The 121,896-nt window shown below is 40.5% G+C and overlaps 1 protein-coding gene and 1 pseudogene across 3 annotated transcripts; one reads left to right on the top strand and one right to left on the bottom strand.

Annotated features, from left to right (window-relative positions):
- The first annotated feature begins 21,186 nt into the window (after window positions 1–21,186).
- LOC138760563 (AP-3 complex subunit sigma-1) lies at window positions 21,187–121,070 on the top strand. 3 transcript variants are annotated; one of them, XM_069931314.1, is made up of 7 exons: window positions 21,187–21,409; window positions 59,140–59,231; window positions 67,366–67,477; window positions 89,577–89,648; window positions 96,161–96,268; window positions 115,639–115,697; window positions 119,742–119,799. In XM_069931314.1, the coding sequence occupies exons 1-6, from the start codon at window positions 21,341–21,343 to the stop codon at window positions 115,672–115,674; spliced, it is 489 nt and encodes a 162-aa protein (XP_069787415.1). In that variant the 5' UTR covers window positions 21,187–21,340; the 3' UTR covers window positions 115,675–115,697; window positions 119,742–119,799. The 3 variants fall into 3 exon arrangements, with proteins under 3 accessions (XP_069787415.1, XP_069787396.1, XP_069787406.1); XM_069931295.1 differs by lacking the exon at window positions 115,639–115,697 and having other exon boundaries at window positions 21,190–21,409; window positions 119,742–121,070; XM_069931305.1 differs by lacking the exons at window positions 21,187–21,409; window positions 115,639–115,697 and adding an exon at window positions 21,533–21,618 and having other exon boundaries at window positions 119,742–121,070.
- Window positions 69,086–70,643, bottom strand: LOC138760554 (elongation factor 1-alpha 1 pseudogene; annotated as a pseudogene).
- Window positions 121,071–121,896: the final 826 nt, after the last annotated feature.

Below are 121,896 nucleotides of genomic sequence, written 5' to 3' on the forward strand. Positions count from 1 at the left end.
ATCTAAAAAGGAGGGTTGAATGCGGTGGAATATGGTATTGTGTGCACGTTCCCCACTGAGCTGGGCAGGTTGGCTCATCTGCTGAACCAGTAGCCCCCCTCCCACTAAGACCCCAATAAAGGCCGAGAGCCCTAGTCTCCTCCCTCATATCTGCCCTTGGACTTGAGCCAGCAGCATGCTGAGGCATGCTTGGATTTTTAGATCAATAAAGCCTTCGGCCCTTACTTCATGTCTGTGAGTGGTCATTGATTGTGCTACAGGATCAGGCTTGAAATATTAGTTATATATCTTTGCCTCCTCTGAACTCTGCAGGACCTGATTAATTTTTCCAGCACTTTTGTGTATTTACTATAATCACAGTATCTGCAGACTTCACCAGAATTGAGATTTTTCACATTCCTTAAACAAAAACCTTCATTTATGTCATGCTTTTGATGAAGTTAATGCATGCTAAAGGACTTCACAGGAGTCAGCTAAAACCAACTAAACGTTGCTGAGTCACAAAAGACATTGAGTTAGAACCATAGTATAATACAGCACAGAAACAGGACATTTGACCCTTCTTGTCTCCTCTCCTGCCCCACCTTTTTACCGTAATTCAGGTGCTTGTCTTTTTGCTCGTCCCTTGATGAAGGGTTCAGGTCCAAAAGGTTGATTATATCTCCTTGCTTCCTAGTGATACAATGTGACACTTTTGTGCATTGCAATGCTTCCTTATTAATTGTGAGTAGTTCAGGCAACTCAAAGATTCACCATGTAGTTTCAAACCAGCGTAAGTGACCTGGATTCGAAACCGGCGTTGTCTGTAAGGAGTTTGTATGTTCTCCCCATATCTGCGTTGGGTTTCACTGGCTGCTCTAGTTTTGTCCCACCCTCCAAAATATATGGGATTGTATGTTAATTAAGTAGCACAACTTCAAATGACCGGAATCATCTTCTACCATGCTGTAAATAAAAATAAAATGGAAAGTACACAGTAAATGGCAGGACCCTGAGCAGCAGTGATTTATTGAGGAATCTTGAGGTACAAGTCCATAATTTTCACAATGTGTCAACACAAATGAATAGAGTGATTATTGTTGCTTTCATCAGTTAGGGCACTGAGTATAAAAATTTGCAAGTCATATTGAGTTGTACAAATTTTGCATTAGGCCATATTTGGAATTTTGTGCGCAGTTTTGATAGCTGGATTTGAGAAAGAATATGGAAGCTTTTGAGAGTGTGCAGAAGAGGTTCATCAGGATGTTACCTGATTAAAGAATTTTCACAATAATGAGAGGTTGGGCAAACTTGAGTTGTTTTCTCTGGCCCATTAGAGATGAATGAACGACCTGATTCAAGTATATAACATTTTGAGAGGTAGAGACAAGGTATATAATCAAAGTCTTCTTCCCAGTGTGGAATTTTCAAATACTGGAGGACATAGGTTTAAGGCAAGAATAGTAAAGTTCAGAGGAGGTTTTAGAGATTTTTTTCCCCCCACAGAGTGGTAGGTGCCTGAAATGGAATGGCAGGGAGGTGACAGAAGCAGATACAATAGAAACATTTAAGAGACATTTGAACAGGAATATGAGAAGGCAGGGAAAGTAGACCATCTGTTGACAGATGGGATTAGTTTAATTTGGCATTATGGTTGGCGTGAAGGGCGTGTAATGTGTGCTGTAATGTTCTATGGTCAAGTGTAGAAAAAAAAACTATTTAAATTACTATTGATGCAATTGCTTACAGATTTGTAATTTAATGCATTTTGAGAGACATCTTCCTTCACTTTGTTGCAAATAGGGAGGTAGATCATGAGCTCTGAAGAGAGGTAGGCATTTTAATATGCAACTAATTCCAATGTGAAAATTGTTAAATATTCTGACCCCAAATGCTTAATTGTCATGAATTGCCCATGAATAATGTGAATATGACAATTATTTTATCAAGACCAGTTAGATTACAACTTACACCTTTCAATTTGTTTGTAAAAAATAAGGCACACCTAATTTACAGGAAAGTTAACAGATGGCTTCCCTTTCTTTTAAAATTAAATATTTCATTGTTTATGATGCTGTATTCACAGAAAATGCAATTGCACATTATGTAATAGAAACATAGTGATCTGAAGAAAAATCATTGGCTTCATGTAACTGATATACTGCAACATTCATCTTAAAATGAAGTAACTTTAGAAGTGAATATTGAACTAGGTGATCATAAAACCTTAAAATGATAGTCAAACCCAAAGACTTCTTTCAGTTGTGATGGATTATGTTATATTTTATATTGTACATAGATATGTTTTAAATATAGATAAATTGTGGCAGGTTTTTTAGTTTAGGTCACATATAAACACTTCAAAACAGATCTCATTTAAAATGCTGGAGCTCTTATCAAGCCAGACAGTTCAGGCTCTGAGTGCCTTTGCACAAACTTTGAAGGATGCCAAAAAGGACTTCACAAGTAGGTGTTAATTGGACATGCTGTGGAGTAATGGATTATTGTTTTGGAAAAGAAAGCAACAGATGAACTCAGAAGATTAGATAGCTGCAGTCTGTCTGAGTGCAGTTGGCTGTTCTAAGAAGGTCATGTGGTTTTCTATGATTGAGAGAGAGAAAATTCAGTTCTACAGTTCAGCAGCAGCAGCTGGGACTGAAACAGGACAAGCTGGCAAGTTTGAGGAAAAACCCCATTTTGAAAACGGATTGTGAGTGCTTAGTTCAGACTGGTCAAAACCCTGTGGTCCATACAAGAGGAGATGGCTGGTTGTGTAATTTTTCACTTGAAATAAGTGAAACAGAAAAAGAAATCTCTGGTGACCTGAAAGAAAGAGATTATCATCTGGAAAACCCTGATGAGGGAAGTTTCTTCGGCAAGACACTGAAGTGGCTGATCAGAAGGAATCAGTTGTGGGTGTCCAATGAGCAACAAATCTCTCTCTGAAAACTGTAAAGAACCTTCCTGAGCGATAACCATTACCCTTAAAGCACCAAAGCCTGGTGAAATTCATAAATGTTAAATTCTGTGCACAGTATAAGAATTGCCTTATACCAGTGAACTTGGAGGAGTGAGAAGTGAGATTGGATTGTGAATCAAAGAACTTTTCTGAACTTACACACACATTGCATACACTTGCACTTAGAAGGGGGTTAAGTTAGTTTAGTTAAGTTAATAATAACAAATTAGAGTTTGATCCTGTTTTCATGTTTAAAGATAATTAAAAGCAACTTTTGTTTAAGTAACCATTTATCTTGGTGAATTTCTATTTCTGCTGGGTTCTGGGGTCCTGTTGGCTCAAAACTCAGTTTACACGAAGTGCAGCATAGTTCTGGCTAGAGAGTGTTAAGGATGACAGTAAACACTCAACAGTTTAACAAAATAATCCTACAGCTGTGGTTAGATAAGAGGTGTAACTGCAATAGATTTTGTATGTGTGAATGAGCTAACTGAATGATATTCTTATGTCAAAATTATAAAGGTTATAATGATGCCACCATCATCACCCTGTACAAAAACAAAGGCGAGAAATCAGACTGCTCAAACTACAGGGGAATCACGCTGCTCTCCATTGCAGGCAAAATCTTCGCTAGGATTCTACTAAATAGAATAATACCTAGTGTCGCCGAGAATATTCTCCCAGAATCACAGTGCGGCTTTCGCGCAAACAGAGGAACTACTGACATGGTCTTTGCCCACAGACAGCTACAAGAAAAGTGCAGAGAACAAAACAAAGGACTCTACATCACCTTTGTTGACCTCACCAAAGCCTTCGACACCGTGAACAGGAAAGGGCTTTGGCAAATACTAGAGCGCATCAGATGTCCCCCAAAGTTCCTCAACATGATTATCCAACTGCACGAAAACCAACAAGGTCGGGTCAGATACAGCAATGAGCTCTCTGAACCCTTCTCCATTAACAATGGCATGAAGCAAGGCTGTGTTCTCGCACCAACCCTCTTTTCAATCTTCTTCAGCATGATGCTGAACCAAGCCATGAAAGACCCCAACAATGAAGACGCTGTTTACATCCGGTACCGCACGGATGGCAGTCTCTTCAATCTGAGGCACCTGCAAGCTCACACCAAGACACAAGAGAAACTTGTCCGTGAACTACTCTTTGCAGAAGATGCCGCTTTAGTTGCCCATTCAGAGCCAGCTCTTCAGCGCTTGACATCCTGCTTTGCAGAAACTGCCAAAATGTTTGGCCTGGAAGTCAGCCTGAAGAAAACTGAGGTCCTCCATCAGCCAGCTCCCCACCATGACTACCAGCCCCCCCACATCTCCATCGGGCACACAAAACTCAAAACGGTCAACCAGTTTACCTATCTCGGCTGCACCATTTCATCAGATGCAAGGATTGACAATGAGATAGACAACAGACTCGCCAAGGCAAATAGCGCCTTTGGAAGACTACACAAAAGAGTCTGGAAAAACAACCAACTGAAAAACCTCACAAAGATAAGTGTATACAGAGCCGTTGTCATACCCACACTCCTGTTCGGCTCCGAATCATGGGTCCTCTACCGGCATCACCTACGGCTCCTAGAACGCTTCCACCAGCGTTGTCTCCGCTCCATCCTCAACATCCATTGGAGCGCTTTCATCCCTAACGTCGAAGTACTCGAGATGGCAGAGGTCGACAGCATCGAGTCCACGCTGCTGAAGATCCAGCTGCGCTGGGTGGGTCACGTCTCCAGAATGGAGGACCATCGCCTTCCCAAGATCGTGTTATATGGCGAGCTCTCCACTGGCCACCGTGACAGAGGTGCACCAAAGAAAAGGTACAAGGACTGCCTAAAGAAATCTCTTGGTGCCTGCCACACTGACCACCGCCAGTGGGCTGATATCGCCTCAAACCGTGCATCTTAGCGCCTCACAGTTTGGCGGGCAGCAACCTCCTTTGAAGAAGACCGCAGAGCCCACCTCACTGACAAAAGGTAAAGGAGGAAAATCCCAACACCCAACCCCAACCAACCAATTTTCCCCTGCAGCCGCTGCAACCGTGTCTGCCCGTCCCGCATCGGACTTGTCAGCCACAAACGAGCCTGCAGCTGACGTGGACTTTTACCCCCTCCATAAATCTTCGTCCGCGAAGCCAAGCCAAAGCAAAGAATATAAAAATAGACTGGATCAACTTACATGGTTCATATTACTTCTAAGACATAGAATGTAGAGGACAATAAATAAAAATCATGACTGGAGCTCTAAAATTGTTTGCTTGTTTTGATTTTAAAAATGCATTACTTAACTCAATGGAGAGCAGAGGAGTTTTGCTGGTATTGTGTTAACAACTCTTCAGGATGTAATTCTTGGATACATCATGTAGATTCCTGTCTTTAAGTGTGCTGCTCCAACATACATCCTTGGGATAAATACCCTGATGTGGTAGCATCATCCTATATCAAGTAGAAGGAAAGCAGTCACTTAATTCTTCATTCAGAGGATGCCTCACACTGTCAATCAAAACCTTTTTCTTACGGTTTTCTGCAATATTTTTCAGAACTAATAAATCTTCAATGATAATGAAAAAACTGCACAGTTTTTCTTTAATACCCTCATGCTATTCTCTTTAGTACTTCCTAGTAATGATTGTTGGATTAATTTTTTCAATGCCGGGAAATTTCAGAACAATCCTAAGGAACTAACAATGCAAACAAACTTCTGAAGCCAATACCATCCTCAATTAAAACCTCATAAATAAATAAATTTATTTGTTGCTTGCTTTTTGCACAGGTTCCATACAGTTTTGGCCTCACTTCTGTAAAATTGGCTATTTGTTAAAACCATTTAATGCTCAAGCAGGGATTGTAGATTCATCTATAATTATCTGTGGTTTCAAACTTTTTCTTTCCGCTCACATTCCATTTTAAGTAATCCCTATGCCAAAGGTCCTCTGTGATTAGTAAAGGATTACTTAAGGAGTTATGTGAGTGGGGAAAAAAAAATTGAGAACCACTGCTCGAGACCAATTGTTACTGAAATATTTTGCTTGAGGAAAATTGTCATTTGCCCTTTTCCTTTGGGGTTATGAAACCGTGCACATAACGAGTCAATTAGGTCCAATTAAAACTGGTTTTCAAACATTTTCTTTTCACTCGCATACCACTTTAAGTCTTTCTTTGGCTTGGCTTCGCGGACGAAGATTTATGGAGGGGGTAAAAAGTCCACGTCAGCTGCAGGCTCGTTTGTGGCTGACAAGTCCGATGCGGGACAGGCAGACACGATTGCAGCGGTTGCAAGGGAAAATTGGTTGGTTGGGGTTGGGTGTTGGGTTTTTCCTCCTTTGCCTTTTGTCAGTGAGGTGGGCTCTGCGGTCTTCTTCAAAGGAAGTTGCTGCCCGCCAAACTGTGAGGCGCCAAGATGCACGGTTTGAGGCGTTATCAGCCCACTGGCGGTGGTCAATGTGGCAGGCACCAAGAGATTTCTTTAGGCAGTCCTTGTACCTTTTCTTTGGTGCACCTCTGTCACGGTGGCCAGTGGAGAGCTCGCCATATGATACGATCTTGGGAAGGCGATGGTCCTCCATTCTGGAGACGTGACCCATCCAGCGCAGCTGGATCTTCAGCAGCGTGGACTCGATGCTGTCGACCTCTGCCATCTCGAGTACTTCGACGTTAGGGGTGTAAGCGCTCCAATGGATGTTGAGGATGGAGCGGAGACAACGCTGGTGGAAGCGTTCTAGGAGCCGTAGGTGGTGCCGGTAGAGGACCCATGATTCGGAGCCGAACAGGAGTGTGGGTATGACAACGGCTCTGTATACGCTTATCTTTGTGAGGTTTTTCAGTTGGTTGTTTTTCCAGACTCTTTGTACTAACCACAGAGCACCTATGGCATAGGGATTACTTAAGGTGGTTTGAGAGTGGAAAGAAAACATATGAAAACTACTGATCTATATTGTTATTAAGTAGGCCAAGTGACAAGAACAGAACGTGTAAGCATTCTTATTGGAAGAAAACGATACTCAACTAACTACAGGAGTTAATAGAATCAGACCTCAAATGTAATACCAAATGGTGTATATAGCTTTTAAATATACAAATGAAAACTTCCTTCAATTAGTTCATATCACCAATAACTATCCACATAAACTGCATCATATAATAAATTTTCTATTTTAACATACATTTAATTATACATATCTGATACTACATACAAATGCAATAATCAATCTAGAAATTTACTTAACCTCTACATTTTCCTTAATTCTAAAGATGTTTTTGTTTCTACTTAAATATCCGCTTGGATATCTTTAATACCTTCTGTTGCTCAATTTTAGCAAACATTTGATTGGACAAACGACCCTGTAGTCAAAACCTATGCACATTCTGCCACCATGTTCTTGACCACCATCCTCCTGATCATGCACCATTTTAAACATTCCCACCCATTTCTGCCATCTTTGCTAAAGAACTTCCTTCTTCCAGGTCTTGCATCATCTCCAGATTCAAAAAAAGGTTGCAAATGACTAGTATAGAAGACAATGAAGTGTGAGTTATTGGATGAATTGGCAATATATCTATTTATAAAAAGGATTTATAAAAAGGTTTGACCATGATGATCAAGATAAGAAGCAAGTGAAAAAAAAATCCTAGAGTATGCAGCAACACCTGGAAGCTGAAAACTGTAAGGTAATTCAAAGTGCAGACATGAGTTTGCTCTTGGGTATATATTTAGTCTCTGCATTCATTATTTTTATCATGTGGCAATTGTTAGATCTGAATGGGTACCGCTGACAGCATTCTCACTGAAAATGGGATCTCTCATGCTGTGCTGTATAGAGTGGTTTAGAACACCATTAATGAACATTCAGGAAGAATCAGAATTTATTGTCATGAACATGTCACAAAATTTGTTTTTTTACAACAGCAAAGCTATAAATTACATTTAAAATAAATACATTAGTGCAAAAGAAGAGAAAGTGAGCTAGTATTGAGGTTCATTGTCCTTTCAGAAATTTGATGGCAGAGGGAAAGAAGCTGTTTTTGTACCGTTGGATGTTTGTCTTCAGGCTCCTATACCTCTTTCCTGATGGTAGCAGTGAGAAGACAGCATGTCCTGGGTGGTGAGGGTCCTTGAGGATCGTGACTGCCTTCTTGAGACAACACCTCTTGTTGATGTCCTCAAGGAGGGTGTTTACGCATGATGGTTTGGTCGTGTTCACAATTCTCTGCAGTCTTTTTGCTGTCCAGAGTATTGGCAACTCCATACCAGTCAGAATGCTCTCTACGGTACATCAGAATCAGAATTTATTGTCATGAACAAGTCACGAAATTCAGTGTTTCGCAGCAGCATCTTAGTGCAAACATACATATTATAACCATCTTATGACATCACTATAAAAAAAACTAACAATAATAGTTCACGAAAAGTAAGGCATTGTCTTTGGTTCATGATTATTCAGGAATCTGATGGCAGCGGGGAAGAAACTGTCCTTGTGCTACTGAATGCTCATCTTTCGGCTCCTGCAGCTTTTTCCCCGATGGTAGCAGAGTGAAGAGGCCATTGCCTGGGTGGTGGAGGTCTTTGAGGATAGAGGATGCTTTTTTAATACACTGCCTCTTGTAGATGTCCTCCATGGAATTAAATCTGGTGCCTGTGATGTCACAGGCTGAGTTAACAACCCTCTGGAGTTTATCCTTGCCTGAGAGTTGGTACCTCCATACCAGAGAGTGATGCAACCAGCCAGAATGCTCTCCACAGTTCAGAAAAAAAAATAAAAAAGGATAAATTCTAAACCCCTTCCCCGAAGCAAGGTTGAAGGCTGACATTAAAAAAAAATCAAGTGGCATAATCCGCAAGAGAGAGTACTATGCCAAAGTTCCAAATCAACACTTCTTTTCTTTTCTTTTTACTTTGGCTTGGCTTCGCGGACGAAGATTTATGGAGGGGGTAAAAGTCCACGTCAGCTGCAGGCTCGTTTGTGGCTGACAAGTCCGATGCGGGACAGGCAGACACGGTTGCAGCGGCTGCAAGGGAAAATTGGTTGGTTGGGGTTGGGTGTTGGGTTTTTCCTCCTTTGCCTTTTGTCAGTGAGGTGGGCTCTGAGGTCTTCTTCAAAGGAGGTTGCTGCCCGCCAAACTGTGAGGCGCCAAGATGCACGGTTTGAGGCGATATCAGCCCACTGGCGGTGGTCAATGTGGCAGGCACCAAGAGATTTCTTTAGGCAGTCCTTGTACCTTTTCTTTGGTGCACCTCTGTCACGGTGGCCAGTGGAGAGCTCGCCATATAACACGATCTTGGGAAGGCGATGGTCCTCCATTCTGGAGACGTGACCCATCCAGCGCAGCTGGATCTTCAGCAGCGTGGACTCGATGCTGTCGACAGCATCGAGAAATCAACACTTACTCTTAATGTTATGACAGTAGTCCATAAACAAGCTCCATATATTTTGAAATTTGAATCAATGACAGCAAATCTAAATGTTTTTCTTGGCCACTGTGCAGTGTAGGAGAAATATTCTTTCCATTTAATCAGAATTGGATGTCTGGCCATTAATGAAGAAAAGGATAAAATGCGACATTGAATTGAAGTTAGTGTTACATTATCATTACAGAGTATTTTAAAAAGAGCTATAAAAGAGTTAGGACAATTTTAATTTACAACTAACAGAGAGAGTTTGAAAAACTTTCTCCAAAATTTTTCAAGGATTTATGTCCGGATAAAAACAGACAATTTAACTTTAGACATATATGCTCTATGAACCACTTTAAATTGTAACAGACAATGCCATGAACAAAAGGATGTAGTGCTAATCATTTTCAGAATAGCATTCCACACCTCAATGGATGTTAAAAGGTTCAAATCTTGCTCCCTGGTGTTCTTGATTTTAATTAATGGGGCTTGTCTTAATTAGCCACATTATCGTAAATAAGAAATATTAAGTCTTTATAAGGGAGTTGTAGTTCAAAAAATGTATCAAGACTATTCGCCTGTAGAATAGTTGGGTTATATGTAATTTGTTTGTCCTTTATTTGTTCTGTCTTAAGCTGCCATGCTAGTATTTTGTGCGTTTTTTCTCCTAGCTCATAATACTTCTGTTTTGTCTTCATTATGTTCTTCTCCACCTTATATGTTTCTAGTGTTTCATATTTTATTTTTTTGTCTGTCAATTCTCTTCTTTTAGTTGTATATTCCTTTATTGCTAATTCTTTTTCTGTATTTGTTATTTCCCTTTCCAACTGTTCTATTTCCCGATTGTAGTCCTTCTTCATCTTAGTTACATAACTTATTATCTGCCCTCTGATGAATGCTTTCATTGCGTCCCATAGTATAAACTTATCTTTCACTGATTCCGTATTTATTTGTCGCTCAATTAATTCTCTAAAATCCTGTCTTTTAAGTAGCATGGAGTTTAATCTCCATCTATACATTCTCGGTGGGATATCCTCCAGGTCTATTGCCAATAACAGGGGTGAGTGATCTGATAACAATCTAGCTTTATATTCCGTTTTCTTAACTCTTCCTTGAATGTGAGCTGATAACAGGAATAGATCTATCCTTGAGTATGTTTTATGTCTACCCAAATAATATGAATATTCCTTTTCCTTTGGGTGTTGTTTCCTCCATATATCCAAAAGTTTCATTTCCTGCATCGATTTAATTATAAATTTGGTTACTTTGTTCTTTCTGTTAGTCTTTTATCCAGTTTTATCCATGTTTGAGTCCAAATTAAGGTTAAAATCTCCTCCTATTAGTTTATTCCCCTGCGTATCTGTGATCTTCAAAAAGATATCTTGCATAAATTTTTGATCTTCTTCATTAGCTGCTTATACATTGAGTAAATTCCAAAATTCCGAATATATTTGACATTTTATCATTATATATCTCCCTGCTGGATCTATTATTTCCTCTTCTATTTTGATTGGTACATTTTTATTGATTAATATAGCACTCCTCTGGCTTTAGAATTATATGATGTTGCTGTTACATGCCCTATCCAATCTCTCTTTAATTTTTTGTGTTCCACTTCAGTTAGATGTGTTTCTTGCACGAATGCTATATCAATTTTTTTTTTCTTCAGTAAATTTAACAGCTTCTTCCTTTTGATTTGGTTATGTATTCCGTTAATATTTAAAGTCATATGGTTCAACATGGCCATTTCATACTTTGTTTACCTTTCCTTTCCGTTTCCTCATCACCACCTTCCCTTCTTATCCATTTCTCTTTTCTTTTTTTGAACACATTGTAAGACAACATTTCTAAAACATAAAATATTTCCACTATTCCCATATCTAATCAAACTGAAAACGAAGGGAAAGAAGACAAAATAGATGAATTTCTAACTAAAATTGAACTACTGAAATTACAAACAGAGGAGCAAAATAAATTAATAAAACCATTTGAAACAGAAGAAATACAGGAGATATTAAAAAAACTACCGAACAATAAAACACCAGGAGAGGATGGACTCCCAATAGAATTCTATAAAACATTTAAAGACTTATTAATTCCTCCTCTCCTGGAAGTAATGAAACAGATTGAAAAAACACAAAACATACCAGATTCATGCAAAACAGCAATAATTACAGTAATACCAAAGACGGGGTAAAACTAGATCAAACTGGATTTATTAAAACAAGACAAACAATGGACAATATCTGTAAATTCATTAACTTAATCCATGCAGTACAACGAAACAAAACTCCAACAATGGTGGTTGCTTTAGACGCAGAGAAAGCCTTTGACAGAATAGAATGGAATTATTTATTCAAAGTACTACAAAAATTCAACCTACTAGAGAAATATATTAATTGGATTAAAGCATTATATAAGGGACCATTGGCGAAAGTGACAGTAAATGGATATATATCAAACCAATTTAAATTAAGCAGATCAACAAGGCAGGGATGTTCACTATCTCCCTCACTGTTTGCATTAGCTATAGAACCACTAGCAGAACTGATAAGAACAGAAAATAAAATAAGAGGGTTAAAAATAAAAGAAGTAATATAAAATCAGTCTATTTGCAGATGATGTCATAATATATTTAACAGAACCAGAAATATCAATAAAAGAATTACATAAGAAATTGAAGGAATATGGAGAACTATCGGGGTACAAGATCAACGCAAATAAAAGTGAAGCAATGCCAATGAATAATGTGGATTTCACAAAGTTTAAGAAAGAATCAACATTTAGATGGCAAACGCAACCTAGGTATACAACTAAATAATAATCTCGGCTATCTATAATTATCAGCCATTAATGAAAAAATTATAAGATGACTTAGAGCATTGGAAAGACTTACCATCAACACTAATAGGAAGGATAAACTGTATTAAAATGAACATTTTCCCAAGGATATTATACCTATTTCAGGTATTGCCAATACAGTTGACAGAGAAATTCTTCAAGGAGTTAAAGAAAATAATAAGGAAATTCTTATGGAAAGGGGGGAAACTGAGGATAGCACTAGATAAATTAACAGAATGGTACAAACAAGGAAGCTTACAACTACCAAACTTTAAGAATTATTATAGAGCAGCACAATTAAGATACCTATCAGATTTTTATCAAACAAGGGAAAAACCAGATTAGACGAGATTAGAGCAAGATAAAATAGGGGAGAAGATACCTAAACATATACTATATAAGTGGGATGAAAAATTGGTGCAACATAGGAATTCACCAGTATTGCACCATCTGCTCAACATTTGGAAGAAGATTCACGTAGAAAGGAATAAAATAAATTATCAACTACCAAAATTAATATTGACACAAAATCAATGAATCCCTTTCACAATAGATAACCTTTCCTTCAGAGAATGGGAGAGAAAAGGGATCAAAAGAATAGAAAATTGTTTATCGGGAAATAAATTATTATCTTTTGAACAAATGAAGGACAAATATAATATAACTCATGATACAATGTTTGCATACCACCAACTGAAAACCTACTTGAAGGACAAATTAGGAAACAGTATGAGGTTACCAGAAACAAGCAATTTTGAATATGTGATTACAGACACAATGATAATTTAAAACTTTATAACAAACATGTACATCAAACTGCAAGAAAAGGAGAACAAGGAAACAAACTGTAAACCTAAACAAAAATGGGAATAAGATCTAAACAGAAAGATAAAGAATGGTAAAAGCTATGCTCCGGAACTACGAGAAATACAATAAACACGAGGTTATGCATGATACAATATAATTGGTTACACAGGCTATACATCGCACCCCAAAAGTTAAATAAATGGGACTCAACAGTATCAGACATATGTTTTCACTATAAGAAGGAAATGGGAACAACAATACATGCAATTTGGGCATGTGAGAAAGTGAAAAAATTTTGGTAAGATCTAAACTAGATATTAAATAAAATCACAAAAAGCAACATACCAAAAAACCAAGAGATCTTTCTTCTAAGTAATATAAGAAATAAACAATTTGGACTCGATTTGGATGGAGCACAAAAAAGATTTATTATGATAGCCCTAGCTGTAGCAAAAAAATGTATAATGTCAACCTGGAAATTAGAAGACAACTTGAGAATACAACAATGGTACATAGAAATAAATAAATGTATTCCATTGTAAAAAAATAACATATAATTTAAGAAATAACATCACAATATTCAAACAAATATGGGAACCATACATGAAACACAATAGAGAAATCCTAACACGGACCTCCACCACCTAAAATGACAGAAGGAGAAGACAACAAAATGAACTGACCCAGTATGTAAAAGTAAAAGACACAAATTTCTTGTTTATTTTTATTAAGTGACAACATTGTTTAACGGGTTTAATGTATCATATAGATTAAACTTTGAATAAATGGGGAGGGGGGTGAGGGAGGGAGGGAAGGGAGGGGAAAAAGGGGAGAAAATGACACTGATATATTCAAGAGAAAAATGTCTGTATGTATTTTGGTCAGTATGGTTCATCGTGTGAAAAATAAAAAAAATTTAAAAAAAGAATATTCGCCTCAGGAATTCCAGGAAAATTAGGAATCTGGGATTGAAAAGAATGCCTAATTTGTAAACATCTAAAAAAAATGAACTTTAGGTAAATTAAATTTTACAACCAATTGTTCAAAGGATACAAAATTGTTGTCAATAAAAATGTCTTTAAAACATTTAATACCTAATCTATGCCACTCATTAAAAGCTGCGACTTGCAAAGAAGATTGGAAATGATGATTGGTTATAATTGGACTCATAAGAGAAAAGCTCTGAAATCCAAAAAACCTAAATTGTGCCCATATTCTTACCTTCTGCCAGAAGCTGCCGCACCTCTGCCTTGATAAAATCTCTGTCTGCGGTGCAATAACGCCTTCTTCCGGCAGCGATTGGTTTGCAGTCTGGCGTGAGGTGTGAGAAGAATGCAGGGGGGTGACGCGCAGTGTGGAGAGGCCGCAGGTTGGCTGGGGCTGTAGTGTGATTGGAGGCTGGGGCCCCCCCAAAGGGAAGGGTGACACTCTGCAGGTGGTACTGGAAATCTAGGCTCAGGAGGCTGGGGCGCAGAGTTTGGGCATGACCAGGAGCCTGAACCCCGTGTATGTCTCCCCACCCACAGTTATATCGGCCGAACAGCGCCCGAGTGTACCAACAGTCCGGTCCTTGGTGGCGAGGGCGATAGAGAAGGTGGTGTAGATTTTCAGGTTAAGGGAGTGGGCCATGCTCGGGTGAATGAAATTTTCAGTGCTGCCACTGATTTGCACGACCATCATTGAATGCCTGAGGTCGTGGGGAATGTTCCTGGTCAGAGTGGTGGCTGTTAGGACTGTCTCGGGGTCGAAGTCATCGAACTCCAGCTGTGGAGGGGAGTTGTAGTCGTTGGTGTCCGCTGCAGGCAGTGTGTGAGGTGATTATCGACCGGTGGTGCCCTCTGTAGTCGTGGGGTGCAGTGGGCGATGATTAATGGTGTCTGGAGGCATTGGGAGCGTCGGTAGGGTGGCCTGGTCATTGTCCGCGTTGACCACATCGTCGTCAGTTGTGGGGTGCGGTGTGCAGCGATTAATGGTGTCCGGAGGTGTGGGGATAGTCGGTAGGGCAGCCTGGTCCTTGCCCGTGTTGACCACATCATCATCGTCGGGCCCCGATTCAGCCTCTGCCTGGCCCAAGATGGCAGCACCGTGTGGGAGGCCGAGGTATGGCTGGCCTCCTTCCCTGGCTGTGTTCGTCGCACCGGGGGAAGTGAAGTGACATCACTGTAGTCTTCGGCAGGCGGCTCTGGGGAGGGCGGGGTCTGGTCAATGTACGCGGGGCACACGCGGCGATCGTTGCCGGCAGGGCCAGAAGTTGTGCCGCTGGAGTTGGGAATGGCGGGTGATAGCAGGGGCAATGGCGTCGACCAACACGCGCACATGGTGGGGTCCACAGAGGAGGTGGGGAGGTCGTAGAGGGCCGCTGAGCTGCCAGCTGGTTTTGAGAGGCACACTTTAGCAAAGTGGCCTTTCTTACCGCATCGGGAGCAGAATTGGTTCTTAGCCAGGCAGTTTTGTCGTGATCTATGGTCTGACCCACACTGGGACCCATAGTGCACCTGCCACAACAATGCTTTCTTCCTTAGCTTGGCCTAGGGCCACAGCAGCAGTATGAGGTGACCTCAAGGAGGCCTGGGGGAGCCTGGTGTCGAAGACTTCTGTGTGTAGGGCTACAGCTTCCAGCGTTTGGACTACTTCCACTGTCTTGGCCAGGAGGTAGATATTTTCTTCCAGCAGCTTCTGTCAGATGGCCCTCGAGCATAGCCCTCGGATGAAGACATCCCGGATCGGTCTCTTGACCTCCTCTTCATTTACCGTGGGTTCAGCCAGATACGGTCGGGCCAACTCACCCAGGTGTCCCAGGTAAGACTCAGCCATCTCTCTAGGTTGCTGGGCCCGGGAATTCTGGAGGTACCATGCAAAGGCCACATTTGTGGGGGGTTTGTACAAAGTCTCAGGAGTGTCCATTGCCTCTTTGTTCTTGGAGCAGCCTTTGGTTGCCTGGAAAGGACAAGGACCCAGCTTGGATCGGAGTAAGATGAGCTTCTTTTGCTCAGAATCCAGAGTGTCGTCTGCGTGTGCCTCGATGATTGCTTCAACCGTGTGCCTCCAGATCTCGAAACATGTTTGGGCTTCCAGGTGGTGTGGGTTGATTTCGAGGCTCCCGGCACTCAGGAATTTTTCCATAGCAGCCTTGGAAAAAATCTCTTTGTCAATTAAATTGTGGTGCGCTGTTAGACAGAAGCAAACACACAAAACTGAAGAGACTGTACAATAGGCTTTAATCGACAGACATCCGCAGAGCAGGGCTGGCTGTACTGCTATAAACTGAGTGAGTCTTCGGAGGGCTGGATCAGGCTTATATCCCGGAGGGTGATTGACATCCAACCGGGTGGGGCTTGATCCCTTCAGGCCAACTGATTGACAGCCTGCCAGATGTTGTCCTGTCCCCTTACACTCCTGCAGGTACAGAGGGTGCCCCCTGCAGTAGGCCGGTGGTGTACCACCACAGGATGTCATATATAAGATAAAAGTGAATCAAAAAAGATTTAGGAATTAAAAATTGGTATAGATTGGAAAGGATACAAAAATTTAGGTAAGATGTTCATTTTAATAGAATTAATACAACCAATCATAGAAATTGACAAAGGTGACCATCTCGTTACCTATATTAGTAAAATAGAAAAAAAAATCCCTAAAAGGATTTTTATAGATCTTGGTAAATGTAATACCAAGATTAGTAAATTGATCTCTCTCAATCTCAAAAGGGAAATTAAAATAGCTAGGTATAGGAGCATTCAATGGTAAAAGTTCACTTTTATGCACATTCAACATATACTCTGAGAACTGACTAAATTAAGATAGAACAGATAATATGAATGGTAAAGAAGTCTCTAGGTTAGATATAAAAAGCAGAATATCATCTGCATATGAGGAAACTATGTTCAATATTTTACATATAGATCCCTGAAAAATCTGTACACTCACGAAAGACAATTGTTAACAGCTCTAAGACCAAGTCAAAAAGTAATGAACTTAAAGGACAGTCTTGATGAGTTGAGTTAGTACAGCCAGAAGCATTAGGACATAAATATAATTTAATCCGTTTAATAAAAGATGGTCCAAAGTTCATTTTTCCAAAATAACCCGAATCTACTCAATCAAATGCTTTCTCTGCATCTAACAAAAGAATATATTCAGAAACATGAGTGGGGTAGGGAGAGGGGAGTAAATATAAAATGTTCAATAAATGACATATATTAAAATAACTATTTTTAATGAAGCCAGTCTGATCATCAGAAAAATTTAATGGTAATATATTCTCCAGTCTATGAGTCAATACTTTAGCCAAGATCTTCATATCAACATTCAATAAAGAAATTGGCCTAAAGGAAGAACACTCAAGTTGATCTTTCACTTTTTTTTTTGCAATAAGAGAGATACAAGCTTCATTAAAAGATACTGGAAGATTATCCTGTTTAAATAAATCATTAAACACCAAACTTAATTGAGGCAAATGCAATCTAGAATTTAAAAAAAAAATTCACAGAGTACCCAAGTCCTGGAGATTTACCTGACTCTAATGAAGAAATAGCTAAAAATATTTCCTCTTGTGAGATAGGTTCCTCCAGACTCATGCGATAATTCTGAGATAGCGTGGGAATATTTAAGTGTCAAAAAAGTCCATTATTAGGCTATTATCATGATTTGATTTAGAAGTAAACAATCTTGAAAAGAATTCTCCAAATGTATAGAAGAATGAGATATATTTCAAATGTTGAAAGGATTGGATAGAGTAGATGTGAATAAGATCTAGAGGGCACAGTCTTAGAACTTAAAACAGAGATGAGGAGAAATTTCTTCAGCCAAAGGTTCGTGGATTTGTGGAATTCGTTGCTACCTACTGCTATGGAGATCCAGTCATTGGGTGAGTTTAATGCATTAAATTCACAAAAAAACTACTAGACAGTAAGCATAAAGTAATATCAAACTATTAATAGTAAAAGGAAAATAAAGATTATAAAGATCAACAAACATGCATATTTAATATAACAGGCTCAATTTAGTGTATCCAAAACCTATGTATGCTTATTTGAGGATTTCCCATATAAAAAGAACCATGTGCAAATACAGTGTTTTCCGTGTTGATCCTATTTTCCCACGGTCTTATAATAAACTAAGCGCACAACATTACTTGCGCTATTGATAAAAATAGAAGTAGAAAATTAAAGTCAACATTAATAAAATAAAGTTAATATAATTCATTTAACTCTTTTGTAACAAAAATATCAATTAAACTGATTAGCAAAGTAAAAAAAAACACGCTTATTAAATTATATGGCAAGCACGAACATCACCCCATCTAATAACACAAAAAGAGAACAGCCAAACTTCACCCAATCTACCCAAACGCAAAACCTCAACAATAGTCAAGCTTCAGACACCAGTTAACAGTCATAAGAGACTTGCAGTTGAAGGAGATTCATTCAGGATTTTGCAAGCCTCATCTACCAATTTTTTAAAAATTCCTTGCGACCATCTCAAACTTGATCCATAGACACGCTGGATCTTTTCTGATACCATTCAGCCATAACCTCTTTTTATTCTTTGTTCATAACTTCAGGGTAGAAGTCTTCAACAAATCTAATTTGCTGCCCCTTATAATGAAGATTTCTTCTTTGATGAGCCTCTTGGATTACCTGATCTTTTACTTGGCGTAGATTACCGACTGAGGATGTTGTCTTGAAGCTGGTTTTGAAGCCAGGGAACGATGAGGTCTGTCAAGAACAGGCTTGGTAGAAAATACATCCTGTCTGAAAACCTCCACAAGTAGGTCTGAAAAGACGTCAGTCAGCTGGCCAGATTCCATATCCTCTTCTAAGCCCAAGGTTCGAAGATTTTGGCATTTACTTCTGCTTTTTAAGTCAATCACTTTTGCAGCAAATTTGGAGTTAATGGCAACATTTCAGCACAGAGATCTTCTAATTTATCAACATGGTTGTTAGTTGTGTCCAAATCTTCCTCCACCGATCCCAGACACTTGTGAATTGCTGATATCAACTGCCAAACCTTTTTAAGTGTAGTGATGATTTCCCATTGAGTCCCTTTCACCATATCAGTTATTTCTCGTGAATATTTGTTCAGAAGACCAGCAAAGGAGTCTTCTCCTTCTTGCCATTTTTTGCAGCTCTGGTAATCCTTCCAATCATTTCAGATTGGTAATTAATATTAATCAATAATATACAATCAATTGTATCTTACTCCACAAAAATTAAATAGATTAAAATCAGACTTATCAGATAAATGTTTTAGGTGTAGTCAAGAGATAGGTATCTTTTTGCATTCTACATTAAGATGTTCAAAATTGAGACCATTTTGGATCGAATTAGGAAAATTTCTAGAATAAGTTATGGAAGTTAAATTTCCACAAGACCCAATGCTGTTCTTATTGGGTAATATTTTGGCAATAAGACTAAAATTGAATTTTTTCCAAAAAGAATCTGTGAAAATTGCATTAGCAGTTGCAAGAAAATGTATTGTAGTCACATTGAAATAAGATACCCATTTAGGAACGGAAAGATGGCATGCAGACATACATAGTTGTATACCCCTTAAGAAAATTACACATAATTTAAGGTTTGGTGCCCATACTTACATACCGTAGGTATTAATTTATAACGAGTTTTCCCCGAACCTCGTGAAACCTTGCTAACTTCTTCGGATAAATAAATAATGATAATAAGAAGGCAAATTTGTGTGAATGGTGGTGATATTTTGCTAACCAGGTTTGTGTTTCTTTTTTCTTAACTTTTCAGTAATCTTATTTCTATCTTTTTCCTTTTTTCCTACTTTTGTGTTTTTTTTAAATTTTTTGGGGGATTATTATTTGGAGGGAAGAGGATTGCTGGGATTCATTATGGTCTAATATGTAGCATGTATAACTGATTTGAAATAAATGACTGTCATTTTTTTGTATTTGGATATTAATAGATATATGGAAATTTAAATAAAATAATTAAAAATATTAGTTAATAAAGGGGTAAAGTATAAAACACTTTGGTTGTAAATTTAAAGGTGCCTGAATGGAAAAGGTTCAGAAAGAGCAGGAGCACCCAATTATTGTTGCTATTCCATGCAATAGTCAGCTGGACACCTTGAAGTTCTTCACCTGTTCCACTCTGACCCCTCAGAGGACTGGTTTGTGTTCTGATTTTCCCCCTTCTGAAGTCCACATTCAGCTCCTTAGATTTGCTAATGTTGAGTGCAAGGTTGTGATTGTGACACCATTCAACCAGCTGATATACCTCACTCCTGTATGCTTCTTCATTGCTGTCTGTAATTCTGCGGACAACCGAGGTGTCGTCAGCAATCTCAGATGGCATTTGAATTATGTCTAGCCTCACAGTCATGGTGGCAAGAGCAAGTAGAGCAGTGGGCTAAGCAAGCATCCTCGAGGTGTGCCTGTGTTGATTGTTAGTGAGGAGGAGATGTTGTTTCCCATTCGTACTGACTGTGGTCTGCCAATGAGGAAGTCAAGGATCCAGTTGCATAGGAGGTTCCAGAGGCCCAGAATTTGGAGCTTTTTGACGAGCACTGAGTGGATGATGGTGTTGAAAACGTTGCTGTAATTGATGAAGAAGTAGTATGTGTTGCTGTTGTCTAGGTGATTCACAGCTGAGTGGAGAGCCAGGGAGATTGCATCTACTGTGGAGTGTGTGATGCAGCAAATTGTAGTAGGTCCACATCTTAACTGAGGTGCGAGTTAATTCTGGCCATGCCCAACCTCTCAAATCATTTCATCGCAGTAGATGTGCGTGCTACTGTGTGAGAGTCTTCTTGGGTACGATTGATGCCCTTTTGAAGCAGATGGGAACCTCTGACTGAAGCAATAGGAATGGAACACATTCTACTATTCTAATGTAGGAACCATTATAGGAAACCTTTTAAAGTAATTGTGGCCAAGACAATTTTGGTCTCAATTATATGGTGAACATTTCCTTTGCTCCCTCCACCTCTTCCCAGTTCTGAAATTTTGGACACTTTAATTTTCTGGTTGTTATGATGCACAATTAATCTAAAATGTCAATTTCTTTTCTCTTTCCCGCCAATTATTGGAAATATTTAGTGGTTGGGCAGCACTGTGTGAGCAATAACCAGGCTTTCGCTTCCTCCTGACCCCCTGAGGATTTGCACATCTTTGACCTGTCGCCCAACTCGGCTCAGTGAGATTTCGAAATAGCGGGATGACGGTCGGCTCCTTGCCTTGGACCGTTGCGGCTGCCGTCGCCCTTCAAAGCCCTGCCGAAGGGGGAGTTTATTTGGAATTCAGTTCCGCGCTTCCACCTTCGTTCATGTTTCGGAGAAAATCCGCCTCAGTTGTCGCTGTCAGTCGGTGCCTCCGGACCACAGACGTTCAGTCGTCATGATTAAAGCCATTCTGATATTTAACAACCACGGCAAGCCGCGCCTCTCCAAGTTCTACGAGCGCTACGTGAGTACGAGAGGCAGACGGCCGGCGAGCGAGATGGCCGTTGGCTCGCAGCTGGCGCGCGCCGCTGACTTGCGGCGCGCGCTTTCGCCGGACCGTTTGTGTGTGTGGGGGGGGGGGGGAGGGTCGTCTCCCGACGCACTCGTTCAGCGTCCATGGTGGCGCAGTGCCGCTGGAATGGGCGCATCCAAGGCTGGTCGTGGTACAGTATGGTAGTCGGGAATTCCCCCCCCACCCGGAAGATGTGGATCATGTGGGGTTCGCCTTGGGGGTTGTCCACACGTGGAATGCTGTGCAGTTTTTGTATCTTGGCTGGACATTATCAGAAGAGATGACACTGGAGGATTTAAAAAAGCGCTAAACCCGCCACAATTTAAACCCCTTCTCGCGTTTATGATTTGCAAACGTAACTTTAAACTGAAAATGGGATCAAACATGTTCTGAAAGTTGATGCACAATCACTTCATGGGTCTTATCTGTGAAGTTAATGCATCTATTTAAAAAAAAAAGGGGGGGTTCAAATTGCTTCCAAGCCCCAACAAAAGCAATGATTGTTGTCATGTTTCGATTTTAAAAAATTGCCAACGTTTTGGATTGAAGATGATACGGTTTCGAAAACCCACCAGCCATACTCGTGTTGCAACTAAATTAATCATGTATGCAGGTGCATGAAATAGGAGATCACCTGTGTACAGAGGAGCAAATAACATGATTAAAGAAAAAGTAAATTACATTGTAATATTCACATACTGGGTATCAATGAACTCTGAGCTTCTCTTTATAAATCCTATTTGTAAAGGTAGTTTCTGCTTAAAGAATGTTTGGTTAGCTGGGAAAATAAGGTGTGATAGGGTGGCATATAAAAGAATAGAAAGGAAAAGTTAGGTGTCCAAGTGTTCTTTGGCTTGATTGTGCTACATTATGTGTCTGCAGCCCAACAGACAGATATCTTGCTGATTAATTGAATGATTTTGTTGAGAACTAAAAAGCTTTTCCAACATCAGAAAAAAGGAAGTTGCTAATTTAGTCTGATGTGCCTGCTCCACTAGATCATATGTTGATCTTTGTCAGTATCACTTTTATGTACTAACCCCATATCAGTGGCATCTGATTAATAGATCTATTTCTTGAATTTTTTTTTTTTTTTCTTTGGCTTGGCTTCGCGGACGAAGATTTATGGAGGGGGTAAAAAGTCCACGTCAGCTGCAGGCTCGTTTGTGGCTGACCAGTCCGATGCGGGACAGGCAGACACGATTGCAGCGGTTGCAAGGGAAAATTGGTTGGTTGGGGTTGGGTGTTGGGTTTTTCCTCCTTTGCCTTTTGTCAGTGAGGTGGGCTCTGCGGTCTTCTTCAAAGGAGGCTGCTGCCCGCCAAACTGTGAGGCGCCAAGATGCACGGTTTGAGGCGTTATCAGCCCACTGGCGGTGGTCAATGTGGCAGGCACCAAGAGATTTCTTTAGGCAGTCCTTGTACCTTTTCTTTGGTGCACCTCTGTCACGGTGGCCAGTGGAGAGCTCGCCATATAATACGATCTTGGGAAGGCGATGGTCCTCCATTCTGGAGACGTGACCCATCCAGCGCAGCTGGATCTGCATACACTCTGAATGAATATCCAGAGCCCCTTTGGGTTGATAATTACAAAAATTCACTGCCATCTCTGAGTTGTGAATCTTCTTCCTGACAGGAGGGAGGTGAAGGCAGTGTGGCCAGAGTGGGATGAGTATTTCAATATATTAGCTACATTTCCAAGGCAATGGGGAGGAAGGAGGTAGGTGTGGCCTGAGCCACGTTCACACATTTCTGCAATTTCTTGGAGTGTTTGGCAAACCAGTTCCCCTATCAGGCTGCATCACTACCTGATAGGGAGAACTGGTTTGCCGAAAACTTCAACAAATTGTGTAAGGTTGTGAATGTGTCTCAGGTCACGTGCTTTAAATGGTGCACAGGTAGAAGTTATCAAAGAATGCTTGAGACATGGCAAATTTCCTCAGGCTTTTGAGGAAGTAGAGGTCCTGGTGCACTTTCTTGGCCATTGCATTAATGTGGGGAGACCGTGATGTATCGAATCAAAATTTGTAGCATAGTTTTTCTGAATTTAAAGTATTGTTTTTAGGGATATTAGCTGAGGTACAAATTATTGAACCTGAACTGTGACGCAGGGGAATTTTTTTTGCATAGAGTGGTTGATATCTGAAACACATCGCCAGAGGAGGTGGTGAAATAGAATACAATTGCTGTGCTTAAAAGGGATTTTGGCAGATATTTGAATGGACCGGGGGGTGGGGGGGTGGGGGAGGCATAGAAGGATATGGTCCCAATGCAGAAAAATGGGCTTAGTGTACATGGGTAAAATTATTTGTGTGGACATGGAGGACTGAAGGGCTTGTTTCCCTGCTGTACCTTTCTTTGACTGTTAACTGTATCTGTGCAAAGAAATTTCTTCTTGACTCAGTCCTATTTTATTTTGAGACTGTGATCCCTAGTCCAAAGCCTTTTTTTTTCAAAACATTGGCTGTAATTTATCAGGTCCTTTGAATTTGTTTGCTTTAATTCCCATTCATTTCTCTAATATTTTCTTAGCTAATTTGTTTTAGCTATTTATTTTCTATTAGCCTGTTTCTTTCCACTATCTTAGGAATTGTTTTTTTTCCATGAAATCAGTCACAAAATATGTTGAATTACTTCACTGTTTTATAATACAACTCCTTTTGTTCTCTGCAAGGCACCCAAATTAGCTTTTTTTTGCTTTATACAAATGTGTCAGAGTTAATCATCACACTAACAACCTTGCACTCAACGATAGCAAAACCAAGGAGATGATTGTGGACTTCAGGAGGAAGTCAGGAGAACACGAACCAGTTCTCATCGAGGGTTCGGTGGTGGAAAGGGTCAAGAACTTCAAATTTCTAGGTGTTGTCAACATCTTCTAGGATCTGTCCCGGAGTCTCCATGTCGATGCAAACGTGAAGAAGGCTTGCCAGCAGCTATATTTTGTGAAGTGTTTGAGGAGATTCGGTATGTCACCAAAGACTCTCCAAAACTTTTACAAGAGTACCATGGAGAGCATTCTGGCTGCTTGCATCACTGTCTGCTACAGAGGTGTCAATGTTCACGAAAGGAAAATCTCTGGAGAGTTGTTAACTTGGCTGCAACATCACCAGATATCTGCAACGGTCAACATCTTAAGAAAGCAGCCTCTATCCTTAAGAACCCCCACCACCCAGGTCATTGTCCTCTTCACTTTGCTACAATCGGAGAAAAAGGTACAGAAGCCTGAAGATGAGTACACGATGAAGATTTCTTTGGAGCCCTATACAGCATAATACAGCTGGCCCTGAGTATTTTTGCATTTTGGTTTATCAGGTTTAAAAAGTCAGTATTATACAGTGGAACCCCATTATAACGCGATAGTTGGATCCAAAAAAAATCGTATCGTGAATAAACCGTGATCACGCTAAATCGGAGTTTCACTACTGTGTCCAATATATACGCACGTCGCTCGCGGGAGCACTCACCACACCCCCCACCCCGTTCGCGGCAGCACTCACCATCCACCCCCCACCCTCCGGTTCGCGGCACCTCTCACCCTCCAACCCCTGTTTGCAGCAGCATACACTTCCCACCACCTCTTATCAATGTGGTGAATTCTCCACCAAGATAAACGCTACTGTACTTGCCTTAATCATTTAGATGCGCCACTTCTAAACATCCGCTGCGCCACAGGGTGGCCAACCCTGGTACTGCATCTTTTAAAATGGGCTCGCATAACATACTATCTCAAAGAATGGGACGTGGATGTTAAGGGGTTCAATGATTCATTGCATTATCAAAATTTGCGTTAAATCATGGCGCATTAAATCCGGGTTCCGCTGTATTTGCATTAACCCTTTTAGTATGCTATACTGCCTAATTAAGTAAAGTTGAATAATAGGTTGATTTTTGGTACAATATGTTTTCTATCTGTTGTAGTTCATTCTTCTCCAGGTGAGGTATTTTGCTGCTCTCAAACATGCTATAAAGAACTGTGTTATTTGCTGTGTTTGTCTGATACAATGCTATTTTCTCTGAAATGCCTTTTTGAATTGAAAGGCAAAAGACTTCAATTTTATGTTAATATTTTTGACATTCCATGTTGAATACTGCTGCATTTAACTACTGGTATATAAAATCTGTTCTCTAATTTGTAAGACCTTTTGAATCAGTTCAGTACATTTTAAGGAACTGAATATTGCTGAGAGTCCATTAAACACGCCTGTTGACAATATTTGAACAACAGAAATATTCTGATAAGGATTATTTTTACATTTTCCTTTGTTTACATCTTTAATAGCTTACAGCTATTTAATATTTAATAGCTTACAGCTATTAACAGTTAATCATACTTAAAATCTTTAAAGCTTTGTGTATATTACAGAAAAACTGATTCACAGTGACCTTGACTTGCTTCCATTACTTTACAAGTAATGCATGATAATATAATTGGATTGCAGATTTGTTAATGGAGACATCAAATCCCTTGTACTGAAGATGTTGGTCGTAAAACAGATCCATTGAAGTTTCAGCAAAGAAAGTAATTTGGCCTGCGGTATTTGTACTAGTTTTTAAGCAGATGCTATTGAAAACTAGAGAAAACCTGAAAGTCTGCAGATACAGTGATTGAAGTAAAAACACAATACTGAAGAAACTCAGCAGGTTAAACAGTGCACTTTATATAGCAAAGATAAAGCCCAACATTTTGGGCTTTAGCCCTTCACCAAGATGTAAGCAAAATGTAGGCAGGGACCTGAATTAAAGTTGTGTGAGGTGGTGGAGCACAGTCCCAGAGGCAAGGGATAATATGTGATTAAGGGAGGGAGGGCGGGCATGAGAAAATGGGGAGGGTAGGATAGTTCAGTGAACAGAAAGGAAAGGGGTTGCAAAGAACAGAGAAGATGATGTTAATGCCATTCAATTGGAGAGTGCCCACATGTAATATTAGGAGTTGTTCCTCCAATTTACGGGTGAGCTTGGTTTGGCACTACGAGGCCATAGACAGACGTGTCAGCGCGGCAGTGGGGCACAGAATTGGTTGGCCACTGGGATTTCCCTGTCATTGATGTGAACAGAGCGAAGGTGATCAGCGAAGCACCCAGTTTCTCTGATGTAGAGAAGGCCACAACGGGAGCACCAGTTGCAGTAGATGGGTTAATTGGAAGGACTCGCTTGTTGCTTCACTTAGATGGACTTTTTGAGGCCTTAAATGGAAGTTTAAAAACTAGTCTGGATAAAATGTAGACATCTCTCCTCGTTTTTATGCACTGAAAAACTGAGATCACCCACAAACTGGAGGAACAACATCTGTATTTCTTCTGGACACCCTCCAACTACAAATTATTAACATCAACTTCTCTGATTTCTGTTAGCCACCTCCCTGACTCCTACTCCTGTGTCTCTCTCTCCCATCCTTGTTTTCCTGTATCAGTCTCTTTTCCTCTCCTTCTGTCCTCTTATTCCCTCCAGTTCTGAATTCACAGAGCCATCTCCCTTCCTAATCAATTCTTACCTTTCCTGCCCTGCTCAATTCATGTCTATTTATGGACTTTTGTCTGTTGGCCTCTGCTCTTCCCCTTAAAACCGTTGGTTATATATTTACCTCCTACAGATGCTGCGTGACCTGTTGAGTTCTTCCACCACTTTTTGTGATTTTACTGGGTACAATGGTTCCTTTGCAGGTCTTGTATTTTAATTCTTCTCACTTTCCTCTCCAAAGTGCAAATGCTATAAAATATAGAACCCTACAGCACAGTACAGGCCCTTCAGCCCTTGATGTTGTGTCGACCCATATATCCCTAAAAAAACTACTAAACTCATCCTACACAGTAACCCTCTATGCTCTTAAATGCCCCTAATGTTTCAGCCTCAACCACCATCCTAAGCAAGGAATTCCATGCATCCTGTTTATTGCACCATGCAACTCTGTGTTTATTTAAAAAAAAAAACTTGCCCTAATGTCTCCCCTAAATGTACCTCCCCTAACTTTGTGCATATGTCCTCTGGTGTTTGCTATTCCTGCTCCAGAAAACATGCACTGGCTGTTCACCATGCCTCTCATAATCCTGTAGACCTCTATCAAGTCTCCTCTCTTTCTTCTACACTCCAAAGATAAAAGTCCCAGCTCTGCTAACCTTGCCTCAAAATTTGTTTTCTAATCCATGTTTTTTTTTTAATGGAGAGGTAATGTCCACGTCAGCTGCAGGCTCGTTTGTGGCTGACAAGTCCGATGCGGGACAGGCAGACACGGTTGCAGCGGTTCCAAGGGAAAATTGGTTGGTTGGGGTTGGGTGTTGGGTTTTTCCTCCTTTGTCTTTTGACAGTAAGGTGGGCTCTGCGGTCTTCTTCAAAGGAGGTTGCTGCCCGCCGAACTGTGAGGCACCAAGATGCATGGTTGGAGGGGCTATCAGCCCACTGGCGGTGGTCAATGTGGCAGGCACCACATTTCTTTCGGCAGTCATTGTACCTCTTCCTTGGTGCACCTCTGTCATGGTGGCCAGTGGAGAGCTCACCATATAACACGATCTTGGGAAAGCAATGGTCCTCCATTCTGGAGACGTGACCTACCCAGCGCAGTTGGATCTTCAGCAGCGTGGATTCGATGCTGTCGGCCTCTGCCATCTTGAGTACTTCAATGTTAGGGATGAAGTCGCTCCAATGAATGTTGAGGTTGGAGCAGAGACAACGCTGGTGGAAGCGTCCTAGGAGCCGTAGGTGATGCCGGTAGAGGATCCACGATTTGGAGCCGAACAGGAGTGTGGGTATGACAATGGCTTTGTATACACTAATCTTTGTGAGGTTTTTCAGTTGGTTGTTTTTCCAGACTCTTTTGTGTAGTCTTCCAAAGGCGCTATTTGCCTTGGCGAGTCTGTTGTCTATCTCGTTGTTGATCCTTGCATCCGATGAAATGGTGCAGCCGAGATAGGTAAACTGGTTGACCGTTTTGAGTTTTGTGTGCCCGATGGAGATGTGGGGGGGCTGGTCGTCATGGTGGGGAACTGGCTGATGGAAGACCTCAGTTTTCTTCAGGCTGACTTCCAGGCCAAACATTTTGGCAGTTTCTGCAAAGCAGGACGTCAAGCACTGAAGAGCTCATTGCTGTATCTGACCCGACCTTGTTGGTTTTCGTGCATTTGGATGACCATGTTGAGGAACTTTGGGGGGCATCCGAGGCGCTCTAGTATTTGCCAAAGCCCTTTCCTGCTCACGGTGTCGAAGGCTTTGGTGAGGTCAACAAAGGTGATGTAGAGTCCTTTGTTTTGTTCTCTGCACTTTTCTTGGAGCTGTCTGAGGGCAAAGACCATGTCAGTAGTTCCTCTGTTTGCGCGAAAGCCGCACTGTGATTCTGGGAGAACATTTTCGGCGACACTAGGTATTATTCTATTTAGGAGAATCCTAGCAAAGATTTTGCCTGCAATGGAGAGCAGCGTGATTCCCCTGTATTTTGAGCAGTCTGATTTCTCGACTTTGTTTTTGTACAGGGTGATGATGATGGCATCACGAAGGTCCTGAGGCAGCTTTCCTTGGTCCCAGCAGAGCTTGAAAAACTCATGCAGTTTGGCATGCAGACTTCCAGACCTCTGGGGGGATTCCATCCATACCTGCTGCTTTGCCATTTTTCAGTTGTTCAATTGCCTTATATGTCTCTTCCCGGGTGAGGACCTCATCCAGCTCTAGCCTTGGGGGCTTTTGAGGGAGCTGGAGCAGGGCGGATTCTTGGACTGAGCGGTTGGCACTGAAAAGAGATTGGAAGTGTTTTGACCATCGGTTGAGGATGGAGATCTTGTCGATCCATGTAACATTCTGGTAAATCTCCTCTGCACCCTCTCCATGGCTTCCACATCCTTCCTATAATGAGGTGACCAGAACTGAATACAATATTCTAAGTGTGATCTCACCAGAGATTTGTAGAGTTGCAACATGATCTCTCTACTCAATCCACCTTTTAATGAATCCCAACATCCCATAGGCCTTTTTATCTATCATATCAACCTATGTTGTGACCGTGGGATGTATGGATTTGAACCCCAAGGTTCCTCTCTTCATCCACACTTCTAAGTAACCAATCATTAACCCTGTACTCAGACTTCTGGTTTGTCCTTCCAAAATGCATCATCTCGTATTTATCAGGATTGAAGTCCATCTGCCACTTTTATGCCCAAATTTGCATCCAGTTTATCCTCTTGTAACCTTCGACAACCTTCAGCTCTACCTACAACTCCTCCGACCTTTGTGTCATCTGCAAACTTACTGGCCTATCTATCCGCCTCTTCATCCAGATCATTTATAAAAATTTCTAAAAGCAGGGGGTCCGAGAACAGATCCCTGTGGGACTCCATTAGTCACCGAGCTTCAGGCTCTGCTTTCTTCCTGCAAGCCAATTTTTTTTATCCACACAGCTAAGTTCCACTGATCTCATGCCTCCTGATTTTGTGGATGAGTCTCTTGTGGAGGACCTTGTCAAATGCCTTGCTAAAATCCATGTAGACAACATCTACCACCTTACCCTCATCAATTTCTTTTATATCAAAGGAGTTTCCACTTTTATGCAACCCTAATTAAATCCTTCCAATTGGGTTTATATCTCAATTGGAAAACTGGGAAGGCCTTCACTAAATCACTGCACATTGTTAATTAGGAAATGATTTCTAATCTGCATTCTTACACATGGATAAATTTTAAATCCATTTTTTTTAAATTCTCTCTTTCTAAGAGAAATTTGGATTCTTATTGATACTTGTCCCGGCTTCCTCTCCCATTTCCTTGTCTTCTTTTGCACAGATACAGTATAATCAATTCTTACCTCTCCTTTTATCATATCCAATTTACACCTTTGTATGGATTCCTCCCCCAGCCAGCATTAAGCCTTTTCATAGTTGGCCTCCGCATGGGGAATTAAAAGGTATTTCTGCCTTTTCATGCAGGCCCAGAAAAGCTTGCTCTGATGTCCCCTTTCAGCCTAGAGATGGGTGGGGCATTGATGAGGCTTTCAGCAGGCATGATGCAATACATACACGCTGAGCAATGGCCGACTTTGTTATCTGTATTCCCTTACGCAGCTGGAATCGATCTGCGTTTCCCAGAATAGTTCCAGCTGCGTGGGGGATTATGGGTAACGTAGATGGCCATTGCTCTGCTGCGTATTGAGCCACTGGTGCCAATGAGCTATTTTTCCAACACACTCATTTATTTCTTGCCATATTCTAATCATATGTATTAATGCAGGGTTATCTGTCTTTTTTATTGTTAACAACATTCCACTTGAAAATGAAGTCATTTGCTGAAACGTTTTTTATTGGATTCAGTTCCATTCTGATCCAAGAAGGGGGACTGTCTCTTCAAAGAAAAATGATAAAAATCTGTAAGTCTATGTCCTCCCAGTTTATAATCCCATGTTGGCTTTTCCAATTAAATTCTTGACCCTTTGTTATTCCATAGGAATTTGCCTTGTGTAATTATTTAATAATTTAAAGACATTTTTAGGTAGTACAATAAGCAACAATTGAAAAAGATACTGTAATCTTGGCATTACACTCATTTTAATACAATTCACAGATAGTCCCCGACTAACGACCATAATGGGGACAGTATCTCAGGTTTGATGATAAGTCAGGGAATGGGAACCTCGGGCTGCCAGCGGGGAGTGGGGACCTTGGGCTGCTGCCAAGAGCGGGGACCACTGTATACAGTACTTTTAATACAAAAAATGAACTTGTACAGTAGTTTTAATAAAGATTTTTAAAATTTTTGGTCATATGTGCGGTGGACATAACTCATGTAAGTTGGAAGTAGAGGACTACCTATACTCTAAAGTAATCGGCAGGTCTTTCCTTTTTTTCTAAAAGAGGAATGTAATTAAATGTATACAAGTTCTGTAAATTATTATCCATCACTATTCCTGTATTCCATTAAAATCTACTATCTTTTTGATAACTTTCATAATCAAAGTTCTTCAATGGCATTTTAGAAACATAGAAAAATATGTGCAGGAGTAGGCCATTTGGCCCTTCAAGCCTACAACGCCATTCAGTATGATCATGGCTGATCAGTACCCGGTTCCTGCCTTCTCCCCATACCCCTTAATCCCCTTAGCCACAAGGGCCAAATCTAACCTACTCTTAAATATTGACAAGGGACTGGCCTCAACTACTTCCTGTGCCAAAGAATTCCACAGATCCACCACCCTCTGAGAGAAGAAATTTTTCCTCATCTCAGCCCTAAATAACTTCCCCCTTATCCTTAAACTGTGACCCCTGGTTCTGGTTTTTCCTAGCATTGGAAACAACCTTCCTGCGTCTAGTCTGTCTAAACCCTTAAGAATTTTATGTTTCTATAAGATCCCCCCTCAATCTTCTAAATTCCAGAGAATACAAGCCGAGTCCATCCAACCTTTCTTCATATTGGAAGTTCTTCTATTCCTGGTATTAGTCTAGTGAATCTTCTCTGCATCCCCTCCATGGCGAAGATGTCCTTCCTCAGATAAGGAGACCAAAACTGCATGCATTACTCCAGATGTGGTCTCACCAAGGCCCTGTACAGCTATGTATTCTTTTGCAGTCTGATTTCATTTCAGAGGTGCGGGCTGACTTCCACAGATTGAATTTTTTTTTCTGCATCTAAGGAGATAGTTATACTTGGATTCAACTTTGATTTTGCCAAATGTATTATATTAAATAGTCTACTTAGATTTTTTTTTCAAACTTTATTTAAAGATTAAAAAAAAACATAACATACAATCCAATAATCAAAAATTGATTTTACAAAATAAATCCCAAACCCGCCCTCCCACCCCTTCAGCCAACTCCCTTAAGGGGAGTCAAAAATATAAATGATATATATAATTTAAAAAAATTATAAATGTTAAAAACAATTCAAAGTATATCTAAATGCATATATTTCAAATATGGAGACCATTTACTAACAAAAAGGGAATAATTATCATGTAAATTATAAGTAATTTTTTCCATATCAATACAAACTTTCAATTCATTATGCCAACGTAGTATATTAATCTCTGTATTATCTTTCCAAGTACTCGCAACACATTTACGCGCTACTGATAACACCAAACATACAAAAGCAATTTGAATTTTATCCAAACATAATCCCCCTTAATGAAATCAAATTGCCCAACAAAAAAATCGTTGGATCTAATGGTAATGTAAAGTTACACAATTTTTCCAAAACTACTTTAATTAGTTGCAAAATTGGTTGAAGTTTAACACGTCTAAACAACGTGTAGAAAAGTTCCAATACATGAATCACATCTAAAACATAAATCTGAATTACTAAACCCATATTTTTTCAATTTCTCCAGAGTCAAATATAATTGATGTAAAAAAAATTATAATTAACCATTCCATATCTTACATTAGTCAATTTGATTACATTTTCCTGACACATATCCGCCCAATCATCTTCAGCCCAGCTAGGAGGATAATCTAAATCCATCAACCTGCTAATAAACTTCAACTGGGCCGCTTCATAATAATTTTGAAAATGTGGTAACTGAAGTCCACCTAATGCATATTTCCATGTAAGTTTATACAATGCCTTTCGAGCTAATTTACCTTTCCATAAAAACTCCCACACTACCTTATTTAAATCCTGGAAAAAAAACCTTTGAAAATAAACAAGGTATTAACTGAAATAAATATTGAATTTGAGGAAAAAATATTCATTTTAATACAATTGACCCTTCCAATCAAAGTTAATGGAAGATCTTGCCACTTAATCAAATCTGCTGTAATACATTTTAATATAGGCATATAATTTAACTGATATAATGACTGATAATTAACATCTACAAACACACCTAAATATTTAATTTTATTTGTCCACTTTAATTTTGTAATAATTTTAAATTCTGAATAATCTCCTATCCCAACTGGTAAAATTTCACTTTTAACCCAATTAACTTTATATCCTGACAATTCTGAAAATTTCGACAAACACTCTTGTAACTGCTTCAACAACCTTTCCGGTTCGTCAGATATATCAATACATCATCTGGAAATAAATTAATCTTATATTCTTCATTGATTGCCTTAATCCCTCTAATTTCATCATTTTTGCCTAATAGTCTGAGTTAATGGTTCAATAGCCAATGCAAATAAGGCAGGTGACAATGGGCAGTCCTGCCAAGTTGAGCGAGTCAACCTAATTGGTAAAGAAATCTGACCATTTGTCACCACCTTAGCAATTGGGTTTGTATATAAAGCTTTAACCCAACCAATAAAAAAAGGCCGAATTTAAACTTTTCTAACACCTTAAATAAAAAATCCCATTCAACCCTATCAAAAGCCTTTTCTGCATCTAGTGTATCTGGTTAGGCGGCTTTCGGTATGCATTGACCAAAGTAATTAATAGAAGAATATTATCAGATGCATTTCTATTCTTAATAAAACCTGTTTGATCAGTATGTATCAACTTAGGTAAGTACGTAGCAAGTCTATTAGCTAGCATCTTGGCTATAATTTTATAATCTACATTTAATAAAGAAATAGGTATATATTTTTTTAAAACTTTATTTATTCGTTCAAAATACAGATAATAACATAGAAACATAGAAGATAGGAGCAGGAGTAGGTAATTCGACCCTTCGAGCCTGCTCCGCCATTCAACGAGATCATGGCTGATCTTAAAGTTCAGTACCCGTCCCCGCCTTCTCTCCGTAACCTTTAATACCCTTATACTGAAGCAATAGATTTCTCTCTCTTTGGCTTGGCTTCGCGGACGAAGATTTATGGAGGGAGTAAAATGTCCACGTCAGCTGCAGGCTCGTTTGTGGCTGACAAGTCCGATGCGGGACAGGCAGGCACGGTTGCAGCGGTTGCAGGGGAAAATTGGTTGGTTGGGGTTGGGTGTTGGGTTTTTCCTCCTTTGTCTTTTGTCAGTGAGGTGAGCTCTGCGGTCTTATTCAAAGGAGGTTGCTGCCCGCCTAACTGTGAGGCGCCAAGATGCACGGTTTGAGGCGATATCAGCCCACTAGCGGTGGTCAATGTGTGGCAGGCACCAAGAGATTTCTTTAGGCAGTCCTTGTACCTCTTCTTTGGTGCACCTCTGTCACAGTGGCCAGTGGAGAGCTCGCCATATAACACGATCTTGGGAAAGCGATGGTCCTCCATTCTGGAGACGTGACCTACCCAGCGCAGTTGGGTTTTCAGCAGCGTGGATTCGATGCTGTCGGCCTCTGCCATCTCGAGTACTTCGATGTTAGGGATGAAGTCGCTCCAATGAATGTTGAGGATGGAGCGGAGAAAACGCTGGTGGAAGCGTTCTAGGAGCCGTAGGTGATGCCGGTAGAGGACCCATGATTCGGAGCCGAACAGGAGTGTGGATATGACAACGCTGTATACGCTTATCTTTGTGAGGTTTTTCAGTTGGTTGTTTTTCCAGACTCTTGTGTAGTCTTCCAAAGGCGATATTTGCCTTGGCGAGTCTGTTGTCTATCTCGTTGTCAATCTTTGCATCTGATGAAATGGTGCAGCCGAGATAGGTAAATTTGTTGACCGTTTTGAGTTTTGTATGCCCGATGGAGATGTGGGGGGGCTGGTCGTCATGGTGGGGAGCTGGCTGATGGAGGACCTCAGTTTTCTTCAGGCTGACTTCCAGGCCAAACATTTTGGCAGTTTCCGCAAAGCAGGACGTCAAGCGCTGAAGAGCTGGCTCTGAATGGGCAACTAAAGCGGCATCGTCTGCAAAGAGTAGTTCACGGACAAGTTTCTCTTGTGTCTTGGTGTGAGCTTGCAGGCGCCTCAGATTGAAGAGACTGCCATCCGTGCGGTACCGGATGTAAACAGCGTCTTCATTGTTGAGGTCTTTCATGGCTTGGTTCAGCATCGTGATGAAGAAGATTGAAAAGAGGGTTGGTGCGAGAACACAGCCCTGCTTCACGCCATTGTTAATGGAGAAGGGTTCAGAGAGCTCATTGCTGTATCTGACCCGACCTTGTTGGTTTTCGTGCAGTTGGATAACCATGTTGAGGAACTGTGGGGGGCACCCGATGCGCTCTAGTATTTGCCAAAGCCCTTTCCTGCTCACGGTGTCGAAGGCTTTGGTGAGGTCAACAAAGGTAATGTAGAGTCCTTTGTTTTGTTCTCTGCACTTTTCTTGGAGCTGTCTGAGGGCAAAGACCATGTCAGTAGTTCCTCTGTTTGCGCGAAAGCCGCACTGAGATTCTGGGAGAACATTCTCGGCGACACTAGGTATTATTCTATTTAGGAGAATCCTAGCGAAGATTTTGCCTGCAATGGAGAGCAGCGTGAGGGGCTGTGTACGGCCCCTCACCCCAAGTCCAAAGCCCGCTGTGCAGCTCAGACGGCAAAGTCCTCCTCAGCGACAAGATCTCCATCTTCAACTGATGGTCAGAACACTTCCAATCTCTTTTCAGTGCCAACCGCTCAGTCCAAGATTCCGCCCTGCTCCAGCTCCCTCAACAGCCCCTAAGGCTAGAGCTGGATGAGGTCCTCACCCGGGAAGAGACATGTAAGGCAATTGAACAACTGAAAAGAGGCAAAGCAGCAGGTATGGATGGAATCCCCCCAGAGGTCTGGAAGGCTGGCGGCAAAACTCTACATGTCAAACTGCACGAGTTTTTCAAGCTTCATTGGGACCAAGGAAAACTGCCTCAGGACCTTTGTGATGCCATCATCATCACCCTGTACAAAAACAAAGGCGAGAAATTAGAAGAAATAGATCTAATTCCCTCTTAAATATATTTAATGAACCTGCCTCTACTGCCCTCTGTGGCAATGAATTCCACAGATTCACCACCCTCTGGGTAAAGAAATTCCTCCTCATCTCAGTCCTAAATGGTTTGCCTATTATCCTCAAACCATGGCCCCGGGTTCTGGATTTTCCCATCATTGGAAACATCCCATCTGCATCCATTCTGTCCAGTCCTGCCAGAATTTTATATGTCTCTATGAGATCCCCTCTCAATCTTCTAAACTCCAGCGAGTACAATCCCAATTTGCGCAATCTTTCCTCATAAGTCATTCCTGCCATTCCAGGTATCAGCCTGGTGAATCGCCTCTGCACTCCCTCCATTGCAAGAACATCCTTCCTTAGATAAGTTGACGAAAACTGCACACAATACTCCAGGTGTGGTCTCACCAAGGCCCTGTACAGCTGCAGTAAGGTATCCTTGTTCCTATACTCAAACCCTCTTGATATGAAGGCCAACATACCATTTTCCTTTTTAACCGCCTGCTGTACCTGCATGCTCGCCTTCAGAGACTGATGTACAAGTACCCCTAGGTCTCTCTGCACTTCCCCATCTCTTAATCTATTGCCATTAAAATAGTATTCTGCCCTCTGGTTTGTATTACCAAAGTGGATAACCTCACATTTATCCACATTGTAGTGCATTTGCCATGTATCTGCCCAATTTATCCAAATCACACTGGAGCTTTCTGACCCCCTCTTCTGTGCACACAACCCCTCCTAGCTTAGTGTCATCTGCAAATTTGGAGATATTACATCCAATCCCCTCATCCAGATCATTAATGTAAATTGTGAACAGCTGGGGTCCCAGTACAGATCCCTGTGGTACCCCACTGGTCACCGCCTGCCACTCAGAAAATGAGCCATTTATCCCAAATCTCTGTCTTTTACCTGCCAGCCAGTTCTCAATCCACATCAATACTTTGCCCCCAATCCCATGAGCCTTGATTTTGGAAGCCAGTTGTTTATGCGGGACCTTATCGAAGGCCTTTTGGAAGTCCAGGTACACCACATCCACTGGCTCTCCCCCATCTATTTTACCTGTCACCATCTCAAAGAATTCCAATAGATTTGTAAAGCACGATTTACCATTTGTAAATCCATGTTGACTCTGTCCGATCCCTTCTCTGCTAGTCATATGCTCCGCTATTACATCCTTAATAATGGATTCCATCATTTTGCCCACTACTGATGTAAGGCTCACCGGCCTATAATTCCCCTCTTTTACTCTACTCTCCTTTTTAAATAGTGGGGTAACATTAGCTCCCCTCCAATCCATGGGTAGTGATCCTGAGTCTATCGAGTTCTGGAAAATAATTCTTAAATCATCTGCTATCTGAATGGCCACTTCCTTGAGTACCCTAGGATGTAGATTATCAGGCCCTTGGGATTTATCTACCTTCAATCCCATCAATTTCCCCAAGACCATGTCCTTAGAGATACTAATTTCTTTCAGTTCCTCCCTTGCATTAGTCTCTATGTTTCCCAACATCCTTGGGAGGTTATTTGTATCCTCTCTTGTAAAAACAGAACTAAAGTAAGAATTTAATTGGTCTGCCATTTCCTTATTCCCCATTATATATTCCCCTGATTCCGACTACAAAGGACTTGCTCTGGATTTCACCAATCTTTTCCTCTTGACATATTTATAAAAGCTTTTGTAGTCGGTTTTTATATTTGCCGCAAGCTTACTTTCATAATTTATTTTTGCTCTCTTGATTAACCACTTTGTCCTCCTTTGCTGCATCTTGAACTGCTCCCAGTCTTCGGTTATGGTACTTTTTTTGGCCAATTGATATGCTCTCTCTTTGGACCCAATGCTGTCTCTAATTTCCCTTGTTATCCACGGTTGAGTCACCTTTTTTGGTTTATTTTTATGCCAAACCGGTATAAACAATTTTTGCAATGTCTCCATTAGATCTGTGAATGCTTTCCATTGTCTATCCACAGTCAACTCCCCCATAAACACCACCCAATCAATCTTACTCAACTCCCGTCTCATACCATCATAATTCCCTTTATTTAAATTCAGGACCTTAGTCTCGGTTTTAATTTCATCACTCTCCATGTCGAGTGAGAATTCGATCATATTGTGATCGCTCCTACCCAAAGGGCCTCGCACAAAATTGCTGATTATCCCCTTATCATTGCATAATACCTAATCTAAAATGGCCTGCTCCAGAGTTGTTTCCTCGACATATTGGTCTAGATAACCGTCCCGTAAACATTCAAGGAATTCCTCCTCCTCTGTATTTTTACTAATTTGACTAGTCCAAATAAGTAACATATATAACATATAACAATAAATAACATATATAACAATAAACTAAATAACAATGAATGATATATTTTATATATATAAAAGAAAGGAAAAAAAGAACCCCCCCCCTTTCAGCCAACTCTTCTAAGGAGAGCCATAAAGAAAAAAAATTAAAGAAAAATTAAGCATACATATTAATATCTAATCAATGTAAATCAAAATGTAAATATTCTGACTATAACAACCACGTATTAATTAAAAAAAACTATAGTTATCACGCGAAACATATGTACATATGTGATTTTTTCCATTATTAAAGAAATAGGTATATATGAAGACACTTTTAATGGCCCTCTATCTTTTTTTGGAATAACAGTTATTAAAGCACTTGAACAAGATTCCGGCAACTTCTGTTCTTCAGTAACTTGTTTTAACACAGCTCCAAATACACTAGATAAATCATCATTAAAAAAATTTATAAAATTCCACAGGAAATCCATCGTCCCCTGGGGACCTTCCATTTGGCATTTCTTGTATAGCTTCCTTAATTTCAAAATCTGTAAACGGAAATTCCAATTCCTGAATATCTTTCTCATCTAATACTGGAGCTTTCTGACCCCCTCTTCTGTGCACACAACCCCTCCTAGCTTAGTGTCATCTGCAAATTTGGAGATATTACATCCAATCCCCTCAATTTAGATAAATAAGATTCAATAGAACCATTATCCCGCTTCCCCTCAGAAGTATATAATTTTTGATAAAATGAATAAAACTGGTCATTAATTTCCAGAGGCTTATAGGTAATTATTGAATTATTTTTGACGGTGTTAATAGTCTGAGATGTCTGTTCAACTTTCAATTGCCAAGCAAGTACCTCATGAGCTCTTTCTCCCACCTCATAATAACGTTGTTTAGTTTGATCAATTAAATGCTCAAACTGATAAGTTTGTAAAGTATTATAATGTAATTTCAATTTCGCTAATGCGGCTTTTCTTTATCTTCAGTCACATCCTTCTGAAAGTTGTTCTCTAACTCAACAATTTGATTTTCCAACATTAAGCTTTCTGCCTTAAATTGTTTCTTAACTTTCGTAGAATAACTAATAACCTGTCCCCTCAAATAAACTTTTAACGCATCCCATACTACAAAATGATTATCCACAGAATTAATATTCTCAATCAAAAATAAAGAGATATGCTCTTTAACAAAAGTAACAAACTCTGTTTTTTTTTTCAATAGCATTGCATTAAACCTCCATCTATACAACGAACGTACCACTTCTGAACTTTCACAAGAAAAAAGTAATAATGAATGGTCAGATAGAACTCTACTTTTATATTTAGCTTGCAATACTCTACCCTGTAGGTGTGCTGATACCAAAAAAAATCAATCCTAGAAAACGAATCATGTCATGATGAATAAAAATAAAAAAATCTTTCTCTGTAGGATTAACCTTTCTCCAAATATCTACCAGATTTAAATCCTTCATCGATGCTTTGATCTCTATTGCTGTCATTGATTTCCCTATACTCTTTGGGTTTCTACCCAATAAAGGTTCCAAAACACAACTAAAATCTCCCCCAACTAAAATATTTTCATTAGCTTGAGTTGACAATAAAAAAGCTTCTGAAATAAACCGCTCATCATCTACATTAGGTGCATAAAGATTAAGTAAAGTCCAGGATTCAGCAAAGATTTTACAATTCACCCGTAAAACTCTACCTACATTTCCCTCTGAAGATTCAAATTCAAATGATAATTTTTTATGAATCAAAATTGCCACCCCTCTTACCTTAGAATTAAAAGAAGATAAACCCAATCTCTTTTCAATTTCAAATGTTCCTTTTCAGTCAAATGTGTTTCTTGTAAAAAAAAATTCATTTTTTTAAATATAAGCCAATACCCTCTTTCGCTTAATTGGATTATTTAATCCCTGAACATTAAAAGTTGCAAAATTCAAAGTAGACATTTTTACTAACTACTAATATATTTACACTTTATAAAATAATGCTCCCCTTTATAATTTTTCAAAAACGCCAAAAAAAAACACAAAACCCACCCCTCAATAAACAAAAAAAATTTAAAAATTAAGAATAAACCCCAACAAATAAAAATAAAAACCACCCAAAAGGTAGTAACACCCTAAAAAACTGGGTGTGGAAAACCCACTAGTGGTAGATGACAGTCAAAGCTTTCAGTGTCATCCACCCACCCACCCCCAGCCAGATACATATTCATTATGTAATTAAAAACAATCAAATATAGTAAATATATTCAACCCAATGATTCCAAGCCCAATGATTGTTCCGGATCTTCAATGTCAAGAAGACTTTGTGTCAGCTCTTTTTTCTTTCCAAACCCATTCCCATTTCCATTTACCCTCCTCTTCGGAGACAATGGTGAAGACCGCCCATTTCTTCACAATTCTGGCAATGAATTAGCAAAAACCAAGGCATTGTGATCGTTCTCAAAAAATTGACATTGAAAGTTTCCATAAAAAACCTTCAAAATTGCAGGATAACGAAAAACAAACTTATACCTTTTTCGCCATAAAACATCTTTAGCCGAATTAAATTCCCATAATCTTCTAATAACCTCTTGACTCAAATCAGCATTAAAAAGCTCTTTTGTTTTGAATCATCAGCGGGGATTGATTCTGCCTTGCTTTCTGTACCACCATTCGTAAAATCATTTCTCTATCTTGATACCTCAAACAACGAATCAAGTTCGCCCTTTTTCCAGGAAGTGTTTTTTTTCCTCAACGCTCTATGGGCCCAATCCCCAGTTCCAAACCTTCAGGAAAAAAACTCTTTATCCAATACCTCTGGAATCCAATGTTTAAAAAAAAAAATTATTGGGCCAGAACCTTCAAAGTCCTATGGAAGACCAACTATTTTCACATTATTTCTCCGGCTTTGATTTTCAAAACAATCAATCTTCTTCAATAAATCCCTTCTTTGAATCCCCCAATCTACAAAAGAACCTTACACTTTTTCCATTTTTTCTTTATTGTGTTCCACTTGATTTTGACTTTCAGAAAAAGCTGTTTCAATTTTAAAAAATTTATCTTGTACAATATCAACAGATTTTATACATCTGTTAATATCACTCTTAACTACAGACATTTCTTGTTTCATAGTTGACATTTCTTCACACAAAGTATTCATTTTTATTTTCATATCTATAAATCCTTGGGTTATTTGAGTTGACATTTGTTTTGACGTAGTATCCATTTGAAAAGCAATCCCTTCCAAAAGAGTGAACACTGAGTCCAATCCAGATTCCATAACCACTTTTTGAGGTCTACCTTCAACAAGTACAGGCTCCTCCTCCTGGGCAAATTCCAATAAGGTAATTTCCTCTTCACCTTCAGTGACCATAGGTCCTCTGACTGTGCGGCTGCGGGTCTGGACACCCGACACTGGCACCCCGGCCTCATCGGGGCGCTGGCGCTTGGGCTCCCCCACAGCTCACACTTTTTCTGAAAGGTCCCGGACGCGGGATGCTCCATGCATGCCCAGAAGGACTGCCGGACGCGCAGGGGCATCCTCCGATGCTACACCTTGCGTCCCCAAGCCACCCAGCAATGTCGCGGGTTCACGAGCCCCTTTGTCAGTCGGGCCGCCCACACGCCCGGCTTCACATGCATACGGGTTGGCTATGGCCAAACTCACCAAAGTGCCGGTGCCATCTTGTGACTGCAGGATTGGCGCCGAAGTCAAACTTGAACGGTCAGGAATCCTCTGGGGTTTGGAGACTCCCAACAATGACTCCATGGATTCAGCTGTGCAGGTAGGCCTCAAATCATCTATACTTTTATATGGTGATTTCTTCTGAAGTTGAGTTGTAGATTTCTTCACATTAGTAGCCATGATGAATCATTGTTATTCAAAGAACTATAAATACTATTTTTAACCACTTTTATACTTTTTAAAGTCGGATATTTAATAATCCAGCTGGGGAAAGGTGGAACACACGTCTTGCTTCTATGCCATCTTGCCACCCGCCCCACCGTCTACTTAGATTTTTTTGAAGAATATCTTCCTTTGATAAATCCCACCTGGTCTGTATGCATTAATTTTGGTAGATATTTCCTAATTTATTAGCCAATGTTGTTGCCAATATATTATAATCAGCATTCAAGAGTGATATAGGTCTATATGAAGTTTTTAATGGATCTCTACTTTTCTTCGGTAACACTGTAATTGTAGCAGTTGAGAAAGATTCTGGGAGGGTCTAGGTCTCCACCACCCAGTCCAATACATCCATCATGATGCATAAATAAATCTTTAAATTGTCCATAGAACTCAGGAGGAAACCCATCCTCCCCTGGAGATTTGTTAGCTTGTAAAGTACCCAAAGCTTTCTTGATTTCTTCTCCAGTGAAAGAAGCATCTAAATCAACTTGTTCTCTATCTTCTAATTTTGGAAGTTCAACATTTGATAAAAATTCATCCATCTCATTTTCATCTCCTAATAATTCTGATTTGTACACTTTCATATAATATTGTCTAAAAATATTTATTTCTTTTTGATCATTGGCTTTTGTTTTATTGCATTTATTATTCTAGATCACTCCTCTGCTTTTACCTGCCAAGATAAAACTTTATGCGCTCATTCTCCTAATTCAAAATATTATGGTTTTTAATATTTTTTTTCTGTTCTATACGTTTGCAATGTGTTGTATTTCAGTTTTTTTAATTCTCTAATAATCGATATTTTTCTGATAACCCTGTTCTCTGATATTCTTTTTCCAATTTTGTTATATCTTTCTCTAAACCATCCAATCTGTGGCATATTCTCTCAAGATTTTTTTTGTATAAGAAATAATTTGTCCTCTTAGATAAGCTTTAGCGTATCCCATATTGAAAAAGCTGTTATCAGGAGAAGGAAGATTAGTTTCACAAAATACTTCTATCTGTACCTTAATAAACTCACAAATGTCTTTCCTTTTCAACAGTGTGCCATTGAGATGCCATGAAATGCAATTTCTTGTTTTTCCATTATCACGATAGTTAATGACAAATGATCTGATAAAAGTATCGCCAAATATTCATTTTTTACCACTCTACTTTTTATTCGGCAGACATTAAAAGTAAATCAGTCTTTATATGTGAATCATGTACCCTTGAGTACAACAAATAGCTTCTTTCTATGGGGTTAAGCTGCCTCCATATACCAATTAATTTTAAATCTGTTTTTGCCCTTGTTCTGGATGATTTATCCAATATTGGATCTAGACAGAAATTGAAATCTCCTCCGACCAGTATATTTTGTCTTCCCTGTGCTGTTTTTAAAAAGATATAATATATAAAGGCTTCATCATCACAATTTAGTGCATAGATCTTCATAAAATTCAATGATGCTGCATAAATTTACAATGTGCCATTACAAATCTTCCAGCTTGGTCAGTCTGTGTCTTCTATTATTATTGGTCTATTTTTATTCATTAAAATCGCTACTCATCTTTTGAGTAAAATGAAGACAATATTACTTGTCCCACCTATCCTCTTTTTAATTTAGCATGTTCTGATTTAGTAAGATTTGTTTTTTGTAGAAAGACTATATCTGCCTTTAATTTTTAAAAAATGTGCCAAGATCCTCTTCCTTTTCACTGTCCCATTTATCCCATTAAGATTAAGGCTAATAAATTTTAGTGTTCTATCCCTATAGATTTTTAAATAAATATTGTTTATCAATGAAACCTTTTTGATTGTTTAAATATTAGTGATCCTTCCCTTTTTTAAAAAAAACATACAATGTCCCTGTCGTATTCAGGAAACCCAAAAGCGGGCAATAAAATCCAACGGAATCCTCTGAGGAAGAAGAACCACTTCCTTAAGCACCATCTTTTATAGATACTCCTCTCCGGGTGCCATTCTCCCCCTTAGACCAGAGTCTCCACCCTGCTACTACTTTTCCCAAGTTTTCACTCTTTTCTGAGTTCTCCATGAACATTTCAAAAAAATTTATTTTTCAACAATAACTACAACACAGTTTAAAAATAATACAACTTTACTTAGTCCCATTGTAAACATTCTTCATCGTCTTTTTCTTTGACAACCTTAGTCTTTTCATAAAGTCTTAGTCTTGAAAAATTGTCGATTTACCTTCTGCTACTTTGACCCTCAGAGTCGTGGATATATCATCAAATATTTCAAACTTTTGGAACGCAATTGTCTTTTTACATCGTCATATGCTTAATCAAAGTAAAAATAATACTTTTTCATAGTCATTCCCAGGTGGGCCATTATTTTGCTTAGTGTTTTCATATGCTGCTCCTAGAGTTGTCTCCCATTCCTAGCAACTCAAAATCTAACCTGGACCAGTCGAAGTCGCTGATCTCCAGGGCCCAAGGGTCCAGTGAATCCTTTCATTATGCAATTTTTCTCAGAATTTGCCTTCTCCCAGCACTCATGGGATCCATGTTTCAAAGAAGTTCACCGGTCACTTCCCTCAATTCTTTCTTTTAGTCCAATAATTTGAACATTTTATTTCGACTGCTAAAATTCTCAATGTGGTTAATCTTGTCTAGCAGACCTTGTCTGTCCGATTCCCATTTCTTTGCATCTTTTTCCAAAGCTTTATAGTTTATCTTGTGTTTTTACCAGAAGTCTTCTTCTGCTTGGTTCATTCTTTCCATTAAGTGTTCAACAATTTCTTTAATTTCAATCAAACTTTCAGCCATGTCTCTCATTACATTTTTGACATCTGCAAATAGATTTTTTTTCCAAGTTAATATTTGGTTTTGTCCTCTCTCCCCAGTTCTGCTGGGGTCCACCAGTCCCGAGGCCACTCTTATACCACTCCCTTTCAGGCTTTCGCTCGATGTTCCTGGCTGACTAAAAACTTACTCAATTTTTGTTCTTGGCTTCATTGGTTTTTTCGTACTTAATTTGAAAAAATCCTAATTTTAATATTTTAACCATCTTTTTGATACTCTTCAAGGAGAGCTTGATCAAAACACATCTGTCTAAGTCCTTTGCAATACCACACCCAGTGTTTCCATTCTTTGACTAAAAAGCTATGTGAGTTTCTAGAGGTATGAAATTAATCTGTCATTGACATATCCAACTCCTGCTATTGAAATAATTGAGAACTTTTGTTCCTCTTATTTATGTTTCTTAATCTTTTTAAGACATTGGGTATTTTGTAACGTGTAAACTGATGAAAAAGCAAAATGAAGGCTTAAGTTTAAAACTTGCATGTGTTCAGGTAATTTTTGTAGTATTTCAAAATGTATTATTTCCTCTGATTAATCATAGAATCAATGTAAATGTATTCATGTATATGAACTCTTCTTTCTACCTCCACACTAACTCACTCACTTACTTGCATAATTACTGAATTTTTTTTTGGAGTCCTAGGGTTGGCAAATCTCTTTGTATTCAGTAAGAAAGTAGGCTGAGCATTTAATGTCAATATTTAATAAGGTTAACTGAGATTACAGCAGGATCTAAATGAATTGGGAATGTGGGCCAAGAAATGCAAATAGAATTTAACTTGATAAGTGCAGATTGATAGATTAAGGTAGCTCAGCACCATTGATATGGACTTGGGAGTGAGCTCTGCCCCTCTTCCGGAAGTTTATTACCAACTCCATGGTCTTGCTGATATTGAAGGAAAGTTTGTTTTTCTGGCACCAAACTATAAGCCTCTCTATATTGATTTTATACTATACCTTGTCATTGTTAGAGATCTTGCCTACAACACTGGTTTCATCTACAACTTTAAAAAGTTCAAGAAATGGTATGATGGGCTCAGAGAATCAAGGTTGCACACATGTTATCAACAAACAGTGGTCTTTATTTATGCATAGGGAAACTCGCAAAAAGACACACACTCACAGACTAACCTAGAATAATGCACAGATAACTACACATCTGGCATAAATAAAACGCTGCAAAACATTCACAACTCTCGATTGGGAAAGCAAGGCTTCAACACTCAATGCCCATCCACCCACAGGCACAGCACACAAATGAACAGTAAATTAATTACATCTAGCATGTATATCAAATGAACCTATTTCCATCATTGACCATGCCTCAGGATCTGGGATGGGCCCTGCAGTGTCTGCCTGTGGCTGACAGCTTGGACTTCAGTGATGATCTCAAGGCAGCAGCAGAAAACCAGAGAGAGCAAGACTCATATGCTCGACTTTTTCAATGCAGGGCCCGTCCAGGTGACCGGCGAGGACCAATCGTGCATCAGCCTCATCTATGGGCAGATCTAACCATTGATTGGCACCGTGGGACCAATCACATATCAGTCTCACAGGTGGGCAGATCTAACCCTTGATTGGCAGATGAGGTGATTTCAAACTAGTTCCAGCTGGAGAGGCCATGTGACACTCCACAATCCACACTGCATTTGCACATTTGGGCCACCCCATCGTAGATGGACAGAGGTAGGGGACAGAATACACAACCTTGTGATGTGCCTGTGTTGAGCATGATCATGGAAAGGTGCTGTCACTAATCTTCACTGATAGTGGCCAGAAGGATGGAGTCATGGATCCAGTTGCAAAGAGGATTGCTGAGGCCAAGGTCATGCAGCTTTGAGGTTGAATTGTTTGGTACGATTATGTTGAAAGTGGAGTTGTAGTAGATAGATGGTGTAGGTGTCCTTGTTGTCCATGTGTCCAAGGGCTGAGTTTAGGGCCAGGGAGATGACATCTGGCATGGACCTTTCACAGCAAAATGCAAATTGGAGTGGGTAGGTTTAGCGGAATATGGTGAGGATGCAAACAATTGGGACTAGCTTGGGTAGACAACTAGTTTGATGTGGAAAAATTGATCAATGGGCCTTTTGTCTTGCTGTACACCTCTGATTAAATTGTGTGTGAATTTAAAAGTTGAAACATAAAAATATAAGAAAATTAGAGTATAAGTAGGGCTCCTAGCTTCTCAAGCCTGCCTTGTTGTTTAAATATGATCAAGAATGAACAGCCCAGGCTTCTTGTGTGTGAGTTTCTTAAAGCTCTGAATCTCTTGATCTTTAAAAAATCTATTTTCATTTTAAATAACCACCAATAATCTAGCCTCCACAATCTTAACAGTAAAAGATTTGGACAAAAGTTTCTACACACCTCAGTTTTAAATGACTGTCCCATACTCTTGTAAATAAGTCTCCTTGTTGTTTCCCCTCTGGTGGAAAAGTCTCAACATTTACCAAGTCCCCTAAGGATTTTAAATGTTTCACAAAGATTACCTCTTATTCTCTTAAATTCCATAGATTATAGATTCATTTGCTTGTGATGGGACAACTCTCATCCCAGGAATGAATCCAGTAATAGCTTTTGTACTGCCTCCAAAGCCAGAATATTCTTTCTTAAATAAGGGCATCAAACTTTTGCACAGTTCTGCTGGTGTGACCTCACCTGTACTGTACAATTGTAACAGAACTGTCTATTTTTAAACTCCTACCCGCGTACCATAAAGAGAAAAGTTGTCTAGCTATTTTGATGAGAGTTTTTAATGGCACAGGGGGAATATAGAGGGCTTGAAGGACAAACTTCTCCAAGAAAAATTGCAAGTACTGCTTAAAATTACACCCAAAATGATTAGAAAGGAACCTGGGAGTTCCTGATCAACATTTCAAGAAGATCCTTTGTCAGAACTGAAAAAGATGCAAAGGGAATCTGATAAAACTGCAAAGAGGGTGGAATGGGAATGTCCCTGAGGGTGAATCTGGTGTGACCGTGAGTCTAAGTTTCAAATGATATTACCTCGCCTGAGAGAATTGAAGTGGTTAGCGATCCAGAACACAGACAAAAGAGTGTGATTTCCAACATGCAGAGCAGGAGGACAGGTTGAAAGTTTCCTGAAAAACTGAATCTGTTTCACTTCCCATGGATGCAGGCTGACCTGTTGATTTAATACTGGCATTTTTCCATTTTTGTTTTATATTCCCAGCATCTGTAGATTTTGTTTTTATTTTTATTTTCAGTTGGAAATTAGTTGGGGGGGGGGGGGTGGTTGACTACAAGCATATTCTTAATTAGCAATACAATAAAAATCATTAAATACTCCAACTAAAATATAAGTAGTGAGCATATTTTTAAAAGTCATGCATATTTTTAAAAGTCATGCATTTATCTCTGGGGGAAAAACCCGTTAAACAAAAATGTGATTTAAGAGTTGGTATCATTCATTTATCTGATTGAGATATAAAATACAAACATTGGTCATTTCCCTGAGCAGAGAGAAAAATCCAGGAATGCTGTGCCTTTTTTATTTAATCCCTTGTAACATATTTCCTACTTGTCAATATGGATGTTGTCGGACTCTGGCTTTAACTTACTCTTAATTTAGTCTATGTGTAGTCTGAGTCCAGCGCGTTCTTTGAATGAAGTGATAGGAGAAGGTATTCGGTTCAACAGTCAATTTATTACACAGCACAAGAATAAAACTTAACAGAGCTCTGGGTCACTCATTAGTTCATAGGTCACCTGCACAGTGAGCTACTCCCCAAGACTGACCCCTATTGTCCAGTTGGTTCAGTTTATATAGGTCAACCTTATCATACAGAACAAAAGTTGGCTTCCTTTGCTAGATTTCATTATCATACAGAACAAAAGTTGTCTTCCTTTGCTAGATCTTTTTGCATAAGGGTTATCACAAGTCATCTCCTGTTTTGCAGATATCTGGGGTGTAGCACTCCCATCTTAATCCTCCAGGCCAGACTATCCTGTTGTGTTGATCAGAAATTAATTCATCCCCAGATATTTCTAATCACCATTCTGTTCTTGTCCGGCCAATTTCTGCTGTTCTCTTTAACACCTCCTCCTGCCTTAATCTTCCTCCTAGACTTGTTTTCCATTCCCTTTGTTTCTTACAGGCCATTCTTTGTTCTGATCTGGCCTGTGTCTCCTGTGCTACTCACCACCTCCTTTAGTTTGAGCATTCCTCCTAAATCGTTTTATGCGTTTCCTCTCCCTGTATTTTGGAGCAGACAATTTTGCTCAGCCAACTTTGCTCCATACTGTGATTGCCACTTAATCACATTCCTTTTTCCCTGAACCATGCAGTAAATATACACTCATTAATTAATCATTTATTTCATACTGTTTTAACCCCTAGATTCCAACAGTCCCCCTTTTGGTCTCATGAAAATGAGACCAACCACCAGTTAACTTATGGGACCAAGACCTCAGGAGTTTTTGCAAGGACCGGCATCTCCGACCCCTTGTTAAACTTAACCTCACAAACTTGGCCATTATGAACACACTTCAGTTCAGTGGGGGCCCCAACACAGTGTTCAGGAACGTCAGTCCAATCCGCAAAGTACTGTTTCGGTTCATTATGGGCCTCCCAGGCTGATCATAAACACTTTGTACAGTTGTTTCCTTCTCCAGATGCTTCAAGGGCTAGGGACAACATCACCCATAGTCCCCACATAGTATTCATCTCAGCTCCCTTCATTGTTTTGATGCCAATAAATTGATTATGCCGTCAACCACTGATACACAGTCACCGTAGTCCAATAGTCTCTTTAAAAAGCGACGTTAAGTGTTCTTAGTCCGTGGTTGCTTCACAGGTTCTCAGTCACCTCCGTTCGAATCTGTTCCAATGTCCGTGTCGGTGGGTCCGTTGCTGCACACTGACTCCAATGATACCATGTCTCGCCTTTTCCTTGTAGTCGAACCGCGTGGGACGTCCTCTCCACCACTCTGTAGGGTCCTGTCCACCTGGGCTCCGACCACTTTCTTTTGATGACCTTTAGCAGAACCCACTCCGCGACTGAAGGTATCGGTGTTTCCCCTTCTCTGTTGGGACTTGTGACCTGTTGTGAAAAATCTGACACCAGAGCCGTTAGTTTTTCATAATAAAGCTTGCATCCCATTGAGCTTACCTCATTCTTCGTAGTCTGAATTCCGGCTCCCAGTCCTGGAAACTGGTGCCCTGTTTGTAGTTCATATGGAGTAAATCCTGTCACAGAACTTACCGAACTCCTTATTGACATTAATGCCAGGGGCAACGCATCCACCCAATTTAGTTTGGCCCATGCCTGTACTTTCCCGATCTTACCTTTTATTGTTTGGTTCATCCTCTCCACTTTCCCTTGGGATTGCGGATGGTACACCGTTCCAAAGGCATGTTTCAATCGCAATATTGCTTCTACCTCCTGTAGATCATTATTCTTAAAATGACTTCCATTATCAGACCTAATTTTTCTAGGAAATCCGTGTCTCGGAATATACTGGTTGATCAGGAATTTACATACCGTCCTTGCATCTTCTCTTTTGGCAGGGATTGCCTCCGGCCACCCTGTGAACACATCTACTGCTACTAAGAGGTATCGATAGCCACTTACCCTCTCAATCATGTCCGTATAATCAAGTACGATCTCCTGCCCTGGTAACTTAGGTAGCGGGAACTGACCTTCATGTGGCTTTACAGTCGCCTTTACATTGAAAGCTATACATACCTCACACTCTCTAATATGGTTCTCCACCATCGCCGGCAGGAAGGGGTGCCACCAATGTATCAAGTACCTTATCATCTGCTTCTTTCCACAGTGTGTTAGCCCATGCGCCTCCTCGAGGAGGGGTTTCATGAGTCCAGATGGTAAAACTGGCCTCCCGTCTATCGATCTCCATAGTCCTTGATCCTTGGTTGCCCCCTTTCCTCCCATACCATCCTTTCCTGAGGTGATGCCTTTGCTTGTTCCTGTACTATTACTTCTACCCTACACGGTGGTAATAAGTCATGTGCTGTTCTGTCTGTCTGTATCATAATAAACTGAGGGCCGTATCCTGCTGCCCTTTTAGCGGCCATGTCCGCTTCCTGATTTCCCCGAGCCACCATCGTATCTGTTCTATCATGTCCTTTACATTTAAGAACTACTAATGCCCTTGGTTTCAGGAGGGCCTCAGCCAGTTTCCTAACATCCTTCTCGTGTTTAATTGGGGTCATTGCTGCTGTTAAAAACCCACTTCTAATCCATTGACTAAGTTCAACCTGTATTGTCCCTACCACATATGCCGAATCTGTATATATATTGATCTCCTTCCCTTCTGCCCATTCTAATGATGCTATCATTCCCTGTAGTTCTGCGAGTTGTGCTGACTCCTTTCCTCTCACTGTCCCTGTAATGATTTCTTCAAATCCTCCTGTAGTTTTTCGTACCACCGCATAGGCAGCTTTCAATCCATCTGTGGGGTGTCTGTAACAGCACCCATCTGTAAACAAGGTTTCATCTGGTTCTCTTAAGGGTGTAGCCTGTAAGTCAGGTCTTATTTTAATATCCTTCACTACCCTCTTCTCACAACAGTGTGGTTCTCCCTCTCCCATATTGTCTGCCATGTTAATGCCTTCATGGGTAAATGTAACATTTGGAGCATTCAGGATCTTTTCTAGTCTCGTCTGCCTTAGTGAAGTCATTGTAAATGCTGTCGAGCTCACAAATGCTACAATGCTATGTGTTGTTAATACCATCAGGCCATGTCCCATTACTATGTGTGCCACCTTTTGTAAAATCTTTGCTACTCCCGCTGCATGTCTCGTACATGGTGGGTGTCTGTCTTCCGTTGGGTCTAGTGTGATACTCACATACATGAGCACACCTCTTCCACCCCCTTTTTTCTGAAAAAGAACACCATCAATTGTGTGTGCTTTTTCAGAAACATCCAAAAAGAAAGGCAGTTTATAATTTGGAATCGCCAAATCTGTAGCTGTTGTAAGAGCTTGCTTCAATAGAATAAAACTCATCTCAGCCTGTGCAGTCCAATCAAGTGTAGCTCCCAGATTCCTCATCCCCTGCTCATTCACCAAAGTTCGCAGTGGATGTGTCAACTCACCATACGATGGGATAAACTGCCTACTATAACCTGACAAACCCAAAAACGAAAGCATCTCTTTTACTGTCTTTGGTTTTGGATGATGTAGTATCGCTGTTCGATGTGCAGGGGAAATCCCTGTGCCTTTCGCTGAGACCATTCTACCTAAAAAGGTGACCACCTGCCTGCAGCATTGCAGCTTTGAGCGAGAGACTTTAAAGCCTGCCTTGAACAGCTGCACTAGCAGGAGACAGGTGGCCTCCAAACAGGAAGTATGATCAGGTGCTGCTAATAGGATGTCATCTACATACTGGATCAGAACTACCCCACCTGGCAGTGCTAGCCCCCCCAGCTGTTCTTTCACCACCTGATTGAAAATCCCTGGAGATAAGATAAAGCCCTGCGGATGCCTAGTATGCCGCAACTTTCTACCTCTATACGTGGACGAAAACACATCTCTTAATGATTTTGCCAGCGGCAAGCAAAAGAAAGCATTCGCTAAATCTATGCAAGAGAACCACTTGTGGTTAGGGGTTAAAGTAGTCATGGCAGTATATGGGTTTGGTACTGGAACTGTGGGTGTTCGCACAATACCATTGATGCGCCTTAAGTCATGGGCCATCCGATATTTGCCCATGTCTTGTTTAGGAACAGGTAAAATGGGTGTATTTCAACTAGAACGCGAATGTTCCAACACCCCTGAATAGATAAGGCCATCAATGGTCTTTGCCAAACCTTCCTCAGCTTCAGGTTTGTGGGGATACTGCATCTGCCAAATAGGGCTGTAATCTGACAGTTCGAAGGTTATGGGATCAACCTGCTGACAAAAACCCACATCTGCTGCTCCCACTGACCACAGGTTCTCAGGGAGAGAATCTAGCATAGGGGCCGAGTCGGGGTGATCCATCTTCTCTCTACCATGAAAGCGTTCAATCTGTCTATGCTCAAGGAGGACTCGATCATATGTCGGGGACAAAATTCTGTATGCCTGACCAGATGAGGAGAACTGCACTGTCGGTAATTGGGTGTCAGATCAGTCACTAAGGGACATCAAGTTCCGACACATCGGTCCCAAATTTTTTGCCTGGTGAGTAGTGCCAATTGCAAGGGTGACATGAGGAATGGCCTCACCTGCCATCTCATACCATTCCAGCTGTTCAGATGTCAGTGCCACCGCAGCGGCCACTCCCTCCTTTCCTACCACTATGTAGTCCGAATTAATTTCCCATAGCATGCCCTCTACCTCTTCATAAAAGGCATGCTGATACATTTCATCCCCTTCCCTATCGTAAAAGAGGGTCATATGGGGAGGGTCCGAGGGAGGGGTATACGGGTGTAACGTCTGGATCCACGGCTTCCATTGATTATAAAGCTTTATCAGCCCTCCCTTCTGTGGGTCCTCTGGTTCCAACAGCCCCCAGTAAATGTCAGCCCATTGTCCCTCAGACGCGGATCCTCCAGCTGCCGCCAACAACATCTGAGAACCGGAATGCAGTGTAGTTAATGAACAGTTCATAGAATATCCATTTGGAAAGGTGACCTCTATTCCGCTGGGTCCACAAAGGATCGATGCTCCGCACTTGACCAACAGGTCTCTGCCAAAGAGATTGGTAGGGCACCTGGCTGACAAAATGTATTGATGAGTAAAAGTCTGTCCCGCCACAGAAGTGACTAGTGGTGTAGAAAACGGCAGATTTTCTGGTGTACCCGAGAACCCTATCAGCTGGACGCTAGAGGATGATGTTTTATCTTGAAATTCAGTGCCAGTGAGTTTTGAAAATCTGGCTCCCGTATCCACTAAAAAGGATACTTCCATGTCCATTACTTTAATCTGCAGGAAAGGGTCTGCCAACCTAGCCTGCTCGTGGGTGCTCGGGCTCCGTCACTGTGGGCAATATTGCTCCTCCTCTGTCAGCAAAGGGAATTGTCTCTTCGGAGCTAGAGCCGCATAGGGTGCCTGATGTACTGGGGGTGGCACTGACGATTTCTGGGGCTGGATCCAATGCTCATTTTGTGGTGGTCCATATCCCCTTCCCCCAGTGTCCCGAGGATCCCAAGCTAGGGGGCAGTCTCTCTTCCAGTGTCCTGGCTGACCGCATACAAAACATACGGCTGGTTGCATTCGTGGAGCACCCCGACCTCTCCCTCTTACTCGGAATCCCCCCATTGGACCTCCCATTCTGGCCACATAGGTGGGACCTGGTGCCCAATATGGGGCCGGGTGCCAACTCATATTATTCCCTTGTGGTGGCTGCGTTGGCTGCTGAATCATCTGGTTCGCACCCTTTGAGGAAATCTTTTTTGCCTCGTTTGCCTTTTTCCTAGCCTCTTCCAGTTGAAGCTTAAGGAGTTGCACTTGTGCCGACTCCATAGTATGTTTGTCCTCCTTTTGCTTAGCCCTGTAACGTTTCATGTGATGGGTCAAATGTTTTTCCCATTGCTCACTCGAGCAGCCAGGAATATCAGGGTTATTCTCTAATGCCTCCCTAACTACAGCTGGCAGTCCACTCGTTACTGCAGCCCTAAAGAGTGTAGTCTGCAAGGGATCTGTGGCTGGGTGTACTCCTGCTTTATCCGTCCAACTCTCCCTACACTGACTCAAAAGAGTCGAGATCTCCTCATCCTCTGACTCCTTTTGTCTATTGTGAGGAGTGGGGGTGGTGTGATCCTCTGACATTCCTACCGAGAAGGCATTCTCAAGTGTCTGTTCTTGCTCTCTCTCATTTGTTTTTTCCAGTCGCATACTAGTTTCCCTCACTTTACATACACCATTCTGTATTTCCTTTGTTAACTCCTTCATTTCCTCCACCCTTTCCTGCATAATTCTCTTAAGTCTCTCCTTCGCCTCCTGGAGTTCGTGACCTGCTAATTCAGTGACATTCACTATTCCATCATTTATCTGCATCACTGACATCTGGGGAATAGGATAAGGTGGTGGCAATGTCTCTGGTAACTTTGGATATAGCGGGGCTGACGGCTTAACCTCCCCCGTATTCTCCTTAGTGATATGGGATCCCTTTTTAATATCATGTTGAAGGTTCGCTTCCACAGCCATGCAAGCCAATGTCATATTGTGTAAATCTGCCCTTCTCTGTTCCTTCACTTCTCTCTGTTGTTTAAGCCTTCTTCTATTCCATATAGATCCTTGTCCCTTTGCCTCATGTTCCTGTACCTCCTTGGCTGCTTCCCTCTCTGCTTCTCCTAAATACAGTACCAGCCAGATTTTTTCAAACCCTTGTGGTACCTTCCCCTGACTCTGCAGCTCTTTCCATATCTGTTCGTACCGTGCCATAGCCTGTACCTCCTCTCCCTTCGGTAATCCTCCCAGTAATTGATTCCTTGTTTTTTCCCACTGTCGGTTTACAGATGGGGGAACCCCTCTGTCTCCCCCGAGCTCTTGCCCTACATCCCTATTTACTCCTTCCATCTCCGTTCTGATCTTTAACCCTTTAGACTTCGTACTTCACTGGGTCTCTCCCCTGGTAGGATTTTGACACCCTGCAATATACTTCGTCCCTTCCCACGTTATTATGAACACCAGCAGCACACTACACACGATCCTTAAACAAATACTTATTATAAACTATTATGATACACTAGACGATTCCTAAACAGATACTTATCCACTATAGAAGCAAATAACTATAAAACAATACACCTTATACAGATACTGATTATCCACTACTATGGTACACGATCCTTAATCAAATACTTATTACACACTATGAAAACAAATAACCATCACAATGCACCTTATACAGATACTTATACACTACTATGGTACACGATCCTTAATCAAATACTTATTACACACTATGAAAACAAATAACCATCACAATGCACCTTATACAGATACTTATACACTACTATGGCACACGATCCTTAATCAAATACTTATTACACACTATGAAAACAAATAACCATCACAATGCACCTTATACAGATACTTATACACTACTATGGCACACGATCCTTAATCAAATACTTATTACACACTATAGAAGCAAATAACCATCACCATACACCTTATTCTAATTGGCCAAGTGTCTAAAGCTATCTCTCGAGATCGCTACGAGGGGACTCCAACCCCGTTCTACTAGGAGGACTCCAACCCCCTTTCTACTAGGAGGACTCCAACCCCCTTTCTACTAGGAGGACTCCAACCCCCTTTCTACTAGGAGGACTCCAACCCCCTTTTTACTACAGGGGACTCCAACCCTGTTCTACTAGGAGGACTCCAACCCCCTTCTACTACAGGGGACTCCAACCCTGTTCTACTAGGAGGACTCCAACCCCCTTCTACTACAGGGGACTCCAACCCCGTTCTACTAGGGGGACTCCAACCCCCTTTTGTTTTATTCTTTGGCTTTAACGAGGGCTTTTGCAGAGTAGTGACAACACACAATTTATCTTTGCCAATAGCAGAACTTCGTTTAAACAGGCGTCTGCTTACCTCCCTTTGTAGAATGGTCACTTGTTATCACCACACCACAATCGACCGGTGTTTCGTATCTTTTTCTTCCGTCACTTCTCCATCTTCATCACGTCGGGGGTCACCAAATTGTCGGACTCTGGCTTTAACTTACTCTTAATTTAGTCTATGTGTAGTCTGAGTCCAGCGCGTTCTTTGAATGAAGTGATAGGAGAAGGTATTCGGTTCAACAGTCAATTTATTACACAGCACAAGAATAAAACTTAACAGAGCTCTGGGTCACTCATTAGTTCATAGGTCACCTGCACAGTGAGCTACTCCCCAAGACTGACCCCTATTGTCCAGTTGGTTCAGTTTATATAGGTCAACCTTATCATACAGAACAAAAGTTGGCTTCCTTTGCTAGATTTCATTATCATACAGAACAAAAGTTGTCTTCCTTTGCTAGATCTTTTTGCATAAGGGTTATCACAAGTCATCTCCTGTTTTGCAGATATCTGGGGTGTAGCACTCCCATCTTAATCCTCCAGGCCAGACTATCCTGTTGTGTTGATCAGAAATTAATTCATCCCCAGATATTTCTAATCACCATTCTGTTCTTGTCCAGCCAATTTCTGCTGTTCTCTTTAACACCTCCTTTCTGCCTTAATCTTCCTCCTAGACTTGTTTTCCATTCCCTTTGTTTCTTACAGGCCATTCTTTGTTCTGATCTGGCCTGTGTCTCCTGTGCTACTCACCACCTCCTTTAGTTTGAGCATTCCTCCTAAATCGTTTTATGCATTTCCTCTCCCTGTATTTTGGAGCAGACAATTTTGCTCAGCCAACTTTGCTCCATACTGTGATTGCCACTTAATCACATTCCTTTTTCCCTGAACCATGCAGTAAATATACACTCATTAATTAATCATTTATTTCATACTGTTTTAACCCCTAGATTCCAACAATGTTTGGGCCCAAACAGGATTTGTGTATTTCAGGATTAAAATAATTATTTCTTTGAATCTATTCAAATTGGAATATTTGTCACCAATCCACTTCAATTTTGCATGTTTTGACACTGTCATAAAGCAAAGCTGGTGTAATTGAGTGCAAAATGGGCTTGTTTTAGTTTGGCTATTTAGTTGGATGTTTCACTATAATTTTTTTTTACTATACACCCTACACTTCTTGGCTTTTTTCCCAATCTATAGCTCCTTTTACATAGACCCTCAAAAACAACTTATCCCTGATTTTTAATCACTTTACTTACCTGCATGAACACAGAAAAGGTGGATGGAGGGTCCATTTCCCTCCATGTTTCCACCGCCAAGGGTCATCCTATGTAAAAGGATTACCACTGAAAGCGTCTCGAAATGGGGACGGCTGATGATGTCAAAGCAGATTCAGTGGAGCTGATAGAGTACAGACTCAGATTTCTCAGATCGCTTTTCTCTCTACCTGCAGCATGTCCTCATTCCTCCGCCTGCTGTTTTAATATTAGTTTCAGTCAAGATGAGTGAACCAACCTCATGTGGGAACTGGGCACTGGTTGGATGTGACATTGAGGCTTTCGTCTGGGAGACTGATCACCGTGACAGAGTAATAATCATGTCAAGTGTAAAACTCACATTAAACTCCTTGTTTGTCAAAATTAAACTCAAATTTTCTACACTCTCCTTGTAATACATTTTTTACTACTGAGCTCACTTTATCTTCTTATAAACTCGTTCCTTGAATATATTTTACGAAACTTTGTCAAGGTTATAACTAACCAAAATGGACCAAACAGAATATCATTGGCCTGAAGGAGTCCTCATCTCCCTAGCGCTGATATTCATTATTATGTATTGCATTATGTTACTAGATTGAGTTGATCTCAGGAGGTATGTGGATTTCAAATTTGTAGCGGCCAGCATGCAGATAATTTCAACAAGATTTATAATCTAGTTTAGTTTGCTTCTGTTGGCAATTGACTTTGCTGGAGAATCACTGTCTGTTTTGATACTGAGTGTGGATCCCATTCAAACAGGAAAGTAGAGACTTAAATACTGTGATTTATTTGTTGGTTGGGAAGCAAAATAAGACATACAGTAAAAATGTTTCTTTATATATTTGGGCTCCTTTTGAAAAGTCTGCAGCAATACAGTACACATACAAAACCTCAGCATTTGCACTGCTGTACAACACGTCCCACCCCTTTTGTCCTGGGAAGCTGGCTCGCTAATGTCTGCTATGTAAAAAGACTGAGTGATCTGGTTTTTCAACTTTCAGCGTAAACACTGAATCCACCCCTTTTTATTTTTTATAATCAACGTGAGTAGGGCAATAATGTGGCTTTTCTATGTATAAAAAAAAAACCCATATTTCAAAAAAATGCTGCTTTGCTACAGATAAAAAGGTATTGCTGTTGTTTAACACCATGGCTTGCATTTACAAGTGTCTGATTCATCTTTTTTTAAAGTTGCTACCATTTTATGTGACGACAGCTGCTTTTAATTATAAATGAGTGTACTCATTTACAGAGTGAAGACACACAACAACAAATTATAAGGGAGACATTCCACTTGGTGTCAAAAAGAGATGAAAATGTCTGTAATTTCTTGGAAGGAGGCATGTAAGTATTTTTAGTGATCTTGCAAAAGAACAATGTAAGAATTTCACTTGAATCAAATAACGACAAATAATATGTGGAGTACCTGTGAAAACTGATGCAAAGTTTAAAACCTGTCTGAATATTGTGTTACATTGTGTTAACTGAATTTCTCATAACTATGAACTGATGGATTTTTTTTCCATTAAAAGTATCAAAGTTAATTTTATCACTTTAAAACTGAGGTTTTAAAGTGGTTATTCATTTTACACTTCCATTATGTTTTGCAAGGGTGTAGGTTTAGGTCTTGAAGGATTGTTGTGCAAAGCAAAGATGATATTGAGCCATTCTATCAGTAAGATTAATCTTTAGCAGCTTTCAGGTGCATCTTCCGCCTTGAGGGCGGCTGCAGGAGTGGATCCCAGCCTGAAGACTCACCTTTCAGGTGGCAGCCCTAAAAGGCTGCTGCAGTCCACCTGAAAGGGCCTGTTTTTCCTGAGGCGCCTCATAATGCCTCTGAATCTGAAGGAGGCGGGGTGACTGGTGCCACCCGTCATAAATACGTGGCATAGTAATGGCTGTCTTCCCTACCCATAATCCACCACGCAGGTGGAACCGCTCTGTGTTTCCCACAGTTCTAGCTGCATGGGGTTTTATGGGTAGGGAAGACAGCCATTACTATGCCACATTTTGAGCAGTAGAGAGCGGCCCCAGTGCAGGAGTGGCCAGCCGGGTTGTGACAGCCTGCACCGGCCGCCCCTGGCCTGACGTCCCCCACCCTGATGTTCCCCGCCAGCCACCCCTCTCCCCATTGCCCAACAGCCATCCCCCCTCCCTGACAGCCAGCCTCCCTCCCCGCTGCGTGACAGACCCTGCAGTACTGGGGCGGGGTGGCCGACGGTGGACATCGGGGCAGTCGGGGAGGGGGGCTGTCAAGAAGCAGGGAGTTGGGTCACCAGCTGATAGTGTCATCAGCCCACCCCTTAGCAGCAGCTTTCAGATGGCTGCATTCAGGTGCGTCGGGGGACTTCACTGATCTGCAGATTATCCCTCCCAGAGGAGGGTTGGTGAGTGCGCCTCTGAGGCGCGTCAGGCTCTTTCAGGTGGATACCCCGACAGCCGCATAGGGGTAGAATATGCGGCTTTATGTCAGGGATCCTAGCCACCTGAAAGAGCCTTTCGTGTCTTCCTGTCTCAAATGTGTTATTCAATGGCAATGTAAAAGCATTAGAGCTCTGTATTTTCTGTTTTGGGAAAAGTAGTAAATACATTAGGACAGGACATGAAATTCACTGTTGAATTGGAGGTCAGAATATGCCTTTCTATATGAAATGTTTTTTTCTTTGGCTTGGCTTCGTGGACGAAGATTTATGGAGGGGTATGTCCACGTCTGCTGCAGGCTCGTACACTGATGATTTCTCACCTTTCAACCAAAGCACCCATCTTTCATTGGACCATTTTAAAATCTAGAGTCAGTGAGAGAATCAACACAGAAACATGAACCCACTGATTCACACTGCTGTCATCCACCTCTTTACACTCAGACTATGCTGATATATTTTTGTTAATTCGCCCCCATTCTCATTTGATACTACAACATATCCCCACAGGAAGGTTCAGACGCTAGTTATTCATGGTGAAGTAGTGAACTGGATTCAACAATGGCTGGATGGGAGAAGGCAAACAGCAGTGGTGGATGATTGCTTTTCAGCCTGGAGACCTGTGACTAATGGTGTACCTCAGGGATCTGTGCTGGGACCATTTTTGTTTGTTATCTATATCAATGATCTGGATGATAATGTGGTAAATTGAATAAGCAAGTTACAGATGACACAAAAGCCCCTTTCACACTTGCATCCCACTAAATTGGCTGTTCAGTGTCCTGGGATAGGAATGAGGGTTTGGCTTTTCACACTTGACCACTCCTAACTGGGACAATAAACGCTTTCACACTTGCAAGAAGCTATCCCAGGTTCATACAAGGTATCTTCTTGAAACTGATAGAGGAAAGAGAAAATATTTTAGTTGGGGGGGGGGGGTGGGGGGGCTTCAACTTTTGTCTAGATCCTGTCCTGGACAAATCAACAAAGAAAAAATAGCAAAGGCAGCAATGACTTCATGAAGGATTTCATAGATGTATGGAGATGAAAGCACCTAAGGGAGAGGGATTACTCCTACTCAAGGACCGATTATTTCTGGCTTCAGCCCATATAGAGGGTAGAATCATGGAGACCGAGTATACAGCGAGGCTTCTGTCACCTTTGACATTAATTATTAGAAATGTGGGATAAGCAAATGACAATGTATAGATGACACCTTAATATGTTGCTGTTAAAGAAGCTAGAGTTTTGTAGCTTTGTTAAAACACAGATAGAATATTCTGTGAGACCAACTGTACCTCTACCCCAGATAAATTTCTCGTCTGGGACAGCCTCGAGCCGTATTTGAGAAGTCAAATAATTGGATGCATTAAAGCAGTCAAAAAGAAATGCATAAGGGAGGTGGAAAAATTGGAACAAGAAATTATTTGTTTAGAGAGGGACTTTCAAAAATCTGGCTCTGAAGAATAGTACAGGCTCTAACAAACAAAAATCTGAAATACGCTACACTTCAAATATATAGTATAGAAAAGGCCATGATGAGGTCAAAACAAAAATATTACAAATTGGGGGAAAGACCCAATAAAGTCCTCTCCTGGTAGCTGAGGGCAGAACAGGCCTCAAGAATAATTAATGCCATACAAAACAGGAATGACAGCATCTTGTTCAAGTCAAAAGAAATTAATAAGACTTTTAGGCACTTTTATGAAAACCTGCATAAGACAGAATTGTCAGGGAGGGAGGGGCAGATAAGATCAATGAGTTCCTGTCAAAATTGGAACTACTAAATTTAAACCTAAAGGATCAGGAAGGATTAGATCTCCCCTTCACAGAGGAAGAAATGAGAAAGGCATCGAGTTCACTACAGACTAACAAATCTCCAGGAGAGGATGGGTTCCCACCTGAGTTCTACAGGCAATTTAAAGATTTATTGATACCTCTTTTTATGGAGGTGGTAAACCAGGCCATTGAGACCCATACCCTCCCAGAATCCATTTCGACAGCAATTATTACAGTGATTCTCAAAAAAGGCAGGGATCCATTGAAACCGTCCTCTTACAGACCAATCTTATTATTAGATATGGATTACAAGATATTTGCCAAAGCCCTTGTGAATAGATTGGTGAAACATTTGCTGAAATTAATAAATAAGGATCAATTGGGCTTTGTGCAAAAAGGGCAGGTGGCAGACAACATAAGCAGAGGATAGGTGGGCCAGGTAATAGCCTCCTTGTTTGATTTTAGGGCAAGGGGTGTGGCAATCTTGATTGGGGAAAAAGTGTTCTGGTAAGGATAATGCATCTGGCACAGTCAAGGGATGAAAGAAGTGTAGCTGTAACCCTGGATGGAGAGAAGACATTTGACAGACTGGAGTGGGACTTCACGTTCAAGGAGATGGAAAAATTGGGGCTAGGGCCAACTTTTATAAATTTGATAATGCCATTGTACCATGTGCCCAAGACTAAAGTTGTGATCAATAGGTATATTTCTTCAGCCTTCCCACTGTCAAGATCTAGTAGACAAGGGTGTCCATCATCTCCATTTCTATTCATTTCTAGCAATGTAGCCTTTGGCTAAGGCCATTCGCCAGGATCCAGACATCAAGGGATTTAGGGTAGGCTTTGAGGAACACAAAATCAATCTATTTGCTGATGATGTGCTGATCTATCTGACAGACCAAGTAAACTCGCTGGTCAGGCTGCACTCTACTCTGGAAGACTAAAGAGAGGTCTCTGGGTATAAGATCAATAGGGATTAGAGCAAAGTCATGACACTTCCTAAGGGGGATTATAGTCAATATCAAGAGAATTGTCATTTGAAGTGGCTGTAAAACAGGATCAAATATCTAGGAGTTAGGATGCATAATAACCTAAATAACTTATATAAGCTAAACTATACCCCCTTGCTCTGGAGAATCAAGGAGGACTGCCTATCACGCTGGTGGGGAGGGTCAACTGTGTTAAAATTAAGTGTGTTGCCGAGGCTTCAATACTTCCACACTCTGCCCATTGCACTGTCCTGGGGATTCTTTCAGAACTTGCATTCACATGTTAGAAGGTTTTCTTGAGGGACAAATTAAGTCCATCCATGGTCTTACCGATGTGCAGTGACATAGAGACCCTGATTCGAAAGGGGAACACGTGGAAGTTCATTTCGATGATGTATTTCTTATGTGAAGCAGAAGCCCCTAAACCAGGCCTTCACTAATCAAGGCAAAGGTGGGGATTGGGGGGAATCATGTGATGCGGAGTACTTGGACGTGGAATCCTAAAACTCCTGGGAAAATAGAAAATTATTATTTAGCTAAAGTAAACAGATTAAAATATGAAGGAAGAAGATAAGAATAGTCCATTTACTTTTTAAAATGCCTTTGAAGAAAGGAATTGTTGCTGGAGCTGATGATAGCGTTGTTCCTGGATATGAAAAGAGGCCTCTGACTCAGAGAAATCCCAGATCTGGAATGACATCTAAGGCCCATTAGAGAGTTGAGTTGCTGGGAGTAATAGCGAGTGTGACCAGCCTTTCGGCTGGCGAAGATGGTATCGGGCCAAAGAAAGCACATTCTTTAAGCAAGGTCAGAATGTCGAGTTCGAGTGACATGATTGATTTCAGTGTCGCAGAACAAGGTTTGACAAGATTTGGAGAGGTTACTTCAGTCTATGAAGATGTTAAACAAGTTAAATATAAAGCTAAGGCTATACAAAAGGATAAAGAGAACTCTGATGGTGAATTGCAACAGATGGTGTGGGAAATGTGGGATTATATCAAAATGATGTGGAAAGATTATTTAAGATCTGAGGTTAAAGATGTGAATGAAAAATACAAACAGTTATCAACAAAAGATGGAAGTATGAGAACAACAGAATGAGGAAAATCAGAATATTATGAAAGTTTATGAAAAGGGTAAACGTATAAAGGAGAAGCTGAAATATTTGGAGTCTGAAGTTGAGGAAGAAATTGTTGAGAGGAAGATAAATTCTGAAAAAATTGATAAGATGGAAAATTTTAGTAGGAGAAACAAAACTAAGATTGTTGGCTTGGAGGAAGGAGAAGAAAAACATGACATGATTCAGTTTCTCCAAGGATGGATACTAAAGATTCTGAGGGTAAATCAATTTAGTCATAAGACCACAACTGCAATCAAATGAGAAACCTTGCTCTATGGTAATTAAATGTTCAAAATATTGAGTCAAGGAAAAGATTCTAGCCTTAGCAGCAAAAAAAGTAAGAATAAAGAAAAATCCACTTGAATATCATGGTTTGAAGGTTTTCTTTTATCTGGATATTACTGCACAGGTGTTGACTAAGAGGAGACAGTTTGATGAAGTCAAGAGAAGTCTTTGGGAAAAGGGATACAAGTTCACATTATGTTATTGAGCGTCAATGAAAATTTTGTTATCGGATGCAAAAATAATTTTTTTATGGATTACAAACAGGCATCAGATTTTGTGGAAACTTTACCTTCTAATAGGCTGAGTAAATGTGAAGGAATTATTTGCAATGAGACAATGGACTGGTAAATTAGAGACTCTGTTTTGATGTAATACCTGGGAGGTGAAGAGTGCCGGAGTCCATCGGATGCTGTTCATAGGCTCATTTGTGGCAATGAGTCACATCCCATACAATAGAGGGGGGTGGTGCTTTTTTCCTTAACGCCATGTTTGTGGGGGGGGGGGGGGTGGGGAAGAGGGAAGTTCTACTATCCATCAATGGAGTTGTATTGATGTTTTACTTTATTTTAGAGAATTTATTCAATACTGAATTTAAATTGGATGCTGGAAAGATGAGAGATTTTTAATGGATATATGATTAATTAGGATTATTGTTAGATATATATTTGGGAGGTGAATGGTGCTGGAGTCCGTCGGCTGTTGTTGAGCCACATCTCATGATAGAGGGGGGGTGGTGTTGTATTCCTTAATCCTAAAAGAGGGATTTTTATTATTATTAAATATATGTTTATTGATGGATTTATATTAATTACATTGATATTTTATTTTAAAGAATTGATTTAACACGGAATTTAAATTGGATGATGGAAGAGATGTGAGATTCTTAATTAATTAGGAGTAATATTACATATATTGAAATTTAACATTTAGAATTGATTTAAAACATAAGATGTGTTGGTTTATGTAATCTCTTAAAAATAATCCTTTTTTTTTCTTTTGTGCTTTCTTCCTTTTCTTTGGGGAGGGGGGATAAAATCAAAATTATGTACCATTTTGCATCGCTTCTATTGTAATGTTCAAGATGAATAAACATATGTTTATGTTTGATGCAAATGGAAAATAAAAATTAAAAAGTACGAGTCATATTTATGAACAATGATGAGTGGTGCTTGTCAAACATGTGTTGTAACAGCATGACTGCAATTATTAACATGCAGTATAGGCTGGTGCAGTATAACTTTCTCCACCAGCTATATTTGACACCACCAAAACTGGATAATGCCAAACCAGAAATTTCAGGCCAAGCTTCAGATGTGACATTGCAACAGGAACATTTGTGCACTCAAACTGGACATGTACCAAGGTGAGACCCTTCTGGGTGGAACTAAGCCAAGACCTAGAAAATAAAATAGGTAAAGAATTCCCACAGGACCCAGAGCTGTTCCTATTGGGAAATATGATGGGCATGAGGCTTAAGATGAAGCTGTCCAAATTCCAAATCTAATTTGTAATGATCGCATTGGCAGTAACCAGGATGACTCTCACTTGGGCATTGTGTGCTGGAATGAGGAAATGCAAAGCTGTGTTCCCCTGGAGAAAATTACCTAGAAGGAAAAAAATAAAACATTTGTCTAAAAATTTGCAACCATATTTAAATTTTATAGGAGCACACTAAAAGTGTGGATCTGCCTGCCTCGCCACCCTGCCATCTCCGTCTATCGTTCTACTGAGGGAGGGGTGTGGGGGTCGGGGGTCCATTTCATTTTCAATCAAGTAAAGTTAAGAAAAATGTTATAGTCTAGGTGCCTGCTGTCAGGCCGTGACAAATCCCTGATGTGTTCCCTACCTTTGTTGTGGGTGTTTTGAATGTTGTGTGTAATTGTGGTCTGTTGAGTATGGGTTGGAGGTGGGGGCAATTGCTCGAGCTCAATGGTGAATTCTATATATAATGGATAACTGTAATTTGAGTTTGAAAATCTAAATAAAATATTCAAAAAAAAGTATTGAGTTTGGATGTTTTGGAAAAGTTGTATAAGACATTGGTGAGGCCAAATTTGGAGTATTGTGTGCAGTTTTGATCACCTAACGACAAGAAAGATATCAATAAGATAGAAAGGGTACAGAGAAGATTTATTCAGATGTTGCCTGGACTTGAGGAACTGAATTACGGGAAAAGGTTAAACAGGTTAGGACTTTATTCCCTGCAGCATAGAAGAATGAGGGGAGATTTGATAGAGTATTTAAAATTACGAGGAGATGACTGGGATAGACTGAATAAATGTAGATGGGCTTTTTCCACTAAGGATAGATGAGATACAAACAAGAGAACATTGTTTCCGAGGGAAGTGGAAAAAGTTTAGGGGGAATATGAGGAAGAACTTCACTCAGAAAATGGTGGGAGTGGATCAAGCTGCCAGCTGTAGTGGTGAATGCGAGCTCAATTTTAACATTTTAAGAATAATTTGGACAGATAAGTGGATGGGAGAGGTATGGAGGGCTATGGACTAGGTGCAGGTCAATGAGACTAGGCAAAAAAAATGGTTTGGCACAGACTAGAAGGGTCGAAGTGGCCTGTTTCTGTGCTGTAATGTCCTATTGGAGCCAATTGACCTCCCAACCAGCACATCTTTGTGACATGGGAGGAAACTGGAGCAAACTAAGGTAACCCACATGGTCATGGTGAGAATTTGCAAATTCTGCACAGAATACCTGAGCAGAATACCTGGATTGAACCTAAATCTCTGATGCTGTGAGGCAGTAGCTCTCCTAGTTATACCTATGGGGTCCCCATTTAAAGAATATGTAGATATTGCATGTAGTAAAAATGTAGTTGCTTTTGTGATTTGTAATTTGTATTGCGCTTTTAGTGATTTTTGTTTGTTTCAGGTTAATTGGGGGAGCCGACAATAAACTCATTTACAGACATTATGCAACTTTGTATTTTGTCTTTTGTGTGGATTCCTCAGAGAGCGAACTGGGAATTCTGGATTTAATTCAGGTATGTATGTAATTTGTTATCTTTTGTTATTATATCAGCTTTGAGGTATATGGAAAAGGCAATTGGAGTTTGTTAATAACTGCTTAGCTCCAGGTGATCCACATACAGGTGCAAGTGGATGAAGTCTTAGTACAGTACAACTCCAATTATCCAAAATGGTCAGGACCAGGCGTCGAGGCCCTGATCATGCCTGGATCCTGAGGGTCCTGGGAGCTTGAGGTCTCTGCTGCTGCTGCCGCCGGGAGCCTGAGGTCTACTGCTGGGAGCCTTATGCCCCCGGTCAGTTTGGCTCCGAAAAATTTTCGGCTAAATGAAGATTTCGGAGAATCAGATTTCAGATAATCAGAGTTGTAATGTAATTGCTTTTGACATTTACAATGCAATTTCTATCTTGAGGCAAAGTTGTGAGATGGTGATGTGATTCTTTTTCTTTTAAAAGGTCATAGTATTCTACATCATAGACACATGCCCTTCAGCCCAATGTGCACGCTAACAAAGATAATCGCATTTGCATTCTTTTGGCCAATATATCTAAACCTTTCTTATCTATATAGGTGTCTAACTGTATTTTAAATGCCATAATTGTACCTGATTTTACCAATTTATTTTGGCATATCCTTCCAGATACCCAGAACCCTCTGAAGAACATGCCCCTGTGGTCCAGTTTAAATCTTTCCCCACTCCTCTTAAATCCAGGTACTCTAGTTCTAGATTCCCTTGCACTTTATTTCCCATCCTCATACCCACTCCTCCCAATCCCTTCCCTTCTTGGACTCTTGTGGTCTAAGGAGGAAAGTTCCAGTCTACCTTCTCATTTTTCTGAATTCCAGTGTGTATAATCCCATGCTAATTTCTGATCATAGACTAATCCCGTTTTCTCTGGGATCAACCTGATGAACCACCTCTGCAAAACTTCCACTACATCTTTTACGTAAGGTGATGAGAATTGTATGCAGTGCTCCAGGTGTGACCTCACCAGTATCCCGTATAGTTGCAGCAGAACCTCCCTGTTCTTAATCACTCTTGCAATGAAGCCAACATTCCATTTATCTTTTCTATTACCTGTTGCATCTGCAAATCAACTTTGTGCGATTCATGCACAAGTACTCGCGGTGCACCACAGCATTCTGCATTTTTTCACCATTTAAATTGTTGTCTAATGTTCTATTTTTCCTTCCAAAGTGGGCTGGGCTGCTGTTACAAACATTGTACTCTATCTGCCAGACCCTGCCTTCTCACTTATCCTGTCCATGTGTCTCTGCGACTTTCTGCATCCTCTGCACAATTTGCCTTTCCACTTATACTTGGTGTCATCAGTCAACTCTACACTCCATCCTTTCATCCAAATCATTAATATATTATTGTGAACAGTTTCAGGCCTCCATGGTGATCTGCTCATCACTAATTACTAATCAGAAGCACACCGATTTGTCCCAACTCTGCCCTCTATTGGGTAACCAATCCTCTAAATAAGATAATATTATTCCCAATGCCTTTTATGCAGCACCTTTTTTTTTGTTTGAGATATTTATTAGTTTTAAATCATTACTCAACCAAAAAGCACATTCAAAATTAGATATTTTTGGAATAAACAGAATCCATCCTTATCCTTTCCTTCTGAATTTCTTTCGATGCATCTTGATCAATATCCAGTCCCTCATTAAAACACATGTTTTCCTGGTAATGAACAAACATTTTCCTGATGTCAGTCTTGGGGTTTGCTGAATCTTGGTCAGTGGTGCTATTCACTTCTTTAATATTTTGATGGCAGACCTGGTGCTTTTAACAGTAGTTTTTTTCTTATTAACTGACTTGATCACACCCACGGCCTCAGCCTGCCTCATGTCACGGACAGCAAAGCGACCTAGAGGTGGATATTCAGAAAAGCTCTCCACACACATGGGCTTATTTGGAATCATGTCAACAATGGCAGCATCTCCTGACTTTACAAATTTGGGGAAATCTTCCAATTTCTTGCCAGATCGACGATCAATCTTCTCCCTCAGCTCATTGAACTTGCAGGCAATGTGGGCAGTATGACAATCAAGTACTGCGGAATAGCCAGGAGCTATCTGACCAGGATGGTTCAGGATAATAACCTGTGCAGAAAAATTAGCAGCTTCCAATGGAGGATCATTTTTGTTGTCACCAGCAACATTGCCCCGGCAGATATCCTTAACAGAAACATTCTTGATGTTAAAACCAACATTGTCACCAGGAAGAGCTTCTTCCAGGGATTCATGATGCATTTCTACAGATTTCACTTCAATCACAATTGAATTGGGAGCAAAGTTAACCAACATAGCTGGTTTCAGAATACCAGTCTTAACACGACCTACTGGCACTGTGCCAATACCACCAATCTTGTAGATATCCTGGAGAGGAAGGGGAAGAGGTTTCTTAATTGGGCGTTCTGGAGGCAGAACGTTGTCCAGGGCTTCCAACAGAGTGAAACCACTGGCACTGTTATTTTTCTTGCTAATTGACCAACTTTTGAACCAGGCCATTTTCAAACTCCGGTCCAGCATATTGTCACCACTCCAACCAGAGATGGGAACAAATGGCACAATCGTTGGGTTATAGCCAATCTTCTTGATGTATGTACTGACTTCCTTCATGATTTCATTGTATGGAGGTTCAGTGGAGTCCATCTTGTTGATGCCAATAATGAGCTGGTTGACACCCAAAGTGTAAGCAAGCAGAGCATGCTCCCTTGTCTGTCCATTCTTTGAGATACCTGCTTCAAACTCACCCACACCAGTTGCAACTATGAGCACAGTACAGTCAGCCTGTGAAGTTCCAGTAATCGTGTTCTTGATAAAATCCCTATGTCTTGGAGATCAATGATAGTGATGTAGTACTTTGAAGTTTCAAACTTCCAAAGAGAGAGGTCAATGGTAATACCACACTCACGTTCAGCCTTTAGTTTATCCAAAACCCAGGCATATTTGAAGGATCCTTTGCCCATCTCACTGTCTTCCTTTTCAAATTTATCGATAATTCTCCTCTCAATTCCACCACATTGGTAGATGAGGTGACCAGTGGTAGTCGATTTGCCAGAATCGACATGTCCAATGACAACAATGTTGATGTGAGTCTTTTCCTTGCCCATTTTTAACTTTGGAATGAGTACGTTTGAAAAGAGCCAAACGTACTTTGGTTGACTCGGAGACTAAAGGTATGCAGCACCTTCTTGAATCCATTGCACTTGTTATTTCTTCAAAGAAATCAATAAATTTGTTAAATAGGTCCTGCCCTTCCTAAATCCATGCTGTGTCTATCTAATAGAACTTTTTCTATCTCGAGATCTTATTTCCTTAATGATAGTTTCAAGCATTTTCCTGATGATAGGTGTTAAGTTTACTGGGCTATAGATACCTGCCTTGAGGCAACATCCATTTTTAAACAGTGGTGTGACATTCGCTATTTTTCAATGTAACAGGTCCGGTCCAGAGAAGTTTGGTAAATTATCACAAACACTTCTACTACAATATCCGATAATTCTTTCAGTATCCTGGGATGCATTCACCGGGGGACTTAACTTCCATTAATCTCACTAGTTTACTCAGGACTACCTCTTTAGCAATTGAAGTCCACCTCCCATTGTATCTGTACCATTTCTCTTTTGCATGTTAGACCTGTCCTTCACTGTGAAGATTGACACAAAATAGTTGTCCAGAGCCTCTGCCGTTTCCACATAACCCAATATTAACTAATTTCACTTCTTCAAATAATCTACTTTCACTTTAGCTACTTATTTCTGCTTTTATATGATTATTAAAAACTTTTACAATCTTGTGTTGGTGTACGTCATAATCTATCTCCCCATACTTGCTTAGTGGTTCTTTGTTGCTTTTTGAAGTTTTCCCAGCTTCCAGCTTCCCACTGTTTTTGGCAAATTTGTGTGCTGGAGGTTTTAGTTTGATGCCTGCCTTCATTCCCTTAATTATCCAAAGATGATCCTTCACACCCTTATTGTCTTTGCTTTTGACTGGAATGTACTTTAGTTGAGCACTGTGAAAAATTTATTTGTAAGTCTTCCATTGTTCCTCATTGTCCATATATGTTCCCAGTCTACACTAGCCAACTCCTAAGCCCATTGTAGTCTCCTTAGTTAAAGCATAATCCACTTTTTTTGATCAAATTATTGAACTCTCCATTTGTGTGAGAATGCAATCATTCTTTCCAAGAGGAATCCTAACTAAAAGATGGTTAATTTCACACAGGACTAGATCTAAAATAGCATGTTCCCTTGTTGGTTCAGTAGCATGCTGTTCAAGAAAGCTATCACAGATGCATTCTATGAAGTCCTCTTCAAAGCCTTCTTGACCACCCAATCTCTGTGGAAGTTAGTCTCTCACGACTACTGCTGTTGAATTCTTGCATTCTTCAGACATTTATTGGCTGTGCCACTGTAATGTTATTATTTGATTATCTGGACAATTCCACCAGTGATTTTCTCCCCTCCCCACACACATATATACTGTTCCTAATCTCTGTACGGATGAATTCAACATTCTTCTCCTTAGATCTTGTATCTCACCTTTTTGCCTATCCTTCCAAATTACCCAAGAGCCTTGGATATTTAATTCCCAATCATCTCCGCCCTGCAACCATGTTCCTAAATTGGCCCTAAATTATGCCCCTTTGTACTGAGTTGTGCGCACCTTCTTTTGAATACTACGAGCATTCAGATAAAGTGCCCACACACTCATTGTCTACTTTATAATCTTTGCATTTGATTTTTCTATACTTTTACTTTTCTCTTTTCTAACTTTTGCTTTGTCTCTATGTTATTTCCCTTTTTTTTCATGGACTGCATCTCCCTGCCAGATTTGTTGAAACCCTCCCCAACAGCAAATAATCTGCCTAGGACCTTGATGCTTGCCTGCTCAGGTTTAGACCATTTGACTTGGACAGAACCAGTTCCAATGCTTCAAGAATCTGAAATCCTCCCTCTCCTGCACTAACGCTCATGCTAGCTATTCTGATAAGTACATGGCATACATTTGAGGTCCTACGTTTTAGAACCATAGAATATTACAGCACAAAAACAGGCTTTTGTAGTCTACCAAACTATCTTTCTGCAGAGTCCCACTGACCATATCCCTTCGTGCCCATCCTCTACATATGCCTGTACAAATTTTTCTTAAATGTCAAAATTGAGCCTGCATTTATCAACAGCTTGTTCCACACTCCCACCATTCTTCTAATTTATCTTCTAGCTCCCTAAATTCAGTTTATAGAACTTTGCCCTGCCTTTATCCTATATGGTTGGGTCCTACATGCACCATGACAACTAACTGTTAATCCCCTCTTTCAATTATCCATTGTACTCATTCACACCCATTGATTAATCGGAGAGATGGAAGCCAATTGCAGTTGCGGTAAGGAAACCAAGTTTCTCCAGATTCAATAACAATTTCTTTCTGCTATATCCTTGTAAAAGTCTAACACTCGTAAAATGTTATTCTTTGCTCTCTTCCAACTGGTTTCCCTCTGTAAATCTGTATATTTTTACTGCTGTACTATGCATGGGTTGACCAGCTGGACTGCTTTCAAAGGGAACTTTCTTATTGTACCTTGGAATATGTGACAATAAACTTGAACTGAAGGTAATTGTAAAATGTGAATATTTCATCGACTTGCATTATATATCTGCTGTAAGCTCATTCCTAAATCACTTCATAGGAGTATAGTAAATACATACAGTACTAACTCTCATAAACTATTATATTTGATCAATGTTGGGTTTCACCCAACAGTTCAGCAGTTTCATGTTCTTGAAGGTATTCTTTCTGACTTGTAGACAAGTGGTTCATTGAGCTTGATTTAAAAACTTTTTGGTTTCAGCTGAGAAGTTTCTTATTAAAGTTTGGCAACTTTTTTTGCTATTTTTAAGATGCATTTTTTTTCGCAATTTTTTTTAATATCAGTGATTCAATCATAGTGTCTTACAGCATGGGAAAAGGCCCAGTTTGTCCAAGCTGAACAAAGTACCTCCTGCTTTAGTCCCACTTGCTTGCAATAGGTGCATACCTCTCCAATCCTTTGCCATTCATGTCATTATCCTAATGTACCTGGCTCTATCATTTCTTTGACAGCTCTTTCCATCTGCCATCACCTATTGAGTGAAGAACTGTACCCCCATATTCTTTCCAAATCCTCCTGCCCTCACCTTGTGCTCTCATCTCAGATACCCTTACTCTGAGAAACAGACGGTCACTATTCACCCTATTTATGGTTCTCATGATTTAATATACCTAACAAGATTCCCTGTTAGTCTCCTACACTTCAAGGAAAACAGACCCAGTTTTTTTCCCCCAAACTCTTGCAATAACTCAAAACTTCCCAAAACCTGGGAACAACTTTATAAACCTCATCTGTAACCTTTACAACAACATCCTTCCAATAGCTAGGCACCCAAAATTGCCCACAATATTCCAAGTATGGTTTCACCAATGTCTTGTACAGCTTCAACTTGACATCCCAACACGTGTATTCAATGCCCTGAGCGATTGGGGCAAGCATCACATACTTCTTTGGGGATCTCTGGAGTAGGTAGGCATGGACAATCCATTTGGCACTGCTAGCTAAATCCTTCAGTCCTCTTTTTCATTTTTATGTACAAATGTCAAATTCAAGTTTATTATCATCTGATTATACATATACAACCAGACAAAACCACACTTGTCTGGACCATGGCACGCACCCACAATCACATTTATGCATAAAGATTTCATTTAAAATGAATATATAAATATTTTGCAATGAAATATAAATATTCCAAGAGCCTCATTTCAATGTGGCAAGACTGAAGCTTTGATTTGATATGTTAAACATGGGATCATTTGCTTCTATCTATTGCTTGCTGCTGCTACAGCTTGCATACAGTTCTGTATTCTAGATTCACTAGTTTGGTATGTCATTTTTAGACATGCATAACGTAGTTGAGAGCATGGTGTTCTGTACATTGAATCAGAGATCAACCTGTGGCCTGACAGTATAATGAAAAGTGTGCTAGAATATGAGTGAGAGTTGCTGCCGTTCAGATGAGGTTGTGGCAGGAGTATGAGTGGGGATTAGTGATGCTAACAAAGTAGAAATAGCCTGTTGTACAAATCCAAACATCAAACAGAGATTCAAAGATAACATGAAGGTTATGAATTGTCCAGTTTCGTTTCTAATTATAGTCAGGAAGAGGGATAGAATTTTGAAAATTTCAGTACAGAAAAGGTGCAGTTTGATCTATCTCCTTCAGCTTTAAAAACTGGTTTGGGTTAGCTTCTTGGCTTGGTCCATAACCTTTTGAGTTGCAGCTTTTCAGCTGCTTAACCATGTACTTTTTAAAAGTTAGGAGATTCTGCTTTGTCGATTTTATAGGTATGAGTTCCTGACTCTCTCTGGGTGATTTAACTTGCAATGACTTAACCTGCTACAAAATAAAATCCGTTGCAGTAGGAGATAGCAAAGCATCACTCCCAGATAAACTCAATGCCTTTTACACCCGATTTGACCACCAGAACAAGGAATAACCACTATGTATCCCCATATCCCCTGATGGTCCTCCACTGTCAGTATTTGAGGTCGACATTCGGACTGCCTCCAGGGGTGAACCCAAGAAAAGAATCCATTCCAGATGGAGTACCTGGCTAATTACTGAAAACTTGTGCTGACCAACTTGCCAGTGTAGTCCCGCACATCTTCAACATCTCACTCCAGCTGGGCATGTTACCCACTTATTTCAAACAGGCCTCAATCATACCAAGAAGAGTGTCGTAACCTGCCTGATAGACTACTGACCATGTGATGAAGTGTTTTGAGAGGCTGGTGTTGAAGCATATCAGCTCCTGCCTGAGTGGGGACATGGATCCACACCAACTTGTTTACTGCAACAACAGCTGTACAGTGGATGCCATCTCACTGGCTCTACACAAAGCCCTGAAATACAGTACAACTCTAATTATCCAAAATGGTTGGGACCGGGCCTATGTCAGATAAATATATTTTTCAGATAACTCTTCATTTTTTAAAAACAGCCCAGTAGCAACAGCAAATCACTTGTATCAATGCTTAAACAACAAGGGAAGGCTATTTAAGCACTAAAATAATGTTTAATTCTCACCAAAAATATGCTGGCCTCTGCTGATCACCAAGACGAACCCAACGCCGCCACCGATCACTGAGACTGCTCAATGCTGCTGCCAATCATTGAGACCTCCCAAGTGCCGCTGCCACTGATCCTTGGCATGGCTTCCCGGGCTGGTGGAACACTCACTGGTGAGTTGGCAGGCTCCTGTCTCCCCGGTTGCCAGAGTCCAGACTCCAAATCCTATCCTAGGGCTACAGCACATGCACACCAGGGAAGGAGGCCGAGATGAGGATTCTGAGTCAGTGTCTGGTGTACCTAGGAGGGGAGGGAATGCCACTGAGCCCAAGGTCCCGGGAGGCTGCTCTCCTTGATGGCACTGTGACAAAGGATTCTCGACCGCTTTGCTTCTGGGAGACAGTAGCACGCAATTTGAGAGGGAGAGTTGGAGAGAAATGTCAATAGGGGAAGGTAAAGAAGAAGTGGAGAGGGGAGGGAGTTACCTGAAACAAACAAAGACAATCATCGTTCTAATTTCATGTGCAAATTATTTTCAACCTGCGAGATCAGTTTGGCTCTGAAAAAATTTTGGATAATTGAGAATTTTTGATTTGGATATCCTCATTTATCCAAAATTTTAAAATATTTTTTGGATAAATGAAGATTTCAGAGAATCCGATTTCAGGTAATCTGAGTTCTACTGTTTTTTTTTCTTTGGCTTGGCTTCGCGGACGAAGATTTATGGAGGGGGTAAAAAAGTCCACGTCAGCTGCAGGCTCGTTTGTGGCTGACAAGTCCGATGCGGGACAGGCAGACACGGTTGCAGCGGTTGCAGGGGAAAATTGGTTGGTTAGGGTTGGGTGTTGGGTTTTTCCTCCTTTGCCTTTTGTCAGTGAGGTGGGCTCTGCGGTCTTCTTCAAAGGAGGTTGCTGCCCGCCAAACTGTGAGGCGCCAAGATGCACGGTTTGAGGCGTTATCAGCCCACTGGCGGTGGTCAATGTGGCAGGCACCAAGAGATTTCTTTAGGCAGTCCTTGTACCTTTTCTTTGGTGCACCTCTGTCACGGTGGCCAGTGGAGAGCTCGCCATATAACACGATCTTGGGAAGGCGATGGTCCTCCATTCTGGAGACGTGACCCATCCAGCGCAGCTGGATCTTCAGCAGCGTGGACTCGATGCTGTCGACCTCTGCCATCTCGAGTACTTCGACGTTAGGGATGAAAGCGCTCCAATGGATGTTTAGGATGGAGCGGAGACAACGCTGGTGGAAGCGTTCTAGGAGCCGTAGGTGGTGCCGGTAGAGGACCCATGATTCGGAGCCGAACAGGAGTGTGGGTATGACAACGACTCTGTATACGCTTATCTTTGTGAGGTTTTTCAGTTGGTTGTTTTTCCAGACACTTTTGTGTAGTCTTCCAAAGGCGCTATTTGCCTTGGCGAGTCTGTTGTCTATCTCATTGTCGATCCTTGCATCTGATGAAATGGTGCAGCCGAGATAGGTAAACTGGTTGACCGTTTTGAGTTTTGTGTGCCCGATGGAGATGTGGGGGGGGCTGGTAGTCATGGTGGGGAGCTGGCTGATGGAGGACCTCAGTTTTCTTCAGGCTGACTTCCAGGCCAAACATTTTGGCAGTTTCCGCAAAGCAGGACGTCAAGCGCTGAAGAGCTGGCTCTGAATGGGCAACTAAAGCGGCATCGTCTGCAAAGAGTAGTTCACGGACAAGTTTCTCTTGTGTCTTGGTGTGAGCTTGCATCTGGACAGCAAAGACGCATATATCAGGATGCTCTTTATCAACTACAGTTTGCCATTCATCCCTTCAAAACTGATTAGCAAAGTCCAAGACCTGGTCCTCAATACCCCACTGTGTAATTTGATCATGGATTTCATCACCTCCAGACTACAATCAGTGAGGATTGGTAAGAGCATCTCCATCAGTTCCGGAGCACTTGGCCCCTGCTCTATTTGCTTTAAGCTTATGACTGTGGGGCTCAGTCTGACAATAACACCATCTGCAAATGTGCTGATGACACCACAATAGTGGGTTGTATAAAAGGAGGGGGGGGGAATTAATCAGCCTACAGGAGAGAGATTTAAACCATGGCTGAATGATGCACGAACAGCAACCTCACACTCAATGCCACCAAAACCAAAGAGATGATTGTGGAGGTGTACAGTCCAGTGATCATTGGGGGATCAGAGGTGGAGAGAGTGAGCAAATTTAAATTCCTGGGAATCACTATCTTAGAGGAGTCTTTCTGGATCCAACATATGAATGTCATTGTAAAGAAAGCAATTCAGCACCTCTACTTCCTCAGGTGTTTGCAGATGTTCAGTATGACATCATAAAGCTTGACAAACTTCCATAGATATGCAGCAGAAAGTGTGCTGACTGGCTGCATAACTGCCTTGTGTGGGAACACCAATACCTCGAGCAGAAATCCCTGAAAAGCTAGTGCGCACAGCCCAGTACATCACAAGCAAAAATCCCCACCATCGAGAAAATCTATATGGAATGCTGCCATTGGAGAGCAGCAGCAATCATCAAGGATCCACACCACCCACGACAAGCTCTGTTTTTGCTGTTGTCATCAGGAAAGAGGTTTTGGTGCCACAAGACTTGTCCCACCAGGTTCAGGAATAGAATAGTTGCTGTCCCTCAACCATTTGACTTCTAAACAACAAACTCAATCAGAGACTCATTTAAGGACTTTTAATTTGAATCATATTTATTATTGAATATTTATTTTCTGTATTACACTGTCAGTTTACATTTCTGTGGCATAGTTAGGATCGTGGTTTGCACCAGCAACCGGGGTTCAATTCCGGCACTGCCTGTAAGGAGTTTGAACATTCTCCCCGTGTTTGCATGGGTTTCCTCTTGGTGCTCTGGGTTCCTCCCACCCTTCAAAATGTATAGGGACTGTAGGTCAACTGGGTGTAATTAGGCAGCAAAGTCTTGTGGGCTGGAAGGGCCTATTACCATGGTGTATGAATAAATTTAAAATGTAAAAATGTATTTCTTTGTTTACATTTCTCTCTTTTGTATTTGCATCTTGAGTACAGTTTTTTTTTTGCACTACCAATAAATTGAAATTGTACTTGGCCCACAGGAAAAAAGAATCTCAGGGTTGTATGTGATATATGAGCCCACCTCACTGACAAAAGACAAAGGAGGAAAAACCCAACCCCAACCAACCAATTTTCCCCTGCAACCGTGTCTGCCTATCCCGCATCGGACTTGTCAATCACAAACGAGCCTGCAGCTGACGTGGACATTTACCCCTCCATAAATCTTTGTCCGCAAAGCCAAGCCAAAGAATATGTACTCTGACAATAAATATGAATTTTGAACTTTGATATGTGTTGGAGAGCAAATGATCAGAGCTGGCACTCTGAGAGTAAAAGAATTGAAACTGAAAGGCAACTATCAGGTGGCAAACTCAGGGTGATCTTTAAAACAGTTTATTTAATACACCCAACTTGTGGACACCCCATGCACATGAACACATGTTTGAGAGATTAACAGAATGGGTGGGGATCAATTTGCTGGCTGCTATGGGGCTCAGACATCTGTTGGGTGGGAGCGAGGCAATTCTGCATACCTCCTCTCCATCATGATTTCTTTAGTCTGTGAAGCTGCGGGGCCGCTGGAGGTGAATGCATGGACACTGTCTCTGAAGGCACTCTCTTTTGCTTCTCTTTCTCCTATTGTTAGAGTTGCTTGGCAATGCTCACATCAACTCTGTTATGGCAGACAAAAGTTGAAGTACATCATGTATATTACATTTTTAATATCTTATTATGTGAAAATAAAAGGAACCTTTGAAATTTGATCATTAACTTAACAAGTCAGTGACGCTGGCTGTGGGGGGCGTGGCAAGATGGCGTAGAGGACAGACATGTCCAAGGTAATGATTTCAATGCAAAATAATAAATCGCCAGGAGAAGACTGATTTCCTGTAGAATTTTATAAAAAATTTAAAGATCTTTTAATACTTCAATTATTGGAGGTGTTAAATTATGCTACGAAAGTACATTCTCTGCTGGAATCCTTTCCAATGGCTATTATTACAAGAATTCCGAAAAAAAGATAGTGATCCAATGAAACCAGCATCTTATAGACTAATTTCATTATTAAATTGTAGCAGCATGCTGCCGCGGCAATTGGGCCGGCATTCCAGGTGGCGAACACGACCAGGAGCCAGCAGACTGCGCAGCAGCACTGGCCCCAGCAAGCGAACCAGCGATCGTACAGCTAAGGCAGCATAAGGGCCAGCATCCCCAACATGGCACTGGACCCCTCTGCACACCAAACAGCTTGGGGATAGCACGTGGGGGAAGAAGGCATTGTAATGCAAGAAGGGGGCCCATGCACAGGAAACCTGCTATTGTTATGCGGGCGGTAACGTCGGTTGATGGGGCAAACGGCGGGAACACCAACAGCATAAATGCCACACCTGTGTGTCTTTCTTCGATGGTTTATAGGGCATCTAAACCCAACGATCAGCAAGTTGGCAGCAGTCCACGGAGTTGACCTGAAGCTGCCGACCTTCTGGACGAATCCACCCCACGTCTGGTTCGACAAGGCTGGGGCACATGTTCAGATCTGGGAGATCACAGCAGAGTCCACCCGGTACTACCACGTGGTGAGTGTCCTGGACCAGGACATAGCTGGGTGGCCAATTTCAACCAGAGGCCTCCATTGGAAGGCACCTACATCACCTTCGAAGAGCTGCTTATCGAGACTTTTGAGCTTTCACAGCGAGAGAGAGGAGCACATTTGCTCCACTTAGGCCCCCATCAGCCCTGATGAATGATAAGCTGGCCCTCATTGGAAAGCATGAACCCTGCATAATGTTTGAGCAGGCATTCTTAGAGCAATTATCTGAAGATGTCTAACTGCTCCTGGCACACGCTGACTTCAGTAACTCCTGGAAAGTTGCAGCATGAGTGGACATCTTGTAGAAGTAAAAGAGAGAGTGCTTGGCATCCATGGGGCTTGTCGCAAAACCCCACAGCCAGACCCGGGCAAAACCGCAGGAGCAGCAACCCCAGAAGGGAGGTGAGCCCAACAACCAGTGGTGCTTCTACCACCAGCAATAGCTCGCCAATGCCAACCACCATGCATGTACCAGGGAAAGGCCAGGGCCAGCCATAGCTGATGACCACAACAGCTGGCCAACAAGACAGCCTCCTGTACATGAGGGACTATTAATTAGGGCGGCAGTTCCTCATGGACACAGGGGCAAAGGCCAGCATCCTACCCCCGTCGGAGCAGGAAACTAGAAACTGGCAAGTGGACCCCACATTAAGAGCTGCCAACAGCAGCACCATCAGGACATGTGGTATGCGCAGGGTCCAACTGCAGTTGGGAGGCAGCCTCTTCTTGTGGGTGTTCACGTTGGCAGCAGTGGGACAGTCACTCCTCGGGGCAGATTTCCTGCATGCCAACAGCCTGCTGGTGGACCTTAAGGGCTAGAGACTCGTCCATGCAAATACATTTCAGACCTTCCCTCTCAAGGACGCCAGACTCCCAGCCCCCCTCCTGGACTCAGTGCAGCATTCCACAGATGAGTATACCAAGATCCCAACAGTGCTTATTCCCCCCCCCCCCCCCCAGTTCATCTTGGAGATGCCCAGATACGGAGTGCGACATCACATCCTGACCCAGGGCCCACCACTCCATGCAAGAGCCAGACATCTGCCCTCGGAGAAGCTCCAACTAGCTAAGGTGGAGTTCAAAAAGCTAGAAGAACTAGGCATAGTATGGTGGTCAGACAGCCCAAGGGCTTCTCCCCTGCACATGCTGCCCAAAGCCACTGGGGGTTGGAGGCCATGCAGCAACTACAGCCACCTTAACAAGGCCACTATGCCAGATCGCTACCCTGTGCCACACATACAGGACTTTGTGGGCAACATTTTTGTTACAATCATCACTGCAGGGCTGCAGAGCAAGAGATAGTTATTTCTAAGGCATTAAAGCTGACTGAAGTCAAGCATTGGATGAGGAAAATACAAATATAGAGGATTATAGTGAAATATTATATAGGTGAGGGAAAATTTGTTGAGAAAGACTTAGATAATTTCCCATAGGATAGATCTTTTCAGTTGCAATTGGAATTGGAAAAATTGAGGATGGAAAAGGAAAGAGAGAAACGGAATTTTGAGTTGAAGAGACAAAAATGAGGCTGAAAAACAAAAAGAGGATGAAAAACGGAAGAGGTTGCTGAGAACTCAAGATGAACAAAAGAAAATTGGCCCCTTGTGCTCCAAAGTGTATTGAAAGGAAAAGCACAAATTGCATACTGTAGTTTGACTACAGAGGAAGTGGCAAATTATTATACTTTTAAACAAGCAGTCTTTCTTTGGCTTGGCTTCATGGACGAAGATTTATGGAGGGCTATGTCCACGTCTGCTGCAGGCTCGTTGGTGACTGACAAGTCCGATGTGGAACAGGCAGGCACGGATACAAGGGAAAATTGGTTGGTTGGGTTTGGGTGTTGGGTTTTTCCTCCTTTGTCTTTTGTCAGTGAGGTGTGCTCTGCGATCTTCTTCAAAGGAGGTTGCTGCCTGCTGAACTGTGAGGCACCAAGATGCACGGTTGGAGGCGATATCAGCCCACTGGCGGTGATCAATGTGGCAGGCACCAAGAGATTTCTTTAAGTAGTCCTTGTACCTCTTTGGTGCACCTCTGTATCGGTGACCACTGGAGAGCTTGCCATATAACACGATCTTGGGAAGGCGATGGTCCTCCATTCTGGAGACGTGACCCACCCAGCGCAGTTGGGTCTTCAGCAGCGTGGATTCGATGCTTGCGGACTCTGCCAGCTCGAGTACTTCGATGTTGGTGATGAAGTCACTCGAATGAAATGTTGAGGATGGAGTGGAGACAGTGCTGATGGAAGCGTTCTAGGAGCCGTAGGTGATGCCGGTAAAAGACCCATGATTCGGAGCCGAACAGGAGCGTGGGTATGACAATGGCACTGTACATGCTGATCTTTGTGTGTCTTCAGGTTGTTTTTTTCCCAGACTCTTTTGTGTAGTCTTCCAAAGGTGCTATTTGCCTTGGCGAGTCTGTTGTCTATCTCGTTGTCGATCCTTGCATCAGATGAAATGGTGCAGCTGAGGTAGGTAAACTGGTTGACCGTTTTGAGTTCTGTGTGCCCGATGGAGATGTTGGTGGGGCTGGTAGTCATGGTGGGGAGCTGGCTGATGGAGGACCTCAGTTTTCTTCAGGCTGACTTCCAGGCCAAACATTTAAGATCGCAAAACTCTAATTTTCTATCCAAAAGGATGATCCCCAAAAATGTTACAAGCCCAGAGGACCCCAGAACCCTGCAGCAATAGAAATTCACCAAGACAAATGGTTACTTAAACAAAAGTTGCTTTTTATTATTTTTAAACATGAAAACAGGATCAAACTTTATCTTAACACTATTAACTTAACTAACCCAACTTAAACCCCCTCCCTTCTATTCTAAGCACACGTGTACGTAATGTGTATTTAAGTTTAAAAAAGATCTTTGATTCTCAATCCTATTTCACTTCTCATTCCTCCAAGTTCACTGGTTGCAGGCAATTCTTATACTGTGCATAGAATAAGTAGTTCACCAGTCTTTGGTGCTAGAAAGGTAAATGGTTACTGCTCAGGAAGGTTCCGTCTGTTTTAGAGAGAGATTTGTTGTTCGCTGGACACCCACAACTGATTCCTTGTAACCAGCTACTTCAGTGTCTTACCAAAGAAACCTGCCCATTAGGGTTCTCCAGGTGGTAACCTCTTTCTTTCAGGTCACCATAGATTTCCTTTTTGTTTCTCTTATTTCAAGTGAAACGTTAGGCATCCAGTCCTCTCCTCTTGCATGAACCACAAGGGCTTTGACCAGGCTGAACTAAGCACTCACAACCTGTATTCCAAATGGGGTTTTTCCACAAGTTTTCCAGCTTGTCCTATTCCAGTCCCAGCTGCTGCTGCTGACTGTAAAACTGCAGAATTGATCTCTCTCTCTCTCTTTCTTTCTCTCTCTCTCTCGGGAAAAAAACCTGTTTTACTCTCTCTGCTTGCAAAAGCACATGACTCTCTTAGAACTGCAAGTTTCACTTCAGACAACCTGCAGCTCCGACGAGTTCTTTCATCTGTTGCATTTTTGTAAACAACAATCCATTAGCGACGTCTCTTGGGCACTCTCCAAAGCTTTTGCAAGGGCTCTTGGCACCAGCCTGTCTAGCACGAGCAGAGCTCCAGTATTTTAAATAGGATCTGTTTTAAAGTGTTTGTATGTGACCTATACTAAAAAAAACCTACCCCAATTTATCTTCCAAATACATATCTATAATCTGTCGCAATACAATATGTGTTCTCTAGATCAGCCATTCTCATTGGGGGCTATGGCACATTTAAGGGAGGAGGCACTGACTGAAATCATAAAATATTTATGCTTTTTATGTAGTCAGTGGAGAGAAGTACAGAAGAAACTTGATCGCTTCACAGGGAAGTGGGCCCATAAACTTTGAGCAGAATACTAAGGGGGCCATTGCTCAAAAGAGGTTAAGAATGTTTGCTCTAAATACATCATAAATCTAGATTACATAAATTTGTGTGTGTGTGTGTATATATATATATATATATATCTATAATAGATATAAATATATAGAAAGAACAAAAGTGTTCAAGTTTCAGTGCTGATGTTACCAAGATACATCTTTCCACTTGATCACTGCTGTGTCAGTCCTAGTTATACAACATGGAAATAGGCTCTTTTGCCCAACTCATCTCTATAGCTATGTTGTCCATGCCAATCTCAGTTGTCTGCATTTGGCCCTTGCCCCTCTAAGTCTTTGCAGTAATTATGTAAATGACTTAAAAGTTGTAATTGTAACCACCTTTACCACTTCCTCTGGCAGCACATTACACAAATCTACCAACTTTTGTGTGGAAGAAAATGCCCCTCTGGTTTCTTTTAAACTTTTGTACGCTCATATTAAATCTTTGCCTTCTAGTTTTAAAACTCTCTCATCCTTAGAAAAAGCCAATGATTATATTTCTTATCTGTGCCCCATGATTTTATATATCTCTATAAGGGTCCCCCTCTCTTTTCAATGTACCCTTTTAACACAAGCCTGATAGTCCCAGTGCCGTCTTGAGTGTCTCAAGAAGTGTAAAAAAGTTTAAGTACACTATTGCACCTGTCTGGTAGAACTGAGCTTTGTTCTGGGTTAAATGTCTTGATTTTCTAAAACTTCTTGTTCCTCGTGTGCTGTGCTGGAACACAAAAGGTAGCATATCTGCATTCACTGAAGGGTGGTTCCTGAGATATGGGAAGTGGTCCATTGTTTACAGCATCTTATAGTGGACTTTTTTTCCCCCACCATTTGAAATGGTGGGATGAATGCCTGCTTCTGTCCTAATGAATGATGGCATTTGAAGGAGGTGTAAACTAGTAAAGAATGAAGTAGACTACAGCCGAGGACTCTACCGAGGCCGGGGCCGCTGCCTCCCCCTCGCTTTTGCCCGGATCGGGGCTGCCGTCGCCTACCTTCTGCTTGGACTGGGGCCGGGGCCGCCGCCGCCTTCCCTGTGCCCTGACCGGGGCCGCCGCCTCCTTCTTTCTGCCCGGACAGGGGCCTCCGCCTGCCTCACTCTACCCAGGCCGGGGCCGCCGCCTCCCCCTCACTTTTGCCCAGATCGGGGCCGCTGCCTCCTTCTTTCTGCCGGGGCCGGGGCCGCCGCCTACTTCACTCTGCCGAGGCCGGGCCACCGAATTCCCCTCGCTTTTTACATTTTAGACCCCATTTACACAGCAGTAAGAAAGGGTGTGACTCGGTCAACCCCGTCAGAATCCAACTGGGTCCCTGACCTACCTCAGAGGTAGTTAGAGAACCCAATTAAACTTACCTAGGCCATGTCCACAGGTGATTTGCGACCAGGTATGGTCCGACGTAGGAGGGGAAGCAGGCCCCTCCAGCCCGGGTAAGAAACCTGCATAGGAGAAGTCCACTTCGATATAAAACCTACGACCCAAGGACCTCACTGCCACGTCCCAGCTTGCTTGACCACGGCACACGAACCATGGGTGTAAAGGGTGGGGCCAGTACTGTGCACACTGCACTCCACCTAAAAGCTCCTTTGTGCAGGCCCAAGGACAGGTCCACGTCCTCCTCCTCCACGTCCTCCCCCTCAAAAGATGCTCACAAACTCAAGCTAGCATGCTGGAACATCAGAACCATGCTAGACAAGACGGACAGCCACCGACCTGAATGTCAGTCTGCCCTCATAGCACATGAACTCCTCAGACTTGACATCGACATAGCCGCTCTCAGTGAAGCCCGCCTTGCAGATGTAGGCAGCCTCCAAGAACGCGGCACGGGCTACACAATCTACTGGTCTGGCAAGCCTGTGGATGAACGACGCCTATCTGGTGTAGGCTTCATGGTCAAGAACTCCATTGCCTCCAAACTCGAAAACCTCCCGTCAGGCCATTCGGACTATATCATGTCCATGTGACTCCCCCTTCAAAACAAGCGTCGCATCACCCTCATCAGTGTCTATGCTCCAACCCTCCAGGCGGAAGCAGAAGAAAAGGACAAGTTCTACACTGATCTGCGCAACCTCATTCAACGCACCCCTATAGCCAACAAGGTTGTCATCCTTGATGACTTCAACACTCGCGTCAGCAAAGACTCAGAAACCTGGCCAGGAATCCTGGGCAAGCATGGTGTCGGCAAGTGCAACGAAAATGGGCGCCTCCTGTTGGAGCTCTGCGCAGAACAGTGGCTTGTCATTACAAACACCCTTTTTCAGCAGAGGGACAGCCTGAAGACTACCTGGTTGCATCCCCGATCCAAACACTGGCACCTCCTGGACTACGTCCTGGTGTGAGAAAGAGACAAACGAGATGTGCTCCACACCAGGGTCATGCCCAGCGCAGAATGCCACACTGACCTCCGGCTGGTTCGCTGCAAGCTCAACCTTCACTTCAAGCCAAAGTCCAGGAACAGTAAAGACCCCAGAAAGAGTTTCAATGTTGGAAACTTGCAGTCAGACGAAGTGAGAGGAAACTTCCAGGCAAACCTCAAAGCAAAGCTCGAGGATGCAATCCGCCTCACGGACTTGTCCCCTGAAACCCTCTGGGATCAGCTGAAGACTGCCATACTGCAATCCACTGAAGAGGTACTGGGCTTCTCCTCCAGGAAAAACAAGGACTGGTTCGACGAAAACAACCAGGAAATCCAGGAGCTGCTGGCAAAGAAGCGAGCTGCCCACCAGGCTCACCTTGCAAAGCCATCCTGGCCAGAGAAGAAACGAGCCTTCCGTCGCGCATGCAGCCATCTTCAGCGCAAACTCCGGGAGATCCAAAATGAGTGGTGGATTAGCCTCGCCAAACAAACCCAGCTCAGCGTGGACATTGGTGACTTCAGGGGTTTTTACGAGGCTCTAAAGGCTGTGTACGGCTCCTCACCCAAGTCCAAAGCCCGCTGCGCAGCTCAGGCGGCAAAGTCCTCCTCAGCAACAAGATCTCCATCCTCAACTGATGGTCAGAACACTTTCAATCTCTTTGCAGTGCCAACCGCTCAGTCCAAGAATCAGCCCTGCTCCAGCTCCCTCAACAGCCCTTAAAGGCTAGAGCTGGATGAGGTCCTCACCCGGGAAGAGACATATAAGGCAATTGAACAACTTAAAAGTGGCAAAGCAGCAGGTATGGATGGAATCCCCCCCAGAGGTCTGGAAGGCTGGTGGCAAAACTCTGCATGCCAAACTGCATGAGTTTTTCAAGCTCTGCTGGGACCAAGGACTCTACATCACCTTTGTTGACCTCACCAAAGCCTTCGACACCGTGAATAGGAAAGGGCTTTGGCAAATACTAGAGCGCCTCGGATGCCCCCCAAAGTTCCTCAACATGGTTATCCAACTGCACAAAAACCAACAAGGTCAGGTCAGATACAGCAATGAGCTCTCTGAACCCTTCTCCATTAACAATGGCGTGAAGCAAGGCTGTGTTCTCGCACGAACCCTCTTTTCAATCTTCTTCAGCATGATGCTGAAACAAGCCATGAAAGACCTCAACAATGAAGACGCTGTTTACATCCGGTACTGCACAGATGGCAGTCTCTTCAATCTGAGGCACCTGCAAACTCACACCAAGACACAAGAGCAACTTGTCCGTGAACTACTCTTTGTAGATGATGCCGCTTTAGTTGCCCATTCAGAGCCAGCTCTTCAGCGCTTGACGTCTTATTTTGCGGAAACTGCCAAAATGTTTGGCCTGGAAGTCAGCCTGAAGAAAACTGAGGTCCTCCATCAGCCAGCTCCCCACCATGACTACCAGCCCCCCGACATCTCCATCGGGCACACAAAACTCAAAACGGTCAACCAGTTTACCTATCTCGGCTGTACCATTTCATCAAATGCAAGGATCGACAACGAGATAGACAACAGACTCGCCAAGGCAAATAGCACCTTTGGAAGACTACACAAAAGAGTCTGGAAAAACAACTAACTGAAAAACCTCACAAAGATGAAATGGTGGGCTCCGAATCATGGGTCCTTTACCGGCATCACCTACGGCTCCTAGAACGCTTCCACCAGCGTTGTCTCCGCTCCATCCTCAACATTCATTGGAGCGACTTTATCTCCAACGTCGAAATACTCGAGATGGCAGAGGCCGACAGCATCGAATCAACGCTGCTGAAGATCAAACTGCGCTGAGTAGGTCACGTCTCCAGAATGGAGGACCATCGCCTTCCCAAGATCGTGTTATATGGCGAGCTCTCTACTGGCCACCGAGACAGAGTTGCACCAAAGAAGAGGTTCAAGGACTGCCTAAAGAAAGCTCTTGGTGCCTGCCACATTGACCACCGCCAGTGGGCTGATATCGCCTCAAACCGTGAATCTTGGCGCCTCACAATTCGGCGGGCAGCAACCTCCTTTGAAGAAGACCGCAGAGCCACCTCACTGTCAAAAGACAAAGGAGGAACAACCCAGCACCCAACCCCAACCAACCAATTTTCCCTTGCAACCGCTGCAACCGTGTCTGCCTGTCCCGCATCGGACTTGTCAGCCACAAACGAGCCTGCAGCTGACGTGGACTTTACCCCTCCATAAACCTTCGTCCGCGAAGCCACACCAAAGAAAAGAAAGAAAGAAGAATTGTAGTTTGTCATCTGTATTCCAATAATTTTGTATTAAGACTTGCATTTCATTTGCTTTTCTAATTGTCTGCTATAATATTAACTTTGTATTACTGATGTGTAAAGCCACCCTAATTTCTTGGATTTTCCATTGAAAATATATTTTTAAAAAATTGCTAGGTATGTTTTTTCCTCTACCAAACTCGCCCTTCTCCTTTCTTCATGCAGTATTCCATCTGCCATTTCATCCCTATTTGTTGCAATATAATTGCAATCCTTTCATATTTTCGTATTACTTGTTTTCTTTTGATTAGTTTCATCCTCCAAGACACTGATGTTTACTGTAAATAAATGAAGCCCATACAGTGATTTTTGTTGGACCACACTTGTGACATTAGGAATAAATTAGTTATTTTTATATTAACTCTTATTTAAGAATCCCTTGTTTTACCATTTTAAAGTACCATTTGTATAATTGTCTTTGCGATGGCTTGGCCATTAAATTATCTTTCCATAACTGCTGTTCATTTTTTATTTCTTTTTTTTTTAATTTGAGAGAGATATTGTGCACAATCCTGCACCATCCAAATACAGCTACGTGACCAATTAACCAACTAACCATGTGTGTCTTCACTAGGAAGCCAGAGCACCTAGAGGAAACTAGGGGACGTGGGGAGAATGTACAAACTTCTTACAGACAGCACCAGATTCAAACCTGGGTTACTGGCTCTGTAATACCATTCTTTTAGCCACTACATTAACCATGCAGCCCTCAATATATTTAATTTTATAAAATAAATGCTTTGAATTTTTGCACAAGTAGCAATATAATTTTATTTGCTTCTTAACATTACAAATAAAGGAAATACTTTGTTCTTTTGACAGGTGTTTGTGGAAACATTGGACAAATGTTTTGAGAATGTCTGTGAGCTGGATTTAATTTTCCACGTTGACAAGGTACAATTTAATAACTGGTTAAAAACACTCTGCAGGTCAAACAGCGCACTTTATATAGCAAAGATAAAAGTACATAACCCAACATTTTGGGCTTGACTGGTGTTCATTCACGATAGCTCGTACAACAGACAATGGAAGTTCATTTCTATCCTTCCATTTGTTTTTAATTTGCAACTAATATTCAAATGTACTTCAGACTGAAAAAAATATTCACGAAGTGTAAATATCCAAGGAACAAAGAGTTTACTTAAATTGGGTATTTTTATAAGTGCACTGTCAACTTTCAAAAATATGTCTCTCTGCTTCTGTCCTTGCTTTAATGTACTCAGATTAAATTTACATGAATTAAGGTTTTAAATCTGCTCCTGGCTTCACTGCAAACAATGTTTTTTTTAAAATTTGAGTAAACATTTTTAGAAGATAGATAAACTCATATCAATATGCACCATCCAAATTCATTTCTGGCCACAGATTTGGGAAGTTGTGTATTGAAAGTCAATAGCTTATTCTAAACCTGAGACATCCTAATCAAACAATTCAATCATTTACTTTACTTAAATTGTCATAATAATTTGAAATGTACTTAATTTTGTTCAAATCTTTTGATCTTTAAACAATTATTGCTTTGAACAAAAGCCAAAATGTTCATTAGTTTTCTCACCGTTTCCAGATACAGGTGCTTAGATTTTATCTGCAACTTTGTAGCCCTGTGTTACCAAGTGTATTTTATTATGTGTAATCTCAAAGACACTGAAGTCAATTTTAAAAAATCTATCTGCCTACCTTTTATATTATATTACTTTCAGCATTATGACGCATGTTGGTGTTTATCATAATGCAGTTTTGGTGGTGATCATGTTTGCATGGCCACTAGCAAGGCCTTGATTATAGTTATTGTTTGATTAGTCTTGGCTGCCAGGAGGGGCTGACAGAGAACAGGAGACATAACATGCAAGATCTAATGGAGGCTTGTAGCCTCATGGCATGGTGCTGTTTGCAATAACTTTAAAGTAAAGAACCTTTTCATTCATCTATGTGTTGTCTCAGAACTCGCATACGAATACAAGCTGAAACATGGTGTCAAAAGCAGGATGAAGGAAATTAAAAAACTAAAAGGAAAATCTAAAGTCAGCAACTGATCAGTGAAGAGATGCTAACATAGTGAAAAATGGAAGGATTACATCCACCAGCGAAGATTCAGTTGACAGAAAATGTGGCTGAAAATTGGAACAGTTAAACAGCATTTTGGATTGTATTTAGTGGCAGTCGGAGCTGACGAGAAAAATGATAAAGGGAAAGTGTTTCAGTGATGAAGCCCTGGAGGTGTATAATAACTTCACATTTGCTGCTGAAGGAGACAAAATGAAATTGGAAAAAATAATGGAACAGTTTGAGGCATACTGCATACCTAAATGTAACGTGACATTTGAGAGGCACAGATTTTTCACGTGTACAGAAAATGGAGGAAAGTATTGAGAAATAGAAGCAAAATGTGTGATTTTGGTGGATTGCTGATAAAAGACAGACTTGTGTGTGGTATTCCAAATAATAGTCTGAGGGAAAGACTGCTAAGAGAGCTAAATGTAGACTTGGACAAAGCCATAGCACTCTGTAGGGCTACAGAATCTAAAATCCAAACAAAAGAGCTATTCAGTGAAACTAGTCGCAACATAGATGCAGTGAGCAAGAACAGACATAAACTGTTTATTTTAAAAAAAACACGCCAAAGTGGAAAGAGAGGCGTGGCCAGCAAACAAAAATGAAAAGAACAATCAAAAGCCATGTCGTCGATGCGGTACACAACACCTACCAAAAAAGTGCCCAGCAAATGGTAAAACATGCAATATGTACATCAAAAGCAACCATTATCCCTATTGGTGTAGGAACCAAGTGCAACAAAGCAAGGTTCATGCAATAGATGAAAGGGAGATAGAATTCCTCCATGTAGATGTTGTGACTGAAAAAAATAAAACAGAGACTGGATGTTGAGATTAAAACTGAATGACATAGACATTTCAGTTAAATTGGATACTGGAGCACCAATTTATGTAATATCAGAGACTGATTTTAAAAAGATTAGACCCAGACCAAAGATGTATGGAACAAAAGTGAAGGTGACAGGATATTCAGGTACCGATATACCAGTGCAAGGAGAATGCATGGTCAAAGTGCTAGCATTCATCGTGGTACTAAAGGATGTACAGGCCATACTAAGTTTAACACTCAGTGAGAAAATGAACCTGGTAAAAAGAGTCCTCGTGGTGGAAAGCAAAGGAGAGACAATCTATGATGAACTCGTGAAGGAGTACCATGACCTATTTCAGAGTCTAGGCTGCCTTCCAGGAAAACACACAATCCGAGTGGATAAACATGTGCCACTGATAATACATCCATGCAGAAAAGTTCCATTTGCTCTTCAAAAGCAACTAAAGGCAGAGTTGGATAGGATGGAAAGCCTGATTGTGATTCAGAAGATAGATGAGCCAACGGAGTGGGTGAGTTCACTTGTTGTGGATAAAAAGAATGGAAAGCTTAGACTTTGCCTGGATCCAAGAGATCTAAACAGCAATAAAGAGAGAACACTTTAAGCTTCTGATGCGTGAAGAAATCATGTCACAGTTTGTAAACACAGTTTTTCAGCAAATTAGATGCATCATTAGGATTTTGGCAGTTGAAATTAGATGAAGCAAGTTCTAGACTGTGCACGTTCAATAGTCCATTTGGCAGATACAGATTCCTAAGGTGACCATTTGGAATTACCTCAGCTCCTGAAGTGTATCACAAAACTATCCATATGGTCTATGAGCACCTGGACAGAGTTGAGACCTCAATGGATGACATCATAGTATGGGGAACCACGAGAATGGAGCATGATTAGAAACTAAGGAAAGTGCTGGAAGCAACAAGGAAAACAAACCTGAAGCTGAATAGAGAGAAATGCCAGCTCAAAGTGACAGAACTAACATTTGTAAGAGATATTGGCAGTGAGGGCATCAGACTAGATCCCAGAAAGGTGTCTGCCATTGGGAACATGCCAAGGCCAAAATGCAAAAGGAACATACAGAGGTTTAATGGAATGGTCAACTATATGGGTAAATCCATATCCAACCTCTCAGAAAAGACGACTCCATTGAGAGACTAACAGAAAAGAACATTGAATGGGAGTGGGATCATGAGCATGAAAAGTCATGGAGCGAACAAGAGAAACTGCTCACGGAGGAACCAGTTCTGATGTTTTATGACCCAGTGAGACCCATCAAGATATCATCAGACCCATCACATAGTGGGCTCGTGTAGTTCTTCTGCAAAAATATAATGACTGGCAACCCATTACGTATGCATCACTCAATATCAGGTACGGAGATGCGATACGCTCTAACTGAAAAGGAGCTGCTCAGCATCACATATGCCTGTGAAAGATTTCATCAGTTTGTGTCAGGACAAGCATTCAGTGTAGAGACTGACCATAAGCTCTTGATTGCATTGTTCCAAAAGCCATTAAATGAATGTCCACTTAGAATACAAAGAATGATGGTTAATCTGCCACGCTATACACGCCAGGTAAACTAATGTACACAGTAGACACGTTGTCTAGAGCTGTTGACACGAGAGAGCCCGCAAACACCAAAATAGATGAAAACATGAATGCCTTCGTGGACATGGTCACGATGCAAAAATGAAGCTCATAAAGTCGTAGACAAAGATGAAACACTGAGACAACTGAGAAAAAACATTTTGGATAGATGGCCCAACATGAAGCAGGACTGCTCACCTGATGTTTCAGAGTACTGGAACTGCAGGGCGGAACTATCAGAGGTTGAAGACATTATCTACAAAGGAAGCAAAATCCTTGTTCCAAAGAGTCTGAGAAAAGAGATGCTAAAAAGGATCCATGGAGGACATCTCTGAACCGAAAGTATAAGAAAAGAGCACGAGAGGTGATGTACTGGCCAAGAATCAACAATGATATAACAAATGAGGTGTCAAACTGTACAATATGCCGGAAATATCAAGCAAGCAATCCTGCAGAACCACTAAAGCCACACTCAGCACCATACAGACCTTACCAGAAGGTAGGCGCTGACCTATTTGAATGTCAAGGGAAGGACTATCTGGTAGTCTCAGACTATTACTCCCTGTATCCAGAGGTGTGTAAACAAAACCACCACTGCCGTTGCAGTAATAATAGGTATGAAAGCCATATTCTCCAGACATGGCATGGGAAGCGAGATCTTCACAATGGACCCCAGTTTTTCAATTCAAAGTTCTAACAGTTTACCAAAGGGTGGGACTTTGTACACACCACGTCAAGTCTTCATTTTCCACAGTCCAATGCTCTAGTGGAAAAATCGGTGCAGACAGTGAAAAGATTGATGAACAAGGCAAAAGACAGTGGAAGAGACTTCTACCAGAGCATGCTAGTATACCATACAACGCCGCTCGAGTGTGGTATGTCACCAGCACAACTTCTTATGGGGCATAGCCTAAAATCAAATCTACCCATTTAGGAGAACCTCCAAAAAACAAAAGAGGAGGAGAAAGTGAGGAAGTTCAAAGAACAACAGAAAGAAAAGCAAAAGTATTACTCTAACAGAGGAACAAAAAAAACCTACCAGAACTCTACACTGGTGACCAAGTAAGGCTAAAAGACACAACAAACTTATGGACTCAGATGGGATCTGTCCTTAGTGAAGTCCATTCAGACAGATGAAGGTGATGTTCTGCGAAGAAATCATTGAGATATTCAAATGGGACCAGCCACAGTAGATGGAAAGACAGATACTATTGAACAACCTGAATGCACATCTTAGAAGACATCATCTGAGGCCACAACTCAGATTCAAGGACAATTAATCAGGAGATCGTCAAGACACATGAATCCTCGTAAGAGACTCATTTTGCAAAGTTAAAGACTCTCGTTATAGAATGAAGTAGTGCTATCTTATTCATTCTTCCAGTTTAGTGTGTGTAAATATGACCACACAAAACAAGTTTAAAAAATGTTAACAATGTTGCTAATAATGAAAATGTAAGTTCCTGATATTAAAGTTAAAATTGCAGAGTTATACAAAGAAAACATGTTAGTTAAAAGTAAGCTACTTTTGCTTTAAGAAAGGGAGATGTAATGATAGTGATCATGTTTGCATGGCCACTAACAAGGCCTTGATTGTAGTTCCTATTTGATTAGACGGCTGCCAGCAGGGGGCTTAGAGAGAGCAGGAGAGACAGCGTGCAAGATCTTCCCTGATGTGCTGTTTACAACAACTTTAAAGTAAAGAACCTTTTCCTTCATCCATGTGTGGTATAAAAACTCACACATATGAATATAAGATGAAACAGTTTTACATTCCGATTTTAAATAATAGAATCAGATGGAAAAGAATTTTGGGGTTGTATGTGATGTCATATATGTACTTTGACAATAAATCTGAGATTTTTTGGTTATTTTACTTTGTGCAGAGCCAGCCTTTGGACAAACTAACTTTCTGCCCATTTTATTCACTTTGTGATATTTGGAAGCATCATCATCCCTTTTAGAGAATAAATGGTAAAAAATATTGATAAACGTTTCTCATGAAGATGCATTTGCTGAGAGAAGAATGTGGTGTGAACATTTCAATGTTGATGTTTTTTTGTCAGATCTGTTTCCATTGTTTTCCCTCCTTTGTCTTGTTTTTGAATGATCTCCATAGTCTCATTATCCATAACGTGGAATAATGTTTCAAGAATTGAATTGAATATTTTATTTATATAGCAACAGAATGTTGCTCCAAAGTGTTTTATATCATTTAAACAAAAAATACACAAAGCACAAAATCAACAAATACAAAAAAATTAGACACTGGACAAGAGAGTCATCTTGCAGAATAGTAATGGGTTGGAGAAACACATGAGCGGCAACAGGCTGCCTAAATATAGTGGCATGGCCGACTCAACCCTGAGCCCTCCAAACCCAAACTATCTGGGTGCGTGTTGCATCTACCGACAACCATGACAAAAGCAAGGCCAAAACTTTTATGAGGTCAGGGGAATCGATACAAATTCGAACCTTATCATCATTTCTTGAAACTGCATCCATTATAATGAGCAGCAGTTTTTTTAAAAAAAGAATGAAATACTAATGCTGGTTTGGACAAGCTTTAACTGTCAAAAAAAGTCTTTATTTTTCTTCCTGTGTTACTATTTTCATAAACCTCTACAATGTGCTAGTTTGTTTGGAAGATTGAGTTTAGGCAAAAGTCCAAATGAGATGTTTAGGAAACCATGCTAAACGATGATTTGTATTAAATAACATGAAAAATTCCTTATTTTTAGTTGCGTAAACCTTTGGTCCATTTATAATTTTTCACAAAAATATATACACTTTAAAAAAAAATTAAATGGTGTATTCTTGCATGTTCCATTACTTTATTACTGAAAATAATATGCTGATTTATTTCCTGGTATTTTGTGGTCTTTACACATGCCAATTTAAGATCTCTGCATTCTTAAGTGATTCTATTCTTTTTAAGGTTCACAATATTTTGGCAGAAATGGTAATGGGAGGAATGGTTTTAGAGACCAATATGAATGAAATTGTTACTCAGATTGACGCTCAGAACAAAATGGAAAAATCTGAGGTAAGAATTCTAAAGCTTGGAGGAAATGCCTGTAAACCGCATGTCTGAATTCTGCATGTTTCTTGTGCCTCTGTCAGCTTTTCTCTAGTGGCAACACTGGCTTGCTTGTAGTGCTAAGGAAAACTCCTGACAAATAGTTTGAGTAGTTTTACTGTGATAAACGAACAGCAAACTTGATGCATTTTAATATGCCTTTAATAAGTTTGAAAATATCAGTTATAAATTTAGATGACTAAGTTTTGATGGGATTGGCATGAAAAATGTGCATGTGCATTAATCTGAATTATTTCCAAGTTAATTCGTATAAATGCATAAATTTAATAGGCTACCTCCTTTAAAACTAAAAGCGATTGAATATAAAATATTAAGTGACTGTCTCTGAGAACATTTTATTGGGCCTGATCTTGTGCCATTTATCTGGTGTTAAGCAATGCAAAAATTTGGTAACATTACACTTGGGATAGAGAGGGGGGGAAAAATGAGCGGTGATCATAGTCATAGAGTCGTACAGCACACAACCCAGTCCTTTGGCCCAACTCATCCAAAATGATCAAGTTTTCTACTTGAGCTAGCTTGTTTGGCCCATATTCCTCGAAAACATTTCTGTTTATGTACCTGTCTGAGAGTCTTTTAAATTTTTTAATTGTATCCACTACTACATCTTGTTGCACCTCTTTTTATATACTCATTACCCTCTATGTGGTGAAAAAAAGTTGCCCCTCGCATCTCTTTTAAATCTTTCCTCTCTCAGCTTTAACCTATGTCCTCAGACTTCCTTTGCCTGGCAAAAAGAATGTGACATGCAATTTATCTGTGCCCCTGATGATTTTGTACACCTCTATGAAGTCACCCTGATGCCTCCTGTACTCCAGGAATAAACTCCCACGCTTTCCAGCCTCTTCTTGTAATTTAAGACCACCAATGCAAGATACATCCTTGAAAATCCTTTTTTGGCACCCTTTCCAACTTAATGGCAGCTTTCCTACAGCTGCTTGACCAGACCTGTGCACAATACCCCAAGAGTGGTTTCACCAATTTCTTGTACTGCTGTATCAGGACATCTCAATTCCTGGACTCAGTGCCTTGAGCAAGGAAGATTAACATGCCTAACGTTTTATTCACCACCGTGACTACCTGCATTACAACTTTCATGGAACTATGTTTCTGTACCTCTTATGCAGTACTCTCCAGGGCCATACCATTTATAATGCAAATACTGCCCTGGTTTAATTGGCTGAAGTCCAACACATTGGACTGGTCAGAATTCATTCTATCAGGTATTCCTTAGCCAATTTCCAAGTTAATCGAGATATGTTCAATCTTGGATAGCTTTCACTGTTCACTATTCCACTATTTTTGGTGTTAATTGCAAAGTTACAAAACATGCTAACCAATTTGTAATTCAGGTCGATAATGTAAGCAACAGTGGGTCCCAGAACCAATCCCTTTTACTACATAATTGAACACCAGCCTCCAATATGTTAAAAACAAAATCTTCAGTGCCACCCTCTGACTCCTTCCATCAAGTCAGTTTTGAATTCATTTGGCTAGCTCGTCTTAGATCAAAATCATTATTCAACAACCCATGTCAAAAGTGTGTGTGAATGTCTAGGATTTAGTTGTACTGCTGTGCATACCATAATCTGATAGATCCTCAACATTGTTGCCGAATCTTCCATGTACTAGCACTTAATTATACTATCAACTGTTGGTTGCCTGTGGAACAAATTTTGAAGCAACTAATTTTCACCATAGCTATGTTGTTTTCTTTTTTAAAATTTTATTTACAAATTTTCGAGTCAAACAATAGTAATATAAATCCATTAATAGCTATTGCATGTCTAACTATAATTAACAGTACCTCCCCTCCCCTCGCCCTGAGAAAATGTAAGAAAAATAGAATGTAATTTGAGCAACTCAGAAATAAATGTGACTTGTCCTCTGCTACCTTCAGAGAAGATCTTTTTTGAGGGACAAATTAGGTCCATCCGTAACCTTTCCAATGTGCAGTAACATAGAGACCCTGATTTGAAAAGGGAACGCAGGGAAGTTCATATCGCTGATGTATTTCTTACTCCAAGCATTAGGTCCTAAACCAGACCTTCACAAATCAAGGCAAAGGTGGGAGTCAGACTTTGGAATAATGATTGATGAGCTATGCTGGTCAGAATTGTGTCAGAACAGCATGACCGCGATTATTAATGCACAGTATAGGCTGGTGCAGTCTAACTTTCTCCACCAGCTATATTTGACATGGCAAAAATTGAATAAGAGCTAAGCCAGAAATTTCAGATCAATGCTTCTGATGTGGCATTGCGACAGGAACATTTGTCCACGCAATCTGGACATGTACCAAGGTGAGACCCTTCTGGATGGAAATAGACCAAGTCCTAGAAAAAAAAAATCATAGGTAAAGAATTCCTACAAGACCCAGAGCTGTTCCTATTGGGGAAATATGATGGACATGAGGCTTAAGATGAAGCTGTCCAAATTCAATTGGTAATTATCTCATTGGCAGTGGCCAGGAAGTTCATAACTGTTATCTTAAAATCTGACTCTCACATGGGCATTGTGCGCTGGAGTGCAGAAATGCAAAACTGTGTTCTCCTTGAGAAAACTGCCTATAATTTAAGGAAAAATATAAAATTTTTCTAAAAATTTGGCAACCATATTTAAATTTTATAGTCATAGTATAGGTTTGCATGCCTCGGTGCCGTGGCTGTCAGGCCATGACAAATCCCTGATATGTTCCCAACCTTTGTTGTAGGTGTATTTAATGTTGTATGTAATTGTGGTCTGTCGAGTGTGGGAGGGGTGGGGGGGGGGAAAGGAGGAGAGGGAAAAAATGGCTCAGACGCAACTGCGAATCTTGTATATCTTGTAATGTATATATAATGTAATGTATTATATAATATAATATTTAATGTATAACTAATTTGTGATTCATTACTGGAAATTGAGTTTAAAAATTTATAAAATATTCAAAAAAATAGAAAAAGAATAGAGAGCAAGAAAACAAGATAGTTCAAGACTAGACTAAAAAGGTTGGAAAAAAAATAAGAGGTTATCAGGTTTGCACCGTCCACCTTCTGAGCCTTAATATAATCTAACTTTTCTTGATTCAGGGGAGGGGAACAGATGGGGTGCTCTGAAAGCAAAGGGAGAAATCTAAAGATTTACAGCTATATTCCATGAATGCAGCTGCCAAATGTTGATTTAAAACATCATATTTGTTCCTCATTCTGTAAGTGATTTTCTCAAGAGGAACACAACTTTGCATTTCCCCATTCCATCATGCCATGTCTAGATGGGAATCAGACTTCCAGGTAACAGCTATACATTTCCTGGCCACCGCCAATGTGGTCTTTACAAATTGCGTTTGAAATGTGGACGGCCTCATTATGGATCTTGCGCCCGCGATATTTCCCAGCAAAAACAATTCTGGGTTTTGTTGAAAATGCTTTCCTATAATTTGTTCTTGGAAATTCCCTAGATCTACCCAGAAGGGCCTCACCTTGGAACATGACCAGGTTGAATGTGCTGCATCTAAAACATTGGTCTAAAATTTCTGATTTAAGTTTATTTTATTTTTGCAGCGTGAGATATAACTGATGCAAGAAATTGTACTGTACCAGTCTATATCTAACATAAGCTATATTTGTCATACTGTCTCGACATAGATTAGACCAGTTCTATTCTCCACTTATTATGTCCAAGTCTGATTCCCACCTCTGTCTTGTCTTATGTAACCCCCTTTTAGGAGTTTTTGCTTGAAATAGGAAATACGCTACTGAAATAAATTTCTTTATAATCCCTTTTCGAATCAATCTCCAAATTGCTGGACTTTGGTAAAGTCATTGATGGACCTAATTTGTCCCTTAAATAAGATCTCAGTTGAAGAAAGCAGAGAAAAGATTTATTTAACAAACCATACATATTTTTTAACTGATCAAATGACATAAGTTGCCCCTGCTCATAACAATCCTTAATACACCTGATCCCTTTCTGAGACCAGGTGTCCAGGATCTTGTCATTCAATATTGATGGTATTAATCTATTTTGAGTCAGGGGTGGTTTTGGTGATATCCCCACCTTAATTCCAATCAGCTGGTTTATTTTATACCAAACATTAATTACATGTTTTAATAGTGGGGCTTCTCTTATTCCTGAAACAAAAAGTAAAGTAACAGAAAAAATCAAAGATTAGGGTTTAAAATATGCAGGAAAATGGGGGAATATGGTGAGTAATGAAGAGCAATCTCTAACTTGCTGCCCCCAAGATTGTTGGAAATGGGAATTATCAGAAATTTCAAAAGGAACATGCAGTTAATAGTTATTTGAGGGAATATACGTGCAGAAGAATTTTGCTCTGTGGGGTTTCGACAATAAGATATAGCAACAAAGTTGGCCATTCAGCCCTTTGAGTCCTCTTTGCCAGTCAATCATGAGCTGATTCATTCTCCCACTAAGCACCTCTCCCCATAACCTTGGGTATCTGAATAGTCAGGATATCAATCACCTCTGCCTTAAATGCACCCAACAACCTGGCCTCCACATTCACCCGTAGAAGCAAATTCCAGAGGTTCTCTACTCTCTGGCGAAAAAAATCCTTCTGCATTGCTGTTTTAAATGGGCACCCTTCAATCCTGAAGTTGTGCACTCTTGTCCTTAACTTCCCTACCATGAGAAACAACTTTGGCACTTTTTTCATTCTTTGGATTCTGTTCCCTAGTGAGCTACTGAGGCATATAATGATGAGAAAGGTTTTTGGATTGTAGGAGAATGAAAGATTATACAGACCAATTGCAGGTAAACAAGAAATTTGCACATGCAGAGGTCTAGTGCAGTACACAAAATGCTGGAGAAGCTCAGCATAAAGCATCCATGGAAAGCAAAAGGCAGTTGACATTTTGGGCCTACCGGTTTGTTGAAATCACACCAAATCCAAAACAAGATGCCATAAATGAAAATTAGCCACTGGTAGATCTAATAAGGAATTCAGAATAAATATCTTCACCTCGTATTTCATTAAAAAGAGGTGTTTATCATCATGTGAAGTGATTAGTATATATACCTTTTTAAATGGAACCTAAACAAACAGAAGGGAGAAAGAATAGGTTACCCATTGCTTTTTGATGACCTATATTGATGCCTGGTTAAACAGAGTTTCACTTTTAAACATCCAGGTCTGTATTTTTAAATTAAAATGGGACCCTGGTCCTCAAGCCCCAGCAATAAAACAGTTGCTCCGATTGATCCTTTTGTTAATCCCTGAATTTAATTGCTCCAACACCAACAGTTGTGCTTTCAGCAGTGAAGGGTTGAGAGTATGGAATTCCCCTCAAGTCTTTCCACCTCTTTCTTATTTTAAAAGGATCCTGAAAATCTATCGCCTCAACCACAATACAAATAGTTGAGACTGGAATATTTATTCTCGTTCTAGACACATTTGAAGTGCTTAACATTCTGAGCAACTAATGTCAGTGATGTTTGGAATATAGTATAATCATTAGCTTGGATCTTTTTTGGCTAAATAGTCTGATTCTCGCCTACAAGTTCTATTTTTAAAAATTCCATGTGTAAATTATCAAGTGTAGAGGTGCTGCTTTCATTCGTGATATTTTGATATGAAGAAACTTTGTGCAGTACTTCATGGCCCAAAGTATAATTTAAATCTTCCTTGCTGCTTTGGTACCAAAGGATTGTCTCCTTGCCACAGTACAATGGAGTATATGCCAGTAATGTAGTACATGTTATTGGGGAAGACTTTGGGACTTGTTCCATTTTTGTTTTAATATTTTTGGGTGGTTGAACTGGATAATGCTGACAAGGCCAGCTTTTATTTCCCATTTTAACAGTTGAATGGTTTTCTGGGGCATTTTGAAGGGGAATGAAGAGTTATCCACTTTGAAAATATTAGAACCCAATTTCAGAAAAGTTTTTTAACATGCAGCTGCAAACAACTGCCATGTACTTCATGATATACTGACTGAAAAATAATCTCCATATGTTTAAACATGTCTTTCAGGATGGTGAAAAATAGATTTTCAGTTGTCTAGTATTCTGGAAGAGTAGATTTTGCAATGTTCCAATTGTCGAGCTGAATATAGAACCATAGAATCTTTATTATGGTGAAGGGAGGCATTTGGGCCTTGTCTGTGATGGTATTTTTATGGAGTAATTTGGGATCATTGCATCACCCACCTCTTTCCCTGTGTGACTTTTCATGCTCTTTAGATAATTATTTGTCCCTTGTTGCAGATTTCCCCACCAGAGAAAATAGCTTATCTTTCACCCAAAATTTCACTATTTTAGAAATGTCTATTGAATCTGTAATCTTGGTTTGGTTCAGTGAAAGTATTCTGTGTTTCTGTATTGGCTTCAAGCTATAGTTTTGTATTCTTGATATAATTTCACTGAATATACAATAATGCTCTATTATTGCCCTTAGTGTTCTAGAATAGCCTGCAATACCCCTTACATGGTTCTGCGATTGTGATCCATCTAAAATCTTTTTTAAATTTTATATATTTGTCGCTGTATTTGAAGTATAAAACTCATCTGAAAGCATTTTCTTAGTTTTGCCATTTTACTTTTGCAACTATAAAACTGGTTGCTTGAAATAACAATGAAACTCCAATAATCTTGCATCTGTTCAAAAAGTCTGATGTTGGGCCTTTGACTCATCTAGCTCCCGGGTTCATGAGAGTATTTACTATACTACTGTGCCACCATTTTTAAAAAAAATATATGTTTTAAAGTGTGTTGGAGTATTTGTAAAAGTAATATCCATTAGTTCAGAAAATATCCCATTTCAGCACCATTGGTGTCAAATTATCAGAATTTTACTGTATTATTGATTAAATGTAGTTGACTAGACAACTTGCAATCTGACTTCAGCTGTAGGAACTAGAAAAATATGTGGTATTTTTGAAGTTAGATTTGCACCCTGTCGTAGGAATTAAGTGCAAAGAATTCCTCCTATGCGTCCCATGTTATCATAAGCTGCTGATTCCTGATTCCAGCACTCAGTGTCTGTAATGGGCAACCTATTTCTGAGTCTTATTGTCCTTGTATATTTAAAAAAGAAAACTGAACTCATCGGTTAGGCAACTGAGTAAGAACCAAGGTTTCTTTTATTATCATGTAATAATACATAAATGTAATACATTTTAACTTTTGTCTGCCATAAGGCAAGCAAAGTATCACTGTGAATATTGTCCAACGCCTCTTTAAAAATAGGAAAAAGATGAGCAAAAAAGAGATCCTTTGGAGATGTTGAGTGTCTGTGGATTTGCCTCCAGCACTTCTACAGCATCTGTCAGCAACCTCACAGACTCTTGTTTGAACCATTGGCAACCCAAGCTCCAGGTCGAAACCTCCAATATGATCAGGAAGCCTTCAGTGCTTGAAGCCCTCTGGGATCCTTTGTTGCCCTCAGCATCCTCCTGAATCCTAGTTGCGAGACCTGGTTCCCATGAGTCAGTGTCCATCACTACCGTGATCACCTTCTTTGTCGAGTCATTTTCCTGTTCTTCTGCTTCTCACATGGTATGTTCTCCCATTTCTGGTGCCTTGCACCTTTGCCCAATGGAAATTGCATTTTAAAGAATGAAAAGTGTGCACTAATTCACATGGCAACCATGAATTCTGGATATGGTATGATCCATTACATGAATAACAAAACAAATCCAGTGTGAGGTGTTGCATTTTGGAAGGGCAAACCAAGGTAGGACATACACAATAAATGGTAGAGCACTGAGGAGTACGAAGGAGCATAGAGATCTGGGAAGACAGTTACATTGTTACCTGAAGGTGGTGTCACAGGTGGATAACATTTTAAAGAAAGCTTTTGGCATCTTAGCCTTTATAAATCAAAGTATTGAGTACAGGAGTTGGGATGTTATGTTGAAGTTGTTTAAGACATTGGTGAGGCTAAATTTTGAATACTGAAAGAGTGCAGAGAAGATTTACTAGAATGTTGCCGGATCCTCAGGAGTTGAGTTACAGGGAAAGATTAAACAGGTTAGGACTTTATTCCTTGGAGCTAAGAAGGGAGATTTGATAGATGTTTACAAAATTATGAGAGGTATAGACAGAGTGGATGCTAGTAGGCTTTTTTCACTTAGATTGGGGGAGATAAATACGAGAGGTTATAGTTTTAAGCTGAAAGGGGAAAGGTTTAGGGGAACATTAGGGGAAAGTTCTTCACTCAAAGAGTGACGGGAATGTAGAATGAACTGTCAACTCGTGAATGCAGGCTCAATCTTAAGTTTTAAGAATAAATTGGATAGATGGATGGGAGAGGACTGGAGGGTTATGGAATGGGAGCAGGCCAATGGGTCAATTGAAATAATGGTCGGCGTAGACTAGAATGGCCAATTGGCCTGTTTTCTATGCTGTAGTGTTCTATAGTTCTATATTTAAATTTTTACTAACCCTTTTGAACTATATGAATCGATATCTGCTTTTCCCATCATTCAATAGTGATCATACACCATTAGATCTAACAAAATTTTGACATTCTGATAGACGAATTTAAGATGATGAAAAGCATTGATTGAATGGATGCCCAGAGACTTTTTCCCAGGGCTGAAATGGCTAACACAAGGAGGCATAATTTTAAGGTGCTTGGGAGTAAGTAGAGGGGGGATGTAAGAGGTGTGGTTTTCATACAGAGAGTGGTAGGTAAATGCATCATCAGTGGTGAAGACAGATACATTAAGTATTAAGTAATTTAGAGGAAATTTTAGGGATTTTTTTTCATGCAGAGAGCAAGTTGAAGTCTGGAACATCCTGGAAGCATTCACTCTGACAGCTTCAAAATATTGAAATGAATGCTTGAAAAGCCATGGAAAGGAAAACTAGACCAACTGCCAGAAAATGGGATGTTTAGATGCATTAAACCATAAAAATAATGGACCTAAGGGCTAGCAGTAAATTTAAAAAGTAGCATCTCCATGGCCATGCAAGATGCTTAATTGTAGTGAGAATACATAATACCTATAATTGCACTACTCTCAAATATTTTGGTTTACATTTCAAATTGTAGAGCTAAGCAGAGGGCCTTTTTTTTTTAAGAATCCAGGTGACATGGATAAACCAAAAAATTATTGTCAGTCCTGACTTTCCCTCGAAGATGGTGTTGAACTATCACCTGAACTAATGCAGTCTTTCCAAAACTACTCCCAGAATGCTGTTAGGTAGGGATTTTCAGTATTTGGACCCAGTGACAATTAACAAGATTGTTATATTTCCAATTCAAGATGGTGTGCAGCTTTTGGGAGAACTTGGGGTTTCCATGGGTTGAGTTGTGGATTCAAGTAGTCCAGGCAAGAAACTATCATGCATTTAGAAAATAGTAACACTGTGGTCGTTTTGTTAGAGGGGATTAATGTTTAGGGTAGAAGATGAGAAGCCAGTAATCAGGAATGTTTGTCCTGAATGTTGGTGAACTACTTGAGTGTTATTGGAGTTCAGGGTATTGTTAACTCGGCTAGCAATATCATGGGCACCAGCCTTCACTCCATCAAGGATATCTACAGGCAGTGTCTTAAGAAAGCAGCCTCGATCATGAAGGATCCCTACCACCTAGACCATGACCTTGTCACTGCTACCATTAGGAAAAAGGTACAGAACCCTGAAGATGAGCACCCAGCGGCAGAAGGATGGCTTAATCAAAATAGGACATATTAAATGGTAGACAATTGAGGAGTGCAGTGGAACAAAGGGATTTAAGAGTCATGGTACATAATTCTCTGAAAGTTGGATTACATGTGGATAGGGTGGTGAAGAAGGCATTTAGTATGTTGGCTTTCATAAATCAGAGCATAGAATACGGAAGTTGGGATGTTATGTTGAAATTGTATAAGGCATTGGTGAGGCCAAATTTCGAATATTGTGTGCAGTTTTGGTCACCAAATTACAGGAAGGATATAAATTGTATAGAGAGAGAGTGCAGAGGAGGTTAATGAGAATGTTCCTGGGGTTTCAGGATTTGAGTTAGAGGGAAAGGTTGAGCAGGCTGGGACTTTATTCCCTGGAGGTTAGAAGGTTGAGGGATGATTTGATAGAGGTATTCAAAATTATAAGGGGGACAGGTAGCGTCAATGTGGATAGGCTTTTCCACTGAGAGTGGGGAAGATTCAAACAAGAGGGCATGGATTGAGAATAAAAGGGGGAAAGTTTAAGGGAAATATGGGGGAGTTTCTTCACAGAGGGTGATGGAGGCATGGAATGAACTTCCGGCCGCGGTGGTAGAAGCAAGATCGATGTTAATATTTCAAGGAAAGGTTGGATAGGTATATGAACAGGAGAGGTGTGGATGGTTATGACCCAAATGCGAGTCAATGGGACTAGTGGGAGAAGATGTTCGGCCTGGACTAGTAGGGCCAAACTGGCCTGTTTCTGTGCTGTAAATGGATATATGGTTATTCCCCTCTGCCATCATATTTCTGAATGGACAATGAACAACAGACACTACCTCACTTTCTTCTATTTTCTTGCACTATTTATTTATCTTTGAAATTAATTTATAGTAATATTTGCACTGTGATTGCTGCAGTAAAATAACACATTTTGTGACATGTTCATGACCAATTCTAATTCTGAATAAGCCAATACTCATTTGAACTTGTACTTGTAGTGGTGGATAGCCTGCCCCTGATCTGCTCTTGTAGCCACAGTATGTATATACCTGGTGCAGTTGAATTTCTTGTCAATGAATGGTGAACACCCGGATGTAGATAATGGTTGGGGGGGGGTGGTGTGCTTTGAGATGGAAATACCATAATGTCAGTAGATCGGGCGACATGGTTGGCGTAGCAGTTAGTGCAATGTCTTTACAGTGCCAACAATTGGGACTGGACCTGGATTTGAATCCTGCATTGTCTGTAAGGAGATGGTACATTCTCGCTGTGTCTTAGGAACATAGGAAGTAGGAACAGGAGTAGGCCAAAAATGGCCCATCGAGCCTGCTCCACCATTCAATAAGATCATGGCTGATTTAATTTATGATCTAACTCCACCTACCTGCCTTCTCCCCATATCCCCTATCATGTAAAAATTTATCTAACCGAATTTTAAATTTGTTTAATGAAGCAACCTCAACCACTTCCCTGGTTAGAGAATTCCAAACATTCACTACTCTCTGGGAAAAACTATTTCTCCTCATCTCTGTCCTACATCTACTCCCCCGAATCTCAAGACTGTGTCCTCTCGTTTTAGTTTCCCCGTCCAGCTCAAAAAACCTTCCTACATCTATCCTATCCATACCCTTCATAATCCTATATGTTTCTATAAGATCTCCTCTCATTCTTCAGAACTTGAGCGAAAACAATCCTAGATGATTTAATCTTTCATCATAAGTCAACCCCTTCATCCCAGGGATCAACCTAGTAAACCTCCTCTGGACCGTCTCCAAAGCCAGTATATCCTTCCTCAAATATGGAGACCAGAACTGGACACAGTACTCCAGGTGTGGTCTCACCAGTACCTTATACAGTTGCAACATTACCTCCTTACTCCTGAATTCAATTCCTCTAGCAATGAAGGCCAACATTCCATTTGCCTTCTTAATAACCTGCTGCACCTGCAACCTAACTTTTTGCGATTCATGCACAAGCACTCCCAAGTCCCTCTGCACAACAGCATACTGTAGTTTTTCACCCTTTAAATAATATTCAGCTCTTTTATTTTTCTTGCCAAAGTGGATAATCTCACACTTACTAACATTGTACTCCATCTGCCAGACCTTTGCCCATGCATCCAGCTTAACTACATCCCTCTGCAGACTCTCCACATCCTCATTACAATTTGCTCTTCCACTCAATTTGGTGTCATCCGCAAATTTGGCTACACCACATTTTGTCCCCTCCTCCAAGTCGTCATGTAAATAATGAACAGTTGTGGGCCTAGCACCGACCCCTGCGGCACCCCACTTACCACTCTCTGCCAACCTGAAAAACTCCCATTTATCCCGACTCTCTGCCTCCTGTCAGACAACCAATTTTAAATCCATGCCAATATACTTGCCCGGACTCCACTTTCCTGTAACTAACTGATAAGTCTCTTGTGCGGCACCTTATCAAACACTTTCTGGAAATCCAAATATACAACATCAACCTGTTCCCCTCTATCCACCGCACCGATTATATCCTCAAAGAATCCTAACAAGTTTGTCAAACAAGATCTTCCCTTTCTAAAACCATGCTCCGTCTGCCTGATTGAACCCTTACGTTCCAAAAGTTTCACTATTTCATCTTTAATGACGGCTTCAAGCATTTTTCCAACTACAGATGTCAAGCTAATTGGCCGATAATTTCCAGTCTTCTGCCTACATCCCTTCTTAAAAAGTGGCGTGACATTTGCTGTTTTCCAGTCTGCCGGGACCTGCCCAGAATCCAAGGAATTTTGTTATATGACCACCAATGCATCAACTATAACTTCTGCCATTTCCTTCAGAACCCTTGGATGCATATCATCAGGACCAGGTGATTTGTCTGGCTTTAGTCCCATTAGTTTCTCCATCACTACTTCCTTTGTAACAACTATTTTATCAAGGCCCTCCCCAACATTCGCATCCTTAACTCCACATTTGGGCATGCTGAACTTGTCTTCCACTGTGAAGACTGACACAAAATATTTGTTCAGTGCCTCAGCCATTACCTCATGTTTTGCTACCAGTTTTCCTTTCTCATCCTCCAAGGGTCCTATGTTAACTCTGGCCACCCTCTTCCGTTTTATATATTTACAAAATTTTTTGCTTTCTGTTTTTATATTTTGTGCCAATTTACTTTCATAATCCTTTTTCCCATTTCTTATTACCCGCTTTGTAACCCATTGTTGTCTCTTAAAGTTATCCCAATCTTCCAGTTTCCCACTGCTCTTTGCAGCTTTGTACACCTGCATCTTCAATTTTATACTCTCCTTTATTTCCTTTGTTAACCACGGTTGATTTTTCCCTCCCTTGCTGCCCTTTTTCCTGACCGGAATATATTTTTGTTGAGAATTACAAAATATTTCTTTGAAAATCTTCCACTGTTCCTCAACTGTTTCATCAATTAGCCTGTGCTCCCAATCCATTCTGCCCAATTCCTCCCTCATCCTATGGTAGTCACCCCTGTTTAAGCATAATATATTAGTTTTAGATCTAACTTCCATCTGAATATTGTGCGCAGTTTTGGTCACCAAATTACAGGAAGGATATAAATTATACAGAGAGAGAGAGTGCAGAGGAGGTTAATTCAATCATACTATGATCGCTATTTCCCAGATGGTCTCTGACTATTACATCATTTACTCTACCTATCTCATTGCACAACACTAGATCCAGGAGAGCATTTTCTTTTGTGGGTTCCTTAACATGCTGCTCAAGAAAGCTATCGCAGATGCATTCTATGAAGTCCTCTTCCAGACTCCCACGACCAACTTGATTTTCCCAATCTATGTGGAAGTTAAAGTCCCCCTTGACTACTGCTGTGTCATTAGTACATGCCTCACTTATCTCTCTATTAATTTCCTGTGCCATTAAACTATTGTTATTTGGTGGGCGATAGATTATACCCACCAATATTTTTTTCCCTTTGTTATTCTTTATCTCTACCCAAATGGACTCAACATTATGCTTTTTAGATCTTATATCGTCCCTCACTACTGTCTGGAACTCATCTTTGATGAAGAGTGCAACTCCACCTCCCTTACCATCCTGTCTATCTCTTTGCACCACCTGATACCCTTGAAAGTTTAATTCCCATTTAGGGTCACCTTGTAGCCATGTTTCCGTGATGGCTACCAAATCATAGGCATGGGTACCGATTTGCGCCTTGTTCACTAACCTTATTTCTAATACTGCGGCCATTCAGATAAAGTGCCCTTATGCTCTTTGTCCTTTTAATATCTAGTGACTTCTGTAACCTTTTCTTTTGATTTTTCTGCCCACTATTTTTCTTTGTAATTTTCTTAACACTATCATTGACCCGAAAACTCACTGCACCATCTGATTTTTTACTTTCTCCTCCCAACATTACTTTTCCTATTTTACTTTTCCTGGCCATTACTTTATCTTCCTTACCCTTTTCCCTATCACTCTGGTTCCCATACCCCTGCCAAATTAGTTTAAACCTTGCCCCATGGCTGTACCAAACATACTTGCCAAAATGTTGACACCTTTTGGATTTAGGTGCAACCCGTCCCTCTTGTAAAGATCATGCCTTACCCAAAAGAGATCCCAATGATCCAAGAAGCCAAATCCTTGCCCTGTACACCAGCACCTCAGCCACACATTCATTTTCCTTATCCTTACATTCTTTTCATCACTTGCATTTGGAACAGGTAGTAATCCCGAGATCACCACCCTAGCGTTCCTGTCTTTCAGCTTTCGTCCCAGCTCACTATAATCCCTTTTCATTACCTCCTCCCTTTTTTTGTCAATGTCGTTTGAACCCACATGTACCAAGACATCAGGCTGCTCTCCCTCTCCTCTCAGAATATTTTGGACCCGATTTGTGATATCTCATACCCTTGCACCAGGGAGGCAGCACACCATGTGGGTATACTTATCTGGCTCACAGAACCTCCTGTCTGTACCCCTGACAATGGAGTCCCCAATAACTACTGCATTTCTCCTTTTCCTTTTCTTTTGCACCACTCTGCTAGGCTCTTTGCCATTGACCTGGTGCCCGTGGCCATCTTCTGTCCGGTCATCTCCCTCAACAGAATCCAACACCACATAACTGTTGCTGAGTGGGATAGTCATTGGTGTGCTCTCCATTTTTCTCGCTTTTCTCTTTCCTCCCCTGACGGTTTCCCACTTACCTGACACGGGTTCTGGAGTATTTATCGCCCTGAAAGTTGAGTCGATTAACTCCTCACTCTCCCTTGCAAGCCGCAGGTCATCAATCTGCAACTCCATATCACTAATTCGGTCCCTTAGTAACTGCATCTCGGTACACCTGGTGCAGATGTGGCCATTTGGGAGGGTGGAGGTCACCCATTGTTCTCACATCTGACACCCAGTCCAGAGCACTAACCCTATTGGCATGACTCTGAATATGAAGGCAAATAACTCAGCTTACCTTTTCTCCTTGCCTGTTTTCGCCGAAGCCTGATGAGCCAAAGCCAGGAAGTCTCACTCTTTCACTGCTCCACTCACTCACTGAGCTGCTCCTCGCTGGCCGCTCCCTCCCCTTTCAGTCCTTTTATTGGCCCCTTGACCAATTTACCCCGTCACTTTCAGCAAGCTCCTCCTCCTCTGACTCACAGCCCGACTCTCTCCAAGCTCCTCCTCCTCCGACTCCCAGCCGAACCAAGTATCCATGGGCTTTCTCTGGGGACTCCAGTTTCCTCCTATTGTTTGGGTTAATAGGGGGTAATTGGGCAACATGGACTTGTGGGCTGAAATGGCCTGTTACCATGTTTTATGTCTAAATAAATGTGTGATGGTTAAACCCTCATTGAAGATGATCACTGCCTGAAGTTACTTGACACTTTTTGGGTCATAATTGAGCATGGTCCAGTTTGCTGAATACAGGTAGGCTGCTTCATTTGTTCTGGAGTTGAGAATGTCAGAACATGATACATTTGTCAGTGAATATTCCCCCCCCCCCCCACCCCCCTTTTGACCTTGTGATAGAAGGTGGGTCATTGATGTAGGTATTGTTTGAGACTAGACCACTTTGCTGAGGAAGCCCTCGGGATGCAATGATTAAGCTCCAGCAACCACCACCGCCATTTTTGCGTAAAATTTCACCCTAACAATTGCATCTTCCTCTTGATTTCAGTTGTGCCAGTAAAAGCACACAGAAATGCTGGAGGAACTCAGCCAGTTTTGCAGCATCTCTGTTCGATTGTGCCAGGGCTCCTTGATATCACATATGGTCAGAGCTACCTTGGTGTCAAGATCTATCTCTCTCATCGTGTCTATGGAATTTTATTGCTAAGTTCATGTTTGTGACCAGGTTTAGAGCTGAATAGACCTGGTCAAGTGCAAACTAGGCATTGGTAAGTGCAGCTTGATCGAATTGTAGATAATCCCTCCCATTATTTTAACAATGATTGAGAGCAGCCAGATTGAATTTGAATTTGTCCTGCTCATCCTCTGAAATCAAGGACTATAAGTTTGATTGCTTTACTGTTATTCTGTAAATAGGAAAACTCTATGTATAATATTTCTACTTGCATTGCTTTACAATACTTTTTAAAACAGATGTACATGAATGATTTTAAACCCTGTGTTTTATAAATTTCACAGTATGTTTTTTTAAGATATTAGCCTGACTGCAAGCTGGATTAGTGTACTGCAGTGCTTTGTATATCCATTCTAATTTTTCCTCTATCCTTGAGGGAAGTTCAAATCTATTTGCCAGAAGTATGTCACACGTATGAATCAATCTCATTTTGTCAATTTTTCTTTGGTTGTAGTATTTCATTTCATTTTTCAGTTATTTATTATGACTGAAAGCTCTTGAAATTATTGTTGAAATTATGAATATTGCTTTGCTTTCTTAAGAATTCATACACCAAATTTACCATGAGATGTATAATGAGATCATAAAATTGGAGCAAAAATAGGCCATGATGCTATTCAAGCCTTCCTCCACCAGTTGATTGAACTTCTATCATGATTCTTTTTTCTTATGTTATCCTTGTATTTCTTGAAGACTTCTATAAATGATCTTCCACAGCACTCCAGAGCTAAAAAGTCTGAAGATTTGCATGAAAAAAATACTGCCCATCCCTGTCCTAAAATGGCATGTACTTTATCTGAGGCTGCGTCCCATTGCTGTAACTTCTTCAGGGAGTAGAAATGTCCTCCCTACATCTAACCTGTCAAGTCCTGTAAGAATATTGTAAGTTTAAATGTAATCACCTCATTATTATAAATTCTAAATAATGCCATTGCAGTGTGTTTAGTTTCTTGTGGGGAAACCTGCCACCCCAGAAACAAGTCTATTTGACATCTACCTGAAATTCTAGTAAAAATCAGATGTTGGGTCTTAAAGGATATGACTTTCTCCGGATTCAGATTCTATTTGCAGTGGCAGAACAGTCAAGCAGCTTGGCACAGTGAGAAAGAGGCTTGTATCACAGTTTGATCACTTCAAGGTATTGCTTTGTTGTTAAATACTTTTGGTGTTGAAACTGCAGTGGTATACAGGTAATATGATATTCAATACCTGTCACTTGAGGAATGGGATGAAAAATTTAAGATCCACTTGTTACTTGAGAAAATCTTTTGTCCTTATCATCTACATAAAACTGTTGTCTCAAATTGTTTCCCTTGTGCATCTGTCGAAAAGTTTCTCAATATTGAATTCTTTTCTGTAATTGAAAAACTTTTCAGATTCAACTAGATGTTGTCTTGACTGGTCAGGTTATAGTCACATTGTGGATAATGAAGTGGTGTATGAAAATTACTCTCTTCAGGATCCACTTGCCTTTGCTGCCAACAGAATAATGATTATGTTGTCCAATTTTCTTTTGGGGTGTAACTTGTATGCATAAATCTCTTGAATGACAATGTCTCTTAAGGAATGGAAGGTGCTTGAGCTGTGTGCTTCCATTTGGGGCAAAGAGATTGATGGCTGTTTCCAGATTTACCTTTGCTCTACTTAATTCACAGAATGCCGTGAATATAGACACAGACATGAAAAATACAGTGATGGTGAAGGGTATTCGTGGAATGAAATGAAAAATGAATAAAGTACTTAGTTGGAAGAGAAGTGACCGTATATATTTAAATCACCTACACTTTCTTTAGGAATGCCACAGACAAGTATCATTTTGAAGCACCAATGAAATCTTAATTGCTTGTAGACACTTATCCTCTCATTTCTTGGGCTGCTCTTCCAATCCTTAAAAGCTGCTTCCTAATATTGGCGTGCTGGTCTTGATATCAATTCTTTGTAATATTTAGTGATTTGGAGCAGTCTGTAGAATAATCTTGGAAGAATCTCAATTCTAAAGAGTTATTCTTAGTTGCACCTTCCTTGAGCTTTATCCCATTGGGAACATGTTCAGTATTTCTCACATACACACTGGCCACCTTTTTATAATTAGTTTTAAGATCTGTGAAACATCAGGATCCTTGCATGCTGCCAGTTTACAAGAAGATCTGCCTTGCCAAAAACAAGATCCAGGTAAGTGCTCCATTTATAGACTGTTTTCCTAAGTGGCGCTAGAATGTAAAAATTGATGACCCCCCATTGAAGAGTTCATTGTAATGCCATAAGACATTATTGACAGAGAGGATATTTAAATTTGAAGCAGCCTGCTAATGTTATAATGTATGCATGTTTCATAATTTTGGGGAGTTGCAAGGCTGAAAAATCTTCTCATTTTAATGATTTGGCCACAGTTAAAATCTCCTGGTTCATCAGAATACTTGGACAGAATTTGTCCCAGATAGGATGAGATTCACTAAGATTGCTTTCCTATCCAATCATTATATTGTGGCAAACTCTGGAAATTACATTTCAATGCCATTGATTTTTGGGTAGAAATCAATCATTTTAAATTATCTTAAGACTTGACTACTAAAGAGTAAGGTTGGGAGATATCCATGCTGGTGACTTAATCATTAAAAAAGCCTATCTCCATTCACCATTAATCATTTTGTATTTGATGATCATGTCAGGATGTTCAGTATCAATATCCTACACAACTATATTTAACTGTAGCTGGTAGGTATTCATAAAGAAAAATATCCTATCACGCATACACAGGAAATAATTTGGAAGAGGTTGTGGATTCTCTGTTAATAGATTTTCCAGAGTAAATCCCAATGATTGTTAATGTGCTATTCAGACCAGAAAGAATCCTGATTGATCATCAGGGATAACAAAAAAGAACAATCTGTTGCCAAATCTCAACAGGTCGAGCAGCATCAGTGGAAGAAAATGAATTACTGGTGTTTTACCCAAGGATCCATGCAGTTGGTTGACTTGTTTCTATGTTTTGAAATTGGCTTTCTCAATTTGAACCAAATGGGGAAAACAACATTGAATTTTGCACTCCTAGTTGTGATTCAGTGATTTCAGCTGGAAAAGGTTCATGTGAAAATCTGGGGGAACAAAGTTGAACTGTGCTATAATTTGTTTCATTATATATTCTCAACTGTTACTTCTATTTTCACATCAAAGATAAATGTTTTGTGGATCAAGTACTGGGCTAGCTAACTGAATTCATGGCAAAGCATGCGTTAGTGCTTTTTTTTAATGAATTGGGAGGGAAAGGTATATTGTACTGACATGATTCGTACTCCATTATATGTGTATAAATTAAAAAGTAAATGTTTTCCCTCATTCTTGAAAGTATTCATCACTTTCCAAATTGGTGACCTTTCTAGCAATTTCCATTCTTCTCTCTTACAGACCTTTATCTTTCAATCTCCCAGACAGGACAGATAAATACTATTACCCTTATCTCTCAGGTACTGCTGCCTTTAAATGGCCCAACATAATTCCGCTTCTTGTTGTTCACAAATAGAAAGCAAAATGATGTCATCAGAGTTGTGGGTCACTTGAATGGGAACCATGGGAAACTCATTATCATGTGCTTCCTGGTAGGGATGTTATGAGGTTTAGCTTTTAAATTCTTAGCGTAACTCTTCCTGTTGGTTTCTCCTCATTTTGTTCTCCTACTTGCAGACTTCATTTTGTTTTCTCTTTCTAGTAATTGTATGCATGCGGTGTAATCAGTAGCGTGTATCATCAGACTAGGAACGCAAACCTTTCGTGACCATTGATTGTCATCCATTTGTTATCTAATGGTTGTTTCATGAGAAGATTGTTTTTAGAGCGCTTAGTTTAACCCAACTCATTTACAGTGCTTCGTCACCCATCTATAATTTTGACAAAACAAAATGTTGCATTATTCATTCTATTGCAGGGATGTTTATCTAAAGTATGTTCATCTTTCTTTCATCTTGTTTTTTTTGTACAAGGTTCTTAGAAACCATCAGAATTTTCTGCATTTAATTTGTAACTTTACTCAGTGACATTTAAACTTTCATTTGAAATTAAATTTCTATTTGGTTTCCTAAATCCTATTTTCTTTCACTGTTTTCCTTGCTTTTCATGTCCATCTGTATGTGTATTTTAATGCAATAAACTAATTTTAATTTGGAACACTAATTTGCACAACCATTTTAATAATTCTAAGAAAAGAATTCCATCCCTACATACTACTCATATTTCTGGTGTTCTCTAATTATGAGACTGTCATTTTTCAAAATGTTTTAATATCTTTAAACTTGTATGCAAAGTATTAATTCTATGGCATTACTTATTATGTTAGCTGATCTCTTACAGATGAATTTCCAGAATGTGTTAAAGCCATTGGTGATTACTTTGCTTGAACTGCATGAGCTTGACTAATAATTCTTTATTAAACTTGCATGATTTAATAATATTGCTGAATGGCTATATGTGCACAAACTCTTGTAGTTCTCATATGCATTGAGATTTGCTTACATGATTTTTTTTAAATTGCCTTCAATTTGAATGTCTGTTACTTTGTTTTGCTTTCCTCAATTTCTATTCCTTGATAGGCTGACTTTCAAAGTGAACTTGAACACTTTAACCTAAACTTAAATTCTCATGCATTTTGAGGCAAAATGAAAATGGATACTGAGCAAAGGCCATCAATCTTTGAAGAAGAAAGTTGGTTAATGTTAAGAAATGAGTTACTTGTTATAGAATTCTCAGATAAGATGTTGTATTTGATTATTTATATTTTGCTAAGTATCTCAGAATTGCACCAAAATTCTGCTAGTTGAACAATATTTATAGAATCAACTAAATGTTGCATTCAAATAGTACCGAGGCGTTAGTACCATCTTCCTAAAAAATATAATGAAGTTGGTTCTATTTGAAACTGTAATGAAATGGAGGAAAGTACAGCAAAATTAACTGTTGAGATTGATGTTGGGCCTTCAATGTTAACGGTATAGCCTACAAAGATATCTTTTTAATCTCTTAAACTTTAGCTGGTAAGTGAATCTGGCCATTTGTAATTATTTCATTGATCCTAACAAGTTTTGTCATTCCTCTGATTAAACTAACATTGGACTACCGGTAATTGTATGAGATAGATAAGTCTACAGAGTGACCAGAATATCCTTCAAAGTTCAATGGAAACTCTTGAGGAAAAATATATGGTGACATGCTTGTGTTGTTTCCATAAATCCAATGTCACAATTATAATCCTGATTACAGCCTTGACAAAAGTTGCTGCCAATGTCAACCTTAATCTGTTCAGTGAAGCACCAAATATGTCTAAAACCATTGGTGTTTTACCAGGGTAGGGATAAAGTATGTCTATCTTAATGTAAAGTTGTCAACATTAATTCATTGTTAGGACTCTTGCTATCTATTTTTTTTAAATCAAAGGTTTAATTTTCATTCCTTAACTTGGGTACTTAATGTAGATTGATACTTCTGACTGAGTGCTATTTTCTTGGTGCCACCTTTCAACTAAAATGTTAAAGCAAGGCCTAATTTGTGTTAGCATGTCAAACAGTATCTTTGAGGCAAAAATATTTGTCAATGTTTTCAATTCAGGGCCAAGAAGGATGAAAGAAATTGTCAGTAAGTAGCAATATGAGGGAGTTGTGGCATAGCAGCTGGTCAGTGATCAGTGGAATAAGATGGAGGGGAGAGTGATGGGAAAAGTAACCAAAGAGAAGAAAACTCAGTGTGTAGGAAGAGAACACAAAGGCTGTGTGGCTAACCAGAAAGTGGAAAATTCAGTGTTAATACCATTAGGTTGCAAGTTATCCAAATATGGAATGTGAGATATTGTCCTTCCAATTTGCATTTGGACTTTCTTTAGCAACAGAAAAGGCCAAGAACATACAGATCAGTGTGGAAGTGGAAAGGAAGTACAACTCAAAGCTCAGGCTGGTCATTGTGCTTGATACCACTTCATGAGCCACAAATGCAGCATACCAGGTTGGAAAAGTGTAGGTGCATTTTGCCTCACTTCGAACGACTGTTTGGAGCTCCAGATGGTGATTAGGGAGGTGGTGAATAGACAGGTATTGCAGTGGAAAGAGGCAGGGGATGGGGATGGTTGAGTGGACCAGGAACTCACAGAAAGAAGGCAGAAACAGTAGAAATTGTGACTGTGATCATACATGTGCCAGCAGAAATGGTGAAACATGATAAGTTCAATGCAGAAATTGATAAGGTGAAGACCAAAACATTTCTATCACAGTTATGTTTCAGGATAGAGGGGGTGAGAGTAGAAAATAGATGTGTGAGGACTATCATTGTGGCAGAGGGCAAAATGGGAAGGGAGTAGGAAGGATATTATAGAAGTTTTGGAGCAGCAAAAGGCCCCATTGTGAGAATGGATGTAGCAGAGACCGAAAAGGAGAAAAAATAATTGCTTCCTTTCTGGAAGGATGGTTGTAGGAGGTTTAGTCGAGATAACTGAGTGGATGGGTTTATAGAAAATGTTAGTGGCTAGCCTCATCTCTTCATCTCCCTCACCACCATCCAGGGGCCTAACAATCATGTCCAAGTGTGGCAGATATTCACCTACATCTCTTCCATCCTGGTCTACTTCACTTGGTGCTTGCAATGTGACCTCCTCAACGCTGGAGAAACTAAGCATGAACCTTCCATTGTGTAGAGCATCTATGCTTTGTCTGCAACAGCCATCTCAAACTTCTGCATGTATTTCAGTTTGGCTCCTTCCCACTTCCCCACAGACTTGTCTGTCCTTTGCCTTTTCATTTGCTATGGAGAGGCAAATGCAGATGGGAAGAACATATCGTTTTACTTGCTACTCTGCAACCTAGTGGTATGAAGGTAGAGTTCCCAAATTTTAGGTAACCCACTTCCCTACTGTCCACATACCTTTTGCATCCCCTTTTACAACCCTCCCCCACTTTCCTAACCTGGTTCCGTCAACCCTGCCGCAGTGGTTTCCACCCATCACCACCCAGCCTCTCTGTTGCACCCCTCTCCCATTTTGCTATCTACTGGCAATCTTTGCTTTTCCATTTCAGTCCTGAAACAGGGTCTTGAACCAAAATGTGGACATGTACCTTTTGCCATCTCAGATCCTGGTCGGCCTGCTGAGTTCTTCTGGTGTTTTGTTTTTCCCAGATTCTAGCCTATTGACCTTTTGAATGAATTGCATGTTCAAACTGCATTCACTGGAGTACTCAATTGATTTATAGCACTTCAAATATTTCAGGTGTTGGAGGCATGGTTTCCAGTTTACTGAAGACAAATTATGATTCCAGTTCACAAAAATGTTCCATATCATTTCAGAAGCAGAGGAGGAAACATTTCCACTATTTGCTATTAACAGTAATTTATTTCTTAAAAAATACATTTGTAAATATGTAATAGAAAAAAACCTCAACTTTTTCAGCACATCCTTCAGGAATATATTTCTGTATGCCAACTTTATGTTCCTGAATTCTCATATTTTTTTTTTTAACTTTTACATCCTCGTTTAGGCTGGTCTTGCAGGAGCTCCAGCCAGGGCTGTGTCTGCAGTTAAGAATATGAACCTTCCTGAAATTCCTCGAAATATTAACATAGGTGACATCAGCATAAAAGTGCCAAACCTGCCCTCATTTAAATGAGAAAACATCCTCAGCTTCCAGTTTGGAATATTTTCTAAAAAAGGTTTACCATACAACTATCTACCAAATGAAATATCTAATTACTATCAACAGGTATGTTGGGAATTGATATTGTAAATTGCACCAGTAGAACATGAAAAGGCATTTTATTGTACTTGATTTATTTTGAATTCAATTTTCTGTATGATATTACATTGACATTCCAGTGCTCTAAGAAATGAATGTGTGTGCTGGCTGCTATTTAAGATAATTATTTAAGACATGGTTACTATGTACAATCTGTGCTTTCAAACTATCTTTGTATATCTGATGGATTCCATATTATCAGTAAAAGAACTCTGACTATTTTGGAGATATTTGTATTTATTTTGAGGTCTTGTACAGTGGACCAATGAAAAATTTCATAAGGTTCCCAGTTGCAGTATTAAGTGTTTTTTTTTTAAATTATAACAGATCTTCAAATATTATTCTTTCCAATTCAGAACTTGTAGAATCCAGCATCAGCAAATAAGTTATTTGCAATATTTTTATTCTCTGTATTCCTAATAACTTCATATGCATTTGTATATAATGCAAATATAGTTAGATGAAATGAAGAACATCAAAAAGTTTGACATTAGATTTTAAAATGCAAACACCATTCAGCTGCTTAAACTTGGCTGATGTGGAAGGGATAAAGACCATCTTAATACAAACACATACAGGGTTATGAACAATATTTGCACATTTAGTGTTATGGGTACGGCCTAGGGTTTCTAAAAGTTTAATTTTTAAGATGGGATTGCTAGCCCATTAAGCACAATGTTAACCCTATGCATTAATTGTATAAATACTTGAGGAACAATTGTGAAACACTCATGGTTTAGAAGAAGAACATTTATGACTGAATCTTACTTGAAGTTGGTGACAAGATTCAAAAATTACTCAATGATGAAAGAAAGAATATTATTGAGCCAACAGGAATTATTCAAGGGAAGTCTGTCTGGATGGAATTTAAAGGTTGTGGCCGTGGTAGCTAAATACTACAACTTGAAATGTTTTGAAAATAAACATATATGCAACCCTAAAATGTTTAATTTCATTGCAGCAGAATATGTTCAAAATAATGAATACATTGATATTATGCAGCATTACAATTAGCTTATAACTGTATCCTTATTTGTTACGTGGTTAATAAAGTTATAATTACTTTTGCCTTGATAGCGTGCATTCTGAAATTATTAGTATTTTCTTTGACAGTATCTGCATAATAATGAAATGGCTGAAGTTTGCAAGCTGCAAACTTGTAATATAAGTTATCAATCTGAAAAATCCAGCGTGTTAAATAATGTAGGATAGGAGACCTGAGTTCATTGCCTTATTCTTGGTGCACAAAGCCCTGTATAACAAAAATAATTCATTTGTGTTGTGCTGCCTCTAATGTTACTTGCTTAATGTAAAGCAAAAGTTTGATCTTCGACTGTTATATCAACACATGAAATAGATACCACATTAATTTATTTGCAGCTGTATACAGTCCTGAATGTAAATGTAATTTACAAAGATAATCTAGCCATCATAACAGGAACATGACCTGCACTTGTGTGGTTTAAGGGGATCATTAATCACCTGTGTGTTTGTTGGAAAGCCTACTGGAGCTCAGTGCACATCATTATCATGTAATGCAGAACAAATAATGGTTAAAAAAAACCACCCATATTACAATGGTTCAACACAATGTATCTGCTTTTGTATTCAATGCATCAATTTATGAAGCCCGAGCATGCATATACATTCTCCTTGCCTAATCATATCCTCCTGCAGTCAAATGATAAAACCTCCTAGTTTGCTGTCATAAGCAAATTTGAAATTTTACTCTGCACATTCAAAAGCAGTCATTCCAAATACTAGCCATCTATATCAGATCCTGCCATTCTTCAGACAGAAGACATCATTTACTGTAAATTAATTCTGATCAACTGTGCACATTAGTACCAATAACAAAGATAGGAAAAGGGATGTGGTCCAGACTCGGGGTCGGAGGAGA

This window comes from Narcine bancroftii, chromosome 1, assembly GCF_036971445.1.
Source record: "Narcine bancroftii isolate sNarBan1 chromosome 1, sNarBan1.hap1, whole genome shotgun sequence".
In the NCBI taxonomy this organism is placed as follows: domain Eukaryota; kingdom Metazoa; phylum Chordata; class Chondrichthyes; order Torpediniformes; family Narcinidae; genus Narcine; species Narcine bancroftii.

What these genes read in the sequence shown, in the direction of transcription:
- LOC138760563 (XM_069931295.1), top strand. Translation starts at nt 21,341, where the DNA reads ATGATTAAAGCCATTCTGATATTTAACAACCACGGCAAGCCGCGCCTC. An exon ending in AATTTCTTGGAAGGAGGCAT is followed by an intron (nt 59,232 to 67,365) that starts GTAAGTATTTTT and finishes TGTTTGTTTCAG; the next exon opens with GTTAATTGGGGGAGCCGACA. An exon ending in GAATTCTGGATTTAATTCAG is followed by an intron (nt 67,478 to 89,576) that starts GTATGTATGTAA and finishes TTCTTTTGACAG; the next exon opens with GTGTTTGTGGAAACATTGGA.